The following is a 144,179-nucleotide window of genomic DNA, read 5'->3' as shown; positions in this document are numbered from 1 at the left end:
ACAAACTAGATTATGAGCGTTGCGCAGTTCAATGTTGGAAAATATGGTTGCTCAATGGAGATGTTCTAACGCGGATGCAAGCAGGGGAAGAGTGCAGCGATGTTGCTTAGGGGCTGATAATCGATGCAAGGATGGAGTATGCCATCTTTCTTGCTCACGAAAAAGAAGCCTGCTCCTCCGGGAAAGATTGATGGACGGAAAACCCCATAGCCATCGCCTCTTTGATGTATTCTTCCATGGCCACCATTTCAGGATGAGAGAGGGAAAAGAACTGGCCCCAGGGAAGGCTAGTGCCAGGTAGGACAGTGGTCCCCAACCACTGGGCCATGGACCAGCACCGGGTTGCGAGGAAACAATATGATTTGGCAATATGAAACGATATTAGTCAGCTGCACCTTTCCTCATTCCCTGTCGTGCCCACTATTACAACTTGAACGCATGCGAGGTCATTACCCACGTGAGGTCATTACGCACGCATCATCCATGTCAGCACAGGAAGAAGATCAACTCCTCGAGCTTGCAAATGATGGCGGGCTGAAAAGTATATTTGACATAACATCTCTGCCGGTATTCTGGATCAAAGTCAAGGCTGAATATCCTGAGATAGCCATGAAAGCACTAAAAACCTTGCTTCCATTTCCAACATATCTCTGCAAAGCGGGCTTTTCTGCAATGAATGCAATGAAAACTAAATTGCGGAATAGACTGGACACAAGGAACCCCCTTCGAGTATCACTGTCTCCCATCACCCCTCGATGGGACTGTCTTGTTGCAGGGAAACAAGCCCAGGGCTCCCACTGATTCAGCGATATTAGTGTGTTGCAATGATTTTATATGTTCATACGGGGAAAATATGCGCTGTGTATTTAATATTAAATTCATTAGATAAACCCTTTTAGAAATGAAATTGAGTGTATTAGCCACTTATAAGGGCAGGGTGGTGGCCTTCCTTTCACTGAAGACCTTGAGGAGGTCAACATATTCAGCCAAAATCCAAGACAGGTTCACATCCTTACCTGACACAGGAGGGGATTCATGGAACAGTGCTTCAACTGGACCCAGACAGGCAGGCAGTTCCATAAGCCCCACTTGCATAGGCTCCTCTGTGCACTGGGTGATGGGTTATGAGGGAGAGGGTGAGGGAAGATGTCTCAGGTAGGAAGCTTGAGACATTATTTCACTGTGCCAATCAGTTACCTGGTCGTCAACTCAAATAGCCAGATCAATCAGGTCATCCAGATTATCCGGCCTGTCACAGACAGCGATCTTGTGCTGGACCCCTGCGTTCATTCCACGCTGGAAGGCAGTGCAGAGATATCTCTCATTCCATCCCATCTCTCCTGCAAGCATGCAGAATTTGACTGCATAGACCTTCACCTTCCCTCTGCCTTGGCGCAGGTTCAGGAGTCGGTGTGCAGCCTCTTGACCCCGTACTGAAAGGTCAAAAACCCTCCTTAACTCGGCAATTAAATGTTGGAATGACTGGGCTGGGGAATAACCTTGCTCCCATAAAGTGCTGTACAGGCTGAGTGGAGGTCCACCTCGGAGACTGACCACATATGCCAGTTTCCTCACGTTGCCGAAGCGACCAGGCTGGGCTTGGAATGCCAGCTCGCAGTGGGTAATGAAATTCCCGCAGCCATTGACATCACCAGAGTATCTGTCCAGTGGTGGAAGGCTCAGTCCTTGTACGGACATGGGGTCTGTGGTGGTCCAAGCGCGAAGTCAGTTCTGGTCCAGATGCTGGAATGGGAGCATTAGTGGCAGAGATTGTTGGGGCAGTAGAAAAGGAGGAACTGCGAGTTGCTGGGAGTGGTACTGACACGCCCAGAGGCTGCTGAATTGTATTGGTGAGAACGCTAATGGCTGTTAGCTGATGCTGGCTGCCCGCAGTAAGTTTGTGGGCGATGGTCATGAGAGCAGAAATCGCAGACACCTGACTCCGTTTGCCTCCTCGGAACAGCTGCTGCGAGGAGTGATACCTGTCCCTCCAGATGAAACTAGGCTTGTCAGCTCAAGATTATCTGCCTCATTGCTTCTGTAATTTCACCCAGAACAGATCCAATCACCTGTAGATTGTCCCCTATCTCACGAATGAATCTCAGGGCTAAGGTCAGTTGTTCTCTTTCCGCTTGATCCAGCTTTGTGTGGGCAAGACATGCTGTCAAGGCATTTGGATATGGCCCAAGGGGGCACTGAAGAGGTCCATAATTCACAGACTTTTAATGTGAACAAGATTTCAATAGACAATAGGTGCAGGAATAGGCCATTTGGCCCTTTGAGCCAGAACCACCATTCACTGTGATCATGGCTGATCATCCACTATCAGTATCCAGTTCCTGCCTTATCCCCATAACGTTTGATTTCACTATCTTTAAGAGCTCTATCCATCTCTTTTTTGAAAGCATCCAGAGACTTGGCCTCCACAGCCTTCTGGGGCAGAGCATTCCCTATATCCACCATTCCCTTGGTGAAAAAGTTTTTCCTCAACTCCGTTCTAAATGGCCTACCCCTAATTCTTAAACTGTGGCCTCTGGTTCTGGACTCACCCTTCATTTCAAGGGAAAGGAAAACAATAAATGCTTGGCCAAGTAGGACCATTAACTAAAACGTTCAAACAGAAAACTAGATGCCAACACCATGCCCAAAAGGACTAACTGGATAAAAAATGAGTGTCAGCTGACTTGATAGTCCACTTTCTCTGGAAAGGCCTAATGCAAGCAAGCAGCGTAACCTTGCTGTGCTTTCCTCAAGTCTCGACAAGTGCTGCAACGAAAAGAGAGGAGTTAAATACCCCCAAAACGAAATAGTAATTAGCTGACACATGGTTAGATCTTCATTCACTGGAGCATAGGAGAATGAAAGGAGATCTGATAGATGTATGCAAAATTACGAGGACTACAGACAGTGGAATGCAAGGAGGTTTTTTTTCTACTGAAGCTAAGTGAAGTTAGAACTAGAGGTCGTAAGTTTTATTTGCACTGTTTGTTGTCTTTTGCATATTGGTTGAACACCCAAGTTGATGCGGTCTTTCATTGATTATGTTATGGTTATTATTCTATGGATTTATTGAATATGCCTGCAAAGAAATGAATCTCAGGGTTGTATATGGTGACATATACAGTATATACTTTGACAATAAATTTACTTTGAACTTACGAAGGCTTTGCCAAGCCTCGATAGACTTAGTTATGGCGAAAGGTGAACAGATTTGAGATTTTTTCATGGGAACATGGGGATTGAAGGATGATCTTACAGAGATGTATAACATTTTGAGAAGCATAGACAGGGCCAATAAGCACTGATTTTTTTTTTCCAAAATGTTAGGGAATCAAGAAATAGAGAGTGTATGTCCAACTAGAGGGGATGCAATATTGGATCTCCTGTTAGGAAACGAGTTAGGACAAGTGACAGAAGTCTATGTAGGGGAGCACTTTGGTTCCAGTGATCATAACGCCATTAGTTTCAACTTGATCATGGACAAGGATAGATCTGGTCCTAGGGTTGAGGTTCTTAACTGGAAGAAGGCCAAATTTGAAGAAATGAGAAAGGATCTAAAAAGCATGGATTGGGACAGGTTGTTCACTGGCAAGGATGTGATCGGTAGGTGGGAAGCCTTCAAAGGAGAAATTTTGAGAGTGCAGAATTTGTATGTTCCTGTCAGGATTAAAGGCAAAGTGAATAGGAATAAGGAACCTTGGTTCTCAAGAGATATTGCAACTCTGATAAAGAAGAAGAGGGAGTTGTATGACATGTATAGGAAGCAGGGAGTAAATAAGGTGCTTGAGGAGTATAAGAAGTGCAAGAAAATACTTAAGCAAGAAATCAGGAGGGCTAAAAGAAGACATGAGGTTGCCTTGACAGTCAAAGTGAAGGATAATCCAAAGAGCTTTTACAGGTATATTAAGAGCAAAAGGATTGTAAGGGATAAGATTAGTCCTCTTGAAGATCAGAGTGGTCGGCTATGTGCGGAACCAAAGGAAATGGGGGAGATCATAAATAGGTTTTTTGCGTCTATATTTACTAAGGACTCTGGCATGAAGTCTATGGAATTAAGGGAGACAAGTAGTGAGATCATGGAAACTGTACAGATCAAAAAGGAGGAGGCGCTTGCTGTCTTGAGGAAAATTAAAGTGGATAAATCCCCGGGACCTGACAGGGTGTTCCCTCGGACCTTGAAGGAGACTAGTGTTGAAATTGCAGGGGCTCTGGCAGAAATATTTAAAATGTCGCTGTCTACAGGTGAGGTGCAGGAGGATTGGAGAGTGGCTCATGTTGTTCCGTTGTTTAAAAAAGGATCCGGGAAATTATAGGCCAGTAAGTTTAATGTCGGTAGTAGGTAAGTTATTGGAGGGAGTACTAAGAGACAGAACCTACAAGCATTTGGATAGACAGGGACTTATTAGGGAGAGTCAACATGGCTTTGTGCGTGGTAGGTCATGTTTGACCAATCTATTGGAGTTTTTCGAGGAGGTTACCAGGAAAGTGGATGAAGGGAAGGCAGTGGATATTGTCTACATGGACTTCAGTAAGGCCTTTGACAAGGTCCCGCATGGGAGGTTAGTTAGGAAAATTCAGTCGCTAGGTATACATGGAGAGATGGTAAATTGGATTAGACATTGGCTCAACGGAAGAAGCCAAAGAGTGGTAGTAGAGAATTGCTTCTCCGAGTGGAGGCCTGTGACTAGTGGTGTGCCACAAGGATCAGTGCTGGGTCCATTGTTATTTGTCATCTATATCAATGATCTGGATGATAATGTGGTAAATTGGATCAGCAAATTTGCTGATGATACAAAGATTGGAGGTGTAGTAGACAGTAAGGAAGGTTTTCAGAGCCTGCAGAGAGACTTGGACCAGCTGGAAAAATGGGCTGAAAAATGGCAGATGGAGTTTAATACAGACAAGTGTGAGGTATTGCACGTTGGAAGGACAAACCAAGGTAGAACATATAGGGTTAATGGGAAGGCACTGAGGAGTGCAGTGGAACAGAGGAATCTGGGAATACAGATACAAAATTCCCTAAAAGTGGCGTCACAGGTAGATAGGGTCGTAAAGAGAGCTTTTGGTACATTGGCCTTTATTAATCAAAGTATTGAGTACAGGAGCTGGAATGTTATGATGAGGTTGTATAAGGCATTGGTGAGGCTGAATCTGGAGTATTGTGTTCAGTTTTGGTCACCAAATTACAGGAAGGATATAAATAAGGTTGAAAGAGTGCAGAGAAGGTTTAGAAGGATATTGCCAGGGCTTGAGAAACTCAGTTACAGAGAAAGGTTGAATAGGTTAGGACTTTATTCCCTGGAGCGTAGAAGAATGAGGGGAGATTTGATAGAGATATATAAAATTATGATGGGTATAGATAGAGTGAATGCAAGCAGGCTTTTTCCACTGAGGCAAGGGGAGAAAAAAACCAGAGGACATGGGTTAAGGGTGAGGGGGAAAAGTTTAAAGGGAACATTAAGGGGGGCTTCTTCACACAGAGAGTGGTGGGAGTATGGAATGAGCTGCCAGACGAGGTGGTAAATACGGGTTCTTTTTTAACATTTAAAAATAAATTGGACAGATACATGGATGGGAGGTGTATGGAGGAATATGGTCCGTGTGCAGGTCAGTGGGACTAGGCAGAAAATGGTTCGGTACAGCCAAGAAGGGCCAAAAGGCCCGTTTCTGTGCTGTAGTTTCTATGGTTTCTATGAGAGTGGAGAGATTTAATAGTAACCTGAGGTGTAACTTTTTCACCCTGAGAGGGTCAGTATGTGGATTGTGCAGCAAGAGGAAGTGGTTGAGGCAAGTACATTATCAATGCTTAAAGGGTACTTGGACATGTATATAGATAGGAAACTTTTAGAGGGATTTGGGCCAAAGGGACAAGTTTAGATGGGAATCTTTGAAGGCCTGGTCTTTTTCTGTGCTGTATGAATCTATTGTCCTCTGGGGCAAAGATATTCACTGTTTTCTGTGAGAGGAGATTTCCACACAGAGTCTTAAATGACTGGTCCCCTATTTTGAAACTATGTACCCTTATTTGATCATAAACAGGAGAAAATCTGCAGATTCTGGAAATCGAAGTAACACACACAAAATACTGGTGGAACTCAGCAGGCCAGGCAGCGTCTATGGAAAAGAGTACAGTCGATGCTTCGAGCCAAGACCCTTCAGTGGGACTGGAGAAAAAAGGTGAGGAGTAGATTTAAAAGGTGGGGGAAGAAGAGGGAGAAACAGCAGGTGACAGGTGAAACTAGGACGGGGAGGGGTGAAGTATGGAGCTGGGAAATTGATTGGTGAAAGAGATACAGGGCTGGAGAAGGGGGAATCTAATAGGAGAGGACAGAAGGCCATAGAAGAATGAAAAGGAGGGAAGAGCACCAGAGTTGTAATTGAAAGTAGCATCACAGATAGATGTTTGTAACAAAAACTTCAGGTACACTGCCCTTCATAAATCAAATTGTTGTAGAAGTTGTTTAAAATGCTGGTGAGGCCTAACTTGGAGTATTGTGTGCAGTTCTAATCATTTAACTACAGGAAAGAGTCAGTAAGATTGAAAGGGTATAGAGAAAATTTGGAAGGTTGTTGCCAGACCTGGATTATTGGGAAAGGTTAGGATTTCATTCACTGGAGGGTAGGAAAATAAGAGGAGATTTGATAGATGTATACAAAATTATGTGGTCTATAGACAGTGTGAATGCAAGGAGACATTTTCTACTGAGGTTAAGCAAGACTAGAACTGGAGGTCATGGTTTAAGGGTGAAAGATGAAATGTTTAAGGGGACATGAGGGGGAACTTCTTTGCTCAAAGGGTGGTGAGAGTGTGGTACAAGCTGCCAGCAGAAGTGGTGGATGTGGGGTCAGTTTCAACATTTAAGAGAAGATGGGATACGAACGTGGATGGGAGGGATATGGTCAGATATGGTCCAGCTGCAGGTCAATGGGACTATGCAGAATAATTGTTTGGCACAGACTAGATGGCCAAAAGGCCTGTTTCTGTGATATGGTGCTCTAACACCCAGAATCAGAATCAGAATCAGGCTTAATGTTACTGACAGATGTCATGAAATTTATTGTTTTGCATGGGCAGTACATTGCAATATATATATTAATAAAACTATAATTTACAATAAGAAAATATATTAAAAAGAAAGTTAGATATCATGCAAAAAGAAAGGGAAAATACTGAGATAGTGTTCATGGATTCATTGCACATTAAGAAATCTGATGGTGGATGAGAAGAAGCTGTTCCTGAAACATTGAGTGTGTGTCTTCAGTCTCCTAAACCGCCTCCTTGATGGTAGCAATGAGAAGTGGGCATGTCCTAGAAGATGGGGGTCCTTAATGATGGATGCCACCTTTTTGAAGCATTGACTTTTGAAGATGTCCTGGATGCTGGGGAAACAGGTGCCCATAATGGAGTTGGCTGAGATTACAACTTTATGCAGTTTTTTCTGATCCTGTGCAGTGATCCCTCCATATTATACATTAATGCAACCATTTAGAATACTCTCCATGGTACAACTGTAGAAATTTGCAAAAATCATTGGTGGCATACTAATTCTCCTCAAAATCTAAATGTAATATACTCGATGTTGTGCCTTCTTTCTAACTGCATGAATGTGTTGCACCCAGGATAGACCCTCAGAGATGTTGACACCCAGGAACTTGAACCTTCTCATCTTTCACTTCTGATCCCTCGATATGGACTGATGTGTAACCCCTTGACTTACCCTTCTTGAAGTCCACTATTAATTTCTTGATCTTACTGACATTGAGTGCAACGTTGCTGCTGCATCACCACTCAACCAGCTGATCTATCACTCCTGTACGTCTCTTCATCGCAATCTGAAATTCTGCCAACAATAGTTGCGTCATTGGCAAATTTATAGATGGTGTTTGAGCTGTGCCTAGCCACGCAATTGTGGGGATAAAGAGAGTAGAGCAGTGGGCTAAGCACGGTCTTGAGGTTGCCGGTGTTGATTGTCAGCAAGGAGGAAAGGCTATTTCCAATCCGCACAGATTGTCGCCTCCCAGTAAGGAAGTCAAGGATTCATTTGCAGAACGAAGTACAGAGGCCCAGGTTTTGGAGCTTATTGATTGCAAGGGTTGATTGTGAATGCTGAATTGTAATCAATAAACAGCAGCCTTATATAGATATTGCTGCTGTTCAGGAGATCCAAGGCTGAGTGGAGAGTAGGTGAGATTGCATCCACTGTTGATTTATTGTGGTGATTGACAAATTGCAGTAAGTCTAGGTTCTTGCTTGGGTATGAGTTGATTCCAACCATGACCAACCTCTCAAAGCACTTCACACTGTAGATATGAGTGCCATTGGGTGATAGTCGAGCCTATGACTCTAAAATTCATGTGTTACAACAGATGGTGATGGGTGCAACAGTAGCACATGAAAGCTGGTGAGATCACTGTAACCAAATCTGGAGTAATTGCCTACAGCTCAAGGAATTTCAGCTTTAAGATATGGGATTGGTATCTGAACTGTGGATACTCAAATACACAGGGGAGTGTGAGAGTTACTGGGTCATTATATACCATGCAAAGCAATAACTTTCCTCAAATTAATTATTGTCGGTTTCCCAGCAATTAGCAACAACAGGGTGTGTCTGCAAGTGAGGCAGATACGGGTATTCAAGCTCTTGAGGTGCCACAACCCTGGAAGCGGTAGATATTCTTATGCCTTCTGTGAATGAGGCAGAGACTACAGGGAAGACCCATGAAATGACTCAACCAGAGCACTATAGTATAGAAATCATCTGAGCTGGGGGAATGAAAGGAAATGTAGTATTAAAAGGGAATAGTGTAATTAAGTAAGGCAACCCCTTCATTATAGACATTGAAATAAAGAATCTTTTTTTTGAACAACCCCCAGTCTAAACACATCTTTCATTAGAAAAGGTGACCATTTTGTCTATCATACTGTCAGAGTGATGTAATGTTACAATTTAGAATTATAAAATTACTTCAGTAGCTATAATTGGTGTCCTTGCATGTTCAAATACATTACATCACTTGCAGCCAAAGCATAAAGGGAATTTGAATTTTGACACATTTAACAATTGGAGAAGTTCTTGTCAAATCTGTTCCAGTTTAGCATGCAATCAAGGCTTATCACAATATACTGTCTGCAAATATTAAGGGGAGATTGATAGAGGTATACAAAATGATGAGGGGTATAGATAGGGTAAATGCATGCAGGCTGAGGTGGAGTGGGACTACAACCAGAGGTCATGGGTTAATGGTGAAAGGTGAAAAGTTTAAGAGGAACATGAGGGGAAACCTCTTCACTCAGAGGGTGGTGAGAGTATGAAATGAGCTGCCAGCACAAGTGGTGCATGCAGCTCGATTTCAATGTTTAAGAGAAGATTGGATCGGTACATGGATAGTAGGGGTACTGAGGGCTATTGTCTGGGTGCAGTTAATGGGGCTAGAGAGCTGAAATAGACTAGACTGGACAAAGAGCTTGTTTCTGTGCTGTAATTTTCTATGACTGTAATGCCAAAAGCAACAAGTATTTTACATGCAGTCAGTTGCCTTCTATAAAATGTTTTGTACATCTCTTTTATGTGCACCGCTATTTCACGCTAAAGCAAATTTCAATTTGTTTAAATTATGAAACAACTTGTGGTATTTATATACTTCATTTAAAAGATATTTGGATTGTTGCTTCATGGAACTGAGTTTATTATTCATGAAAATAATTCTTAGCTGGTGATACAGGAATTGCATTATTGGACTGGAAGATTTGGGCATTCCAAAAAAAAATAGATTTTGTCTGCATAAATAATCTTTACCAAATTTGTTCATCCTTTGTTATGGACATCAGCTGTCTCCAATAAATTATGTATACTTTGGAGCAGATTTTGGATAAACTCATATTATTCGAAAACAGTGAATAACATCTGCAAAGTTGAAAAGGCTACTGTTATAATTAAGTGAGATTTTATAACTGTTTGATATACTAACACGAGATTCAACATTGTTTAATGTCATTTCCAGTACACAAGTATAAAGGAGAATAAAATGATTGTTACTCCAGATCCAATGCAGCCCAAAAAGTACACAATAATAAAAAAGCAATAAATATAAATGCATAAGTTTGCTTATATGCGTAGATTGATTATACATCCATAAAGTGATGCTAGTCGTAGGAGTGACAGTTCAAAAGATGACTTACAGGAAATGATAAAGTAGTAGTGGTGGGGGTTGTGGAAAGGTGGGTTAGTGATTGGAGGTGTTGATCGGCCTTACTGCTTGGGGAAAGTAACTGTTTTTGAGTCTTGTGGTCCTGGTGTGGATGCTACGTAGTCTCTTTCCTCTTGGGAGTGGGACAAACAATCCATAAGCAGGGTGGGTAGGACACTTCATGATGTTGCTGCCCCTTTTCCAGCACCCTTCTCTATATATGTCCTTGATGGCAGGTAGGCGGATGCCAGTGATGTGTTGGGCAGTTTTGACTACCTGTTGTAGAGCCTTCCCATCCGCCACAGTGCTCCTTCTGTACCATGTAATAATGCAGCATGCTAGGATGCTCTCGACTGCGTGTCTGTAGAATGATGTGAGTATTGATTTGCATAATCCTGCTCTCTTCAGTTCCTCAGAAAGCAGAGGTGTTGCTTAGCCTTCCTGATTGTGTAGAATGTGTCCTGGGACATGAAAGGTTACGTGAGATGTGCACACCCAGGAGTTTGGAACTGCTCACAATTTCCACTGCTGTGCCACCGATGTAAAGAAGGCTGCTGTTGTAGTATTTGTCTTAACCTACCCACTCATCAAAAGCCACTCCCCGTGGGAGGCAGGGATTGGCCTGTATGAGGAGCACTGCTGCCCCTCCAACTAGCTGCAGTTTAACTGATGATGTCACAGCGTCAGCCAAGTTTAAATCGAGCACGTGGTAAACGACTTGGACCAGGTAGACAAGGGTGTCGTGGAAACAATAGGCAGTGGGGAGTGTGCTGCAGTGCAGAGGGCCCGGGCACACACTTTAGACAAATATTTGCCACTGTGTATACGTTTAGTATCTGCTTTGTCCTTCCACACCAGGCGCTCAGTTTAGAGAAGTGTCTGTGACCGTGTTTAGCTCGAAGAGTTTACTGAACGATTAGTGTCTGTTTTGTCCTGCAAATAGACAACTAACCTACTTAGTGTTGGTGCGGGTCTTCCGTCCCACTCACCGAGCCCTGACACTGATTTTCCACAGGCATCAGCGCTGAGAGCAGGCTTCGGTGTTTGTGCAGAAGGTGAGTATCTTTAGAAAGGAAAATTAAGAAGAGAACACGCTGTGTGAGGAGAGCCAAGTCCCGGAGTGGACCAACAACAAATCAGGATTTGGAAATATCACCAACCCACTGGCGGACAACAGGACGCCCGTAGACTGGTGAGACAAGTTGGACTCTGTGGGGTGAAAATCAGACACCACATCATGTCTGTGCTTAATAAGACAGGGTTCCAAGAGAGGAAGGGGAGCTGGAAAAATGCTTCCGGCTGCTGGCAACCCTGGTAAAGTGGCAGCTCGAGAAAATCTCACAAAAGCTGAAAGAGGAAGATGGTTTGAGGAAATAGGTGGAATTGCTAAACCTGTGATGTGCTGTTATGGGAGCAGTTCCCCAGGCAGCGCAGACCTGGGACAGGGAGTTAGAGGATAGGAACACTGAGAGGGCCGTTCAGCTAGTGGAGGTGAAGCAGGTATAGGCTGCCCACAGGGCTAATTGGCAACCGAGCCCTGGTGTTGTGGGGAGGCGATCCTGACATGTGGACGTGAGAATGGTGAGGATGGAGAAGAGAGGTGAGAAGAGAGCCTTGGGGATTCCCCTCTAAGTGAACACTCTTCCCCCTCTGTAGCCATGCCAGTACAGGCCAGACCAGTGGCTATGTGGTCCCAGACCCAAACAAAGGGGCCGCTGGCTCCTAGTCCCTCCAGCCTCCGTGAAACAGGGTAAGGAAGAGCAGTAGGCTGGGGGAGAGGTATCAGGGAGATTACACAGCGGGTCTCACCGAGACGACTACCATCAGGGAGTTCTCCGCCGAGGAACTGGCAGAGCTGGGAGACAGGTATAGGCAGAAGCCAGGCAAGCCTCTGCCTACGTGGCTGCTGAAGTTCTGGGACACAGGGAGTCTATCGAATGGGGAGATGTGTACCCTCAGGGGCCTGTCATCTCACCACATGAACAATCATGCCCTGAGAGTGCCACCTGCTTCTCGGGGGGGGGGGGTGAGAAATTGCTATGGGGCAGGGTGATAGTGCATTGAAGGTCAGGTATCCCTCAGTCTTCCGGTGGGACTTTCAGCCCCAGGAAGAGTGGAGCACCATGGAGGAAGGGACCAGAGCCCTTCACCAGTGGGCTCTGATCACAGAGATCTACCATGACAGTGACGTCCCACTGGAAGGTCATAGGTTAACCTCAATCATGGTGGGGGTATTTCGTTAAGACAGCAGCTCACAATTTGAATTGCATGGTACTGCCAATAGGGGGTACCGGGGCAAGCTATAGGGGCTTCCAGTTAGAGACAGTGGTGTTCCCCTTAATGGGACACATGAGAGGGTACAATAAATGCTGTCATCAAATTATTGGAGGGATTAGAGCACATGGGAGGAGGTAGTCAGATGCACAAATTAGATAATGATCTGAGGGTGGAAGCCCTCGCTTGGCCTGTAAAGAAATGTTTATGGCATTGCTCTGAGCCAGAGTCCTGAGGGAGCAGGTAAATGGTGTTTCCACTCCCACCCTCCATGCCATGTAGAGGAAGCACTGCCAGAGAAAGGGAGGTCAGGAGACCATTAAGGGAGAAAGGTCCTTCTCCGAGCCCTCTCCCGATAAGGGCTCCTTCTGTACTCCGCAGGATTCCTCACATTCCACTCAGGGTTCCCTCTATCGCTTGCTAAAGGCTCTGCAAAAGGCACTGGAGGACGTTCAGTGGCAGGGGGGGTGGGGTGGTGGGTGGCCCACTCTCATTCGGGGGGAGGGAAATCATTCACCCTGCACCCTTCCCCTCTTATAATGAAGTGTGAATGGTTTGATTTTGAAAAATGTTTCATAAGGTGTGACCACACATTAGTTCACTTGAGTGAATGTGTGTGTGTGTGTGTGTGTGTGTGCGTTAAATCTGTATTGGAAGTCTGTTAAATTAACCCTATGCTTCAGCAGGAAAGGTGACCAATGAAATATTTTCCATTGGATGAACCCTAATGCCTTCATCATCATTTCGGGGGATTTTAACCAGGCCGGTCTGTAAAACAATCACTAAGCAATTACCATCAGCAGATCACTTGCAGTACAGGAGGAAACAACACACTGGACCATTGTTACACCACCATCAAGAATGCCTACCATGCTACTCCACGCTCTCACTTCAGGAATTCTGATCACCTGGCTGCACTTCTACTCCCTGAGTATAGGCAGAGATTGAAGACTGCAGCGCCAGCAGTGAGGACCAAGGGAAGCACAGGAGTACCAACAGGACTGCTTTGAATCGGTGGACTGGACTGTATTCAGGGATTCATCTTTGAACCTGGATGAGTATGCTGCAGTTGTTAGCGACTTCATTGAAACATGTGTGGATGAGTGTGTGTCTACAAAGACTTACTGTACATTCCCAAACCAAAAGCCGTGGACGAACCAGGAGATATGTCGTCTGCTGAAGGCTAGTTCTGTGGCATTCAAGTCTGGTGACCCAGGCCTGTATTAGAAAACTAGGTATGATTTGTGGAGGGCTATTTCAAGGGTGAAGAGATAATTTTGAATGAGGTTGGAGGCGACATCGGATGTACGACAAGTAGGGTAGGGTTTGCAAAACATTACTTCCTACAAAGCAAAACCCAATAGTATGAGTGGCAGCAATGCTTCACTACCAGATGAACTCAATGCCTTCTATGCCTGCTTTGAAAGGGAGAATATATCTACAGCTGTGATGATCCCTGCTGCACCTGATGACCCTGTGATCTCTGTCTCAGAGGCCGATGTTAGGCTGTCTTTAATGAGAGCGAATCCTCGCAAGGTGGATGGTCCCGATGGAGTACCTGGTAAGGCTCTGATAACCTGTGCCAACCAACTGGCGGGAGTATTCAAGGACATTTTCAACATCTCACTGCTACAGGCATAAGTTCCCACTTGTTTCCCAAAGGTGACAATTACACCAGTGCCTAAGAAGTATGAGCTGGACCTTAATGTCTATCGCCTGGTAGCACTCACATCTACAGTGATGAAATGTTTTGAGAGGTTGGTCATGACTAGACTGAGTTCCTGCCTCAGCAAGGACCTGGATCCATTGCAATTTGCCTATTGCAACAATAGGTCAACGGCAGATGCAATCTCAATGGCTCTTCACATGGCTTTAGACCACCCGGACAACACCTATGTCAGGCTGTTGTTCACTGACTATAGCTCAGAATTTAATACCATCATTCCCACAATTATGATTGCAAAGTTACAGAACTTGGGCCTCTGTACCTCCTTCTGCAATTGGATCACTGACTTCCTAACTGGAAGACCACAATTCGTGCGGATTGGTGATAACATCTCCTCCTTGCTGACAATCAATACCATAGAACCATAGAACCATAGAAACTACAGCACAGAAACAGGCCTTTTTGGCCCTTCTTGGCTGTGCCGAACCATTTTCTGCCTAGTCCCACTGACCTGCACACGGACCATATCCCTCCATACACCTCCCATCCATGTATCTGTCTAATTTATTCTTAAATGTTAAAAAAGAACCTGCATTTACCACCTCGTCTGGCAGCTCATTCCATACTCCCACCACTCTCTGTGTGAAGAAGCCCCCGCTAATGTTCCCTTTAAACTTTTCCCCTTTCACCCTTAACCCATGTCCTCTGGTTTTTTTCTCCCCTTGCCTCAGTGGAAAAAGCCTGCTTGCATTCATTCTATCTATACCCATCATAATTTTATATATCTCTATCAAATCTCCCCTCATTATTCTACGCTCCAGGGAGTAAAGTCCTAACCTATTCAACCTTTCCCTGTAACTGAGTTTCTCAAGTCCCGGCAACATCCTTGTAAACCTTCTCTGCACTCTTTCAACCTTATTTATATCCTTCCTGTAATTTGGTGACCAAAACTGAACACAATACTCCAGATTCGGCCTCACCAATGCCTTATACAACCTCATCATGACATTCCAGCTCTTATACTCAATACTTTGATTAATAAAGGCCAATGTACCAAAAGCTCGCTTTACGACCCTATCTACCTGTGACGCCACTTTTAGGGAATTTTGTATCTGTATTCCCAGATCCCTCTGTTCCACTGCACTCCTCAGTGCCTTCCCATTAACCCTGTATGTTCTACCTTGGTTTGTCCTTCCAACGTGCAATACCTCACACTTGTCTGTATTAAACTCCATCTGCCATTTTTCAGCCCATTTTTCCAGCTGGTCCAAGTCCCTCTGCAGGCTCTGAAAACCTTCCTCACTGTCTACTACACCTCCAATCTTTGTATCATCAGCAAATTTGCTGATCCAATTTACCACATTATCATCCAGATCATTGATATAGATGACAAATAACAATGGACCCAGCACAGATCCCTGTGGCACACCACTAGTCACAGGCCTCCACTTGGAGAAGCAATTCTCTACTACCACTCTTTGGCTTCTTCCATTGAGCCAATGTCTAATCCAATTTACCATCTCTCCATGTATACCTAGCGACTGAATTTTCCTAACTAACCTCCCATGCGGGACCTTGTCAAAGGCCTTACTGCAGTCCATGTAGACAATATCCACTGCCTTTCCTTCATCCACTTTCCTGGTAACCTCCTCGAAAAACTCCAATAGATTGGTCAAACATGACCTACCACGCACAAAGCCATGTTGACTCTCCCTAATAAGTCCCTGTCTATCCAAATGCTTGTAGATTCTGTCTCTTAGTACTCCCTCCAATAACTTATCTACTACCGACGTTAAACTTACCGGCCTATAATTTCCAGGATTACTTTTTGATCGTTTTTTTAAACAACGGAACACTGGTGCACCTCAGAGGTGTGTGCTTAGCCCACTGCTCTACTGTCTCTACACTCTTGACTGTGTGGCTTGGCATAGCTCAAATACCATCTATAAATTTGCTGATGATACAGTCATTGTTGGTAGTGTCTCAGGTGGTGACGAGAGTGCGTACAGGACTAAGATATGCCCACTAGTGGAGTGGTGTTGCAGCAACAACCTGGCACTCAACGTCAGTAAGACAGAAGAGCTGATTGTGGACTTCAGGAAGGGTAAGATGATGGAACACATAACAATCCTCATAGAGGGATCAGAAGTAGAGAGAGTGAGCAGTTTCAAGTTCCTGGGTGTCAAGATTACTGAGAACCTAACCTGGTCCTAATATATCAATGCATTTATAAAGGAGGCAAGACAACAACTATACTTCATTGGGAGTTTGAAAAGATTTGGTATATTAAAAAAATACACTCAAAAACTTCTATAGATGTACTGTGGAGAGCATTCTGACAGGCTGCATCACTGTCTGGTATGGGGGGGGCGCGGTTTGTGCTACTGCACAGGACTGAAAGAAGTTGCAGAGGGTTGTAAATTTAGTAGCTGCATCTTGGGTACTAGCCTACAAAGTACCCAGGACATCTGCAAGGAGCGGCATCTCAGAAAGGCAGTGTCCATTATTAAGGACCTTCAGCACCCAGGCCATGTCCTTTTCTTACTGTTACCATCAGGTAGGAGGTACAGAAGCCTGAAGGTACACACTCAGTGATTCAGGAACAGCTTCTTCCCCTCTGCCATCAGATTTCTAAATGGACATTGAACCCTTGAACACTACCTCACTTTTTAAATATATATTATTTCTGTTTTTGTACAATTTTTAATCTATTCAATATACATATACCATAATTGGTTTACTTATTTTTTTTAACTTTTTTTCTTCTATATTATGTATTGCATTGAACTGCTGCTGCTAAGTTAATAAATCTCACAATAATAAACCTGAATCTGATTCTAAATTGACAGGAAGTCTTATCTTTCAAGAAGACTGTGCATTTAAGCAGCTGTGTGAATGTGCTCATGTTTCGTGGGGTCCCACCCAGTTGTCTTTTCTTTCCCTTTGATCTTTAAAAAATATGTTAAAGTTTTCCACTGTGGAAATCAATTGTTTGTTCTGGGTTTTGCAGTTACTTGTGAATGATCTGAAGGAAGCACAGCACAAGCATGGATTAAGTTTGTTTTTGGAAGGAGATGAGTCTGCCATTACACATCCGCTACCACCTACAGGCAGCATGGTTCATCGAACATTCTGTGAACAGGCTGCTGAAGCAGCAGTAGTTATCAGTTACTGACCTCCAACCGCACCTTTCAGGGGCGCCTGAGTGTGTTGTATCAGGTGGCGGACAACCTGAGCTCCTGGCCGGGACGTCCTTCATGTTCCTGCACTTGGTCGTGTCAGATCCTCCCTAGGTAGAAGAGGTGGAATTGGAGGAGGAGCCAGGAAATGTTTGGGGCCACCAGGGCACGTGGAGACTGGGTATTGGTATGTGATCCTCCACGATATTCCGTGTGGGAAGAATTTAAACTGGAGGTGGCAGTGTTTTTTTTTACGAGGTCGAGCTGCGAGCTCGACGTCAACCCAGCACGGATGGAGAGCACGCTCGGGAGCGGCCTGTCACTGGATCGTACTCGGGAACCTCCGTTCTCGAGCCTGGTACAGATCTTGCTGCGCCACCAGCCAACCTGAATTGTGGTGCACGAACCAGTGAATATGATGACTGACTTAATGGGGGCGTAGAGGATAATCTGTTTAAAAACCCAGTGATTAACCAGTAGTCAGTGAGTGTGTGACCCCGACATTACGGAATAGTGAAGTGGTGGATGCTGACGGCAGTGGTGATGATGATGATGTTTGGTGTTAGATCATACAACATATTCCTACAGATGCCATGCCAGTATACGAACCACACCAATGCTTTGGACTGTTGTGTCTGCATGAGGGCACCATCCTACACTGCAGAAGAGATGCTGTTGATTCGTATCCCTTTTAACAATAAAGAACAGGACTGCTGGAAGAACTTGTCCAACATCTCGGGCTTTGTATTCAGTTTCGGGGAAAGCTGTGAGGGCGGAGTCCATAACCCATCGTATGGGAATGGCTTAAGGAACCTAAATCTCAGTAACCCCTGGTGGAGTAGGTGTTTTAAGGGCTGGTGCTTCCCTACATATGACTTGTCTAATTCTATACTCCCAACTTGGAGAGTAACCTCTCTGCCAGCAGGGAAATGGATGAAGTGTTGGTGCAGGCACAGGTCCAACCAGTCAGTGGGGAACGATAAGGGTGAGCAGGAGCAGTATCCTGGGCCAACTGTGTCAACACTGAATAGTGCCCAGGAAGGTTCTGTCGGTAAGCATATTGTTGAGTGTCCAGCGTGGCAGGAGTAGGGTTTTTGATTTGTACTATACAAGAGCTACTTCTAAAGTAAATTATCCTGAAGTGCTCTATCAGAGTTAGAAAACAAAGTTGGGCACCAAGCTTTAGGAAGAGATATTAGGCTGATGACCAAACATTTTGTTAGCTAGAAGGTTTTAATGAGTATCTCAAGCAGAAAGAGAGATAGGAAGGTTGAGTAGTTTCAGAAGGTGCTAGTAATGGACTGATTAAATACATACAGTCAAGAGATGAGAATGCAAACAGCACAGGTAACTTGTTGAAAAGCACAGGAAGAGAGAGAACTGAGGGTGCAGAGGGATTTGAAGATCTGAAGCCACTGAAGGTCGCCAAGCAGAGGTGAGGTGGTGCAAGTTGGTGCCTTACTGGGGCAATGACCAAAATTAGATCTCAGCATCTGTCAAATTAAATATTATTGGTAACTTTTAGTGTACTTTGTACTATTAGTGATGTTCTAGTGTTAGGAGCAATGTTGTGGAAACAACAAGGGAATGATCTATTTTAAATTAGTGTTGCACATTGAGGAAAAATAGAGGACCAGGTAATTAAAGAGTCTTCAAGTCATAGTGATGATAATATGACAAAAACTGTTATAAAGATTGAAAGTGATTTAACTTGACATGTAACTAGGGAACTAAAACTGAATAAAGCAAACTATGAAGGCATGAAACATTACCTCACTAGGGCATATTGTAAACTACATCGAAAAATGTGTCAATAAACAAACTGAACTGAATCAGTAAAGAATTAAATAGAGTTTAAAAGAAACATGTATTCCTTTAAGGAATAAAGTCCGAAAGGGAAATACAGTCCATCCATGGTTATTAAGAAAAGTTAAAATTAGTAATAGATGAAAGAAATGGCAGAGAATTTTACCAGGGAAAGCAGTAAGCCAGCAGATATTTCACAAAGGACAAAAACAATTTGTTAAATGTTTTATAGATAAATCTATTTTCTTCTTCTTAGCCTCTTCCTTGGGCTCCAGGATGACTTTTTTCTACCCCAGTTTTCTAGTTCTGAGGTGATTGATGTGGCCAGTGCAGAAGCTAAATTGGAGCTGAAGGTATTTGATGGGGTAGGACATAAATACAAGGTTGTGTGTACATGTGATCCTTCAGCCACAGACTCTAAGTTTCAGTGTGCTCTTGGCCTGGGGTGTCAATGTCCTTATCACTTCCTTCATCACTTTGTGTAATTATGGGCCAGGAGTCCCCAGAAATCACAGGAATGCTGTGTTTTCTGAAGGAAGCTTTTAGAGCATCCTTGAATCCTTTTCTCTGTCCATGTGGCAATCTCTTTCTGTGACAGAGCACAGAGGAGTGTCCATTTAAGGAGTTCGGTGGATGAGCACACAAACGTCAGGACTTGACCAATATAGAAAACCGAGTGTAGGAAGGGTTTCAGTATTGAGGTGTTGGCCTAGAAAGAATGCTCACATTGCTTACTTGTTCTTTGAGTGATGCTGGGGGATTTTGCAGGGACAGTGTGGCAATAGCTATTATACAGAATATGGTGCTTTTTTTGACCTCACTGTAGCATTTGGCTCCAGCAATTGAGAGTGACTTGTAGAATACTCTTGCAAAATTCTGTAGCCCACAAGAATTCACCCCCTTGTCAAGTTTGGTAAATCAGCAAACCAAGATACCAACCAATGGACTAGAACTGAGCAAATCACAATGGGAACAGATGTTAAAGCGAGGTATACCTCATTGCCCCAACACTACTTTCAATCATTTTGCTATAAAATTATTAATTCCAACAAACTTCATGCAGATGAGAACCTGACCTTCAGAATTATCAAGGAACCGTACAACCTATGGTAACCACATTCGGCCCCAAAACCTCAGTGGAATGGCCACAGTACGAAGACTATGATTGTTTTTTTTGCATATACTCATGACAGAGTTTAGTGGCATCACTGATTTATTTATTGAAGGATGTAAGAGTATGAGCTTTACACTCACTATTCACAAGATAAAGGTATTTAATAAACCTGTCCTTGCTCGGCCATGGTATCATTTGACGAAAGCAGGTCACAGCAAAGTGATCTTTTGAGGAAAGTGGACCAGCGATGACACTCACCAAGCTTTCAATGAATTACGGCAGATATTGGACACTTGAGGAATAGAGTGTTTGAAGATCGCGCCCTCAGACATGACAGAGAGCTCACCATCTACTGGGCAGCTACTATCCTCTTTCTTTCTGAGATTTACATCACCAACAATAGGCAGCTCAAGGCACAGAAGTAAAAGAAAGGGAAAAAACATAGCTGACCTCTAATAAATTAAGATAAGTGGAATTGCACCATGGAAATGCAGATAAATTAAAGAAATATTTTAGACTATAGAACATGGAGCACTGCAAAACAGTACAGACCATTTGCCCCATGATGTTGTGTTGAACTTTTTTCCTATTCTAAAGCCATTCTAACCCTAACCTCTGATATTTTTCTATTATCCACGTGCCTATCTAAGAGTCTCCTAAATGTCCATAATGTATTTAAATGTCCACAAAGTATCTGCTTCTACCACCACTGATGCAGGGTGTTGAATGCACACACCACTCTCTTTGTAAAAAAACATAGCTGTGACATCCTCACTATATGTTCCTTTAACTATCGTAAGATTATGACCACTCAAGTTAGCCATCTCTGCCTTGCAAAAAAGGTCTCTGGCTACCCACTCACTCTATGAGTCTTATCATCTTGTACAACTCTAACAACTCTCATCTTCCTTCGCTCCAAAGAGAAAAGTCTTGGCTCGCTCAACCTGTTCTCATCAGACATGCCTTCTAGTCCAGGCAGAATTCTATTAAATATCCTCTGCACCCTCTTTAAAACTTCTACATCATCATCATCATCATCAGGTGCCATGCTCAGTTTGAGCTTTGACTGCCATGGCCCACGCGCTCCTGTTTCGGGTCAAGTGGATCAATTCATTGGTACTCATTTCCAGTTCTCTGGCTGTTGTCTCCATCATCATTTGTCTTTGTCTTCCTCTTGCTTTCTTCCCTTCAATCTTTCCCATAATTACCGTGCATTCTAACTCCTCTTTCCTAATCACATGTCCAATGAAGTTACGTTGCCTTTTCATGGTCTCATACATCATTTCTCTTTTTGTGTTTGCTCTGTTCATGACATCCTTGTTAGATATTCATTTGGCCAATGATATTCTTTTTTGCATCCTCCTCAAAAACCACATCTCTGCTGCTACAATTCGTTTCCTCATGTTACTAGATATCGTCCAACATTCTGAGCCATATAACATAACTGGATAAATGTAACATTTTAGTACTCTGAGGCGGGTTGTCATGCCTAGTTTAATATTGGTCAGTATACTCTTCATTCTCGTAAAGATGTCTTTCGCCATCCCTACTCTTCTTTTGATGCCCATGTTGTACCTGCCATCTGATGTCACCCTGCTTCCTAAGTAGCAAAAGTTCTTTATTTGTTTTATGTCTTCTCCTTTTATTCTCAGCCTACAGCTAGGATTCTCCTTCTTTTTGGATATCACCATACATTCTGTCTCTTTGCAGTTGATAGAGAGACCCATTTTTGCACTTCCTTCAACAATTATATCAATTAAGTTTTGTAGTTCTTCCTCCATACTTGCAATTAACACAGTGTCATCTGCATATCTGAAATTATTGATGTTTTCACCGCCAACTTTGATTCCCAAGATGTCTCTTAATTTTTGTAATATTGTTTCACTGTACACATTAAATAAATCAGGGGAGAAAACGCACCCTTGTCTAATGCTTCTCTTGATTTTCGTAAACTGACTCACTTCTCCATCTTTTCTTACAGCGGCAGTTTGTTCCCAGTACAGATTTCTGATTAGGCGGAGGTCTTTCGAATCTAGATCTAGAGTTCTACATCCTTCTACATCCTTCCTATAATGAAGCAACCAGAACTGAACACAATATTCTATGTAAGATGGAGCCAAGATTACCTCACAGCTCTGGAACTCAGTCTCCCTAGTAATGAAGGCCAAAAGACCACATGCCTTCCTAACAATTCTATCAATTTGTACAACAGCACTGAGGGGTCTATGGACATGGACCTCAAGGTCCCTCTGTCCCTCCACACTACTAAGAATCCTGACAATAACAATGTATTCTGCCTTCAAATTTGAACTTCCAAAGTGAATCACTTCACACTTTTGAACTTCATCTACCACTTCTAAGCCAAGCTCTGCATCCTGTCAATGTCCCATTAGAACCCATGACAACCTTCTGCACGATGCACAACACCACCAAACTTTATGCCATCTGCAAATTTACTAATCCACCCTTCCACTTCCTCATACAAGTTATTTATAAAAATCAGAAACAGCAGGGATTCCAGAACAAGTGACACATCCGCCCCTACACCTCCTCCCTCTCTACTATCCAGGGTCCTAAACAGTCCTTCCAGGTGAGGCAACACTTCACCTGCGAGTCTTTTGGGGTCATCTACTGATGCTCCTGATGTTGCCTCCTATATATTAGTGAGACTTGATGTAGATTGGGAGACTGATTAAACAAGCACCTATGCTCATTTTAACAGAAAAATCTGCATCTCCCTGTCGCCACCCATTTCAATTCCACTTCTCATTCCCATTCCGACCTGAGAGTCCATGGCCTCCTCTACTGCCGCGATGAGACCACATTCAGGTTGGAGGAGCAACACCTTATATTCTGTCTGGGTAGCCTCCAACCTGATGGCATGAACATCAATTTCTCAAACGTCTGTTCTGCTAATTGCCCCCCCCCCCGCACATCTCTTTCACCATTCCCCATTCCTGTTTCCCTCTCTCACCTTATCTCCATACCTGCCAATCACCTCCTTCTGGTGCTCCTCTCTCTTCCTTTTCTTCCATGGTCTTCTATCCTGTGTAATGAGACTGCGCCCCCCCCCCCCCCCACATCCAGCCCTTTTCCTCTTTCACCAATCATCCTCCCAGCTCTTTACTTCACCCCTCCCCCTCTCCCTGTTTCCCCTATTACCTGCCACTTTGTATTTCTTCCTCTCCTCCCCTGACCTCCTTATTCTGACCTCCTCTTCCTTTCCAGTCCCGAAGAAGGGTCCCTGTCCGAAAAGTCAACTGTTTACTCTTTTCCATAGGTGCTGCCTGGCCTGCTGAGTTCCCCCAGCATTTCACATGTGTTTCCTTGGAATATTGTGCTCAGTTCTGGTTACTTCATTATAGACATGGAAGCTTTAGAGAGGGTGCAGAGGAGATTTACCACAGCGCTACCTAGATTAGGGAGCATGTCTTATGAGGACAGGTTGAGCAAGCTAGTCCTTTTCTCTTTGAACAAATGAGTCACAAATGAGAGGTGACTTGATAAAGGTGTTTAAGAGGCATACATAGATTGGATAGCCAACACCTTTTTCCCAGGGCGGAAACGGCCAATATGAGAGGACATCATTTTAGGGTGATTGAAGGAATGTATAGGAAGGATGTCTGAGGTAGATTTTTTTTGAAATATAGAATGGTGGGTGCATGGAATGCTCTGCCGGGGGGTGGTAGAGACAGATTAAAATACTTTTAGATAGGCATGTGAAACACTATGTGAGAGAGAAGTGTAAAGTTGATCATGGAGTAGGTTAAAATGTTGGCACAACATAGTAGGTCGAAGTGCTTGAACTGCAATTCTGTTCTATGTTCTATGTAACACAAGGCTATAAACATTCTTAAAAGGAAAAAAAAATGCTTTATGTAATGAACAGCTAAGTATCCCATTTCTAAAAGCAAAGTTCTGCAGTCTGGACATATCCTGTTATTAATGGACAATTAAATTAGAGAAGGACATTCCAAGAACATCACCATTCTCAACTAATACAGATCCCAGCAAATGAATGCCTAGGACACGACTGAACTCCTGGTAAATAATATTAACTAGAGGGGCCAAGCTGATATCTTTTGTATCTTTCCTGGAACTCCACGATCTCAGAAGCCAGTCTTTTGACAATTTATTAATTTCATGTAATATTAAGAGTCAGCTGAAAGAATTGTATCTTGCAAAGCCCATTGGAACAGCTGGCATCCCAGCTAAAATGCTGAAGATTTGAACTGTGGAAATAGTTGCTATTCAAACTAGCCCAATAGTTTCAATACTGTAATTTCCTCAAAATTGTTGAATTATCCATGTGTCATATCCATAGGAAGCAGGAAAATCCAATTAGGCTACACACTTCCACCTGTGGTGGAAGGTCTAATGAAATGTCTCTTGACTGCCAATAAGCAACTAGTGTTCTTCAGTCCCTTGGTCCAAATGTGAACAAGAGCGTTAACTTCCAGAAATGAGATGAACATACCTATCCTCGATATAACATGGAATCAAAGAGATCTGGTAAGATTCAATTCATTGTGAATTGAGAGGAAAATTTTCAGTGGCAACATGTCTTGTACTTTGGATGGCTCTGCTTGTTGAAGGTCAATTATCCCAGTCTGAGTGCATCTCCAGAGGACATTCTTGGGCAGTGTCCTCGACTCAACCATCTGCCGCTTCTTCAACAATGTCAGAAACAATAATTGAGACACAAGGGACTGCTGATGTTGGAACCTGGAACAACAAACAATCTGTTGGAGGAACTCAGTGGCTGCTGCTTCACCCACTGAGTTCCTCCAGCAGATTGTTTGTTGCTCCAGAAATGGAACGCTTGGTAATGACTCACAATACACAATTCTATTGAGAAGGTTAAGCAGACTGCTTCTGCATGTGGTGACACCTAGATATGTTATGACAAATGAGCCATGACACCATGTTGCTTCTCAATTTTTTTCTCTTTGCTTTGATATATATCTATGCCCTTGAAGAAATTTGCACTTATTTATACCAGTATGTCTTAAGTTAAAAAACCTGATTCAAAAAATTAATGTATTAGCAGAATTAGCACATAACTGGAGAATAAGAGTACAGTATTATTGAGCTGAAAGCAGAAGAAGAAATTAAAATATTCTTTTCAGTAAATGTGCTGAAATACACTTTGCAGAAGTGCATAATTATGTATTGGTTTAAAAAGATGATTAGGGAATTAATTTAAAAAGGATATTGGTGATTATGTAGTTCAGAACTGCACAAAGACTAAACTAAAACTTCTGCTGTTATTTAAATAACTTTCACAAGTATAAACATTCATACCTTAAAACTTTGTTACATGCTCTGCACTTGTATTCAATACCTGTTATGTAATTTTTTTAAACTTTGCCTCAAGAGGTGAAGTGATACACTTTGGAAGGTCAAATTTGAAGCAGAGTCCAAAATTAAAAGTGGGACTCTTAGCAGTGTTGAGGATAGAGAGATCTCAAAATCCAAGTCCATAGATCTCTCAAAGCTGTCGCACAAGTTAATAAGGTGATTATCTGATTTGCTAGCCTTCATTAGACTGAAATGAGCTCTACAGAAAGCCCAGTCCATCACAGGCAAAATCTTCCCCACCACTGAGCAATTGACATGGAGCACTGCCACAAGAAAGCAGCATCATGCTCTCTTTTGCTACTGTCTATGGACGGGAGGTACAGGAACCCCAGATTCCAAACTACTAGGTTTAGAACAGTTATTATCATACAACCATCAGGCTCCTCAACTGGTGTGGATAACTTCACTCACCACAACTCTGAATTGATTCCATAAACTACAGATTCAATTTCAAGGACTCTTCAACTTATGTTGTCAGTATTATTTTTAAAATTTGTACAATTTATCTTTTTTTGCACATTGATTATTTGTCATTATTTATGTATAATTTCCATAAATTCTCTTTCATTTATATTCCTGTAAATGCCTGCAAGAAAATCATTTTCAAGGTAGTATATGGTAACATATTTGTACTTCAGTAAATTTACCTTGACTTTGATTTTAATATCTGCGTGAATATGTGAGCTTGTAATGGATGTTTGTTACTAACTTCTGATCGCTCTGCTGCTGGAGAGGGAAAGGTCTGCCACTGAGCCCAGAGAATGTTACCCAGGTTTTCTGCATTTTGCATATAGACTTGAACCATAGATGTTTTTTCAGCCCTGTAGTTTTTTTTATATATAGGAGGGGTGATTAATAAGTTCGTGGCCTAAGGTAGAAGGAGTCAATTTTAGAAAACCTAGCACATTTATTTTTCAACATAGTCCCCTCCTACATGTACACACTTAGTCCAGCGGTCGTGGAGCATACGGATCTTGGACCTCCAGAAAGTGTCCACAACAGGGGTGATTGATAAGTTCGTGGCTTAAGGTAGAAGGAGATGAGTTATACTGCTCTCGTTACATGCACATGTCGTTCAACTCTGAGTGATTATGCAGAAAATTTGAAGTAAGGATGAGCTAACTGGGACTAGGAAATTAGAAAGTGTCTCTAATTGCCCTGTAAGACAGTGACTGGAGAGAGAGCAAAGACAAAATGAGATGATGATAAATGACAAAGAAAGGTTTGACTCTATCACACCTCTCTCCCTGCAGAAACAGTCAAACCTGTTCTAAAGAACTTTCATGATGAAAAGTCATCGAACTAAAAGGTTTCCTCTCATTTTCGCTCTCCAGACAGAGCACGATTTCGGGTGTTCCCAACTGTTTAGTTTTTATTTACAAACACAAAATACTCTGCAGATGCTGGGGTCAAAGCAACACGCACAACGTGCTGGAGGAACTCAGCAGGTTGGGCAGCATCCGTGGAAACGAACAGTCAACGTTCCCACGGATGCTGCCCGACCTGCTGAGTTCCTCCGGCGTGTTGTCCGTGTTGTTTTTATTTACAATAATCGACGAGTTAAGAGAATAATCGCCTCTTTGATTTTGACGGGAATTTATCCGAGATAATGTAATGTTTGCTTTTAAAAATACAATTACAGTGGGATGCTATGATCGAAGTGAATCTTCGCGTTAGGAGGCAATGATGTCCTTTCCACCTTTAAAATGCGTCGGTGGAGGCCGAGTCTCCGCCCATATTGCCGTAGCGACAAGGATTTTGACTGCATAGTTTCAAAAGCTAATCGGAGAAGCTCCCTCTGCCCATTTTATACACTGCGGTGTGGTTGAATCTGTCGTTGCGACTTTATGTGTTAAATTTACTGAATGGTCTTTGGAACAAAGAGAACTGATTCTTTGTCCCCCCGTCTGAAAAAAGACTTAAAGGAAGTCTTTAAATGTTGTATAAACTGCTGGGGGAGTAGTTTATTCTCCTTTGGACTTCCCTCGCCTTGCGATAGGCTTCTCGCTGAATGAGTGGGTGATTCGAGAGACTTCGAGGCTTGTGCACAATAGAGTGAATGTGTGTCGCAGAGCAAAGAGCTAAGTCCGTCAGCGAGTGCTCGGTGCCCTGGGGATGCTTCGCTCTGGGGCTGGTGTGATTCTCTTTGTAGCTCCGGCGCTCGTCTCGTACGCTTTGTCCGATCACATACCCACGCTATGGAGCTGCGCGTATTTGTCATCGCAGCCGGTTCCTTTCCAAAAGCCAGGCACTTTCCAACGAAGGCGGTCTTAAGCGTTGTTCACATTTTGGCTATCGCGGTTACAGCAAGCAGGACAGGTGGTGAGTTTACAAGTGATATTATACGTGATTGTTTTCTACCCCCCCCACCCCCACTATATGGTAAACATCCGCGCCGCACTTTGAAAGGGAGTGTATTTCATTAAATCTTTATTTACTTTTTGTTTCTCGAAACAACTATGATTGATACATTGTGGTTTGTAATTAGACCTTCCGGAGAAAGAACAACACAAAATAAATGAGCTATAAGGTTTTAATTCTTTCCATTGTTTTCAACATTGTAGTTAAGAATAAATGCACTGCCGAAAAAACGAACCGCTGCTCCGAATGCCTGCTCCTTGGTCCTGAATGTGGATGGTGCTTTCAAAAGGTACTTTTGCTCTTAATGTGTTGCTCTTAATGTAAAATGACTGGCTTTTTGAGTTCCTGAGTAATAGGAGCCCAGATTGAGGGTGATAAAACAAAGGACCCAAAATGACCTAACACAAGAGATTCTGCAAATGCTAGAGTTACATGGCTAGGAAAAATTGACATTCAATTTATTATTATTTGGAAGATTTAAGATATTAAACAATTGAATATTCCTTGTTAGTTGGTGTAGTTAGGTGAAGCAGTTAAAACCTGGGGTTCTGAAATGGTGTTTCATATTGACTCTACTATTGAGTTTCCCGTGGATATGAACACCACTCAGGTCATCACGGTCCCACTAATGCTGTTCTTTCCACTGGTTCTGATTTATTTTGCTGCTTGTCTGATTTCACTATTCAATATAGTACATTTCTGACTGGATATCAGAAAGACAGAAACAAAAGATACTAAACTAATTTTGATTTTCTGACACTCAGGCAACAATGAGGTAGTAACTGTATCATATTCCACTGAGGCATATCTGGTGGCAGTGGACAATGTGGCTCTGTTGCTTGTTTGGCACTAACAACAAAGGATGAATTGCGATTGTATTGTTCCCATGAACTTTCTCTGTAGCTCTCACTTCTGACTGGTTGCTGGCTGGGTAAAAAAGGCGAAGTTGTGGGAGTCGTGGAGGATTTCAATATGTAGGCAGATTGGGAAAATCACGTTGGTGCTGGATCCCAAGAAGGGGAATTTGAAGAATGCCCAAGAGATGGTTTTTGTTAGAGCAGCTTGCGACTGAACTCATTAGGAGAAAGACAGTTCTGGATTGAGCATTGTGTAATGAACCCCCAGATTTAATTATGGAGCTTAAGGTAAAGATATCCTGAGAGGCAGTGATCAAAATATGATAGAATTTACCCTGCAGTCTGAGCATGAGAAGGTGAAGTCAGATGTATCAGTGTTACAGTCGAGTAAAGAGAATTCCAGAGGTATGAGGGAGGAATTGGGCAATGTTGATTGGAAGCAGACACTAGCAGGGATGATGGCAGAACAGCAATGGCTAGAATTTCTGTGAGTAACTTGAAAGGTGCAGGATAGATGCATCCAAAGCTGAAGAAGTATTCTAAAGGGAGGATGAGGCAACCACGGATGATAAGGGAAGTCAAAGATGGCTTAAAAGCAAAAGAGAGTGCATATAATATAGCGAAAAATAGTGGGAAGGATTGGGGAGCTTTTAAATACCAATAAAGCTATTTAAAGGCAACTAAAAGGCAACTAAAAATATCAAAAGGAGAGAAAAAGAGAAATATGAAGTTAAGCTAGCTAATGGTATAAAAGAGGATAACAAAAGTCTTTTTGTGGATATATAAAGAGTAAAAGAATGATGAGAGTGGATATTGAACCACTAGAAAATGATGCTGCAGAGGTTGTAATTGGGGGGGGGGGAGTCAAAGAAATGGTGAACAAACTTAATAAGTATTTTGCATCATACTGCTGTGAAGGACACCAGCAATATGCCAGAAATTGTATCTAGGGGCAGAAGTGACCATAAGTGAGTGTAGTTGTTTTTGCTAAGGAGAAGGTGCTTGGGAAACTGAAAGGTCTAAAGGTAGATAAATCACCTGAACCAGTTGGACTTACACCGCAGAGTACTGAAAGAGGTAACTGAAGAGTTTATGGATGCATTAATAATGGTCTATCAAGAATCATAAATTCTGAAATGGTTCTGGGGGACTGGAAAATTGAAAATGTCACTCCGCACTTTAAGAAGGAAGGGAGGCAAAAGAAAGAAAATTATACACCAGTTAGCCTTGTCATCATCCCAACTGAACAGTGACAGGCATTGAAGTTTCATTGCTCCAATTCTCCCGATTATAGTTAGCTGCCTCTGTTCCTTTAAGACTCAAGACTGCCAATTATTGCCTGCCACATTCATTCATGGAAAGTCTTGTGCTGAGCACTCAGTGCTCAATCATATGAGTCCCATTTCTTCTACTTTTTGTGATTTCGCCTTTGGATTTTGTTTGTGTCGCCTTGTTCAGCCTGAGTCTGAGTCAGTTCTAGACTGTACTCCGCATTTGGGGTCACCACCTTCCTTAACTCTCACGTTACAAGCCTGACTTCAGTGGTAGGAAAGATGTTGGAATCCTTTATTAAGATAAGGCTTCAGGAACTTGGGGGCACATGATAAAATAAGCCAAAATCAGCATGGTTTACTTAAGGGAAATCTTGCCTAACAAATCTGTTTGAATTCTTTGAGGAAATAACAGGTAGGACAGACAAAAGGAAAGTCAGGGGATGTTGTTTACTTGGATTTTATGAAAGCTTTTGACAAGTTGCTGGGAATAAAGAGGGCCTTTTCTGGTTGGCTGCTGGTGACTAGTAGCGTTCTTCAGTGTCCAGAGTTTAAATTGTTCCTATTCATGTTGTATGTCCACTATTTCACATTGGATGATGGAACTGATGACATTATGCTCGAGTTTGTGGATGCTACATACATGGGTGGAGGGGCACGTAGTGTTGAGTAAGGAGTGATCCTGCAGATCAGGAGAATGGGCAAAGAAGTGGCAGATGGAATACAGTGTTCAGAAGTGTATCAACATGCACTTTGGCAGAAGAAATAAAAGTGTAGACTGTTTTTGAAATGGGGAGAAAATTCAAAAATTTGATTTACCAAGGGACTTTCGAGTCATCGTGCAGGATTTCCTAAAGGTTATCTTGCAGGTTAGTTGGTAGTAAGGAAGGCAAATGTAATGTTAGCATTCATTTTGAGAGGACTAGATTTTAAGAGCAAGGAAGTAATGCTGAGGATATATAAGGCATCGGTCAGACTGCATTTGGAGTATTGTGAGCAGTTTTGGGCCCCTTTATATAAGAAAATATATGCTGGCATTGTTCAGGGTCCAGAGAAGGTTCACAAGGTTGATTCCGGGAATGAAAAGGCCAATGTATGAGGAGCGTTTGATGGCTCTGGGCCTGCTCTCACTGGAGTTTAGAAGAATGGGGGGTGGGGGAGGGGAATCTCATTGAAACCTATTGAACATTGAAAGACCCAGATAGAGTGGATGTGGAGAGGATGTTAGGATGTTTCCTGTTGTGGAGGAGTCTAGGACCAGAGGGCACAGCCTCAGAATAGAGATGTAGTACAGAGATGGGGAGGAATTTCTTTAACCAGAGGGTGTTGAATCTGTGGAATTCATTGTAATGGACAGCTGTGGTGGACAGGTCATTCAGTATATTGAAACCGGAGGTTGATAGGTTCTTGATTAGTCAGGGCTTCTAAGGTTATGGGAGGACACAGGAGAATGGGATGGAGGGGGATAATATATCAGACATGATGGAATGGTGGAGCAGACTTGATGGGCCAAATAGCCTAATTTGCTCCTACACCTTGATCTTATGGCCTTAACCTAACCATTTATAACCTTGGTATCCTGTTTGGTGCTTAGCTAAGTTTTGAATCTTAGTGGATATGTTTATTCTGTTGGATATCTGCCTGTCACTGCCTGACAGCTTGCAACCACAGGGTCTGCTGCTCACTGTTTACTGCGAGGGATGTGAAGGAGACTCAGCACTGACCTAATACAGGTTTATGAAATCATGAGGGTCATAGATAAGGTGGATTGGGGGCGGGGGGCAGTAGGGTTAAAGCTAGGGGACATTAAAGGTGAAAAGGGAGAGGTCTAAAAGGGACCTAAGTTTTTCCACACATTCTGTGGTGAGTATGTGGAACAGGCTGCCAGAAGAAATGGGCGCGACGAGTACAATACTACAATATAATGTCTACAAAACATTTAGACAGGTTCATGGATAGGAAAGGTTATGTGGGATATGGGCCATGTGCAGGGAAATGGGACCAACTCAGGATGATACTTTGGTCAACGTGGATGAGTTGGACTGAAGACTATGCTTTCATGCTGTTTAGCTCTATGACTCGACCAGTGAGAACTCGCACCACTCGCACCCCTCTTTGGTAGCACAGCAATGGAAACTGCGAGCCATTTCAAACTCCTGGGAGTGCACATCTTACACAAACTCTCATGGTCCCAGAACACATCCTTAACAATCAGGAAAGCTCACCAATGCCTCTACCTTCTGAGGAGTCTATGCTCATCTATACTCACGTCATTCTACAGACAGGCAGTGGAGAGCATCCTAGCATGCTGAATCGTTATGTACACAATCTACACTATGGCAGAAGGAAGGCCCTACAAGAGGCAGTCAGAACTGCCCAGTACATCCCCAACTCCAGTCTACCAGCCATCAAGGACATAGACACAGAGGGGTGCCGGAAAAGGGCGAGTAACATCATGAGGGATCCCACCCGCCCTGCTCAAGGACTGACTTGTCCTACTGCCAACAGGGAGGAGGCTATGAAGCATCCACATCAGGGCCACTAGACTCAAAAACAGTTAGTTTCCCTAAACAGTAAGGTTGATCAACACCTCTACATCCCCCAAACCTCACCAACATCATCATTAAAGTCATCTTATGTACAGACACTCCTGTGCCCATTGTCACTTTGTGGAAATACAATCAATCTATGTATATATACTCCCTTATGTATTTGAATTTATTGTGTTTTTATTACATGTACTTTATCCAATTTGTTTGTGCTGCACAGGATCTGTTGTAACAGTTATTTTCTTCTCCTTTACACTTGGATACTGGAAATGATTGAATTTTGAATTTGTTAGGAATTTTCAGAGGGAGCACTGCAAAGAAGATGTGACTTGATCACCAACCTAATTCAAAGAGGCTGTGATTCTGATTTCATTGAATCTCTTCATGTCAAAAAAATCGTGGAAGAACAAAAGTATTCTCAGCTGGTCCCTGGCAAAGTCTCTTTACAACTACAACCAGGTTTGAACCAGATTATCTTTGTCTTAACATGTTGGTGGTGTTTGAACATGCTTTTGCATTGCTTAATATCACAGTGATAATTTTAAGTTTTGTTTGACTTTAACTTTTAAGTGGTGTTATTAAACTCATTACAATTATGGTGTATGTGAATAACTGTTCATGACATTAATGTTTTAAGATAATACTTTGCAAGTGATGGCAATTGTTATGGATGATGGGTATTTTCAATACTACTGTTTGAATTGTGCAAACGTTTGTAGATGACGTTCCTGTTGTTGAAAAATAGTCTTTTCTTGTACTTTTTTAGAAGTATACCTTGTCTTTTTTGGTGCAACAGTTATTCGACTATAAATATTATATAAAAAAATACACTCAGTAACATGCTCAGAAACAAAAAATCATTTTTGAGTAACAAACGAATCCCGTTTTATGTTGCTTCAAATATATTTCTCTTAGGCAGACTGGTTTTCATAAACCATTCTCAAACGTATCACAAATTTAATTATGACTTCAACCGGCTTCCCTCTAGAGTGTCCTTAACCGTCTGGAGGTCTGGGCTTCATCTTATAACTCCAGTATGCTGTGGCTGGACTTTTGAAATGACTATGAAGCCCCCCTGGATCTCTGTACTGGGCAAAAGCTGCTCGAGTACGGAGCTACTCACAGCTTTTCTCCTTGTGGCAGTGAAGGAGAGATAGCAGGAAGAAGATTGCTGTGAAGTCTGGGGAACCATTATTGGACAAAAATGTAACTACCTTAAAACTTGCTCTTTTGTTTCAGTCCCATGCGTTCCTTTTAACATCACTCATTTAATGGATGTAGGTAGGCACAGCCTATTCCTCAACTACTAGGACCCTACACTTGTACTTCTCACATAGTAACATATTGCAAGCAGACAGGAACCGTAGCTGCTACACTGCTGACAGTCTTTGAGAAAATGACTTGGCTGTTCTCAGAGGAAGGAACAGGCCAGTAAATAACTGTTATTTTGGTTTATACTCACCTATTCTAAGTGGCTAAGTAGTTATCATTTATGATGGACAGGATATACAGGTAGGTGCTCGTTTTGAGCTGAAAGTGATGTTTTCTGATTGCAGGACTGACCACAAGCTTCTGTTTGTCTGTCACTTTAATTCACAAACCCTGTCCAACTCTGACCTTCCTGTCTGCAGTGTTACAATGAGGCCCAATTCAGGTGACATGGCTATTTCTGTCAATCATCATGTTGGCTCAGTTCTTATTTCTGCAGTCTGTCCTACTAGGCAGCTCACACTGCCTCACCATTTACAACAGATTACATGGATAAGGAAGTTTAATATGCTGATCAGTGTCCCCATTAAGCCATTTCAACTTGTCCTATCACAGACACTCCCATTGTTCTACCCATTTCCCTGGCCCTACACACATCTTTGGAGCATCTGGACAGTAAAGACATGCATATTAGACTATTGCTGATTAATTACATTTCAGCCTTCGAGACTAAAATTTGGAATGCACTCATCACAAAAGGCAAGACCTAGGAGTCAGCACCTCCATCTGCAAACGGATCCTCACCTTCATGATCAACACACTGGCACGCCATAAGGTTGCATGGCCAGCCCCAACTCTACTCCCTGTACACTCACAATTACGAGGGCAGATTCTGCTCTAGCTCCATCTACAAGTTTGCAGTTGATAGCACTGTAGTGGTCTGTATCTCAAAGGAAAATTATGATTTGCAATATAGGAAGTAGTTAAAGAGCTTGTTGCATGGTATTATAATAACATGTCCCCCAATGTCAACAAAACAAAAGAGCTGGTCAATGACTTCCTGAAGTCATGGTGCACGTGCTCCTGATTAGGTCAGTGATGCTGAGGTAAAGAGCTTCAGGTTCCTAGAAGTGAAAATCGCCAGTAGCTTGCCCTGGTTTAACCACATAGACACTATTACTATCACCAACACTGTTATTTCCTCAGAAGAATAAAGGAATTTTGATGTCCCTGTTGACACTTCGATGCACCATGGAAAGTCTCCTACCCGGATGCATCACAATTTGATTGGGCAACTGCTTTGCCTGTGACTGCAAACAAACTGTGAAGTATTGTGGATGTAGCTCAACACATCAGAGAAACCAGCCTCCCTTCCCTGGACTCTGTTGATACTTCTTGAAGCCTCAGTAAAGTGGCCAATGTAATCAAAGACCCCACCCACTCTGGGCATTTTTCTCTTCCCTTTCTCATTGGACCTAAGATACAAAAGCCTGAACGCATGTACTACCATGCTGAAAAAGAGCTTCTACAATGCAATTCTGAAAGAAAGGGTTCTGGGTCTGATCTGGGTAAATGCTTAAATTTTCAACAAATACTGTCTGACCTGCTGAGTGTTTTCAGCATTTTAGAATATGAAACACTTATGGAGGAGGTTTTGAGAGCATCCTTGAATCATTTTCTCTCTTGTCCTGCTATGATAAAATTTGCAGTTGTGTATTTTCGGATGTCCAAAGCAGCCAGCTGTCATTAAGGCTTTGATAACCAAATTGTTGGTTTGGGAGAGGACATTAATATTAGTTTGCTTATTTTATAAATAGATTTGGAGATTTCGTGGAGATTCAATTGGTAGTACATCTCCACAAATAGTTTAAGTCTCTGAAGATGTGTTATTTCCATATTTAATGATTAAATTTTAAATTTACATCATTAAACTTCTACTGTTACTCATCAATAACAGCAGGTTTTCACTTGTGTTGGGCAAAACATAACATTTCTTTTGTTAAAATAATGATTTAGAGGCATACCGACAATAATAACAAGTTTATTCTATGTTTAAAATACTATTCTAAAGCTATGATGTTGCGTGAATGAAGTCACCAGAGAAAAGTATACTGGTAGATATTTAGCACCTTCTTTATTCAACACAACGAGATGCACCAGGTAGCATATGGAGACACTTTTAGTGAAAGGGTATTTTACGTGCTAAACTTCAAAGGGCAATTCCATATTCACAATGTATCCACAATGTCTCTTTGAAAGTACACACAAATTTCACACCTTCCGATTCGCACCCACACCACAAGCATCTAAGTGAATTTCAATTGGCACTGTCTGGTCTGTGATTCAAAGTTTGCAGGAACCTATTGTTCAGAGCTGCATTTTAAATTAAATCTACAATTTGTGTTCGGATTTGAAAATTGGTGGCTGAAGTCATTTGCTAAACGTAAGTGTGCTAAACCCAAAAATGGCTTCAACAGGAGGATGTTTAGTAATGAATTTTAACATATAGAAAAAGCCAGACGAGATATAATTCATTTCCTAGCAAGTATGAAAACAATAATATTGCAAAGTTTACTCTGACTATTGTACGCAATTGATATTATTGCTTGGTGCTTAAAAAAGTTATACTCTCTATTGGAAAACTAATCATTTGCAAGTTTTAGACTTAGAAAAATAGACTTGGGAGCTAACTTTAGAAAGAATACTCATGAAAAGATCTTTCATGCAATACTGCCATAGGATTATTTGATACTCAGATGTCAACATTGCAATCCATTGGAACCTAAAACTGGAACTGTTGGCAATCGGAAATAGATAGCTTGGCTGTTCATTTCACAAGTGTTAACCAAACTCTTAAGTATTTGCATCTATTGTTCCTTTTCTGTAAAAGAATAGTAGTCCTATCTTCAAGTAAATTATGGCCAATGCATACTTTATAACATAAACACTGCAAATGTAACAGAGCACTAGACACCAATGGATGTTGCCAATGATCTATATTTTTAAAAAAAGCAATGGAAAATACTTTGAGCGTGTTTTACACAACTTCTGTACCATAGAAGTAAGATTATAATTAGTTCATTATTTTGCCAGCTGTGTTTTATGTTGAAGATGAAAAACTTGTTTTAACTAATTAATTGCGACATTCAGAAGTGTAATGCTTCATGCTCTTTTATAACCAGAGCCAGTGTTTTCTTTACACTACAGCAGCTGCACATTTTTCTTCCAGTTGAAGATGGAAGTTAACTTCTGATAAGCTGCAGAAAGAAATTGGCAGGACTCACTTTATTTCAAAGTGTTGCCTCCTCACTGCACATCTGCACTAGCTGAATGCTGGCTGAAATATATATTTTTTTTCTTCTGTGACTTTCCGGAGATTTGTATGCAGATAATTGCAATTGCGAAAATGCAGAGAATAAAGCAAGTTTATGACTCTGAAACTAACAACATTAATTGACATTTGATATATAGAACATGGTAATGTCAAGCATAATAGCACCAGTTTTGTTATGTGGACAGTTTCATTGTGCAATATGCTAAGATTTCAGCTGTCTTTTACTGACTGACTGACTGCAGTTTGTTCCCTTGTACTATTTTCCAATGGGACAAGATTCAATTAACAGACTGAAATGCTTCCAATTGCTGTGGCAAGCAGGAGACACAAGCTTAAATAGTGTCTATAAAATAGCAATTTCAAGAAGTCGAAACAACCATGAGAACCTTATGGAGAGATTTTTTTTAAATAGCAGAATTGCCTTCTGTGGTTTAAGTGTGGAAAAAAAAAGAGGACATCATAGCTATGCTGAGACAGGATGGAGTTACAACACAGTTTCCAGCATAGGCAAAAATCCTAATCGTCACTGATGAGGAGCCATATCAATCAAAGAATCATTATAGGACAGAGAAAGAGACTGTGATTGGTCATATGGCATTTCCTTGCTGAGTCTCATTCCCATTTAATACTCTACTGCATTATTCAACAATCTCCAGCTCAAAGGGAGGAAAGAAAGAAAACAAGGAGAGAAGCTCAGGATGCAGAGGGGAATAAATAGACAGAAGCTAAACAGAGATAAAGAGTGAAATTCTCAAAAGTGCAACTTCATGAAAGAACATAAATTTCTACACTTTCTGTTACTTTCCTAAAAAACATTGATCCAATGTATAATAAACTAATTTAGCAGAAAAAATGCTTTTGGCAAATACCATTTTATTCTCTGAAATTTGTTCGCTTTTATTAATATTTTCTATTCAAAATAGTTGTGTTTCTTTGATTCATGTATCTGTGGCAGTGCTGAATGTAATTATGAAAAGCTGTATTCAATTTTGAAAGTTTCTCAATATAATGTCCAAGGATACACATTGTATCAAAAGGATAGGCAAGAAAGCAGAGGGAGTGGCGTTATTCTTGGTAAAAAATCAAATCAAATCATTAGAAAGAGCTGATGTAGGGTTGGAAGGTTTTGAATCCTCATGGATAGAGCTAAAGAACTGCAAGGGTAAAATGACCCTGATGGGAGTTGTATACAGACGTCCAAACAGTAGTAAGGATGTGGTCTACAAATTACAACAATGGGAGGCACAAAATGCATGTCAAAAGTTCAATGCTACAATAATCATGGGGGAGTTCAATATTCAGGTAGATTGGGGAAAATCAAGTTGGCGCTGGATTACAGGAGGGGGAGTTTATAGAGTGTCTATGAGATGGCCTTTTAGAGCAGCACATGGTTGAGCCCACTAGAGAATCAACTATTTTGAATTGGCTGTTGTGCAATTAACCAGAATTCATTAGTGACCTTAAGGTAAAAGAATCCTTAGGGGAAAGTGATCATAATATGATAACATTCACCCTGAAATTTGAGAAGATGAGCTAAAGTCAGAGGTATCAGTATTACACTGCAGTAAAGGGAATTGCAGAAGCATGAGAGAGGAATTGGCCAGGATTGACTGAAAAAAACCACTGGCAGGGATGACGGCAGAGCAACAGTGGCTACAATTTCTGGACGCAGTTCGGAAGGTACAGGATAAAAACATCCCAAAGAGGAAGAAGTATGCTAAAGGAAAGGTGACACAACTGTGGTTAATAAGAGAAGTCAAAGGCAACATAAAAGACAAAGAGAGGGCATACATAATACAGCAAAAATTCATGGGAAGTTAGAGGATTTCAAAAACCAACAAAAGGTAACTAAAAAAAGTAATTAAGAAAATAAGAATGGAATACAAAAGTAAGCAAGCCAATAATATTAAAGAGGATACCAACAGTTTTTTCAGATACATAAAGTGTAAAAGAGAAGTGAGGGTGGATATCAGAAAGCTGGAAAATGATGCTGAGAAGTTGTAATGGAGTACAATGAAATGATGGACGAACTGAAGGTTGATAAGTCACCTGGACCAGATCTGAAGAGACCATGGATACATTAGTAATGATCTTCAAAGAGTCACTAGATTCTGGAATAGTTCCAAAAGACTGGAAAATTGTAAATGTCACTCCACTCTTCAAGAAGAGAGAGAACCAGAAGAAAGGAAATTATAGGCCAATTAGTTTGATCTTAATAGTTGGGAAGATGTTGGAGTTGACTATTAAGGATGAGGTACATGATAAAGTAGGACATAGCATGGTTTCCTCGAGGGAAAATGTGCCTGACAAATCTGTTGGAATTCTTTGAAGAACTAACAAGTAGGATAGACAAAAGAGAATTGGTTGATGTTGTGTACTTGGATTTTCAGAAGGCCTTTGACAAGGTGCCACACATGAGGCTGCTTAACAAGCTATGAGCCCATGATATTGGAGGAAAGAATCTAGCATGGATAAAGTAGTAGCTGATTGGCAAGAGGTAAAGAGTGGGAATAAAAGGAGACTTCTCTGATTGGCTGCCAGTGAGTAGTGATGTTCCACAGGGGTCTGTGTTGGGACTGATTTCTTTTTACATTTTACGTCAATGATTTTGGATAATGAAATTGATAGCTTTGTTGAAAAATTTGCAGACAGTATGAAGATAGAGGGGCAGGTTGTTTTGAGGAAGTAGGGAGAATAGACGAAGAAATGACAGATAGAATACAGTGTTGGGAAATGTATAGTCATGCAGTTTGATAGAAGGAATGAAAGCATTGACTTCTAAATGGAGAGAAAATTACAAAAAACTGAGGTGCAAAGGGACTTGAGAGTCCTTGTAGGATTCCATAAAGGTTAACTTGCAGGTTGAGTCTGTGATGAGAAAGGCAAATGTAATATTAGCATTCATTTCAAGAGGACTAGAATATAAAAGCAAGGATGTAATGTTGAAACTTTATAAAGCACTGGTGTGGCCTCACTTCGAGTATTGTGAGTGGTTTTGGGTCCCTTATTGTAGAAAGGTTGAGCTGAAGCTGAAGAGGGATCAAAGGAGATTCACAAAAATGATTCCAGGATTGAATGGCTTGTCATATGAGGAGCATCCGATGGCTCTAGGCCTATATTCACTAGACTTCAGAAGAATAAAGGGCGACCTCATTGAAACCGATCAAATAGTGAAAGACCTTGATACAGTGGATGTGGAGAGGATCTTTCTTATGGTGAGAGAGTCTAAGACCAAAGGACAGAGCCTCAGAATAGAGGAGGGTCCTTTTAAAATGGAGATCAGGAGGAATTTCTTTAGCCAGAGAGTGGTGAATCTGTGGAATACTTAGCCACAGGTAGCTGTGGAGGCTAAGTCTTTATGTATATTTAAGGCAGAGGTTTATTGATTTTTGATTGGTCAGGGCATGAAGGGATATGGAGAGAAGGCAGGAGATTGGGGCAGAGAGGAAAATTGGATCAGCCATGATGAAATGGCGGAACAGATTCGATGGGCCAAATGGCCTAATTCTGCTCCTGTATCTTATGGTCTTACAAGTTTAATATTTAATTGAAATTTTCTAAATTTTCTGTTTTCATGCCTTTCCAGAAATGTTATCCAATTTCAGATTTCTATATTTGCTTCTTTTTTTGTGTGTTATCTATGGTCATTTAACAACCACACTTTTCCTACATTTTGCCAAACAGGTGGTGAGACAAGTTTAATAGTGGACGTTCATCAACTGAGAAACTACCCTGTAGATCTCTATCATTTAGTTGATACATCGGCATCAATGGTGACCAATCTGGAAAGGCTACACTCCATGGGATACTCTTTATCACGAAGGATGGCAAAATATTCCAGTGATTTTCAGTTTGGGTTTGGATCATTTGTTGATAAGCCAGTCTCTCCGTTTATTAACATTCATCCAGACAAGCTTATTAACCCATGCAGGTAAGTACTTACGCGATCAAAATCAAATGAATATTCCCCTTTCAGGGGCATTTGAAATGTTTCATTAAAACCTTCTAGAGTATATTCAACATCGTTTGTATCTGGTGTCAAAATGCATTTTTTTTTCTTTCAATGTAGCGTTTATGAGACATCTTGTCATCCTGCTCATGGGTTTATGCATGTGCTGTCACTGACTGACAATATAACTGAATTCAGGAAAGCAGTGGAGAAACAAACTATTTCTGGAAATGAGGACACACCTGAAGGAGGTTTGGATGCATTGCTCCAGGTTGCAGTTTGTGAGGTGAGTTTTGCTTGACAGCACCACTCAAAAACCATAACACTTTTTTTTGCCATAGTAGTTCGAGGTAGTTGGTATATGGAATGAGTTTCCTTTAAAATAATTAGGCTAAATCTATTAAAAACTAATGGGATATTAGAGTTGCTATAGCCTTCCCCTAATATCATTGGCTCTCTGCCCCTCTCCCAACCTCGGCAGTCCAACTGGCAGCCAGCACTTCAGCACTGAGGCTGCCTCAACGTAGTTGGCTGACGAGAATCTCGGAAGGACTTTGCCGGACTGTGAAGTGCTGCCCCATCTAAACCAGCGGTAACCAACTCCTTTTTTGTCATGGACCAAAAAGGGGTTCATGGATCCCAGGCTGGGAACCCCTGATCTAAACTGTCAGCATCTTCATGGTCATTGATGTATTTGTGAACCATTTTAACTCTTATGATCGTTCAATACTAATAGGGTATGTTTATAAGAATTTGTAAGAAATATTTATATTTCAAAATCATATTTACTCTCATGCAGCATGACTGGTCTTGGGTTTATTAAGTGTGTATATTGTGAAAGTTGTTTACTTGGAGAAACTAGGACATAAATTTTATTGTGTTTTAATTATAATAGCTAAAGGTCTTAGTCAGTTCATTTATTACTAGGAGTTGAGTTCGTTCACCACAAATAGTCTTATTATACCCAATCAAGACTTGTCTGCAAGTTCACATATTGTGAGCCTTTCAAGTGGCTCATCAGTCATTTCTTCCTCAAGTAGCCAAGAATGTAAAGAGAGTGCTGGTGAGCAAGCATCTGGTTAACTAAGCACAATGCATTTGTAACATGCTATACATGGTCACATTTTGATTTGAAAGACTAATATGCAGTTAGAATGAAACCTATTGTTGTGAATAATCAGCACCTGGGTTTTAAAGTCAAAAAGCAGGAAATTCATGACTTAAAATTGTGGGCTTCAGTGTCCCATGAGGAAAAGTGAAGGATATGGCTAAGTTTCACAACAGTTTAATATATATATATATATATATATATATATATAATCCCTATCCCACCAGACTAATTATTGTAATAATTGCTATGAAATTACTGAGCAGATATTCTGCCATCGAGTTGAATTCCCTCCACCAGATTGAGTGAGCTAATTCACATCTATTTTGAATTTTCATTGTTAGTAGATACTTCTCCAAAAACATTTTTGCAGGCCTGAATAAGCGGTAGCTATTTTTTCAAATGCTGGATTTCACAAAGGAAAATGCCTGAAGATTATCATTGCTGTCCACTAGACCAATCTTTATCATTGTTATCTTCAAATGATAGTAAAAAAAAAAACTCCCATTCCTGTGGCAATCTTCAGATAGCTTTATTCCATATCTAAACTATGCTGTCTCTACTCTTGGAATGTTTCAACTTAACTCAGCACAGAAAAATGCTTAATTCCCAAGCACTGAATAAATGACGAGAAAAATAATTTATAGCATGGAATGTTGCTAACTATTGTTATCATAAACACAAGAGATTCTGCAGATGCTGGAAATCCAGAGCAGCACACACAAGATGCTTGAGTCCTGATGAGGGGTCTCAGCCCAAAATGACAGCTGCTTATTCATTTTCAGAGATGCTGCCTGACCTGCTGAGTCCCTCTAGCATTTTGCTTGTGTTGCTTTGTTACCATCATTTGCCCAAAGAGATCAGATTCCAATTCTCCCTGGGTCTTCACTGACTGTTATAATCGAGTACTTAAAAATAAAAACTACTTTCTTTCTTTTGGTTTAGAGCCAAATAGGATGGCGTAAGGAAGCAAAGCGTTTGCTGCTGCTAATAACTGATCAGCTATCTCACTTGGCACTTGACAGCAGATTGGGAGGTATTGTCCTGCCTAACGATGGGAACTGCCACCTAAAGGACAATATGTACACTCATTCGACTGTTATGGTAAGGTAATTCAATGCTTAATTGCTTTGTGATACCTGGGAAAATATATATTGCAGTATATTTCATGAATGCACATAGAAGATTCTCTTTTTCCTTACTCATCACCTTCCCCTCCCCTACAGCCATATGTTGTTACCAGTATAACACCATAAATGTTATTGGGGCCAGATTATTTGTCTGGGGGGAATACATTTACTTTGATTTCCAAAAAATTACTCGTCTTGAAGCCTTAACCTGGGGAAATCAGACAGTGAACTGGATTCACACCATGGCTTTCAACTTGTGATTTGAATTCCTTTCTATCCCTTTTCCTCTTCTCTTCCCTTCTCTTCCCCTTTCTGAATGGAAAATGCTGGAAATAGCAGGTCAAGCAGCATCTGTGGAGATGGGAACAGGGTGTTTCAGGTCAATGATTCTGGAAGTAACAATGTTTTACATCACAGAGGGAGGCAGGAGTGGAGAGAATATTGGCTTATTGCACTGGTTGATTATTGTCACATGTACCAAGATCCAGTGAGTGGAAAGCTTGTCTTGCATAGTATTCACATAGATGCAGTCATTACACAGTGCATTGAGATGGTACAGGGTAAAACAATAACAATGCAGTGCAGGTAAACAAAAGAGTGCTGTGGGATCATAATGAGGTTGATCGTGAGGTCAGGAGGCCACCTTATCATACAAGAGGCCTGTTCTAGAGTCAGAACCTGTACTTGAACCTGGTTTATATCTGCTTTCAGCCTTTTGTATTTTCTGGAAGAGGAGAGGAGGGAGTATCTCAGTGGTGGGAGGTGTAATTGATTATGTTGGCTGCTTTACGGCTCTTTCTCTTTCTCCCATGGTGCATTCTCCTCTCTTATCAGATTCCTTCTTCTCCAGAACTTTGCCATTTCCAGTTATCACCACACAGCTTCTTGCTTCTTCCCCCCCCTCCCCCAGCCACCCACTTGGCTTAACTTATCACTTTCTAGCTTGTCCTCCCTCCCCCCCCCCCCCCACCATCTTATTCTGGCATCTTCCACCTTCCTTTCCAGTCCTGATGAAGGATCTTGGCCCGAAATGTCGACTGTTGATTCATTTCTGTAATCACTGCCTGACCTGCCGAGTTTCTTCATCATTTTGTGTTTGTTGTAGTTTTAGTTCAGTTCTTCTCTTTCTCTTTGTCTGGTCTGGCCTGCTGGTCATGTTTCACATCTTCACCATTAATTACAGGGCAGAAAATGTTAACCATGTTTCTCTTTGCACAGATGCTGCTTGACCTGTTGAATTTTTTTTTATTATTTTAGATCTTTGGTATCTCTAGGCATTCTACTTTTTACATTTTACTTCATATGCTGAAAGAATGACATCTGGTGATGGTATCTGGTAGATCAAACTGGCAGTCATCGAGATTTATTCCCACTGCTTCTCTTCCCATATCACAATCTTATTGACCTTGTTCTGAGGAGCCAGTTCAAGGGATTCTCTCCCAAACAGGCAGTGAACTCATGAAATTGTGAATATCAGGCTCCAAAAATACCAAATAAAGATGTAATTTTATCGGTACTAAAATAAATAGAAATGTTCTGAGGAGGACATTGTGCTTCTGCAATGGGATATAGATAGCGATTGTGATAGAATGATTGGGTGAAAACTTTGCAGGTGTATTTGAATGTGCGGAATGTGCAAGGTCATGCACCCCAGTCACAGAAAAAAGGTGGATTATTATCTAAATGAAAAGATACTGCACATGAGTGAAGTTCGGAGGAATCTAGATGTTCCCGTACTTGAAAGTTAAAAAGGTATGACAATGTTGGGCTCCATTGCAACCAGATTTGGAATCAAGTAAGAAAGTTTATTACAGTTGTACAGATTATTGTTGAGGCCACACCTAGAGGACTGTGCACAGTTTTTGCTCCCCCTACCTAAAAGCAGGCTTATTAATGTTGATGACAGAACAAAGGAGCTTCACCAGGCTAATTTCTGGATGGGAGTGTTATCCGCTCAAGTGGGGCCAGAAGGTCTAGGTCTCTATACCTAGGAGCTGATAAGACTGTGGAATGGAAGACCTTATTCAAACATACAAGATCTTAAGGGACTTTATAATATAGATGTTGAAGAGATTTTATGATTGTGAGAATCCTAAATAATTAGATAAGGTTGAGGAAAAGGGTCTGGTCGTTTAAAACCAAGGTATGGCTGTATCCATTTTCAAATGTTTTTGGGTGCTGCTGATGTCTAGATATGGCTAACTTATCTCGGATTGTCATGTTTAAGCAGCTAATATTTAAAACTAAGGTCACAGAAATGTATATGTGAATTATACCCAATTTACTCTAATCAGATAAGGACAAATCCTTTAACTATATGGTCATGCTAAGCACAAAATGCTCTTCACAGATCTTTCCAAAATGCTCTCACCATGTTGTGTATAACACTGATCCATTCTTTTAACAGGAGCATCCATCTCTGGGATTGCTTGTGGATAAGTTGCTGGAAAATAGTATCCATGTAATTTTTGCAATTCAGGGATCAAGCATCAACTGGTACAAGGTGAGCTCGCCATTGCTAACATTAGGGAAAGTTTGATGCAGTGTTGGCAGTTCATAGAACTTAGAACATAGGAAAGTACAGCACAGGAACAGGCCTTCAGACCACAGCCCAATGTTGTGCCAAACCAGCTAAATAAAACCCTCCCAAAAATGTATCCTCCTAACTACACAATATCCGTATTCCTCCATCATCGTCACATTCATGTGCCTATCTAATTGTCTCTTAAAAAGCCTGTAATGTATTTGCCTCTACCACCTTACCAGGCAGCGCATCCACCACTCTCTTGAGTAAAAAAACATAACCTTCACATCCCCTTTGAGCCTGCCCCCTCTCACCTCCAATGCATGCCCTCTGGTATTAGACTACCCTGGGAAAAAGATACTCTGTCCATTCTATCTATGTCTCTCATAATCTTGTAAACCTCTATTAGATATTATCCTCAGCTTCCGATGCTCCAGAGAAAACAGACCAAGTTTGTCCAGCCTCGCATGATAGCACGTGCCCTCTAAACCAGGCGTTTCCTGGTAAACATCTTCTGCACCCTCACCAAAGCCTCAAAATCCTTCTTATAGTGGGGCGACCAGAAACGTATGCAGTACTCCAGATGTGGCCTAACCAGAATTTTACAAAGTTGCAGCATAACTCAATGCCTTGACTTATAAAGCAAGCATTTCATAAGCCATCGTAATCACTCTATCAACCTGTATAGCCACTATAAACTTGGATCCCAAGATCTCTCCTCTCAGCATCACTGTTAAAGGGTCTTGCCCTTAACAGTGCACTGTTTTCTTGCATTTGCCCTACCAAGGTGCATCATCTCACATTTATCTGGATTAATCTCAATAGGCCATTTCTCTACCCATATCTGCAACTGATCTAACTTTCCTGATTTCACTTTCCTATGAAAAGTGAATTATTTTGCAGTTGATCAGGTTACATGTAAAGCAGGGATACAAGAGACTGCAGATAGTGGAATCTGGAACATTTGGCACATGAAGCTTAGAAAAATAGAGGGCTATGGGTAACCCGAGGTAATTTCTAAGGTAAGGACATGTTCAGCACGGCTTTGTGGGCCGAAGGGCCTGTATTGTGCTGTAGGTTTTCTATGTTTCTAGAAAAACGGTGAGTCAGGCAGCATCTGTGAAAGAGAATGAACAGTCAGATTCTGGGTTGAAACTTTTTCAACTGGATTGAAATGTAGAGGGGAGATATCCAGTATAAAGAATTAAGAAGTGAAACAAACACCAGCAAGTGATAGTTAGATCCGGTGAATTGGAATGATAGGCAGATAGTAAGAGTGGAAATAGTGACAGAGGCTGGGAGGTGATAGGCGGGGAGTACGAAGGGCTGCACGTTCATTGCTTTGTAGTCTGTGAATTATCACTAAATGCAGCTAATAAGATTTCAAACAGCAGTTGAAGGTACATTATAATTGTTGGTAGAATTGTTACAGCGTAAAATCACTCCAAACAAAACAAAATTTATAGCAATTTTCTAAGGTTATTCTTTTCAGGGGTCATTTGTGCTCACATGAACAATTGGATGTAGCAAATCTAAGAATTGATGGTTCATGTCAGTTTTAAATATAGAATTTAAAAAAAATTTTGTGGTTGTTATTGATTTTAATGATTCCACTTTTCTTGGAAGCCTTTTTGCAAAAAAAAAAAGACTAATTTAAAAATAAATCAATTCTCTATTTTGCTTGAAGGATCTTCTTCCCCTGATGCCTGGTGCATTTGCTAGGCAGCTAAATTCAGAACTGTCAAACCTCTCTGAACTAGTGGAAGGCGCCTATCAGGTATGGTGCTACCCTTGATATCACTCTGTATGAGTATGTGAAAATGCATATCTTAATGGATGATTAAACACTTCAGCAATCACATTTGTAGTCTAGGATTGTTACAGCTTTGTTTGTAGACGTTAGATTCATGTTACTGGACCATTTTTATTTTTCTAACATAAATTTTAACCCAGTTGTACAATAACATTTTCAGAGCCTTCCAAACTACTACCTGAAGTTTTACAATGATGGCTAATATTTCCAAAAAATATGGACTTTTTTTATTCAATCTTGATATAACTATTCATTTGTACAATGGGTTGCGAGTATTCTGATACATTTTGTTTTCAATTTAATACCATTTGTAACATTTACATTCACTGTGACAAAGTGCCTGAATAACAGCAAAAGGATTTATTACCAAGTGTCAATGTTTAGGTAAATATTGTCTTAGAAATCTCCCAGGCAAAAGTAAATATTTAGAGTTAATTGGATGTTGATGTAAAAAATCGGATGAAACATTTAGCTTGACAGAAGAAGAACCGTGGTATGCTCTGTAAAATGCCCAAGGTTGTATTGAGAATTATCAAAGTATTCTCCCTTAATTCCCATTTATTAAAAATATGGCTTTCCTCCTTTTATTCAGTTTTATCATAGATCATACAAGACATCTGTTGTTCATTCCTTTGGGAGGTGTCACTTCAAGTTAGTAAAACAGGTTGCTGTACAAAGGAATTAATCCTTTCAATGCTTCTTGATCAACCCATTGAATCAGGTAGCTCCTGAAAGCTTTTGGAGCCAAGAGTAAGCAAATGGCTTGAACACTTTACTCTGATATGCATTTTAGGATGAATAGATTTCATATCAGAGCTTTTATAATACAGAACTTAGTATGTTAGTGAATTGATTTTTGCTAGTACGTTAAGAGAAGTTTGTGCTTTCAAGTGTTGCACACACAGAATGAAATGACTGTTAGCAGAGCAAATCAAGTGGTTAGCCCACATGATTACCAACCCAGCATTATAGCCACTGGTACGTACGGGAAGGGCACAAAAGTGTATTTCACAGGATAAAAAGAAATAATGAAAATAGAGGAAATGCACCCTCTTTACCATATTTCCACTCTTGCCCTCTCAGCAGCTGGCCCTATTGATGGACTGCTGGGTCAGAAGTGCTGGAGGTAGGTGCCCAGAGTTGAAGACCAACCATGGCCACCAGAATATATCATGATTCAGTGACTGGTAGTAGGGAAGAAATTCAGACCATTAATCAGTAAGGAATGATTATGGATTTCAAATGAAAAGTAATTATTGCTGCGGATTGCCTGAGGACTTGTGGGGATATAGTTTTGTTCTTTGCACTTTTTTATAAAGCATTTTTCTACTGAATATATCTTATGCTGTTTCTCGTTAGTATGTTACTTTCCTGGAGTCCTGAGTAACAAGCTGGCTCATTCTAAACTCAATTGATTTGCAAAACAGAGACCCAAATGGATGATTTGGAACACACACAACATACTGGAGGAACTCAACAGGCCAGGCAGCATCTATGGAAAAGAGTACAGTTGATGTTTCGGGCTGGGACCCTTTGGCAGGACTGGTGGGGAAAAAAATGAGTAAATTTAAAAGGTGGGGGAAATGCAAGGTGATGGATGAAACTTGGAGGGGGAAGGGTGAAGTAAAGAGCTGGGAAGCTGATTGGTGAAAGAGATACAAGACTGGAGAAGGGGGAATCTAATAAGAGAGGACAGAAGGCCATGGAAGAAAGAAAAAGGGGACACTTCACCTGTGAGTCTGTTGGGGTCAATCACTGTGTCCGGTGCTCCCGGTGTAGCCTCCTGTATCGATGAGACACAATGTAAACAGGGAGACCATTTGCCGAGCACTTACGCTCCATCTGCCAGAAAGAGTGGGATCTCCCAGTAGCCACCCATTTTAATTCCACTTCCCATTCCTATTCCAACATGCTGTCTCTACTGTCGGGATGAGGTCACACTCAGGTTGGAGGAACAGCACCTGATATTCCATCTGGATAGCTTCCAACCTGGTGACACGAACATCGATTTCTCAGATTTCCAGTAATGGCCCCCACCTCTCCTCAGGCATCCCACCCTGCAAAAACTCATTTCAGGGAGGTAGCACCATCAGTTTGCAGGAGATTCCTGGAACTTCTGGGAGAGGTGGGATGTCTGCAATAGAGTAGCTCCTTAGCAGCTAGCCAGCTGGTTGAAATAACGTTAGCTATGCTAACGAACGAATGACACCTGTTAAACTCACCTCAACACGTCTTTTACATTTTAACCCACCATGGGCAATAGAAAAGTCACTGTTGCAAACAGTGCAGCGAGCAACACTGTCATTATTTTGACCCCTATTAGGCAGGGGTACACTTTAGTGTAGTCTGGGGTGACGTAAGTTTTATATTTTTTTTGGAACACTCTGCCATGGCGTGCTCTCTCTCTCTCTCTCTCTCTGTCTCTCTTGTGGTCACTCTTTGCGCTCACTCGCACGCTCTCTCGCACTCTCGCTTGCGTGCTCTCGCTCTCTTGTGCGCTGTCTCTCTCATGGTCGCTCTCGCTTTCTCTCTCTCGCTCTCTCGCTCGCTCGCTCTCAAAAAAATTGATTTCCGTGATATTGTATATAATTTGCGGGCATCAGGGAGCCACTATTAATATGCGGGAGACTCCCGGAACTTCTGGGAGAGGTGGGATGTCTGTCTCCTTCACCATTCCCCATCCCCTTTTCCCTCTCACCTTATCTACTTGCATGCCCATTGCCTCCCTCTGGTACTCTTCCCCTTTTTTCTTTCTTCCATGGCCTTCTATCCTCTCCTATCAGACTCCCCCTTCTCCAGCCCTGTATCTCTTTCACCAATCAATTTCCCAGCTCTTTACTTCACTCCTCTCCCTCCCAGATTCGCCTATCACCTTGTGTTTCTCCCTCCCCTCCCCCTACCTTTCAATTCCGACACCTCTTTTTCTTTCTTGCGCTGCTGAAGGGTCCTGGCCCAAAATGTTGGTCGTATTCTTTTCCATAGATGCCACCTGGCCTGCTGAGTTCCTCCAGCATTTTGTGTGTGTTATCTGGATTTCCAGCATCTGCTGATTTTCTTTTGTTTGTGATTGGATGACTTGGACATTGCCAAATTGACATTTTCGAAATGGAATGATGGTTTCAGGTGGGGGTGGTGTTGTTGTTGTAAAGAGGAGCTGTTGTTTCACTTTCGTCCGTTATCATTGTACTGACACAATTTTGTTGCCCACTGGCCCTGATTGTTGTTTGGTACAACAGATCTGTAGGCTCCTCTAATCCCAGGAGAATACCTTGTCCAGGTGGGCAATTTTTATTCTGGAATCCTAACTACGTCAAATTAGACTGCTTTAAAATAAGTTAGTTTGCCAAAATTATGTCATTATAATTGTTACCGAGCTGAGTTTTTGGCTTTTTGCCCATTGTCAACCTCTACTGTATAATCAGGTCACAAAGAACAAGTAATACTGCAGTTAAGTAGTCACCTTGTTATCTTGAAAGAACAGAGCCACTTTGTTGTTCCACTAAGCTGTTTATTCGTATCAAACCTTCAGGGCCAGCTTCTGATCTTAGGAAAGATTTAGTTACTCTTCTATCGAAGATTGCTTCCAAATTCCTGAAATTCAGGAGGTTGAGTTGATTCAATATTAACATGTTCACTAGATATTTTCCACAAATGCAAGGGGCTCCAAGACAATTGTTTGGCAGGGCATTCAGAGTGCAGCAGTTCTTAGAAGCTGCATACAAGCATAAAAGGGAAGACAAGCATATAATTAAGTCATGTGCTGTATTTCACTGAAGCCTGGTGGCATTGTAGAGCAATTTGAAATTTAACTTGCCTAACCCCATTTAGCAAAGAAACTTGAATGTGTACAGAAACAAGGACAGATGAGAGAAACAATAATATTTGTTGATGGTGGAATTCCCCCAGATAGCCAAATGTGCAGCAAGACAGGAAAGAGACTGGGGCACAGCAGGGAAGAGCAGTGGGTCATTTAGCCTTCTGAGCTTGCTTTGCTGAACATTCAGAGAGCTGAGTAACTCAATGCCTTGTACCCCTTGTTACCTTTACCAAATACAAATCTACTATACCGTGTGGTGAAGATCCCAGTGGTTCCAGCAGGCAAAACATTTTAGGAATGGCTTTAGCTCTGTCATTTGTGTTGATGTTTCCCTAGTTTAACTCTGAATGACTGCTCTCTGAATTTAATGGATTCGATTTCCTGCTGTTCTTACTCACTGCCCAAGCTCTGTACATACCTACAGACTGCTTATTCTTTGGGTGTACAGTTTATGGTCAGGTGGATCACACCCTTCACCATAGAGGCTTTAAGCAAGCATGAATCCTATTGAGAGAAGGCCTCAGCCTGGTATGCAGTCTCCTCCGAGGAAAACCTGTTCAGACAGGTTGAAATAAATTTTTAAAAGATATACTGAATTATCAGAATTTTAAAATAATAATAAATATCAAAACATATAAAAATAAAGTGAAATAAGTGAAGCATTTACTGTTTTCCGTTGACAGTATCCCTGTTCTGGGCTGACTGTATCATCATCATCATCATCAGGTGCCATGCCCAGTTTGAGCTTTGACTGCCATGGCCCACACACTCCTGTTTTGAGTCAAGTGGATCAATTCATTGGTATTCATTTCCAATTCTCTGGCTGCTGTCTCCATCATCATTTGTTCTTGTCTTCCTCTTGCTTTCTTCCCTTCAATTTTTCCCATAATTACCGTGCATTCTAACTCCTCTTTCCTAAACACATGTCCAATGAAGTTACGTTGTCTTTTCATGATCTCATACATTATTTCTGTTTTTGTGTTTGCTCTGTTCATTGTTACGTACCTTGTAACTGGGTTGCCAAACCAGCAGAAATGGTCCACTTAGTTGGAGTCTGGATTACTGGAACTAAGAAAGTTTTATTAAAGAAATAAGTAACACAGTACTCTAATGGTAAGGATATAAATGCAACAGGTTAGCAATGAATAAACACACATGTACACAGAACTAGGATAATAGGATCAATCAAGCTCTATCGCAGTCTAGGGGTAAAATGATCAGTCTCAAGTGACACAGAGTTCAGTTCAATTTCAGTTCACAGTAATCGCTGTCGTGCCGTTGGGGAGAGAGAGAGGGAGAGAGAGAGAGAGAGAGAGAGAGAGAGAGAGAGAGAGAGAGAGAGAGAGAGAGAGAGAGAGCGAATGCTGATATTCAAATCGGATTCAACAGACCGACCTTTGTTCTTAGCAGTTAGCTATCGGCGCGAGCACTTTTTAATGTCTTCTGAGGTCACCGACTGTGACCCCTCTGTTCCAGATACAATCGTGCTTCTGCAGTGAACCCGGCACCCAGGCAAGGGTGGACACACACACCAGGTTCCCGCCGACTGTACCTTCTCACCCTGTGCGTCTATGGTTAGTCCCGCGAGCAGACCTCCAAAACTCCCACCAACTTGTGGGGGCACACCGCTTTTCCAGGGTCTCGTTATCTCGTGGTGTCGTGTGTGTGTCTGTTGCCTTAGCGAACCTGTTCCTTTTATCCCCCTGCTGGGGTATCGCCTGTCCATCAAACTTCAAACAGTTCAGGTTCAAAGCAACCGGTCTCTGACAATACTCGGAACTGTGTCTCCTTTCGTAATCTCTCTCGTCTCCCATTAACATTTCTGAATGTTCCCCCATTGTCTTTCTTATCGGCCTCAATCTTCTGATAACTTGGTATTTTGTCACATCATGACATCCTTGTTAGATACTCGTTTCGTCCATGATATTCTTTGCATCCTCCTCAAAAACTACACCTTTGCTGCTACAATTCGTTTCCTCATGTTACTAGGTATTGTCCAACGTTCTGAGCCATATAACATAACTGGATAAACGTAACATTTCAGTACTCTGAGGTGGGTTGTCATGCCTAGTTTAGTATTGGTCAGTATACTCTTCATTCTTGTGAAGGTGTCTTTTGCCATCCCTATTCTTTTTTTGATGTTCAAGTCGCACCTGCCATCTGATGTCACCCAGCTTCCTAAGTAGCAAAAGTTCTGTACTTGTCTTATGTCTCCCCCATTTATTCTCAGCCTGCAGATAGGATTCACCTTCTTTTTGGATATCACCATACATTCTGTCTTTTTGCAATTGATAGATAGACCCATTTTTGCACTGTCTTCAACAACTATATCAATTAAATTTTGTAGTTCTTCCTCCGTACTTGCAATTAACACAGTGTCATCTGCATATCTGAAATTATTGATGCTTTCACTGCAAACTTTGACTCCTAAGACGTCTCTTATTTTTTGTAATATTGTTTCACTGTACACATTAAATAAATCAGGGGAGAAAACACACCCTTGTCTAATGCCTCTCTTGATTTTCGTAAACTGACTCACATCTCTATCTATTCTTACAGCGGCAGTTTGTTCCCAGTACAGATTTCTGATTAGGCGGAGGTCTTTTGAATCTAGATCTAGAGTTTTCTGTAATATTTCAAATAACTTATTGTGCTTCACTTTATCAAATGCTTTTGTGTAGTCGATAAAACAAACAAACAAATCTTTTTGCACTTGAATAGCTCGTTCTGATAGTATCCTTAACATCAATATTGCCTTTCTTGTACCTTTGTCTTTCAGGAAACCACATTGTTCTTTGCTTATTTCAGCTTGTGTCTTACTTTTAGCTCTTCTGCTGTTATTCCAATCTCATAAATGTCATTGATTGAATCAGTAAGTTTTTCAATTCTATAATCTTCAAGGGCAATAATTTGTTCTATTACTAATTCATCAGGACCTGCTGACTTTCCTTTCTTCATCTTATTTATTGCATTACGAACTTCAGATTTTAAAATACTTGGACCTTCAATGTTTCTCTTAATTTCTGGTTTTTCGCCTGGATTGTTTTCAAACAATTCCTGAATATACTCAGTCCATCTGTTCGTAATCTCATCTTTTTCCATGATAATGGCACCATCCTTTGCTTTCAAACATCCGCCTGAAGAGCAGTGGAAATTTTTACCAGTGATATTCTTGATTTGTTGATGTAACCTCTTTAGATCAGTAATAGGGATTCTTTCTATTTGCTCTTGTTCCTGGTTTAACAGTTCTTCTTTGGCTTTTTGACATAAACTTTTAACTTTTTTATCTAAGGACTTGTATTCTATAGGATTTGCTTTCTTCCATCTCCTTTCTTCTGTTAGATTTTTGGTTATTTCATCTGTCATCCATTTATTCTTTGTACTTTTTTTCTTTTTTAGGAACCACTGACTTTGCTGATTCTACCAAGGCATCTTTTAGAGAGTTAAATTTCATTTCTACATGATTGCTATCATCTTCAACAGATTCTTTTTCTAGACTTTGAAATCTGTTCCTTACTTCAATTGTAAATTTTTGTCTTAAGTTTTCTTCTTTAATTAATTGTTTTTTTGCCTCCTTAGTTTCTTAAGTTTTACTTTTACATGACATACTACTGGGTTATGGTCACTATTACAGTCTGCATTTGGATATGTTTTTCATTGAGTCACTGAGTTTCTAAATCTTTGGTTTATAGTAATAAAGTCAATTTGATTTCCAGTGTTATCACCTGGACTTTTCCAGGTCCACAAGTGTCTTGGATGGTTTTTAAAGCAGGTATTCACAATGTCCTGATTATTCATCTTGCACTATTCTACCCATTTCGCACCTCTTTCATTTCTTTCCCCTAGTCCAAATTTTCCTATGGTATTTTTATCAGCACCTTGCCCTACTTTAGCAGTTAGAGTTCCCATGACAATAACAATATCTTGAGATTTGCATCCATTCTTTGCTTGTTCAAGCTCTTCATAGAATTTATCTATATCCTCATTTGTTCCGTCTGTTGTTGGTGCGTATACCTGTATAATTGCTAAATCGAATGGTTGTCCTCTGAATCTAACCAGGAGCATTCTTTCTGATATTGCCCAATGCCCTAAAACACTTTCTGCCATGTTTTCATCCTTAAGAATTCCTACTACATTAGTATAGGATGTTTCACAAGAATAAACTAGTGTTTTATTTCTAATCTGACATGTTCCAGCACTTATCCAACGAACTTCACTAATTCCCATGATGTTAATCTTTCGTCTTTCCATTTCATTTATCACATTGTCCAATCTTCCTGCTTGATATAGGGTTCTTACATTCCAAGTGGCAATAATTTTCTTCTGTGTTACTTTAATTTTATGAGCAGTAGCTTGATGATGGTCGGGGATCCCCTGCTGGCCAGAATCAACCCTACCGAGCGAAATATCTTCAGAGTTGTCTTGGAGATCCTCTTGACGCTGTTGTTGTATGATACGTTTTGTGAGTTTGACCATGGTTTTCTTAGCAAATTGCAACAGCTTGCTATTGCCTACCGTTAGGCGAACTAAAGAAATCACCATTTCTCTTCCCAAATGTTCATCCGCCTATACTATAGCCGTTGACATTTGAGGTCCTAGCTCATCCGCCTTCTCTGTCATAAGTTCAGCTGCTGAACCTGCTGGATCTGCCGTTGGCCTTCGCTCGTATCCTGAGCAGGAACCCTTGCGGGTGCTACCGTTCCAGGTCAGAGCAGCCCTGGGAGCAATGAATGACTAAGGGGTAATTCCACCTTCCCCAAAGCTCTGAAAGTCCCCAATCAGAGCCTCATCACCGGTTGCAGTCTGGAGTCATACCCAGGACTGACTGTTTGTATGCCGACCCTTATCCTAGCAAGAAGCTGTGGCTTGGATACTGAATATATCCAGGGGCCATCTTCAGCCATTTCGGTAACAGAGGGTAAAGTCACATTTACTACCATTTGTCTGGTAGCACACCTCCATTTGTCTGCATACACCAGGAAGTCATCCTGAGATGTCAGCACAGTTCAGACCTGTGTAATACTAGCTCGTTCTAGACTTTCACCACCAGAGGCAAAAAGTTATCCATGTCTACCCTGTTCCTTTTTTAATTTTAAATCAAAGTTCAAAGTAAACTTCTGTTCAAAGAACATACATGTCACCTTATACAACCCTGAGATTCATTTTCTTGTGGCCAAACTCAATAAATCCATAATAGAATAATAACCATAATGGAATCAATGACAGACTGCAGTGTGACTGTGGTGTGAGTCCTCAGGTCCCTACACCTGCAGTGAGAAGATATCATGACCTTGGGTGGTGGGGGTCCCTGATATTGGATGCTGCCTTCCCATGACAATGTTTTGTATAGGTGTGCTCAATGGTGGGGAGGGCTCCACTACTTTTTGCAGGATTTTCCATTCAAGGGCATTGTTTTTTCCATACCAGGCTGTGATGCAGAGAGTCAGTATACACTCCGCCACACATCTATAGAGGTTTGTCAAAGTTTTAAATGTCATGCCAGGTCTTCACAAGCTACTAAGGAAGTAGAGGCACAGCTGTGCTTTCTTCATAACTGCACTTAATTGCTGGGCCCAGGACAAGTCCTTGGAAATGATAACAGGAGGACTGGTTCATGGACCTCTCATTTCCTCCTCCTGAAGTCAATAATTAGCTCCTTGGTTTTGCTGACATTGAGTAAGACACTGTTGTGACACCACTCAGCCAGATTGTCAATCTTCCTCCTACGTGTTGATTCATCACCACATTTGATTCGAGCTTGGTGTTGTCAGCAAACTTGAAAAGGAGATTGGAGCTGTGCTTAGTCACTTAAGTAATTTATCATCCATTCAATCTTCTTAGAATGTTTATGTAACTTGTTGTTATGTAACTTTTTAAGCTTGGGTGAATCTGTGGTACATTCCTGGTCAGTGCTAATATATCATTAGAATCACGGAAACATCCTGCATAGAAACTGTCCCTTTCAGCCTGTCTCATGCCTGATGGCCATGTTAGGTCTGTATCTGTGTACACCAGCGGTTCCCAGCCTGGTGTCCACAGACCCCTTGGTTAATGGTAAGGATCCATGGCATAAATAAGGCTGGGAACCCCTGCTCTGCACCATTAATATCCAAGTTTTTGTCCAAACAACCTTCAAATTGTAATTGTATCTGCCTCCACCACTTCTTCGGCCAACTCATTCCAGATATTCATCACCAAATGTAAAAAACGTAATCCACAGATCTCCTTTAAATTTTTCCCTCTTACCTTCAACATGTGTCCTAATCCTAGATTTCCTGACTTATGAAAAGACAATCATAATAATGTCCCTCCTATTTTTTTTTTATAAAACTGTCAGTCGTCCTTTTCAGGCAAGATTCTGGTGAATTTCTTCTACATTCTTTCTATTGCTGCCTATAGTTTGTCCGAAAAGTGAACATAGCATTCAATTCAGTATCTGACAAGAGTTTTAGGCAACTAGTAAATAGTATTCGAATGCTCATTAACGTTTGATTATGATGGCTGGTTCTTCGCTTGTGAAGATCAGGAGGGAAAATTCCATTGCTGTAGGAATTTTCTTCTCGCCTACACTGCATAGGTTTACAGTGAGGATCAGTGCATGTGAACCAATTCCACTCTTTAGACCGGGGGGCATTCCACAATGGCACAGCGAGCTGCGCTGACTGTGGAGACCGCAAAGCTGTAGATTGAGTTTCGGAGCTTTCCTTCTCCTAGACAGACTGCCTAGTAAGGCTCACGGGTCCCATCTGCCTGGGTTTGGAATCAGAGTTGTCCTTCTCCTCGGCTGGTTGCTAACCTAGGTTGATGTGTCCAGCCCACCCACCCAGTAATGCACTCGGTCGTGCCATGACATCGCAAACTCTGTAAGAACAGGGATGCCACGTGAAGGTGTTGCTATAGACACAGTAGTGTAGGAGAGGCTATATGCGAGTGACCTCCTGTATAGCAAGCCGAACAGTGGTCCTGTGGCAATCACTACACTTGGAAAGGTGCGGCTGTGGAAAACCACTTCACCTTAAGTGAGCAGGACATCCAGGCTGGTGTGCACGCACCATTGTACCAACACTGTATCTCTTCTGTGTATGCTGCCTTATCTTTGTTGTTGATGAGACCAACTACTGTTGTGTAATCAGCGAATATGATGATTTGGTTTGAACTGGAGGTAGTGCAGTCATTTGTCAGCAGTGTGAACAACAGTGGGCTGTGCATGCCGTCCTGGGGGTTGCCGGTTTTCAGTGTGATGGAGGTAGAGGTGTTTCTGCCAACACTGACTGACTGTGGCCTTTCTGTCAAGAAATCCAGCATCCAGATACAGAGAGAGGTGTTGAGACATGAACAAGGACAACAATGTTTTCAAGGAGGTTGTTACCATGTCCTTGTGGACCTTCTGATCACTTTGTTCATGGTTTGCGAGCCAGTTGATAGGGGTAATTGGCTGCATCGCACTTGGAAAAGGTTATAGTTGTACATGACAATTTTATAGTTTGTTGGCGGGATGCCTGTGTTGTAGTTGGAATGGCTTATCAAACTTGTCAACAATACAGCTGATCTTATGAAGTTGGGTACTTGATACTTTCTTCACATCACTTACTATCCACTGAATTTGACTGAGTGATATTTATCACCTCGGGAAGGGGCTGTAATGGATCATCTGGCACATCTCACTGGAGGTTGTTGTAAAATCTCTACCAGTTGCATGCTCCAGCATCATTGACAAATGGGGATGTTCATGCAGCCAGCTCTTCATGTTAGCTATTCAGTTGTCCACTGGCATTTGGGATTGCACTGCAGAATCTCGTTTAGGTTGTGGGATCACTTTGCTCTGTCAACAGTATCTTATGTGCATGCATGTCTTACCATCTCAAAAGTCTGGCAATGTGTTGACATTTACTATTAGTTTCAAAGTTCCAGAGTAAATGTATATGAAAGTACATACTGTGTAGACTGAGATCCAGTTTCTTATGGGCATTCACAGTAAATACAAAGAAACACTATAGAATAAAAAAATGCACAAAAATATGGATGAACACCAAATATACAATACACAATTAAGTTGTACAAAAACAAAATGAAAAACAAAATTATAATAGATGAATAAGTCATAAATAATATTGAAAACCTATGTTCTAGAGTCATTGAAAGTGAGTTCATGGGTTGTGGAATCAGTTTAGTGTTAAGGTGTGTGAATTTAGCCATTCTGGTTCAGAAGCCTGATGCTTGAGGGTTAATACTGTTTCTGAACATGATGGTGAGGGGGCCTGGATCTCCTTCCTGACGGAGGCAGCAAGAAGAGAGCAAGGCCTGGATGGTGGGGGTCCTTGATAATGGATGCTGTTTTCCTGTGACAGCACTTCCTGTAGATGTGCTCAGTGCTGGGGAGAGCTTTACCTTCGATACACTGGGCTGTATTCACTTATTTTTGTAGGATTTAACATTCAAGGGCATTGGTGTTTCCATACCAGGCCATGATGCAACCAGTCAGTATACTCTGCACTGTGCATCTGTAGACATTTGTCAAAGTCATAGATGACATGCCAAGTCTTCACAAACTTCTAAGAAAGTGGAGGTGCTACCGTACCTTCTTTCTAATGGCACTTACGTACTGGTCCCAGGACAGATCCTTTGAAACAATAACGCCAAGGAATTTAAAATTATAAGACCTAGGAGCTAAATTAGGCCACATGGCTCATTGAGTCTGCTCCGATTACTGACGTTATCTGATACCCTGATGAGGAGTGGCTCATGGACCTATGGTTTCCTCCTCCTGTAGTCAAAAATCTGCTGTTTGGTTTTGCTGATGTTGAGAGCTTGTTGTTGTTGTAGCACCATTCAGCCAAATTTTCAATTTTCCTCCTGTATACTGATTCATTGCCACCTTTGGTTCGGCCAGCAACAGTGATGTCGTCAGCAAACTTAAGTATGATGTTGGAGCAGTACTCGGCCACACAGTAAAATGAGCAGAGTAGGGTGCTAAGCACACAGCCATGTGGTGAACTTGTGATGATGGCGATAGTTGAGGAGATATTGTTGCCACTTTGAGCTGAATGGAGTCTGCAAGTGAGGAAATCAAGAATCCAATTACACAAGGAGGTATTAAGGCCTAGGTCCTGGAGCTCATTGATTAGTTTTGATGGCATGATGGTTTTGCGTGCCGAGTTCTAGACAATGAAAAGCGTCCTGATGTATGCATCTTCACCATGCAGATGTTCCAGAGAGGAGTGAAGAGCCAATGAATTGGCATCTGCCATGATGGTAGGCAAATTGGAGTGGATCCAATTCGCTCCTCAGAAAGGAGTTTATATGTTTCATTACTAACTATTGCAGTTCCTGGCATGTTCCCCTGTGTCCTGATTGAGCTAATTTTGACTCTCCAGTTTGATGGCAATTGTCAAGTGGGGTCTATCATTCTGTCATGTGTTTGCATTTCAGCTGTTACTGATGGACCATGGATTCCCAGCACTGAATTTCTGTGCTCTGAACTTGCCCTGTTAACTTTGCCTCTGCGAGCACTGTGCAGTAGATAGTCTGACCATTTCCACCATATTTTGGCTATAGGTAGAATGATGAAATCATTGTTTATGCTTCACTGTACCCCTGTGGACTTCCCCCCCAATAACAAGCATGCTGATTTGGATACTGCACCCAACTTCAGCTCCTGACTAACCAGGTCAAGGAGCTGGAGCAGGAGCTGGAATGCACTCAGGACCGTAAGGAAGGCTCAAAGCCTCATTGGTGAACCTTTTGCTGAAGTGGTCATACCCAGAGTGGAGGCTTCAGATAGTGGATGGGTGACTACCAGAAGAAGTAAAGGGAGTGAGCCGTCAGTGCAGGCTCCCCTCTGGCCATACCCCTCAGCAACAAATAGGCCTCTTCGGATACCGCTGTGGAAATGACTAGTCAGGGCACAGCAGCAGCAGCCTGGCCAGTGGTACTGTGGCCATACCTGAGGCTCAGCAGGGAAGAGTGAAGCCAGGACGGAGAGATAGGAGACTCGATAGCTAGGGGGAAGGACAGCAGATTCTCTGGCTGCAGACGAGAAGCTGGGATGGTGTGCTGCCTCCCAGGTGCCACGCTTCAGTTTGTCTGTGGGGCTACAGAAGATCCCCAAGGGAAGGTGCGCAGCAGAGGTTGTGATGCACGTTGGACCAATAACATAGGTAGAAAAGCGGATGAAGTCCTGTGCAGTAAGTATAGAGAGTTGGGGAAGATGCAGAAGAGTAGGACCTCCAAGGTAGTAATCTCTGGATTACTCCCACTACCCTGTGCTGGTCATGACAGGAATAAGATGATAGTACAAATGAAAGAATGACTGAGGAAGTGGTGCAGAGGGCAGTGTCTCATATTTCTGGATTACTGGGCTGTCTTCTGGGGAAGGTATGACCTGTTCAAACAGGATGGGTTACACCTCAACGTGAGTGGGACCAAGATCTTTGTAGGCAGGTTTGCTAGAGCTGTTGGGGAAGGTTTAGACTAATTTGGCTTGGGATGGGAAATGGAGTGATAGGGCTGAGGATGGGACAACCTGTATGCATGTTGATGCATTGTGTAATGAAACTGAGGAAGAACTGGAAGATTACAGGGCAAAATTGCAGTCAGTGGGGTGAGCTAAAGTGTAACATGGGTCAAAATCAAAAAGGGTGATACATACAGGACTGACGATGTTATATTTGAATGGAACAATTGAATGGGACGTCTAGGCATGACTCGAGTAGCAGCAGTACTGTCAATGAATATGATTAAATATTCCCGTTTCAACCTGATACAGCTAAAAAGCACAACTGCTTCCAAGGTCAGTACAGTCAACAAGGATGTCTTAATGCGTTTAAATGAACTATCACTGCTTAAAACTGATGGAAACAACACCGATTGTGGTCAGAAGCACTCATGTAGGATTCCATGGAGGAAACGTGGGTGCAGAGCGGAGTTACAAGTGCGTTAAAGGTAATGGGGTTTTAAACTCCCTATACTGACTATCTGGCTGGCAAACATGCAGTCTCTGGTGAATAAAATTGATGTTCTCAGAGCTAGGGTGCTGAATCAGAGGGACATTAGGGCTGCGTGTGTCCTTCATTTCATGGAATCCTAATTAACCCCTTCCATACTGGATGCAGTGAATCATATCGATGGGTTTACTATACACCATCAGGATAGATCTATAGAGTCTCTCAAAAGCAGAGGTGGAGGAGTATGCCTCATGATCAACCCTTCTTGGTGCACAAATATATCCCAATTCTGCTCACCAGACCTAGAATATCTAGCAGTTAAGTGCCATTCTTTTTGCCTTCCACGAGAGTTCTCCGGGGTCATTTTGGTAGCAGTATACATTCCACCTCAGCCCAACGTCAATCAGGCTTTAGATGATCTGAGCAATGGGATCAACATGCACGAAACAGCGCGCCCAAATGCCTTCACCATCATTTTGGGAGATTTTAACCAAGCCAGTCTGAAAAAATCACTAAGCAATTACCATCAACAGATCGCTTGCAATACCAGAGGAAACAACACACTGGACCATTGCTACACCACCATCAAGAATGCCTACAGTGCTATTCCACGCCCTTAGTTTGGGAAGACTGGTTACCTGGCTGTATTTCTACTCACTGAGTACAGGCAGAGACTAAAGACTGCAGAACCAGTAGTGAAGACCAAGAAGGTATGGACAAGGGAAGCACAGGAGCGCCTACAGGACTGCTTTGAATTGGTGGACTGGACTGTATTCAGTGATTCATCTTTGAACCTGGATGAGTATGCTGCAGTTGTTACCGACTTCATTAAAACCTGTGTGGATGTGTGTGTGCCTACAAAGACTTACTTGTACATTCCCAAACCAAAAGCCATGGACGAACCAGGCGGTACGTCATCTGCTGAAGGCTAAATCTGTGGCATTCAAGTCTGGCGACCCAGGCCTGTACAAGGAAACCTTTTTTGCAGAAGGCTATTTCTAGAGCGAAGAGACAATTTTTAACGAGGTTGGATGTGGCATTGGATGCACGGTTACTCTGGTAGGGTTTGCAAGACATTACTTTCTTCAAAGCGAAACCCAATAGCATGAATGGCAGCGATGCTTCACTACCAGATGAACTCAACACCTTCTATGCCCGCTTTGAAAGAGAGAACACTACTACAGCTGTGAAGATCCCTGCCGCACAGTATGACCCTGTGATCTCTGTCTCAGAAGCTGATGTTAGGCTGTCTTTAAAGAGAGTGAACCCTCGCAAGGCGGAAGGTCCGATGGGATACCTGGTAAGGCTCTGAACACCTGTGCTAACCAACTAGCAGGAGTATTCAAGGACATTTTCAACCTCTCACTGCTATGGGCGAATGTTCCTACTTGTTTCAAAAAGGCAATTATATCAGTGTCTAAGAAGAATAATGTGAGCTGCCTTAATGACTATCACCCGGTAGCACTGACATCTACAGTAATGAAATGCTTTGAGAGGTTGGTCATGACTAGACTGAATTCCTGCCTCAGCAAGGACCTGGACCCATTGCAGTTTCCCTATCGCCGCAATAGGTCAGCGGCAGATGCAATCTCAGTGTCTCTCCACATGGCTTTAGACCACCTGGACAACACAAACACCTATGTCAGCATGCTGTTCATCGACTGTAGCTCAGCATTTAGTACCATCATTCCCACAATCCACAGAGCATGGGCCTCTGTACCTCCCTCCACAATGGGATCCTCGACTTCCTAACCAGAAGTCCACAATCTGTGTGGATTGGTGATACCATATCCTCTTCACTGACGATCAACACTGGCACACCTCAGGAGCACTTAGCCCAGTTCTCGCCAGCATTGCTTTAACACAAGCCTGTGAGCAGTCGTTTGCAAGGTGAGTTCTATGGTGTCAGAAAAGCCTGAAAGAGCTTGTAAGGGTGTTACACTTAGCGTAAAACTAGACATAATTAAGCGTTTCGATCGTGGTGAACGAAGCAAGGACAAAATGAGTTTGGCTTGTGGAAGCTGACAAAGATGATGCTGAAGAGGTTTTGGCATCCCATCACCAAGAACTGATAGATGAAGAGCTGATGCAATTGGAAGAGGAAAGGATAACAAGCGAAACCGAATGAGTAATGATAAAGTATGACTTTAATTTTGAAAGGGTACGTAGGTTTAGGGGTAATTGCAAGATTCTTTGAGTCCTTACAAAGAACTGTGTAATAGAAAAATGTGCGAGGCTCAGCAGTCAAGCAAGCCTTCCACATCAGCCACAGCAGATGACGAACCTCGACCTTTGACATCGAGGTGGGCAGTCATAGGAGAAGATGAGCCACCTGCCCTGATCGACGATGAGATGCCACCACACCAACACCCGGGCCCTAGACAGATACTGTACCGATTCGCGGAGAATGCAGCAATTGGCAATCGGCACTGATCTGGACCGACAATTATGTGTCGGGCAGCACGTAATTAATTAGCATGTTTATTTCGGCTTTTTTCTTAAAGATGAGCTGGGTGCATCCCGGCTACCGCTGGACCCCTGCGTGCTTCGTGGCAATGTATCGCTCGGCAGCCTGGAGGGTGGGGGCCACTGCACCACCCAAACTCCGACTCAGCCTAACACACCATCATCAGTGTGCTCGGCGCTGAACCAATTCCGGTTAGTGATACTTCACTGTACATACATTATTTCTACTTTATATCGGCTGTGTATTTTTACATGTTATTTGGTATGATTTGGCAGCTTCATAGTTTAAAGATTACTGGAGAGCGCGTGCACCGTATTTTTATCAACAGCGCTTGCGTGAGATTTTCGCTCCAGAGAACATTTCAATAATGATTGTGGAAAAGTATTTCTATTTTATATAGGCTGTGTATTTATCATATCATTCCTGCTTTTACTATATGTTACTGTTATTTTAGGTTTTATGTGTTATTTGGCATGATTTGGTAGGTTATTTTTGGGTCTGTGAATGCTCACAAAATTTTCCCATATGAATAAATGGTAATTGCTTCTTAGCTTTACGACATTTCGGCTTATGAACCGTTTCATAGGAACGCTCTACGTTCGGATGGCGGGGCAAACCTGTACCTATACTGTAATGGATTTACTTATTTATTATTGTTATTTTTGTTATTTTGTTTTCTCTTCTACATTACGTATTGCATTGAACTGCTGCTAAGTTAACAAATTTCACATCACATGCCGGTTTGAGATTGGCATGTATGACATTGTGGCTGAAAGATCACAGTTGGGAGCTTAACATCTAAAGCAGAGAGGGTGGAGTGGCTCTTGGTAAAAAAAAATCAAATGCTTAGAAAGAGGTGACACAGGATTGGAAGATGTAGAATCCTTGTGAGTAGAGTTAAGAAACTGCAAGTGTAAGAAGTCCCTATTGGGAGTTATATACAGGCATCCAAACAGTAGACAAGATGTGGGATATAAATTTCAATGGGAAATAGAAAAGTCACGTAATAAGGGGAATGTTACAACTGTCATGGAGTAGTTCAATATCTATGAACATTGGGGAAAATCAGAAACACATGAAATTCTGCAGATGCTGGAAATCCTAAGCAACACACACAAAATGAAGAAGGGTCTCAGCCTGAAACATGGACTGTTTATTCATTTCCATAGATGCTGCCTGATGTACTGAGTTTCTCTAGCATTTTGTATGTGTTGCATTTGAAAAATCTGGTTGGTGCTGGATCTCAAGAAAGAGAATTTATAGAATGCCAGTAAAATGGCTTTTTAGAGCAGCTTTGGTTGAGTCCCCTTGGGGAAAGGCAATTCTGGATTGGGTGTTATGTAATGAACCATATTTGATTAGTGAGCTTAAGGTGAGGCTTGAAAGAGGAGCTGGCCAAAGTTGATGGGAGGGGGACACTAGCAGAAATGATGGCAGAACAGCAAATGATGGCTGGAGTTTCTGGAAGCAAATCAGAAGGCACAGCAAAGATGTATCCCAAAGATTAAAGCATCATACTATAAAGGGAGGATGAGGCAACTGTGGCTGACAAGAGAAGACAATGACAGCATCGAAGCAAAATAAAGGGCATATGGTAAGTTAGAGGATTGGAAAGTTTTTAAAAAAATCACCAGAAGGCAAGTAAAAAAAAATATGTGGATAGGAAAGATGAACTATGAAGGAAAGTTAGCGAATAATATCAGAGGATACCAAAAGTTTGTTTCAGATATATAAAGAGTGAAGGAGAGGTGAGAGTGGATATTGGACAGTTGGAAATTGACATTCGAGAGGTAGTAATGGGGGCAAAGAAATTTGGGATGAACTGAAGTATCTTTCACCAGTCATCACTGTGGGAGACACTAGCAGTATGCCAGAAATTTGAGAGGGACAGGGGGCAGCTATAAGTTTAGTTGATACGAATAAGGAGAAGGTGCGTGGGAAGCTGAAAAATCTGAGGGTAGATATGTCACCTGGACCAGATGGACCACACCTTAGGGTTCTGAAAGAGGTAGCTGAAGGGATTGTGGAGGCATTAAGAATGGTCTTTCAAGTATCACTAGATTCTCAAATGGTCCTGGAGGACTGGACAATTGCAAATGTCACTACAGGTTTCCCCCGCCATCCGAAGGTAGAGCGTTCCTATGAAACGGTTCATAAACCGGAATGTCGTAAAGCGAAGGAGCAATTACCATTTATTTATATGGGAAAATTTTGTGAGCGTTCGCAGACCCAAAAATAACCTACCAAATCATGCCAAATAACACATAAAACCTAAAATAACAGCAACATATAGTAAAAGCAGGAATGATATGATAAATACACGGCCTATATAAAGTAGAAATACTTTCCCACAATCATTGCCTGCACTGTTCTCCGTAACGAAAATCTCATGCAAGTGCTCTGGGCAAAAACGCGGCGCAAGTGCTCTCCAGTAACCTTTAAGCTATGAAAGCTGCCAAATCATACCAAATAACACGTAAAAATACACAGCCGATATGAAGTAGAAATAATGTATGTACAGTGTAGTATCACTTACGGGAATCAGGAAGACAGCGCAGAGCACACTGATGATGGTGTGTTAGGCTCAGTTGTCGGAGGTTGGGGTGGTGCAGTGGTACCCACCCTCTGGGCAGCAAACCAATACCGATCCATGAAGCATGCAGGGGTCCAGCGGTAGCCGTGAGGCACACAGCACATCTTTAAGAAAAATGCCAAAATAAACAAGCTAATTAATTAAGTGCCGCCCGGCACGTAAATGTCGGCCCAGATCAGAGGCGATTGCCGATTGTATCGCCTCTGATCTGGGCCGACAATTACCTGCTGGGCGGCACCTAATTAATTAGCATGTTTATTTTGGCTTTTTTCTTAAAGATGTGCTGTGTGCCTCCCGGCTACTGTTGCAATCTCCGCGAATCGGCATCTGTCCACAGCCTGGGGGTTGGGGTGGTGGGATACTGGGGTGTCATCTCATCGTCGTCTGTTTCCATTAGGGCAGGCAAGGTCATCTTCTTCTATCTCTGCCTGCCTCGATGTCGAAGGTCGAGGTTCATTGTCTACTGTGGCAGATTTTGAAGGCTTGCTTGACTGCTTAGCGTCGCGCATTTTTAGATCATACAATTCTTTGTAAGAACTCAAACCACCCTGAAAATATCCCCTAAACCGACATACCCTTTCAAAATTAAAACCGTACTTTATCATTACTCATTCGGTTTTGATTGTTATCCTTTTGTCTTCCAATTGCATCAGCTCTTCATCTATCAGTTGTTGGTCATGGGATGCTAAAATCTCTTCAACATCATCTTCGCCAACTTCCACAAGCCAAACTCACTTTGTCCTTACTTCGTTCACCACGGTCAAAGTGCTTAATTATGTCTAGTTTTACGCTAAGTGTAACACCCTTACGAGCTCTTTTAGGTTTTTCCGATACCATAGAATTCATCACAGGCACGTGTTTAAGCAATGCCGGCGAGAATCCAGGGGAGGAGCGGTTGCTTGGGGCGTGCGGCACGCTGCTTTTTCCGTGCGCTGCTTTTTTTCGTAACAGTGAAAACACCTTCTGTTAGCAAAAACAGGGAACTAATTTAGGTCTATCGTAACAGTGAGGTTTTGTAAAGCGAATGTTCGAAAAGCTGGGGACACCTGTATACATTTTAAGAAGAGAGGGAGGCAGAAGGAAGGAAATTGTAGGCTTGTTAGCCTAACTTCAGTGGTTGGGAAGATGTTAGAGTCTATTGTTGAAGGGGGTTATTCTGGTTGGCTGCTGGTGACAAGGTGTTCTGTAGGGATTGTTACTTGGACGGTTTCTTTTCATGTTACATGTCTGTGATTTGGAGGACAGAATTAATGGCTTTGTGACCAAGTTTACATATGATAGAAAGATAGGTGGAGGGGCAGGAAGTGTTGAGGAAGCAGGGAGTCTACAGAAGGACTTGAACAGTTTGAGAGAATGGGCAGCAAAGTGGCAAATGTAATATAATGTAGGGAAGTGTATGGTCATGCAGTTTGGTAGAAAGAATAATATATAGACTATTTTCTAAGTGGGAAGAAAATTATAGCACGGTACTGGCCCTTCACCCCATGATGTTTTGCCAGTCTTTTAACCTACTCTAAGACCAATCTAAGCCTTCCCTCCCACATATCCCTCCATTTTTCCATCATCCATCACCCTATCTAACAGTTTTGAGGTCCTGAGGAGCGAATATAGGCGTCTAGGTAAGAAGCTGAAAAGCAGGATCTGCTTGTGCCATGGCCAGTGACGATAAGATTAGGATGACTTGCCAGGTGAATGTGTGGCTGAAGAACTGGTGCTGGGAGCAGGATTTCAGATTTGTGAATCATTGGCATCTCTTCTGGGGAAGCTTATGACCTGTACAAAAGTGATGGGTTAAATCTGAACTTGAGGGGGACCAATCTCCTTGCAGGCTGGTTTTTTAGAGCTGTTTAGAAGGGTTCAAAATATGTAGGCAGTGGACAGGAGCACAAGTCAGAGGATGGAGAAGTTGTTGCCAAGTTAGATGCAGCATATAGAAAGACTGTGAGGAAGGATAGGCGTTGGATAGGATGTAATTGCATTCACTTGATGGGTTGAAATATGTCTAATGTGAAAAGTATCAGGAGCAAGCGTAATGAAAATAGAGCATGGATCAGTACATGGGACTACGAAGTTGTGGCCATCTGAGACTTGGCTGTCAGAAGGGCAGCAATATCTGCTGGATGTTCCATAGTTCAGATATTTCAAAAGGGACAGGAAGGGAAGTGGAGGAGCGGCAGTGATAATCGGAGACAGTATCACAGCTGCAGAAAGGGAGGATGTCATGAAGGAATTGTCTACTGGGTCAGTGTGGGTGGAAGTCAGAAACAGGAAGGGAGCAATCCTTGTGTGGGAGAATTACATAGACCTGCCCAACAGCAACAGAGACACTGTAGATTAGATTAGGATGCAGATTTTGGAATGGTGCAAAAATAACCGGGCTATTGTCATGGGTGGCTACAACTTTCCCAGTATTGATTGGCGTCTCCTTAATGCAAAAGGTTTAGATGAGGCAGAATTTGTTAGGCATATCCAGGAAGGTTTTCTGACTCAATATGCTGACAGGGCAACTGAAGGAGAGGCCAAACTGGATCTAGTACTAGGCAATGAACCAGATAAGGTGTCTGATCTGTCAGTGGATGAGGAACTCAGAGACATTGACCATAACTCCTTGACCTTTACCATAACCTTGGACAGGGAATATATGATGATATGGATATTTATAGTATACTGCTATTTATAAATAGCTGTATTTAATTGGGGAGAAAATGTATTATGATGCTATTATGTGGGAACTTGGGAGCGCAAGTTTGGAAAAGATACTCTGGATAATGCAGATGGGAAATGTGGAGGTTGTTTAGAGAGCACGTGCATGGTGTTCTGGATAGGTTTGTCCCACTGAGGCAAGGAAAAGATGGTAAAGTGAAGGAACGCACATCAAAGTTGCTGGTGAACACAGCAGGCCAGGCAGCATCTCTAGGAAGAGGCACAGTCGACGTTTCAGGCCGAGACCCTTCGTCAGGACTAACTGAAGGAAGGGTTTCACCGATGCAGAGGAGGCCGCACCGGGAGCACCGGATGCAATAGATGACCCCAACAGTGAAACCCGACGTAGATTGGGGGACCACTTCGTCGAGCACCTCCGCTCCATCCTCCACAACAGACAGGATCTCCCAGTAGCCACCCACTTCAACTCTGCTTCCCACTCCCATTCAGATATGTCCATACATGGCCTCCTATACTGCCATGATGAGGCTAAACTCAAGTTGGAGGAGCAACACCTCATATACCATCCAGGTAGTCTCCAGCCCCTTGGTATGACCATAGAGTTCTCCAACTTCCGGTAATTCCCTCCCCCTCCCTTCCTCTACCCCTATGTCACTCTGCCCCCTCCCCCAGCTGCCTATCACCTCCCTCATGATTCTGCCTCCTTCTACTACCAATTGTGTTTTCCCCTATTCTTTCTTCACCTTTCCTGCCTATCACCTCCCTGCCTCCCCTCCCCCACCCCTTTATCTTTCCCCTTACTGGTTTTTCACCTGGAACCTACCAGCCTTCGCCTTCCCACCCTCCCCCCCCCCACCTTCTTTATAGGACCTCTGCCCCTTCCCTCTACAGTCCTGACGAAGGGTTCCGGCCCGAAACGTCGACTGATCTTTTCCACGGATGCTGCCTGACCTGCTGAGTTCCTCCAGCGTGTTGTGAGTGTTGTTTTGACCCCAGCATCTGCAGATTATTTTGTGTTTAGGGGCTCAAGAGGGTCTTTGAAGAATTACGAGGGCTCATGAAAAGGCTTTGAGTAGGATTGAGGGAAAACCCCAAGGCATTCTACACATATGTGAAGAACAGGAGGGCGACTAGAGTGATGGTATGACTGATTAGGGAGAAGATATGAAACGTGACTGGAGTCAGAGGAGATAGGGAAGGTCCTTAATGTATATTCAGTGTTCATCTGTGAGATGAACCTTGACAAGGGCTGATATGCTGCAATATATTAACGTTAAGAAAGTGGATGTGCTGGAACTTCTGAAAAACATTAGGATAGATGGAGCTAGACAGAATATACTTTTTGTTACTATGAGAAGAGACTGCACCTTTGGTGATAATTATTGAGACTTCACCTGGCATAGAGGTACCACCAGGAGATTGGAAATTGGCAAAAGTTATTCCTTTGTTCAAGAAAGGTTATAGGGATATTTCTGGTCATTATAGACTAATGAGTCATGTCACTGGTGGGCAAACAATTGGAGAGGTCTTAGAGAATTTAGTGGAAAGTTTTACGAACTTTAGTGGAAGCATTTTCTGATTACAATTGTGAGGGATGGCTTGTGCTTTACAAGTCTGCCTGAATTCTTTAAGGAAGTGATAAACAAATTGATCTAGGCAGAGCAATCGATGAGATGTACCTGTATTTAGTAAGGCATTCCAGAAGGTTCCCCACAGAGGGCTCATTCAGAAAGTCAGGAGATGGAATACAAGGTGTTGCTCCTTCAAACTGAGTGTGGCCTCGTCACAACAGTAGTGGAGGCCATAGACTGACATGTTGGAATGGGAATGGGACGTGGAATGAAAATGGTTGGCCACTGGGAGATCCTGCTTTTTCTGGTGGTGCTCGGTGAAGTGCACTCTCAATCTACATCAGGTCTCACCGATATACAGGAGGCCACAGTAGGAGCACCGGGGTTATTTTCCAGGGGTTCAATACCCACTCTCAACTCTCATTAACTGTTTACATAAAATCTGAAAAATCTTTGGTATGCTCTTTGATATTATTAGGTAGCTTACCTTCCTGTTTCATCTTTTGTCCACATTTTTTTTTTGGGGTTACCTTCTGTTCGTTTTTAAAAGCTTCTTCCCATTCCTCTAACTTCCCGCGAATTTTTGCTATATTACATGCCCTATCTTTTCCTTTAATGCTGTCTTTTCCATTTATGTTGTATTTGATCCCTTGTCAGCCAGAGTTGTGTCATCCTCCTTTGAGAATATTTCTTTATCTCTGGGATGTATCTATCCTGCAACTCCCAATTTGCCCCCAGAAAATCCAGCCATTGCTGTTCTGCCACTATCCCTGCTAGTGTTTCCATTCCAATCAATTTTGCGAGCTCCTTTCTCATGCCTCTGTCATTCCCTTTACTCCACTGTAATACTGATATATCTGACTTTACCTTCTCCCTCTCAAAATGTATATCTCATAGGCATTCTACAAATCCCCTCTCTTGGAATCCAGCACCAGCCTGATCTACCAATCTACCTGCATACTGAAATCCTTCATGACTACTATAACATTGACATTTTTACATGCCTTTATATTTCCCTCTGAAATTTGCATCCCACATCCTGGCTACTGTTTGAGGGCCTGTGTATAACTCACATCAGGTTCTTTTTAGGTTTGCAGTTTCTTAACTATACCCACAAGGATTTCTGCATCTTCTGATCCTGTGACCTCTTTCCAAGGATTTGATTTCATTCTTTTGCCAACAGAGACACCCCACCCCATTTGCCTATCTCCTTGTCCTTTGAGTGCAAAGTGTATGCTTAGATTTTAAGCTCCCAACTTTGATCTTCATTCAGCCACAACTCAGTTAGTGATGCCCGCACCGTCATGCCTGCCAATCTGTTACTGCGCTATAAGATCATTTACCTTATTCTGTATAGTGTGTATTTAAATATAACACCTTAATTCCTCTATTCTTCACAGATTTTGATTTTGCCTCTATGTTTCCCTTGAACTCATCACACTGACTGAAAATTTGCCCTATCATATGCCTGTTCATCCTTACAATTTCACTACACACTGCACTGACACGTGCACCAGCTGCTTCATCCTCAGTCCTGGTTCCCATCCCAACTCCTATTTTAAATGATTGGAGAAAGGTATAGTGAGGATGTCAGAAGTAGGGTTTTTTAAATGCAAATGATGTATTCATGGATCACACTGCCAGGAGTTTTGTTGGAGGCAAATACATTACAGACATTTAAGGGACTTTTAGATAGGCACATGGATGAAAAAAAATGGAGGGCTGCACAGAAAGGCAACATTAGTTTACTGTTGGATTAGATTAAAAGTTTGGTACAACATTGTGTGTATGTTCTGTAGTGTGCTTCCCATAAATTTTTCTCCTGCCTTGGAGGTATGTCCTTCAGGACGATGGCAGCACATTCAGAGGAGCAGTACTCTTTGTAGCTCTTCTGCCTTTGGTGACCTCTGCTCTGTGTTGTGTTCAACATTGAGCAGTGACATTTAATCAGCTGAGAGGATGTGGCTTTTAATCATCAGGAGGAGATATTCTCACCAGTGTTTATCTTGGTGCCGGTCAGGATTTAAAGCGGACAGTTCCAGTGGCTGCTCCTATTCATCCAAACAAATCTACATAAACACATCTGGTAGATCTCTACTACCATTTAATAGCTAATGAAGCATTTCATTTTCTCTGTCCACAAATAACAATTTATATGTTTTGCCCCAGAGCTGATTTTATGATCCTTTACAGCATAAAACGGTTCTCATGCTAAGCTCATGAAGCAATGCAAATAGTTAGTCAAAATCCTTTCACTTTAAGAAATGAGTTAACATTACAGAATCAAACTGGAAATTAAGAATGTAATAAGGTTTCTAATAATTATTTTCGGAACTCGAGTTACACAGGTTTATTGACAGTACCCATGCAGTTTACTGTGATGTTCAAAGAAAAAATATCTCCCAAAGTTTAGAAAGTAAGTTCATGTTTACTTTATCAGTGGGGTCTCCACGGAACTCTGTGTACTGACAGCTTGTATTGATCAAACCAATAATACAGATAATTATCAAATTTTTTGTTTCTAGAACTTGGCTATGGGTTGATTTGTTGCCAATTTGTCACGAAATGGAAAGCAAAATTTGTTTTTCTTTCGAAAGCTTAAAATAATGCAGAGAAGATACTAAATTCTTCTCTCCATTATTTTAAGACATTAGTTACAGATTATTAAGAAGTGTTTGTCTAAAGCTCTACTATAGATATGGATGCTCAAAAATCTTGCCTGACATAACACTGTCGAAGGTTCTGTGTTTATTTTTATTAAGCTGGTTGCTGCAAAGGACCAGAGCTTTATTTTGAACAAGTATAGGGTAGGCATCCACATTTTTCCTAACTCCTTCTCAATCAATTGACTGTAAACAGATTATTCAGTATTCATCACATTATTGTCTGTGGAAGCTGGCTGTGCAAAAGTAACATCACCTTTCCTGCATTTCACCTTCAAAAACAAAGTACTTCATTGGCTATATATTTCTGTGGGATATTTTGTAAGGAATACAATAGGATTGTTAGAAAACATTTCCCTTATTTCCATTACTTTCAATCTGACTATTTTGATTTGGATCTAATTAGATTAAGGAAGCAAATAGTTGAGTTTTGGCAGTGCCATGATACATTTGGTACAATTTTTAAGGTTCATGCAAGAACAGTTGCGAATTAATATATATTTTGAAATCAGATAAATATTACTTTCTGTGTAGGTGTCACTTGAAGTTAAGGGATCTCAATTCAGTATAGTTCAGCTAGTTGCACCGAAGTACTATGTGTAATTAGGCATAATAATAGTAAACACAACAGTTAGTAGGTGTAAACTCAAAATTCTCATGCTAAATTTAGTAACTAGGCTTAGTGGTCACCTCAAAGTAGGCTATTGCACTGACTTCTGGTGAAATTACAAAAACTTTTAGAAAATTATCAATGCTTGTGTTTTCACAAGCTTAAAGCATTTTCCCAGTTTTAACGTGGCCTTATCAGTACAGGCTTAGAAGTAGTCAATAGGAAAGTTGTTTTTAGTGGGTATTACTTTCATTTCCATTTATATTTGCACAACCCTCCTTCAGGCCTGTGCCTCAGCCAGAATCAGATCTGTATTTAGATTACACACATACTCGGATTACAATTTAGGTTATGATGAGATCTAAGGACACATCTAGGATGGTCATGCTCCCTAACTAGTTACATCACCATTTATTTTTAGTACATATTCTATTAAAAATGAATGTACAATTGATTATATTTTTGTACTTTGAAATGCCATGTTAAAGTTGGAAAAATACTCTTAATTTTGTGAAGCAATTGAAAGAATTATAGGGCACTCTCCTATTTTTCTGAGTCTGAACAGAATATTCTTTATTCACTGATTTCATCATTGCAACAAGCATTGAATAGCAAAGATTTTGGAAAAAGAAACCTTTGGTGCATTTAAATTTGACCATGCTTCAATTGAACAAATTGCTGAATGACCACCATTTCCCTTATCATCTACTGTGATTGGAACTCAATGGATTTTGTGGAGGAAAGTTACTTCCACTTTTGAAGTAATCTTGAATACATAAATTCATGCATCACTGAAGGAAGCTGTTCAATCCATTATGCATGTTCCATCTTTCCCTCTCACCTCTTTATCTAGTTTATTCTTTTGAAGATTTAGATTGAATCTGCTTCCAGGACTCTCAGAAGCTGTATATATAAATATGTTTTTTAAATACGCATGCTCCTTTTAATTCTTTTGTCATTAAACTTACAAATGGAATGTTAACTAAAAGCATAATTAAGGAAAGAATTACAGCAGCTCAGATGGCATCAGTGGAAAAATGAATGGTTAATATTTTGTGTCGTAGAGCAGTGTAGCACGGATAGAGATTATTTGGCCCACTGAGTCCATTATGACCACAGTGCCTACTCAGCTAGTCCTAATTTCTTGCATGTGGCCCATATCCTTCTAATCCCTGTCCTTCCATGTATTTTTAACCCAGCCAACCTGTTCATATTCCATACCTTCACAGCATGGTCCGGGTCAATTTTGACCCGGCCCAAGAATCCCCTCATAACAAGCGTTTATACCAAATTTTGAACCACAGATCTATTTAGAATGTATAAATAGCCTATCTGACATTAATAAATGGGTAATTAATCCTTAATGAATGTTTCGGAGATCTAAAATCCATTTCAATAGATACGGGTCAAATTTGACCCGAAACAGCGTCAATGTACAAAAATTTGTAGCACCTGAACAGAAACATAAAATTTTTAAATATTTTCATTTTTGCATATTTTGGGTCACTTTAGGTAAAGTCATCAAATTTTGGCTAAAAAAGTAGCATTTAGGGTGTTTTTACTGCTGTCAAACGTCAAAATGGGTCAAATTTGACCCGAATAGTATGTAATGGTTAAGATCTTTTTTATTGTACCTGCCTCCTCTGGCAATTCATTCCATATACTCAATGTGAAAAGGTTGCCCGTCTGATCCATTTTAAACCATTGCCTTCTCATCCTAAATCCACTGTTTGTCTACTGCCCTCACTTTGCATTGCATACAAAGCTAGGCAAGGAGTTAAACACCTTCTCAAAGATGACCCAAGCCAAAGGTTTCATCAGGGTTTTTAATGAGAAAACTTTGTGAAAGTGCAGAAGATTAAGCAAAACATGTATTAGATTCAATCCAGAGTCGCCTTGTGCCCAAATACACTAATATTATTGATTATTCTCACAAACAGTGTTAAAAAGGTAATACAAACATGCTGCATTCTATAGCTATGCCGTGGATTAGAGCAAACTCATGGCGTGACGCTGGCTTAATAACGATAAACAATGAACATAATATTTCCATCAAAGTACATCTACGAAATGTTTACCAATATTAAGAAAGCTTAAGACTCACAGATATTGCCATTCCAAGGGCAAGTAAAGAGGGATGGGGATGGATGTCTTTCTACTTTGTGTGCTTCGAGTCAAAATCTGAATTAGCCCCTTCTGGAAGTGATGTAAAGAAAAAAACAGCTTATGAACATGGAGTGATGTTTGTATAAAATGAACTGCATACAAAATGAACAGCACCTCTAGAGTTAGAATACTATGCCCCCTAGTTTTGGACTCCTCTATCCTGAGGAAAAGGCAGTTGCCCACCTTCTATAAGATGGCCTGTCATTCTCCTACATTCTAAGGAATAATGACCTAGCGTGGCAAACCTCTGTATAACTCAGGCCGTCTAGTCCTGGAAACATCCTCGTATATGTTTTCTGCACTGTCTCCAGTTTAACTGCATCTTTCCTATAACAGGATAACCAGAATTATACATGGGACTTCAAGTGCCGCCTCACCAATGACTTCTACAGCTGTCACCAAATGTCCCAACTCCTACACTCAGAGTCCTGACTGATGAAGGCTAGAGTGCTATATACCTTTTTCACTGTGCTGTCCACCTATAATGCTGATTTCAATGAACTATACGCTTGGAATCCTAGGTCTTCATGTCCCGTTACACTTTCCAATGCCCTACCATTCATCGTATAAGTCCAACTCTGGCTTGATTCACCTCAATATTATTCTATATTGGAACTTGTTTGTGAGTTATCGGCTCACTTCCCTAACTGACTAAGGTCCCTCTGTAATCTAGGATAGCCTTCTTCATTATCAACAACACCTCCCAATTTTGTATCAAGCCTTGTGCGTTTGCCTTGTTATATTAATAAGAAATAACAAAGGACCCAGTACCTCAACCTGCAGCACACCACCAGTCACCAGTTTGCTTACTCTTAGTCAGATTGTGCCAATCCAATAGCTGGTAGATACTGACCCTCAGAATTCCCCCCAGTAACTTCCCCTCACTGATATCTGGTTGACTGGCCTATAGTTTTCCTCAGCTTGACTTACTGCCTTTCTTAAAAATGGATCAATGTCAGCTACCCTCCAGTCTTCAGCAACTTTTTAGTGGCTAGCAAGAATGCAAGTATCTCTGCAAGGGCCCCTGCAATACCAAATGTGGCTGTCCACTAGAAATACAGCAAAAGGCATTGGATCTAGCTGTGGTACTGAATTCTCGTGCTCCAAACTAACTGTGCCTCCAGATATGATGTTCTGGCTTCATGAGGATACCTACATTTTGCAGCTGTTGCCATGCATACCAGATTAGGGGCTTCGGTTTGAGGGGCAGCTCCATTTGTATCAGGATGGCAAGCAGTGGGAAGATGTATAGGTACTCTGCTCCAGTTACATGTACAAAACTAAAACAAAGCAGGCTTGCAGCTAGGTGAGCCTGTATTTCAGATAGCTGGGATCAGCAATGTACACCAAATTCTAGAGGAACTCGACAGGTCAGGCAGCAACTACGGAGAGAAATAAACATTCAACATTTTGGACTGAGATCCTTCACTAGGACTTTATCCCCCTCCATAGATGCTGCCTGACTTCCTGAGTTCCTCCAGCATTTTGTCTGGCATTCAGGATTTCCAGCATCTGCAGAATTTCTTATGTCTCTGATCAACATTTTAGATTAGTAGGTGGGTGGACAGTGATCAGAATGACACATAAACTTAAGTTACTGCTAGTTTTGATTATATAACCTTAGAACTAATCTTTTTTGCTATTTATTCTAAAAATGAGAAATGAAGTTGTTATTTATTTCCAATAATGAGAAATTAAGGTATTTTGCCATCTTAAGCTCAGCTTAATTAATGTTGAAGAATAAATGGTTACATTTCTTTATTTGCCAGCTTTTAAATTTTTAAATTTCTTTCTTTCAGGAAACTCAGATTGTAAGGTTTATGTACAGATAGGGTGTTCTTGAGGAGCTGAAATATTATTGGGACTTTTCCTTTTATATGATTTTATCTACTTGGTATATTAGATTTGTCTGGGAATCGAAGAGTTAAGTTTACATCTGTGATGCTGGGAAGGCTTGTTAGCTGTTTGGTTATTTGCTTGATTTCCAACATGGACCTTTAGCATTTGAAGCTTTGGACCAGAACTATCCCTGAATTATACTGAAAACCTTTTCTGAACTGATCTTTGGAAAAACTTGAACACAATAATGCATTCATTTCACATATCAAATATAAAGAGGCATTGAATTTTAATATTTTGGATGGATTTCCTGAAAATAATAAACACTTACTACAGATATGTAAGTCATTTCTGTTGCTTGTGTGAAGTAAAAACGATTTGATTGTATTGTTAAGCCCTCGCTGTCGAATTATTTCTTACTATGTTAAAGCCACAGAATTAGAGTTAGTAGTTTATTGCATGATTTGTTTTTATGTATGTGTTCTCCTTTTACACAGGCACTGCTTTCTGAAGTAGAACTGCAGGTGGACAACCACATCGGAGGGGTTTATGTGAACATTACTGCAATTTGTCCTGATGGAAGCACAGTTACAGGGCAAAATAAGTGCAGAAATGTGAAACCTAATGAAACAGTAAGTTTAAAAAGAATCTCTGCGTCAGGGATTCCCAACTTTTTTTATGCAATGGATGAAAACCATTAATCAAGGGATCCGTGGGCACCAGGTTGGGAACCCCTGCTCTACTTTCTGTAAATTTAGTTCAAGTTGATATTCCTTGGATTACATAATCTATACCATGTTTTTCACAGAAAGAGCACACTTACTATTGTTGGATCACTTTATATTCATGCTGCAAAAGAGTTTGACTTCCTGGCAGTAGTTGAAAGTGGTTGCAAGTTCCAAAATTGTTTCCAGTAAATACACACTTATCTGAATTATCATCAGGTTTATGTCATGAAATTTCTTATTTTGTGTGCACAACATAAGAAACATAAAAATAAAGAAAGAAGTAGATATAATTAGTGCAAAAGAGGAATAACAAGGCCTTACAGGAGGAATGGAGATGGGCTAATCCCTACTGAAGAATTTAAAGTTGATGACCCTCTCCACCTCTGATTCTCTGATGGGGACTGGCTCATGGACCTCTGGTTTCCTTCTCCTGAAGTCAATAATCAGCTCCTTGGTCTACCTGACATTGAGTAAGAGGTTTTTTGTTATGCCACCACTTGTGGTGCATCTGGGCTAATGGAGATCGTGGAGGAAATATTGTTGCCAATCTGAACTGACTGGTATTTGCAAGTGAAGAAATCGAGGATTCAATTGCAGAAGAAGGCTTCATTGACCATTTAAAAATCTGATGGCAGAGGAGAAGAAACTGTGCCTAAAAGGTTGAGTGTGGGTCTTCAGGCTCCTGTACTTCCTCCCTAATGGTAGTAATGAGAAGAAATTGTGAGGAGCCTTACATATTATCGAGGCATCAGCTTTTGAAGTTGTACTCGATAGTGGGGAGGGTTGTGTTGGCTGAGTCTACAATCCTCTGCAACTTCTTTCGATCCTGTACCAGAGGATGATACAACCAGTCAGAATCCTCTCCACAGTACATCTGTAGAATTTTGCTGGAGCCTTCGGTGACATACCAAATCTCCTCAAGCTCCTAATGAGCTATAGCCACTGGTGCGCATCTTCATGATAGCATCAATGTGTTGGATCCAGAATAGATCTTTTGAGCAGACGATGCCCAGGAAACTTGCCACTCACCCTTTCCACCACTGACTGCTCAATCAAGACTGGTGTGTGCTCTCCCAACTTCCCTTCCTGAAGTCTACAATTAATTCTTTGCTCTTGCTAATGTTGAGGGCAATGTTGTTGTTGCGTTACCACTTGGCCAGATGATCAGTGTCACTGCTGTATGCATCCTCATCTGCCAATCACAGTGGTGTCATCGGTGAATTCATTGATGGCGTTATCAAAGGCACAAGTAATTCCAGATAACAGCGTGGTGAGAGCTTTGACGCTAAATGAACTTGGGCAGCTTATGATGTAAACTTGGATATGACAGCATTTTTCTATTGCAGCTATTATTTTTGAATACATTCTTCTGCTCGTTACCTCTCTTAATGTCACACAGTTCAACAAGCATGAAGAAGTAAGTCACTGGCACTATTTATAGGAATTAGTTTATCACTCAGTTATGCAAAAGCCTTGTGCTCTCTGGAGTTCTTCAGAATTGGTTGGAACCCGCAGAGAAAGGTGTGGCAGGTGCTAAAAAACTTTGCCTTCACATTTAAAATCCTACTATTGCGGATAAGTGATTATCAGGCCTTCCCTTTTCTTTTCAGCAAGGCTGAGAGAATGAGCAAAGGACATGCACACCAGAATAGGCTGGTGCACAAAAAAATGGGGAGAGGAGGGTAGCAAGGCTGTCATCTACCACTTACTGTCATACTGCACTTCCTGTACTGCTGAGGAAGATGCAACACCCATCCATTCACCTCTTCCCTTCCCAATGTCAGAATCAGGTTTAATACCACTGGCGTATGTCATGAAATTTGTTGTTTCGTGGCAGCAGTACATAATAATAAACAACTATAAATTACAATAAGAAATATGTATAAGAATATAAATTAAGTAAGTAGTGCAAAAGGAGCGTGAGAAATAGTGAGGTAGTGTTCATTTTCTACCAAACAGTCCCAAATGAAGCAGTGATTCACATGCACTTCTTCGATTCTAATGTGCTGTATTTGATGTTTACAATATATTGTAAAAATAAACAAAGAAAAATCGGCATGTTAAGCATCTGCACTAAGTTGGTAGGAGAGGACCTGAGCTTCTGTTTGTCAGTTTCATTCACCAACTCACTTCCACTCTGATTTTCAGGACTCAGTGTGGAGATCTTCAACTCATACTTATCTTTCTGTACCAGAGCTCCCCATTTCTGCCACTCATCATTTTCAAGTCAAGTCAAGTCACTTTTTATTGTTATTTCTGCTGTAACTGCTGGTACAGTACACAGTAAAAACGAGACAACATTTTTCAGGACCATGGTGCTATATGAAACAATACAAAAACTACACTGAACTATGTAAAACAACACAAAACTACACTAGACTACAGACCTATGCAGGACTGCATAAAGTGAACAAAACAGTGCAGGCATTACAATAAATAATAAACAAGACAATATGCACAGTAGAGGGCAGTAGGTTGGTGTCAGTCCAGGCTCTGGGTATTGAGGAGTCTGATGGCTTGCGGGAAGAAACTGTTACATAGTCTGGTCGTGAGATCCGGAATACTTCGGTGCCTTTTACCAGATGGTAAGACGGAGAAGAGTTTGTATGAGGGGTGCGTGGGGTCCGTCATAATGCTGTTTGCTTTACGGATGCGGCGTGTGTTGTAAATGTCCGTAATGGCAGGAAGAGAGACCCCGATGATCTTCTCAGCTGACCTCACTATCCGCTGCAGGGTCTTGCAATCCGAGATGGTGCAATTTCAGAACCAGGCCGTGATGCAGCTGCTCAGGATGCTCTCAATACAACCTCTGTAGAATATGGTGGGGTTGGAGATGGACTTTTCTCAGCCTTCACAGGAAGTAGAGACGCTGCTGGGCTTTCTTTGCTATGGAGCTGGTGTTGAGGGACCAGGTGAGATTCTCCACCAGGTGAACACCAAGAAATTTGGTGCTCTTAACGATCTCAACGGAGGAGTCGTCGATGTTCAGCGGAGAGTGGTCACTCGGTGTCCTCATGAAGTCAACAACCATCTCTTTTGTTTTGTTCACATTCAGAGACAGGTTGTTGGCTCTGCATCAGTCCGTTAGCCGCTGCACCTCCTCTCTGTATGCTGACTCATCATTCTTGCTGATGAGACCCACCACGGTCGTGTCATCGGCGAACTTGATGATGTGGTTCGAGCTGTGTGTTGTAGCACAGTCGTGGGTCAACAGAGTGAACAGCAGTGGACTGAGCACACAGCCCTGGGGGGCCCCCGTGCTCAGTGTGATGGTGTTGGAGATGCTGCTTCCAATCCGGACTGACTGAGGTCTCCCAGACAGGAAGTCTAGGATCCAGTTGCAGAGGGAGGTGTTCAGGCCCAGTGGGCTCAGCTTTCCAATCAGTTTCTGAGGAATGATTGTGTTGAATGCTGAACTGAAGTCTATGAACTGCATTCGAATGTATGTGTCTTTTTTGCCCATGTGGGTTAGGGCCAGGTGGAGGGTGATGGCAATGGCATAGTCTGTTGGATGGTTGGGACGGTACGCAAACTGCAGGGGGTCCAGTGAGGTGGGCTGTAGGGTCTTGATGTGCCTCATGACGAGCCTCTCGAAACACTTCATGATGCTGGATGTGAGTGCGACGGGACGGTAGTCATTGAGGCAGGACACTGAAGAGTTCTTTGGCATGGGGACGATGGTGGCGGCCTTGAAGCACGTAGGAACGACGATGCTACTCAGGGAGATGTTGAAGATGTCAGTGAAAATCTCAGCTAGCTGGTCTGCACATCCTCTAAGCACTCTGCCAAGAATATTGTCTGATCCAGCAGCCTTCCGTGGCTCAGTTTTCCTTTTTCTTTTTGAGCTTGCTAGGTATCTTCCACAACCTCGCTATTTACAACAGACACAAACAAAGAAAGTAACTTGTTTATGACTGCTACTCCTTTTACCCCTATTAACCCATTTGGTCTCAGTCTATCAGAGATGCTCTCGTTCGTTTATCTTTTCCCTCCTCCATTTTCTCTGTTCCTGCAAGTGAATATGTTTCCACAGATGTTGCCTGACCTATTGAATATTTCAGCATTTTCTTCTAATATTACCTTTGAGTTGTGTGTTCTGATTACAGCATATGTTACAATGGAAGACTATAAGGAAGATTCTTAGAGAAAAGACCACACAAGAAAGGCATTAAGTAATATAGTTGCTTGTTCAAAGGACCCAGCGCATGCATCAGACACCTGTAAGGGATGCTTCTTGCTTGCCCTTGCTCAATATAGCTGGCAACACTCTTCTGGCTAGAAACCTATGGTCATTCCTGGTTGCGAAGTAGGGCTATTGTAACTTCCTGCAATCAAAATCAGGTGATATTTGAACCAATTTCTCACATACTAGGTGAGGTTTCAAATTGAGATGAAATGTCAAACTGAGATGTTAATTTCCATTCAGAAGAATCTAAAATATAATTTGACACCGTTCAGGAAAAAAGGGGTTTCCCACTGTTTTACCTAATGTCAATACAGTTGATTGTTCATCCACTTTATGAATGGAAGATCACATTTTCTCCTCATGTGGTGGTATAAATAGAGCATAAAAGTTAGTCAGTTTCAGACAAGCACTATTCAGATTTCCAAGATATTTTGTGGAATGCCATCAGATACGGGCACCACGGTGGCATAGCCGTTGGCATGATGCCGTTACAGCTCAGGGTGTTGGGGTTTGGGGTTTAATTCTGATGCTGTTCGTAAGGAGTTTCTACATCTTCTCCATGAACTCGTGAGTTTCCTCCAAGTGCTCCGGTTTCCTCCCACATTCCAAAAACGTTAGTAGGTTAATTTGTCATTGTAAGTTGTCCTGTGACTAGGCTAGGGTTAAATAGACGGATTGGTGGGTGGTGTGGCTCATTGGGCTGGAAGATATGTTCTGCACTGTATCTCTAAATAAATAAATAGAAATTATGCTGTTATAGATTACAAACATCTGTTGAATAAACAGAGTGGTTAAATCCATTTCAAGTTGTTTATGGAATAATGCACACTAGGAAAACTGAATCGTATTTGAGAGAAAGATGGATGCAGCTGAGGTAGAATGGAGTAGAAGATTATACCTTTAAGGGTAGAAGCTGCCTCATATGAAGTTTAAATATTACTGGTCAGTTCTGCCTGGCATGTTCCTCTGCAATTTCTATGTTGTTTATAGAAATTCACCCTCACTCCTCACTTCTCACTCCAGCAGCCGGCTGGTGGTGTAGTGGCATCAGCACCGGACTTCGGAGCGAAGGCTCCCGAGTTCGAATCCAGTCGGCTCCCTTGCACGCTTTCCATCCGTGCTGGGTTGAGCGTGAAGCTCGCAACTCGGCCTCATAAAAATAAGAAAACCTGCTTAAAAAGAACGCCGTCATGACGGCGTCCCGATGACTCCACTCGGAGTTAAGGGCTTTCTTCTTCCTCTTCTCACTCCAATAAGCGTGAAAGTAGGATGGTAATAAACTCCAACAGAGTCATAGTCATATGGAAATAAACTCCATGCATGTGACTTTGCAACACATGTCAATTAATAATAATTTTGTACAATCATAAAATTGCATTGATTACTTTTCTAGCCATTTTACCAGCAATTGATTTGAAATAATCAAAATTCAAAATGACAGACTATAGCATGGTAACACCTCAAGAATCCTTTTTTGATATCCTTTTCTTTATTTTACTCCATTGATAGAGCATTTTATTCTCATAAATGGTTAAAATATGCTAAATTGAAGAGAAAAGTTATAATGGCTTTGTATTTTGTTTGGTTTCGTGTTTGCATGATATTAACAATTGTAGATCTAAAGATCCTTGCACTTAGCTCCAGGGATTGTCAGAGCTAGAGGGAAGAGCAGAAATCTTTTAAATAAATCAAAACCCAACTGTTAGCTGAAATGAAAGGGCGATGTGAATCAAGTTCAGTCTGCTTCCATGGAATGTGAAAATAAGCGATCTGATATCGTTGCAGAATAATGCGTTTCCACATGAATTCCATATCTACCCAGCATAGAGAGAGAGGCATGTTCCTTTGTGTGTTGTTATCAATATCCAATAACAGAGCCACAGTGAAAACAACAATGATGTTGTTTTCAGGGTTAAAGGGCAGATTGTTTGTTTGTGTCTCCAGCGATCTACATTTATACAACCAGTTAACAGTGAGAGGCTAGATATAGGTTTATGGTTTACATTATTCTGAGGAAATGTAAAGAAGCTCCTCAGAGCAAAGAAATATAGAATATTTTAGATAGATCTTATTGGATGTTAAACAGTTGAGTTGGAATTGAGAGCCAAAGAATTTGGAATATTAAACAAAATGATACTGTCTAGAAATTAGTCATGTATAAAATTAATTCTGTGTAAATGCAACCATGTCAGTGATCATTTCCCGGTTGATCAGCAAATGTTGGGAAATCAGGGAATTCTGGATGTGATTCATCATAACCCAAAGGACATTTGCTCTAAGGCAATCACCGTGGCGTCAAAGATCATGCACTGTACATTTTCCCCCATGACAAAGAGAAATTTATGTTCTGGGGAAAACCTATGGCTTTCATTGTTAATTCTTTAAACAAAACAGGAGAACATCACACAGGCTTAGGAGTGGAATAGCAATTAAATTGTGGGTTTTGCCACATTAGTGTTCTGCTTCATCTTTATCAGTTTCTAATGGCTTGCATGTTAATGAGTTTATGGAGTTCCCATCACTGATCACAGCCTCTTTTAATATCTATGGCACTCACCTGGCACTCAGCTTATCTCCTGGGGTGTGGCTCCCCATAACTGTTTGCATGTGACAGCGGCCACACCCCAGGAAATGGCTTCGACAAGCCGGCTAAACCAGGTGAGAGTAGCTGATGGGTCTCAAACCCTCGGTGAGATAGGGGGTTGTCTATCTCAGCATGTGAAGACAGACTCCGGCGGATTGAGCGGGTGAGACCAATGGAAGGTCCAATGGTTGAGAAGGCAGTCTCTGCAAGTGTCGTGGAACGTGTAGAGCAGGACAAGACACAGAAGACATCCTGGTTATCCACTGTGCCTAGTCCCATCTCCAGCCGTCTCGACTCTGTCTTGTCACTGGATCCAGATGGGAATTGGGAAGAGAGAGTGAGGCTGACGCTGCACAACTCTCCCTCACTTAAATCCAAATCATGCGCTAGTCTTGGCACCATCATAATGGTGTCAAGGTCCTCATCGACATTGATGATGGACGAATAGCTATCAGTGCTGTGTTCAGTGGTCATTGGATCAGACTGAATAGGGTTGTGGTGCCACTCACAGTATGGGAGGCAATTGGGGTTGCCCAGGCACATTAGAATTGTGATTTTCCTCCCATGTGCTTTCCTTAACTCCCAAGCAGCTTATTCTGCCACTGATCAGCAGTAGTGATGGGGAGAGTTCTTTTGGCCTTGACTTTCCTCCAAGTAGTCAGGCTAGCAACTGTGAGGCAACAGAGTATTGTGCAAATGTCTTGGGCACACGTGTATACCTCGAAGTCCAAGTAAATTTATTATGAAAGTACAGCTATGTCACCATATACTGAGATTCATTTTCTTGTGGGCATACTCAACAAATCTATAGAATAACAACTATAACAGAATCAATAAAAGACCACCCAACTAGGGTGTTTAGACAGACTGCAGAAGACAACAAACTGTGCAGAACAAAAAGAAACAGCAATAATAAATACATAAGCAATGAATATTGGGAACATGAGATGAAGTCCTCAGGTGCAGAAATATTTCATGATGGGGCAAGTGATGTTGAGTGAAGTTATCCCCTTTGGTTCAAGAGCCTGATGACTGAGAGGTGAATGCTGTTACTGAACCTGGTGGTCTGAGTCCTGAGACTCCTGTACCTTCTTCCCTTGGCAGCAGTGAGAAGAGAGTATGACCATGATGTGGTGATGATGCTGCTTTCCTGTGACATGCTTCATGTGGATGAGCTCAATGGTGTGGAGGGCTTTACCTGTGATGGACTGAGCCGTATCCACTACTTGTAGGATTTTCCATTCAAGGGCATTGGCACAGTACTTTAGTAATTTTATCTATTTCACTATACTATTGTCACACAAAAAAAAAACAAGCTTCATGACATACGTGAGTGATGATAATCCTTATTCTGATTGGGTCTCTATTGTGAACTGAGTGTGGGAAGAGAGGAGAGCAAGAAACACCAGAGGGACATTCTGTAATGACCAATCAATCAATTACTTGGAATCAACTGACTTTGCCTGAAGACTATAAAGGTCTCATTTTGATACAGGAACCTGTGGGCAAAATCCCCTTCCATTACTTCTAATAAGTTTTTTTTGTATCGTTTCATGATTTTACCCCAAAAGAGCACGAGGACATTTAGCATTCTGTTTATCATTAACAAGCTTAACGTACCAGGACAGGGGAAATCCAGTTGTTGAGCAAGCAGGTTTCAAACAAAAAAAAAGATAGTTTTTAATTTTTATCTTGTATTTTACTTGCATTTTGGTAAAATATACTTATAGCCGAGCGTGGTCCTCCCAATGCTAATTCTCGGATTTTTCTTTCGATTTAGGCCTCGTTTAATGTGACAATTGGAGTGACAGAGTGTTTTGAAGGCATCAAGTCTATTACTTTAAAACCCGTTGGATACAATGAAACAACTGTTATTTCTATAAGCAGCACTTGTACTTGTCAGTGCAAAGGACCTAAAGGTCATGAGTCTGGAAGATGCTTCAATAAAGAGATCGACCCAGATTGTAGACTTTGCCAGTGTGAAGACAATGCTACCAATTCTTCCTGCAGAGGATTGTCCCAAGAACAATGTCTCACTGAAAGTTGCCGGCAATATAAACACCAACCTGTTTGCAGTAATCGAGGGATTTGCAACTGTGGGAAGTGTTTATGCTACCAAACGAAACTAGGTAGAGTTTATGGAAAATATTGTGAACTCGATGACTTTTCTTGTCCTTATCATCAAGGGCAGCTGTGTGCTGGTAAGCTGATGAATTCATGACATTCATTAACCTCCTGTAGAAAGCTAACTATTCACTAGATTGTTACACTATTTCTTTCAATATTAGTAAATTAAACCTTGATATGGAACTTTATAATGAGGATGTGAATTTTAATCCTTTTTGCATTGTTAATATCCATGCATACATTTAAATGCTATCTTTTGTACTTTATTGCAAATAACAGAGTATGAGGATCTCTCTCAGCAACAGTGCATCATGGTTCCACATCAGATAAGCATACTGAGAAATAAAAACTACTCTCGAGCAACCTTATGATCAAAATTCAGGGAAAATGGCAGCCATTACTGCGACTCTGGAGACTAGTAACTGAAAATCTGTGAGCAAACTAAGAAATTTGAGCGTTAATCTCACATGCCCCTTTTGTATCAGCAGCATTTTAGGGTCAAGCTTGAGCCAAGTACAAATAGAAATCGTGCAGGTTAAATGTGCAGAAAATGACTGTGATTTCCGGAAAGCACCAACCCACTATCTTTCCCTTTTAAATCTCAATGCACCAAGCTTCAGGTGAGCAACTATTACCCATTACTGGTCCTTTCACCCCCCCACCCCCGCCCACCACCTCCCCTCCCCACCATATCCCTCAGGAGTGGCATGTTTCTTCGAGTCATGAATCTTATCTGCGATTTCATATCCTTTTATTTACTAACTAAAATTGGTCAGTGAAAACAAGATGGGCATACAGTGGTATGTTGGGGGCCAAGCAGTTGCCAGGGAGATTAGTAAGCATTGCCACAGCTGTTTTCTTGGATGATTATGTGAAAGGCTTCCTTCACTGAATTTGTGACAGCTGCAACATTGATATATGTTAATTATGACAAACGAGCTGCACTGAGGAGCTCAGAATATCCACATCAGCCATAAATGCTGACAATGCTGCCTCAGCTTGTAACTTGTGGTCAGGACAAAATTGAACATGGATATCTGCAGCACAAAATGGTGGGCTTCAATGGTGAGATGCAGATTGCAGAAGTCCATCCCTGCATATCCAAGCAGAAGATAAAATTGTTTGAGTGAAGCTTTCCTGGTGGCTGTGTGCATTCCCCCTCAGGTCCAGCACTGGAGGAACTGAGCACTGTGATCAGCAGGCACGAGCCTGCACACCATGATGCCCTGCCTCTCATTGCGGGAGATTTCGACCAGGCCAGCTTGAAGCAATCTCTGAACATCTACCATCAACATATCACCTGTGGAACCGGAAGAGCTGTTTAGTAACTTCAAAACATTCAACTAATTCAAAGGTTGACACGGGAGTCCAGGAATGTGGATGTAACTCCGGGTATACTGTAAGCAAGGCACACACATATCATGTGGCAGCTTGATGATGTACGCAATTCACGTATTTATACATATAACTCATAATGAATTATTTGAATGAACCAGAATGCTTAATCAGCCAATATACAGTATATACACAAGATTACTCAAATATTAAATAGACAACACTTCTCCCTGCTTAGCTATAAACTCCAACTCAATTGAGAATGCATCTCAATAAAATACTCAGTACATTATATAATACAACTACTATATACAGACATCCACGGCATAGTAAATTTTCAATTGTCCCATTCAAGCTTTGAGATTTAATCAGTGTGGATGATTTCTTACTCTTGTGGGTTAACGTCTTACCTGATAAGGAGGATCACTCTGCTTGGCAGGTGAGACTTGTTGCTGTGAAACAATCTCAGGTTCTGGGACCCCCGCTGTGGTGATCATCTGAATTGACACTGAAACTGCAGGAAAGTTGTTCTGACAGCTCTGGACACATTTCTTCTTCTAGTTTGTGCATCTTGATCTTGGGAAGGTGCATTTAGTTCACTGGAGTATTCTCTTATTAATCCTTCTATTGCTACCTTTATGATCTGACCTCTCCTCTTGGTCTTCTCTTCCATAGCATCACCTGACGAATCCTCTGTTTTCGTATCTCCATTGACTTCTTTCTTTTTGGCCTTCCATTCATCCAGTTGGGCTTTGGTCTTTGCATCTACCTTTACAAGCAGCTTTTTGTCTCCCATTTGAAGTTCATGCAATAACCTGAATGCACACAGATTAGATTCTGGTTCTTTATACTCACAAAAGCCAAATGCTTGCAACTTTCCTGAAGCTCCTTGAACTCTCTTCCAGCTTAAAACCAAGCCACATTTCACAAGTAACTGCTTGATTAACATATCAGAAGCTTTTTCAGATATGCTGCTACAAAAACTGTTCCAGTCGGACCAGTACTTACATCACTTTCATGCTTCCTCTGAGCAGGATTGTCCTTTCTTGGTCCAATATGCTTTCCAACCAGAGGCACAGAGGTTGATACCAAAGCCTGTTTGTCCTCTGTTGGGCAAATTTGCATGGTGTTCAGCATGGAGACAGATTTGAAATCATCCAGTACCTTTCTTAATTTGCTTTCAGTTGACCTTATTGCAGGGGATGTGGCATGCAAATAGCATATGGATCTCCAATCAAGTTGTAGTTGTCTCAGCAATCACGCCCCACAATATTGGTCCTCCTGGTTTTACCACATAAAAGCTCAATGTGGCTTGTTGGTTTTTGTATTTCACTGTTACAAATGTCATTCCCACCGTGGGTATCTTTTCACCAATAGAAGTTCTCAGTTGGATATCTGCAAGCTTCAGTTTAGTATCTTTGAAATGCCTCTCAAACTTGTGGAATGACAGAAAAAGCTGAATCAGTGTCCAATTCCATTTTAATTAATTTGCCCTTCACTTCTGGCATAAGCCATATTGCTTGACTATTGTTAATTTTCATGCTGGATATCTCAAGGTGACACAGCCCTGTGTCGCTCTCATCATTAACAGATTTTTCATCAAATGTATGTAGATTAGTCCTTTATGAAGGTGCATCTCGACTTCTTATCTTTTCCTCTTTCCTGTGTAGTCCATTTATTTCTGTCTGCCTGACATGCTCTTTCTATGTGTTCTACACCGTTGTTATCATGGGTGTCTTTAACTTCCCTAATATTGATTAGCTTCAAGTGTTTAGATGGGGCAAAGTTTGTTAAGTGTGTCCAGGATGGATTCCTGTCACAGTATGTGGACAGGCCGACTGGGGGAATGCCATACTAGATCTAGTACTAGGTAATGAACCGGGTCAGGTCACAGATCTCTGAGTGGGTGAGCATCTGGGGGACAGTGACCACCGCTCCCTGGCCTTTAGCATTATCATGGAAAAGTATAGAATCAGAGAGGACAGGAAAATCTTTAATTGTGGAAAGGCAAATTATGAGGCTATAAGGCTAGAACTTGCGGGTGTGAATTGGGATGATGTTTTTGCAGGGAAATGTACTATGGACATGTGGTCGATGTTTAGAGATCTCTTGCAGGATGTTAGGGATAAATTTGTCCTGGTGAGGAAGATAAAGAATGGTAGGGTGAAGGAACCATGGGTGACAAGTGAGGTGGAAAATCTAGTCAAGTGGAAGAAAGCAACATACATGAGGTTTAGGAAGCAAGGATCAGATGGGTCTATTGAGGAATATAGGGAAGCAAGAAAGGAGCTTAAGAAGGGGCTGAGAAGAGCAAGAAGGGGGCATGAGAAGGCCTTGGCGAGTAGGGTAAAGGAAAACCCCAAGGCATTCTTCAATTATGTGAAGAAAAAAAGGGTAAGAAGAACCTGATGGGAGTTATTTACAGGCCTCCAAAAAGTGGACAAGATATGGACTACAATTTACAACGGGAGATGGAAAAAGCTTGTCAAAAAGGCAATGTTACATTAGTTATGGGGGATTTCAATATGCAGATGGATTGGGAAAATCAAATTGATGCTGGATCCCAGGAGAGAGAATTTGTGGAATGCCTCTGAGGTGGATTTTTAGAGCAGCTTCTGGTTGAGCCCACTACAGGATCAGATATTCTGGATTGGGTGTTCTGCAATGAACTAGAATTGTTTAGAGAGCTTGGGGTAAAGGAACCCTTAAGGGCCGGTGATCATAATATAGAATTCATCCCTACAATTTGAGAAGGACAAGTCAGGTGTGTCGGTACTGCAGTGGGTAAAGGGAAATATAGCAGCATGAGAGAGGCTCTGGTCAAACCTGTTTGGAAGGCAATGCTGGCAGAGACGATGGCAGAGCAGCAATGGCTGGAGTTTCTAAGAGCAATACGAACGCAGAGGATAGATACATCCCAAAGAAGCAGAAATATTCTAAAGGCAAGATGACAAGGTAAATCAAAGCCATCATAAAAGCAAAAGACTGGGCATGTAATATAGCAAAAAATAGTGGTATGTTACAGGATTGGGAATTTTTTAAAAACCAACAGAAGGCAACTAAAAATACCTTGAGGGGAGAAAGACGAAATATGAAGGTAAGCTAGCCAATAGTATCAAAAATGATACCAGAAGTTTTTTTTAAGATATATAAAGAGTAAAAGAGAGGCGAGAGTAGATGTTAGATGGTTGGAAAATGATGTTGGAGAGATAGTAATGGGGGACAAGGAAATGGCAGATGAACTGAATGCATATTTTCCATCAGTCTTCGCCGTGGTAATATGCTCTAGTAATATGCTCCTGACCCTTCCTATGGTCTTCTGTCATTTCCTATCAGATTACCCCATTCTTCAGCCCTTTATCTCTTTCACCTGTGAACTTTCCAGCCTTTTACTTCACATCCTGTGCCTCTCTCAGTTTCACCTATCATCTGCCTCCGTGTAATTCTTCCTTCCCTCCCCCCACCTTCTTACCCTGATTTCTCCCCTTCCTCCCCAGTCCCGATGAAAGTTCTCAGCCTGAAGCATCGACTGTTTACTCTTGTCCATTGATGTTGCCCGGTCTGCTGACCTGCTCCAGCATTCTGGGTGTGTTGCTTTGGATTTCCAGCACATAGAGTTTCTCGTGTTTGACGTACTAGTAGTATGCTGCATGTTCGAGGGTGTCAAGGGGCAGAAGTAAGTGCAGTTGCTATTACTAGGGAGATGGTGTTCAGGTGTTCAGACTGTAAAGTCTGGAAGTAGATAAATCACCTGAACCAGATTGACTAAATCCCAGTATTCTAAAAGACATAGCTGAAGAGATTGTGGACACATTATTAATGAGCTTTCATAAATCAATAGGTCTGGCTTGGTTCCAAAGGACTGGAAAATTGCAAATGTCACTCCCCTCTTCAACAAGGGAGGGAAGTAGAAGAAAGGAGGTTATAGACCAGTTAGCCTGACCTCAGTGTTTGGGGAGATGTTGGAGTCAATTGTTAAGCACGTGGCTTCAGAATACTTGGAGGCACATGACAAAATCGGCAAAGTAAGTATGGGATCCTTAAGGGGCAATCTTGCCTGATAAATCTGTTGGACATATAGCCATATAACAATTACAGCACGGAAACAGGCCATCTCAGCCCTTCTAGTCTGTGCCGAACATCTTTGAAGAAATAACAAGCAGGGTAGAAAAAGGAGAATCGGTGGATGTTGCATATTTAGATTTTCAGAAGGCCTTTGACACGGTGCCGCACATGAGGATGCTAAGCAAGATAAGAGCCCCAGAGTACTACTGGAACGATATACCATGGATGGTAATATTACTCATGGTGATTGGCAGAAGACAAAGATTAGGAACAAAGGGATCCTTTACAGATTGGCTGCCAGTGACTAGTGGTGTTCCATAGGATTCTGTGTTGGGAGCGCTTCTATTTGCATGGTATGTCAACGATTTGGATTGTGAAATTGATGGTTTTGTGGCCAAATTTGTGGACAACATGAAGGTAGATGGAGGGACAGGTTGTGCTGAGGAAGCAGAGAGGCTACAGAAGAACTTAAACAGATTAGGAGAATGGGCAAGAGATGGCAGATGGTATACAGAGTTGGGAAGTATATACCCATGCACTTCGGTAGAAGCAGAGACTATTTTCTAAATGGGGAGAAACGTCAAAAATCCAAGGTCCAAATGGATTTGGAGACCTTGTGTGAGGTTCCCTAATGGTTAATTTGCATGTTGAGTTGGTGGTGAAGAAGGCAAATGCAATTTTAGCTTCGTTTCAAGAGGACTAAAATATAAAAACAAGGAAGTAATGCTGAGGCTATATAAGGCACTGGTGAGGCCTCACTTGGAGTATTGTGAGCTGTTTTGGGCCTCTTATTTAAGAAAGGATGTGCTGGCATCGGAGAGGGTTCAGAGAAGGTTCTTGAGAAAGATTCCGGGAATGAAAAAGTTATCATGTGAGGGGCATTTGATGGCTCTGGGCCTGTACTCATTGGAATTTAGGAGAATGAGGGGGGACCTTATTGAGAATGTTGAAATACCTCGATAACGTGGATGTGAAGAGGATGTTGCCTTTGGTGGTGGAGTCTAAGACCAAAGGACACAGCCTCAATATAGAGGGATGTGCATTTAGAACACAGATGAGGAGAAATTTCTTTAGCCAGAGAGTAATGAATCTGTGGTATTCGTTGCCACAGGCGATTATGAAGGCCAGGTCATGGTGCATTTAAATCAGAGGTTGATTAGTATTTGATTAGCCAGGACGTGAAAAATTATGGGGAGAAGGCAGAAGATTGGGATTAAGATAGAAATGGATCAACCATGATGAAATGGCAGTGCAGACTCGATGGGCCGAATGGCTTAGTCTTATGGTTTATGCACACGGGAGGTGGAGGAGTGCTTACAGAGCTGCTGTGAGTTGTTGGACTGGACAAGATTCAGGGATTCATCTTCAATTCTGAATGAATTCATCCAGTACCAGTACCATAGCATAAGAGCCAGGGCCAACAGGCTCTGGGACAGCTTCTTCCACCAGGCCATCAGACTGCTTAATTCATGCTGATGCAACTGTATTTCTATGTTATATTGACTATCCTGTTGTACAATATTTATAATATTTATTATAAATTACTCTAAATTGCGCATTGCACATGTAGTCGGAGATGTAACATAAAGATCTCTACTTCTCATGTACATGAAGGATGTAAGTAATAGTCAATTCAATTCAATTCAATTCATTTCAGTTGTAACCATCTTTATCAAAACCTGATTGCATGAGTTTGTGCCTTTGAGAACATACCAGACATTCCCAAATCAAAAACCGTGGAAGAACCAAGATATTCATAGCCTGATGAGGGCTAGATCTGTGAGGCATTCAAGACCACTGATCCAGGAATATGCAAAAAGTCCAGGTATATTCTACAGATGGCTATCTTAAGAGCAAGAAACAGTTCCAATTGAGGTTAGAGATAGAATTGGATGCACATCAGCTCTGTCAGGATATGCAGGCCATTACTTCCTGCAAAGGGAAACCTAACATCATGAAAATGCTGGAGGAACTCAACAGGCCTGGAAGCATCTATGGAAAACAGTAAACAGTCGATCCTGACAGGCCTGATGAAGTGTCTCGGCCCAAGACGTCGACCGTTTACTCTTTTATATAGATGTCGCCTGGCCTGCTGAGTTCCCCCAGCATTTTGTGTGGACTACTTTGATTTCTAGCACCTACAGATTTTCTCTTGTTCAGGAACAGCAATGATGCTCAATGCCTTTTATGCTCGCTTTGAAAGGGAGAAAAAATTACATGTATGTGAATTCCTGCAGCATCCAGTGACCGTTTGATTTCTGTCTCAGAGGCTGATGTCAGAACATCTTTTAGGAGGGTGAACCCTCGTAAGGCATCAGGCCCTGATGGTGTACCCTGTAGATCTGTGAAAAACCGTGCCAATCAACTGGCAGGAGTGTTCAAGGAAACTTCAGTCTCTCACTGCTGCAGGCAGTTAGACTTTCTCACCTACTCTAAAAGAGTGACAATCATACCCAAAAAGAACAGGGTAAGCTGTCTCAGTGGCTCACCCAGTAGCACTCACATCCACGGTGATGAAGTACTTTGAGAGGATGGTCATGGCCAGAATCAACTCCTACCTAAGCAAGAACCTGGACCCTCTGCAATTTCCCTATCACCATAATAGGTCTACAGCAGATGCAATCTCATTGGCTCTCCAGTCAGCCTTGGGTCACCTAGACAATCGTAATACCTATGTCATGCTGCTGTTTACTGACTACGGTTCAGTGTGCAACACAATCATGTCCTCAGTTCTAATCAAAAAGTTCCAAAACCTGGGCCTCTGTACCTCCCTCTGCAACTGAATCCTTGACTTCCTCACCGGGAGACCACAGTCTGTGCGGATCAAAAATGACATCTCCTCATCGCTGACAGTCAGTACTGCCACACCTCAAGGATGCGTGCTTAGCCCACTGCTCTCATCTCCCTACAACCGTGATTGTGTGGCTAGGCATAGCTTAAGCACTCTCTATAAATTTGCCGATGACACAACTGCTGTTGGCAGAATTTCAGACGGAGATGAGAAGGCGTACATGAGCGAGGTAGATCAGCTGGTGGAGAGGTATCGCAGCAAGAACATTGCACTCAATGTCAGCAAGACCAAGGGATTGATTGTGGGTGAGGGTAAGGAATGGACTCCAGGGATCAGAAATGGAAAAGGTGAGCGGTTACAAGTTACTGGTTATCAATATTTTTGAGGGCTTCTCCTGAGTCCAACCCATAGATGCAATCGCAAAAAAGGGACAACAGCAGCTATAATTCTTCAGGAGTTAGAGAAGAATTTGTATGTTACCAAAGACGCTGACAAATTTCTACAGATGTACCGTAGAGAGCAACCTAACTGACTGCATTACTGTCTGGTATGGACGGGCCACAGCGCAGGATCAGAAAAAGGTGCAAGAAGTTGTAACTTCCCCGTCATCGAGGACTCCTTCAAAAGGTGTTGCCTCGAAAAGGCAGCATCTATCAGTAAGGACCTCCATCACCCAGGACATGCCCTCTTCTCAGTGTTACAGGTACAAGAGACTGAAGACACACACTCAATGTTTCAAGAACAGCACCTTCCTGTCCACCATGTGATTTCTGAATGGACAATGAACCCATGAACACTTTCTCAGTGTTTTCCCCTTTCTTTTTGCACTCATTTAGTTAGTTTATTAATCTATTTATTCATTTAGTACAGCACAAAGTAGGTTCTTCTGGCCACAATTATTGTAATTTCACATTTTTATTATTATGTATTGCTATGTACTGCTACCATAAAATAACAAATTTCATCATATGCAGGTATGCCAGTGATATTAAACCTCATTCTGATTTTCGTTTTGAGTCAATCAGTAACAGAAGTTTGAAGCAGCAACTGCTATCCATTGGATTCAGAGGCCCGGCCACATTTTATCATTTAATGTCAATGTGCCCTCAATTTCTTTGCCTTAGGATCCCTCTGTGATTCTGAAGAAGGCACTTGTAGGAACTCAATCGTGGTGTGTACTTGCATAAGGCAAATGACTAATGATTTGTCCATGATGACACAAGATAGAATGAACAGTCTATAAACATGAGAAAATCTGCAGATGCTGAAAATCCAAAACAACACACACAAAATCCTTGAGGAACTCAGCAAGTCAGGCAGCATCCATGGAAGTGAATGAACAGTTGAAGTTTCAGGCTGAGATCCGTGTCCTGAAGAAGTGCCTTGGCCCGACACTTTGACTGTTTAGTCATTTCCATAGATGCTAATGTGGAGGAGGAGAAGATGGCGGTGCGACAGCAGCGCGCGCGGCCACTTCGGTGGTGATGTCTGTTATCTGTCAAGTAGGGGACCGTGCACAATTCTGATTTGATGGAGATGGACGTGAGAGTACGGAGGAACATCTGGAAAGCTTCTGAAATGCCCGGTTCGCTGCCACTACTACTGTGTGGTAACCGGTACCTCGGGAGCAGAAGGCCCCGAAATCCTCGGCTTTGCGTGTTTCAGCGGCCGGGGCGAGGTCGAAGGCGCTCGGCAGAGGATGGCGCTCGGGAGGCTGTGTCGGAGAGGCTGGTCGGAAGCTCGAAGTTTTCGGACGGATGGACTCAGTGTCGGCTGTGGTCAGCTGTTTCCAAGGCATCGGCAAGTTGATGGTGCCTGGAGGTTTATGGCAGGGAGTTTCTCACTTTTACCGCCTGCTATCAGGGACTCAGGAGTCGATCGACTTGGGGACTTTTGAGACTTCATTTACCGTGCCCATGGTTTGTTCTTCATCAAATTATGGTATTGCTTTGCACTGCTGTAACTATATGTTATAGTTATGTGGTTCTGTCAGTATTAGTCTTTGGTTTGTCCTGTTTTCTGTGATATCACTCCGGAGAAACATTGTATCATTTCTTAATGCATCTATGCATTTCTAAATGACAATAAAAGAGGACTGAGTGTTCTCATAATCTAATCTAACTGACCTGCTGAATTTCTCCAGCATTTTGTGTGTGTTGCTTAGAATGAACAGGCATCTGGATCATTGACTCTTGAACACATGCATGCATAATTGTATAAGGGCTAAGAGTGTTGTAAAAGCAAGCCTGAAGGTTTTGTGTGTCAATGCAAGGAGCATTTGTAACAAGGTGGATGAATTGAATGTGCAGATGGTTATTAATGAATATGATATAGTTGGGATCACAGAGACATGGCTCCAGGGTGACCAAGGATGGGAGCTCAACATTCAGGGATATTCAATATTCAGGAGGGATAGACATGAAAGAAAAGGAGGTGGGGTGGCATTGCTGGTTAGAGAGGAGATTAACGCAATAGAAAGGAAGGACATTTGCCGGGAGGATATGGAATCGATATGGGTAGAGCTGCATAACACCAAGGGACAGAAAACGCTGGTTGGATTTGTGTACAGGCCACCTAACAGTAGTAGTGAGGTTGGGGATGGCATTAAACATGAAATTAGAAATGTGTGCAATAACGGAACAGCAGTTATAATGGGTGACATCAATCTACATGTAGATTGGGTGAACCAAATTGGTAAGGGTGCTGAGGAAGAGGATTTCTTGGAATGTATGCAGGATAGTTTTCTGAACCAACATGTCAAGGAACCAACTAGAGAGCAGGCTATTCTAGACTGGGTACTGAGCAATGAGGAAGGGTTAGTTAGCAATCTTGTCGTGTGAGGTTCCTTGAGTAAGAGTGACCATAATATGGTGGAATTCTTCACTAAGATGGAGAGTGATATAGTTAATTCAGAAACAAAGGTTCTGAACTTAAAGAAGGCTAACTTTGAAGGTATGAGACGAGAATTAGCTAAGATAGACTGGCAAATGATACTTAAAGGGTTGACGGTGGATATGCAATGGCAAGCATTTAAAGATCGCATGGATGAACTACAACAATTGTTCATCCCAGTTTGGCAAAAGAATAAACCAGGGAAGGTAGTGCACCCGTGGCTGACAAGGGAAATTAGGGATAGTATCAATTCCAAAGAAGAAACATGCAAATTAGCCAGAAAAAGTGGCACAACTGAGGACTGGGAAAAATTCAGAGTCCAGCAGAGGAGGACAAAGGGCTTAATTAGGAAAGGGAAATAAGATTATGAGAGAAAGCTGGCAGGGAACATAAAAACTGACTGTAAAAGCTTTTATAGATATGTGAAAAGAAAAAGATTGGTTAAGACAAATGTAGGTCCCTTGCAGTCAGAAACAGGTGAATTGATCATGGGGAACAAGGACAAGGCAAACCAATTGAATAACTACTTTGGTTCTGTCTTCACTAAGGAGGACATAAATAATCTTCCGGAAATAGTGGGGAACCAAGGGTCTAGTGAGATGGAGGAACTGAGGGAAATGCATGTTAGTAGGGAAGTGGTGTTAGGTAAATTGAAGGGATTAAAGGCAGATAAATCCCCAGGGCCAGATGGTCTGCATCCCAGAGTGCTTAAGGAAGTAGCCAAGAAATAGTGGATGCATTAGTGATAATTTTTCAAAACTCTTTAGATTCTGGATTAGTTCCTGAGGATTGGAGGGTGGCTAATGTAACTCCGCTTTTTAAAAAAGGAGGAAGAGAGAAACCAGGGAATTATAGACCAGTAAGCCTGACATCGGTGGTGGGGAAGAGTCAGTTATCAAAGATGTGATAACAGCACATTTGGAAAGCAGCGAAATCATTGGACAAAGTCAGCATGGATTTGTGAAAGGAAAATCATGTCTGACGAATCTCATAGAAATTTTTGAGGATGTAACTAGTAGAGTGGATAGGGGAGAACCAGTGGATGTGGTATATTTGGATTTTCAAAAGGCTTTAGACAAGGTCCCACACAGAGATTAGTGTGCAAACTTAAAGCACACGGTATTGGGGGTATGGTAATTGGCTGGCAGACAGGAAGCAAAGAGTGGGAATAAACGGGTCCTTTTCAGAATGGCAGGCAGTGACTAGTGGGGTACCGCAAGGCTCAGTGCTGGGACCCCAGTTGTTTACAATATATATTAATGACCTAGATGAGGGAATTAAATGCAGCATCTCCAAGTTTGCGGATGACACAAAGCTGGGCGGCAGTGTTAGCTGTGAGGAGGATGCAGGGTGACTTGGATAGGTTAGGTGAGTGGGCAAATTCATGGCAGATGCAATTTAATGTGGATAAATTTGAGGTTATCCACTTTGGTGGCAAGAACAGGAAAACGTTATTATCTGAATGGCGGCCGATTAGGAAAAGGGGAGGTGCAGCGAGACCTTGGTGTCATTGTACACCAGTCATTGAAAGTGGGCATGCAGGTACAGCAGGTGGTGAAAAATGCAAATGGTATGCTGGCATTCATAGCAAGAGGATTCGAGTACAGGAGCAGGGAGGTACTACTGCAGTTGTACAAGGCCTTGGTGAGACCACACCTGGATTATTGTGTGCAGTTTTGGTCCCCTAATCTGAGGAAAGACATTCTTGCCATAGAGGGAGTACAAAGAAGGTTCACCAGATTGATTCCTGGGATGGCAGGACTTCCATATGATGAAAGACCATAAGACAAAGGAGCAGAAGTAGGCCATTCGGCCCATCGAGTCTGCTCCGCCATTTTATCATGAGCTGATCCATTTTCTCCTATTTAGTCCCACTCCCCTGCCTTCTTATCATAACCTTTGATGCCCTGGCTACTCAGATACCTATCAATCTCTGCCTTAAATACACCCAATGACTTGGCCTTCGCCGCTGCCCGTGGCAACAAATTCCATAGATTCACCACCCTCTGACTAAAAAAATTTCTTTGCATTTCTGTTCTGAAAGGGCGCCCTTCAACCCTTAAGTCATGCCCTCTCGTACTAGACTCCCGCATCATGGGAAACAACTTTGCCACATCCACTCTGTCCATGCCTTTTAACATTCGAAATGTTTCTATAAGGTCTCCCCTCATTCTTCTAAACTCCAAGGAATACAGTCCAAGAGCGGACAAACGTTCCTCATATGTTAACCCTCTCATTCCCAGAATCATTCTAGTGAATCTTCTCTGTACCCTCTCCAACGTCAGCACAACCTTTCTTAAATAAGGAAACCAAAACTGCCCACAGTACTCCAAGTGAGGTCTCACCAGTGCCTTATAGAGCCTCAACATCACATCCCTGCTCCTATACTCTATTCCTCTAGAAATGAATGCCAACATTGCATTCGCCTTCTTCACTACTGACTCAACCTGGAGGTTAACCTTAAGGGTATCCTGTATGAGGACTCCCAAGTCCCATTGCATCTCAGAACTTTGAATTCTTTCCCCATTTAAATAATAGTCTGCCCGTTTATTTTTTCTGCCAAAGTGCGTAACCATACACTTTCCAACATTGTACTTCATTTGCCACTTCTCTGCCCATTCTTCCAATCTATCCAAGTCTCTCTGCAGACTCTCCATTTCCTCAGCACTACCGGCCCCTGCACCTATCTTTGTATCGTCAGCAAACTTAGCCACAAAGCCATCTATTCCATAATCCAAATCGTTGATGTACAATGTAAAAAGAAGTGGCCCCAACACTGATCCCTGCGGAACACCACTGGTAACCGGCAGCCAACCAGAATAGGATCCCTTTATTCCCACACTCTGTTTCCTGCCAATCAGCCACACTCTATCCACGTATGTAACTTCCCCGTAATTCCATGGGCTCTTATCTTGTTAAGTAGCCTCATGTGTGGCACCTTGTCAAAGGCCTTCTGAAAATCCAAATATACAACATCCACTGCATCTCCCTTGTCTAGCCTACTGGTAATTTCCTCAAAAAATTGTAATAGGTTTGTCAGGCAGGATGTTCCTTTAAGGAATTCATGCTGAGTTCTGCCTATCTTGTCATATGCCTCCAGGTACTCTGTAACCTCATCCTTGACAATTGACCCCAACAACTTCCCAACCACCGATGTCAAGCTAACAGGTCTATAATTTCCTTTTTGCTTCCTTGCCCCCTTCTTAAATAGTGGAGTGACATTTGCAATCTTCCAGTCCTCCAGAACCATGCCAGAATCTATCGACTTTTGAAAGATCATCGCTAATGCCTCCGCAATCTCCACAGCTACTTCCTTCAGAACACGAGGGTGCATTCCATCTGGTCCAGGAGATTTATCTACCTTTAGCCTATTCAGCTTCCTGAGTACTTTTTCTGTCGTAATTGTGACTGCGCACACTTCTCTTCCCTGCCACCCTTGACTGTCTGATATCCTGCTGTCTTCCGCAGTGAAGACTGATGCAAAATACTTGTTCAGTTCCTCTGCCATCTCCTCATCTCCCATTACAATTTCTCCAGCATCATTTTCTATTGGTTCTATATCTACTCTCACCTGTCTTTTACTCTTTATATACTTGAAAAACCTTTTAGTACCCTCTTCGATATTATTTGCTAGCTTCCTTTCATAGTTAATCTTTTCTCTCTTAATGACCTTCTTGGTTTCCTTTTGTAAGGTTTTAAAAACTTCCCAATCCTCTCTCTTCCCACTAATTTTTGCTTCCTTGTATGCCCTCTCTTTTGCTTTAATTTTGGCTTTGACTTCTCTTGTCAACCACGGTTGCATCCTTTTTCCACTCGAAAATTTCTTCTTTTTTGGAATATACCTGTCTTGCACATTCCTCATTTCGCGCATAAACTCCAGCCACTGCTGCTCTGCTGTCTTTCCCGCCAGTGTCTCTTTCCAGTCAACTTTGGCCAGTTCCTCTCTCATGCCACTGTAATTTCCTTTACTCCACTGAAATACCGACACATCAGATTTCGGCTTCTCTTTTTCTAATTTCACAGTGAACTCAATCATGTTATGATCACTGCCTCCTAAGGGTTCCTTCACCTCAATCTCTCCAATCACCTCCGGTTCATTACACAATACCCAATCCAGTACAGCCGATCCCCTAGTAGGCTCAACAACAAGCTGTTCTAAAAAACCATCTCGCAGACATTCTACAAATTCTCTCTCTTGAGATCCAGTGCCGACCTGATTTTCCCAATCTACTCGCATGTTAAAATCTCCCACAATTATCATAACACTGCCCTTCTGACAAGCCTTTTCTATTTCCAGTTGTAAGTTGTAGTCCACATCCCTGCAGCTGTTTGGAGGCCTATAAATAACTGCCATCAGGGTCCTTTTACCCCTGCTATTTCTTAGCTCAACCCATAAAGATTCTGCACCTTCCAATCCTATATCACCTCTTTCTAATGCTGTAATATCATTTCTTACCACTAAAGCCACGCCTCCCCCTCTGCCTACCTTCCTATCCTTCCGATACACCGTGTATCCTTGGATGTTCAGCTCCCAGAGACATGCATCCTTTAGCCAGGTCTCAGTGATGGCCACAATATCATACCTGCCAATCTGTAGCTATACGACAAGATCATCCACCTTATTCCTTATGCTGCGTGCATTTAAGACTGGATCGACGAGGTTTATACTCTCTGGAATTTAGAAGATTGAGGGGGATCTGATTGAAACGTGTAAAATTCTAAAGGGATTGGACAGGCTAGATGCAGGAAGATTGTTCCCGATGTTGGGGAAGTCCAGAACGAGGGGTCACAATTTGAGGATCAAGGGGAAGCCTTTTAGGACCGAGATGAGGAATAACTTCTTCACACAGAGAGCGGTGAATCTGTGGAATTCTCTGCCACAGGAAACAGTTGAGGCCAGTTCATTGGCTATATTTAAGAGGGAGTTAGATATGGCCCTTGTGGCTAAAGGAATCAGTGGGTATGGAGAGAAGGCAGGTACAGGGTTCTGAATTGGATGAGCAGCCATGACCGTACTGAATGGTGGTGCAAGCTCGAAGGGCTGAATGGCCTACTCCTGCACCTATTTTCTATGTTTCTATGTTTTGACGTGACAATCACTGTATCTGTTAAATCAGACCCAGGACTTATTCTGTCCTTAAAATATTTACTCATCAATATGCATTTGGGTGCAGCCATAGAAGGATCTGTCTTGAAGTTTAATCAATATTCCCAGGTAGCCACCTGAATGCAAAAAAAAAACCAAACGTCTGGAGGAGCTCAACAGATCAGACAACGTTCGTAGAGGGAAATGGACAATGGATGCTTCAGGTCAAAGCTCTTTATCAGAGTTGCCCTAGCAGTTTGTTTTTTTTGCTCCATATTTCACCATCTGCAGCCTTTTATGTCTCATGTCTATCACATTGTCTTCATGCTCTGGCAGCTCACCCTTTCTGGAACCAAAGGATATCTCCTTAATGCTGTATATGCCTAATGATACCTATCAGGGATACAACAGCACAAGGAAAGTCCAGTGAGAAGCACTGGTGTCATTGAGCAAGTTAAATGTATGCTCAAGGTGCCTGAATAAATTTGCAAATACGGTCGGCCCTCCTTATCTGCGAGTTCCACATGCGCAAATTCAACCAACCGCGAATCGAGAAAACCCGGAAGTGCTCTTCCAGCACTTGTTGTTCGAGCATGTACAGATTATTTTTTCTTGTCATTATTCCCTGAACAATGCAGTATAACAACTATTTTACGTAGCATTTACATTGTATTAGGTATTATAAGTAATCTAGAGATGATTTGAAGTATATGGGAGGATGTGTGTAGGTTATTGTGGATCGGGATCGAAAAAAAACCAGAAGTTCTCTTACTAAGTGTCAGAATTGGTACATCCGGTATTATTCAGCGTCAGTCAAACATTTGTCTTAGTATATAGCATATATTTTACTTCTCTATGCATAGAAAACACTTAAGAAACGTATGTTTCAGCGCCAGGCTCAGGAACAGAAGTTCCCAAGTTCGATCCAGTGACAGATCGCTCCCAAGCGTGCTTTCCATCCCTGCCGGGTTGATGTGGAGGATCAAAAACCCAAAACCCAATAATTAAACCACTGCGTTGCTTAGTAATAATTGTAGCTTTCATCGGGGCAGGGCCTTTCTCACTTTATCCTTTAAAATTGTTCCGATTGTTGACCAACTGTAGCCTAATGCTTTTCCAATGACCGATGGCATTTCACCTCTTTCCAATCGCTTTATTATTTTCACTTTATTTTCAATTGTGATCGTAATTATTTTCGTGAACAGAAACACTGCGGATTCAGAGCTTTACCACCGGGTCCTAATGTCCACCGCACTAAGACAGGTTAAATAAGGTCCGGGGTTCCACTGGGTCCTAAGGTCCACCGCATTGAGACAGGTTGAATAAGGGACTTGAGCATCCGCGTTTTTTTGTATCCGCGAGGGGTCCCAGAACCAATCCCTCACAGATAAGGAGGGCCGACTGTATTCATCTACAGGCATAGGATCTGTGCAGTAATGATTGTGCAGGATATTGCACTTTGGGCGGTGTTTTGCAGCAGTGAGGCTTGGACATGCAAAAGGCACAGAGCACTGCTCATCCTCACTTCCAAATTAATCGGCCACCAAAATTGTTTCACTGCTCCCACTTTGCCAGTGTCAGTTTCTGTTTTGCCATCAATCCACAATGAACAAAAATGATTAAGGCAAGCAAGTTTTAGAGATAAGTAATATGTGTGTTAGTCAAAATTACAGCCAAAAATCAATTATTTAAAATGATATTTGTTGTCCATGTGCATTTACTTTTACAAGAATTCGAATGTGAGGCATCCCTTCTGGCATCTTCAGAGTTAGAAGGAGGTCGTTCAAACTGCTGGTGTCTTCTTCGCTTTGAAGCTTTTGAGTGTCTGCTGCTTGTCCAGCCGTTTAAGGTTGGATTCATCTATGAATCAGTCTAAAGTAGGCTTGGATTGTGTGGGGCTGGGAGGGTTTTTTCAGACAGAACAGACAGAAAGCAGAGGCATTTGAGCTAATGCTCCTGTGGCTGTTAATTCTCTCATCCTTCTCAGAGCTTACCTCCACTTTCCCGTTGCTGCATGCTTTGCTACAGACGATGGGTGTACAAATGACTGACACTCAAATGGCAGACCTCAATTGCAAACCTCCATTAAAGACTGCCACGTATGTTGCTTCATGCAGGTGACAGCTCTTTTGATGGCTGAAGATATCATCTCAAAGACCTGTGACATCTTGCCTTTCATATTCAAGAAGGCTTTCTTCAATCTCTAAGCCTACCCGCTGCAGCAAGGATACCTACCAGTACATTGTCTGTTGTTTGGGGCAGTGCTGGAAGTATCCTGTTCACTGAAGGCCCAGATATGTAGCATTCACATTCATCTGTGTAGAGCTTTAGGCACCAGTACCCACTGACGGGGACTGCTGATCATCTACTTTTCCTCCCTTTTGTGATGTCAAGCGCCACTTGGAAATCTGATTGAAAAACTCTCATACAAGTCCTGGAATTTGTAATAGTGTGCCCCAGCAGAAGATTCTGCATCACATCTTGCAGGGTGCATGAAAGGTGTTAGGGAGATTCAATATTTGAATTAGTACAATGACGCTAGTAATTTTCCAGATGATTATTATGTACTGGTGGCTCAAAGTCAGCATTGATGAGTGTTATATACCTTGTGGCTGGATGTGATTGAATTCTGACACCAGATAGATGTGAAAGTCCCACATTAGACAGCCGTGTATTCAGACGTTTTGTGCATCTCTACTGCTATATCATCTATAGGAAGAGTGCCCTGCCTCTCCTTGTTTCTGTATCTGCTTTTGCCTGCAAGGATGGAAAAACAGAAACAAATATTGAATGATCAAGTGGTTGGAAAGTTTTTTAAATATTAATGAAGAAAAGCATTGTGTTATATAAAAATGAAGTGCACGTCGGTCGTGCCTGGACAGACAAGGATATATGAAGTTGCATAGACAAGAGAAAGGGGTATTAATGCAGTGTGACTTTCAGTCTTGGAAAAGATCTGCTGGAGTAAGCTTATAGAATAGATGGAACACAAGTAATTGCAGCAAAATGCATGTAAGAATAAGATGAATGTCCCACGATGACTGACATTTCTGATCTGATAAGGTTGTTAAACTACTTTTTGCATTGCAATATTGTCTTTGAATTTAAATTCTTTTGTACAATTTCTTGAATCATTGAAGTCTGTGAAAATGTTTGCCTCTTCCCAAAACTGGTATTTGAATTGTTGTTTTGTGCTCAGGACTGTCTCCATTCCAGGTGAAGGCAGATCCTACTGGCTATTTCCCAGAACACAGTTGGGGTATTTAATGTCAAAATTACTAATGAAAATAGGTTTGGTCAACTTTAATTGTTTTCAAAGAAAAAGCTTGAGTAGAAATTTCAAATTTTATTCACATAAAATTTGTATTAAACAATTCTTCGTGCATGCACAAAAAAGCAGAAAGTTTTTCAGGCAATGATGGACAGTCTGTACTAACATTCTATAACAATGACTTTTCTGTTTGAATAATACTCGATGACTTAAAAAAATACAAAACCACGAGGGAACCAAAAATTGTCTCTTAACCCCAATGCATATCACAGGTGGAGAGTGGAGAGATCAGTTAGCAGTTACCAGAATATGAGACAAAACTTGATCCTATCTCAACTTCTTATGTTATTGTTATAGGCATCCGTTAGTCTCGTGAGACCATGGATTTGCGCCTTGGAAGTTTTCCAGGGCGCAGGCCTGGGCAAGGTTGTATGGAAGACCGGCAGTTGCCCATGCTGCAAGTCTCCCCTCTCCACGCCACTGATGTTGTCCAAGGGAAGGGCACTATAATATGTTATTATCAGGAGTTAGAATTCAATACTAATTTTAACACCGTGCATCCTAACATTATTTTTTCATTCATTCCTAAATCCCTCTGGTTACTTTTATAAACTTTGCCTTTATAAATTTCTTAAGCTGGAATTCTGTTCTGCCAGCGGAGGCATCTCTTTAATTCTCTGATTGTAAATCTGAGATCCTCATACAATTTCCTACATTTCAGATACGTAAAGGCTATTGTAACTTTGAACTAACAGTAAATTCCTAACATTATTTCATTATTTATTCAAATTAAAAAAGGAAAGAACAAGATAGCAGTCAGAACTTAGCAAACACCATTGTACATCTAATCTTGTCAGAACCCAGCAGTGCAGGAGTGATCTGCGGTGAAAGTTAACACATTTGTTTTAATTGTGGCCATAAATAGGCTTATCAAAACAGAACTTAGTCAGTGGCTCAAAGTTATAGTAAAAGGATTGAAAAGATTGTGTGAGAGTGACTTACATGGATATTTTAAAATAATTCAATGAGTGTAGGTGTATCTGGGTGCACCTGCATTTATTACTTGTCGTCAAGGTTTGATCAAACTCAGTAGGCAGACCTGAAAACTTTTGTAAATGGATAACCCTGTGACCCTTTAGCCTGAAGACTCCAACTACAGTGGCAAAAATAGAGCTTCCATTTATGAGACATGTTTAATTCATCAGTTGCAAATCCAGATCTGGTGGGAGTCTGACATTCCTGGGATGTAATCTCCTGTTTTCCTTTGATATGGATTTGACAACTCAGTAAGACAAAACTATACAAACAAATCAGCCTTCCTTCAGGACTATTGAAATATAAGTTGTAGTTGTTGCGTCCTTGTACATCTGAAAACATGTTATTCCTTGCTTCAAAACTGCTAGGAATTTGTAATATTTAACATTTAAATTATCAATATTATGGCTGTACAAAATATGAGCAAGAAATTGTCTAGGATGGAACAGAATTGGTGAATACTGGAAATATATGTATGTATTTTATACATCAGAATTTGTGGTTTAATTTCCTCATGATAAATCCCTCTGCGGGTCTGGCATATTTCATCACATAAATAATTATCAGCTAATTAGCTGTACTCTGTAGGCAATATTTGGTATTTAGTTTAGTTGGTTAGAAGTGATTTTTTTTCTCAGCTCCTGACATAGCCAGCTGGCAAGTCTTTATTCAGCCAAGTTCAGGAATGTGGGAGTCCCATGTTTGCTATCTGTTCTTCTGTCCCTGTCTCCACTACAATACTATCCTTCTTGTGGAGTCCAGGGTTGAAGTGCAAAGTTACTGCAGTTCACTAGCATTTACATTATGGAATCAATGCTAGGTTAGATCTATACTGAAGCTATAGCTGTTTATTTGAATGGAAATGATTGACTCTGAGAGGATGGTTTATGGTACAGTTGGTAGAGTTGCTGCCTCACAGATCCAGTGCTCAGGGTTTATCTGTGCATTTCATGCCATCTGTGTACAGGAATTGACTTCCTATCAGGTGAGAGTCATACCAACCTACCCATTTAAATTCAGCAATTTTGTTAGCACTGAATCCCACACCATTAATATTCTCGGTGATACTATTGCCCAGAAACGTTACTAGACTAACAAGATATAGTAATGGTGAATTATCCAATATTGGACTGTTCAGGAATCTTATCAACTGGCTCATTCACTATCAAATGAGAACAGGGAGGTCTCAAAGGACGAAAGTACATTTTAGTTAATTTATTTTGTTCTAATTGTTTTACTTGTTTTAAACATTTTAATTGTGTTAGTGTTTATGCTTTTGGAGTTTTATTTTTTTAATATTTTATATTTTAAGATGGTAGATTTGCAAGACATTTGTGCCAAGGCTGTCTATGAAAATTAAGTTTGTTCTGGCTTAACTACACCAGTGTAACTTATACTTTCATTATAGATGTGAAATGGATATTGAGTGTTACTGTTGGGAAGATCTAGAGAGAGCCCATGGATTACAGTGTTCCTTCATTTATACACTTATTCTTTTCCATACAGCATTAAACTACCATCTTTTCCATGGTGTTGATTTTCCACCATTTCAGCCAATATAAACTGAGTGTGTCGGTAATTACAATTGCCCAGGTTGCTTGCCAGCCATAGAGAAACCAGATGCAGACCATCTGCAATTTTAGAGTGAAAATGAAAATAGCAGAAGCTGGAAATACGAAATAAATTCAGAAAGTATTAGAAACATACAGAGGCCAAAACTCACACATCAAAGGGCAAAAAGCTCCTGTTTCAAGTCCGGGGTCCTTCATCAATACTGAGAATTGAAGGGTTCCAGAACTAAAGCATCTACACAGAAGCAGACTGGCCTGCTAAGTGTTTCCAGCATTTACAATGTTCGTTGGTTGCAAAGAGAGCTGAGAGAGGGTGATGAAATGTCTCACTCAGCTTATTAATTTCAGAAAATTTAGCAAATAAGCTACTTTATGAATCATCTTCTTGCTGAACTAACTATTCAAGTCCCTTGCTCCTTATTTTGTAGTACTAATTCCCAAGTTTATTTATTTTTATTCCGTGAAACGCAGAGCAGAATAAGCCCTGCCAGCCCTTCGAGCCCTTCGAGCCGTGCCATCAACAACCCCTGATTTAACCCCAGCCTAATCAGGGAACAATTTACAACGACCAATTAACTTACCAACCCCTACGTCTTTGGACTGTGGGAAGAATCCAGAGCACCCGGAAGAAACCCACACATTCCACGGGGAGGGTGTGCAAACTCCTTATGGAGGACGCCGGGATCGAACTCTGAACTCCAATGCCCCGAGTTGTAGTAGTGTGACACTAACTATTGTTCTACCGTGACACTCCACAGTGTGTGTTTTTCTTACTTTGCTTCTTCTAATAGTGTGTATTTTTCACCAGAATGATTGTATCACTGAGGAGAACGGTCAAAACATACTGGAGATTTTTACTGAATGGAAAATTCACATGCTTGAACTCCCGTTACTCATTATTTATGGGCAAAATTCCACAAGGGTATACAAGTCCATAAAATTAATCTTACAGCTTAAATTTAGTTATCTACAACATTACACAGCGTTTCACTGTGATAATTGACTTCCCCCTGGTGGTTAGAGAAAAAACTTACGACAAAACTCAGGAATGGGTGTGTTCTAACTAAAACCAGATGAAGAACTAGTTTTATGAGAAACTACATGACTGTTGGTTATTAGCAACATACAGCCCCTACTTTTACAAATTTTTAAAGAGGAAAAAATCCTTACCAAAATATACTATTAACAGCAAAATTGTTAACTATTAACAGTTATTGTGTACAGTTTTGGTCACTGAGTTACAGGAAAGATGTCAACAAAATAGAGAGAGTACAGAGAAGATTTACTAGCATGTTACCTGGGTTTCGTCACCTAAGTTACAGAGAAAGGTTGAACAAGTTGGGTCTTTATTCTTTGAAACGTAGAAGGTTGAGGGGGGACTTGATAGAGGTATTTAAAATTATGAGGGGGATAGATAGAGTTAATGTGCATAAGCTTTTTTCCATTGAGAGTGGGGGAGATTCAAACAAGAGGACATGAGTTAAGAGTTAAAGGGCAAAAGTTTAGGGGTAACATGAGGGGGAACTTCTTTACTCAGAGAGTGGTAGCTGTGTGGAACGAGCTTCCAGCAGAAGTGGTTGAGGTAGGTTCGTTGTTGTCGTTTGAAGTTAAATTGGACAGTTATATGGACAGGAAAGGAATGGAGGGTTATGGGCTGAGTGCAGGTCGGTGGGACTAGGTGAGAGTAAGCGTTCGGCATGGACTAGAAGGGCCAAGATGGCCTGTTTCCATGCTGTAATTGTTCTATGGTTATATGGTTAATTCTACCCTGTTATATAAGAAAAAGGGGTAGAGGGAGGTACAATGATAATATTTTTTAAAAAACTTCTTGACTGGTTTTGGAGAGGGAAAGATTTAGAGTTGTAAGGGCCAAATGCAGGCAAATGGGACCCTCTCATGAAGGCACCTTGGCCAAGCTGGACCGAAAGTTCTGTTCCCATACTCCAATATTCAATGACTGAATTCCTATTGATTTATCCCCATCCATGACACATTTCTGTTTGCATTAATAATATTCAAATTTAATATATGTCCCATATTGACAGTAGCAGTCCAAAGCAGAGTTTTTGTTAGTTTCACTTTCAATGTGTTCAATCTAATGGTTTTGAACTATATGCTGTAAAGTTTTCTTTGTAAAGTGGAAGAAAGGTATAAGCTTGGAACTTCCATAAGAGCAGTGGTACAGAGGGCTGAACATTATTGCCATAACCTTGTTCCAAATGTGTGAAATGTTGTCATTTAAGTTGCTGGGTAAGTGTTCATATATGTAATAGAGGTAGAAACTTTGCTTCCCACTAGGTAACCCTGATGTTCTCAGATTGGGAGGTGAGGAATGGTAAATCAAGCCTCAGATTTGGAGCCCTATTACAATGGCAATGAGAGACTATTTGTCTTTTTCCTTCACTATTGCATTTCCAGTTTAAAGCATAAAGCAGATGTAGATCCTGTTAGTCTAACTGAGAGCATTTGATTAAAATTTGAAGAAGTTGCCTGTAAAACACCTTAAGAAATAAAACATTCAAGATCAGAAGGAGGGCTGGCTGCTCAATAAGCCATGAACCCTGCTGAATGGATTTGGATCAAAATAGCCATTAGAAAGGTGAAGCTACTCTTATTTAAGAGGAATAGAGACCAGGGAACTGCAGATTCAGTCCAAATTGCTGATACCCCATTTTAATTCTGACAGAATCATTCAGCAGACTCTTTTATGTTGATAGATTTTTTGATTAGCTCATATAATCAATTTTTCTGGATTATACCAGTTCCTTTCACAATAATACAGCTCGCAGCAGCTGTTGACAGAATTGCTATAGCACCATCACCTGATTTAAGGTGGTAATGTGGATATTAGCTGTAATAAATTGACACACGTGTTCCTTTTTCACCATAGAAGGAAGCCATTGTTTCAGGTTTCTATAGTGGAATTTCAGGATTGCCAGGATCAACACTTTCAATGTCATTAGTAGTAATTTTGACTTTCTCATGTCCCATGAATCTAAGGGTGATTGAAATTTTAAAGGACAGTGATTAATTCCATTAATTAAGGTATTTTGTTCATATGGTCAAATATCTAAGTTCAGTTTCTGCAGTCATAAAACAAAGCATCATTTTCCTATGAAGGTTTCAAAGGTACATTTAATGTCAGAGAAATTTATACAACATACATCATGAAATGCTTTTTCTTTGTAACTATCCACAAAAACAGAGGAGTGCCCCCAAAGAAAGAATGACAGTTAAATATTAGAACCCCAAAGTCCCCCCAGCTCCCCTCCCTCCCGCGCACAAGTGGCAGCAAAGCAACAACCCCCCTCTCGCCGCCGGCAGAAAAAAAGCATTGGCATCCGCCACTGTGCACTCAAGCCAAGTCAAATCACTTTTTATTGTCATTTCGACCATAACTGCTGGTACAGTACACAGTAAAAATGAGACAAAGTTTTTCAGGACCATGGTGCTACATGAAAAAATACAAAAACTACATTGAACTACGTAAAACAACACAAAAACTACTCTAGACTACAGACCTACCCAGGACTGCATAAAGTGCACAAAAGAGTGCAGGTATTACAATAAATAATATACAGGACAATAGGCAAAGTAGAGGGCCTATAAAGCGTGACCAAGGTAACAACAAAGACACAGACTTGCATTACTCCAAAGACTACTTGTTCACCCAGCATTCGACATACCACAGGCTCTCTCTCTCCCTAATAAGGGAGACAGAGGTGACTCCGTTTCACAGCGAGAGGGGAGGCATAACATATGACTCGCTGGTTTATGATATTAAAAGCCCGTTGCGTCGCTTCTTCCGAGCTCTGTGCCCAAAGATCTCGGTTCTCTGGGCACACAGCCGGAGATCTTCCATCTCTAATGACACACCGACCGCTGATCCCGCTCACTCCAGAGCCACCAAATCTCGGTCCTCTGAAGGTGAGAGAAGCTCTTAGGCCGAGCCCTTGGTGTGCCGAACAATGACCATTCATGAAACCCCACGAGCGGGTCCCATTCCCGTAAAGAACCGTAGTCAGTGTGTAATTCCAGGTCAGGGTCTTCTAAAGAACCTTGAAAGGGTAAAATAGAGATATTAAAGATGGAAATAGAGCTGTTTCCAAAAATGCAAGCGAAGGAGTCACTGTTAAGTGCCACGTAATTTGGTCAATAAACAACCAGTAAAGTTTAATGTGGAATTTTTTTTTTGAGTGATTTGCTGCTTTCACAGATTGTGTGGTTTGCAGCCTTCACCTTGGTAAAAGAAAGGTTGGTGATTCACTACCTTGAGATGTCTGCTTTAGGTGATTGCTGTTGCAAAAAGACACAAACGGGCAGGGATCACTCCTGCCTGATAGCTTCTTTCCTATTCTATTCCCCGGAGGGTTGTAAAGGTTCACTCATTGAGTTCACTTAGAATAAGAAGCAATAAGTTTCTGGGCAGTAAGGGAATTGAGCATTGTGGGATTAGTGCAGGAGAACGATTGAAGACAAACCACAATTTTGAAGAATGGCTGAACAGGCTTGAAGAGCCAGCTAGTTTTCTGATGCTCCTAATTTCTGTATTCTTGTGGTCAACTATAAATATTTATAACATTCAGTGCATGCATGCAAAATATTTCTAGTAATTTCATAGGCACTGTAATGCATAAAATACAGATATGTCTCAATCACCGCAATTAAGAAAATAATGTTGATGACATTTCCATTTGTCATTGTCTAGAACAGTCACAAGTTATGTGTTACAATATTTTATTTACGTAAATGTTGATTCAAGATCCAGTATCTTATGAAACAGTCTAACTCATACTTTTGTTTCCAAATTGAGGAGCTTGTGCATGTTCTGCCTTAAATATGGGCTGTCGGCATTTCTTGCTGTTCACTTACAACGTGCTGTGTGTCTAGTGGATCAAATGCACTCTTTAACTTTAACTTCCTCTCTCTCTCAAAAATAATTGCATCTCTCAAAATAATTGCATCGCTCTATCCAGCTGATTAAACCCTGAAAGCATAAATTAGAAAGCATATTTTTTGGCCACACATTTTAATTCCACATCCCATTCCCATTCTGACATGTCTATCCACGGCCTCCTCTATTGTAAAGGTGATGCCACACTCAGGTTGGAGGAACAACACCTTATATTCCGTCTGGGTAGCCTCCAACCTGATGGCATGAGCATTGACTTCTCTAACTTCCGCTAATGCCCCACCTCCCCCTCGTACCCCATCCGTTATTTATTTTTATACACACATTCTTTCACTCTCCTTTTTCTCCCTCTGTCCCTCTGACTATACCCCTTGCCCATCCTCTGGGTCCCCCCCCCCCACCTTGTCTTTCTCCCCGGGCCTCCTGTCCCATGATCCTCTAATATCCCCTTTGCCAATCCCTCCCTCTCCTGTCTTCTCCTATCATGTTGGATCTCCCACATCCCCTCCCACTTTCAAATCTCTTACTAACTCTTCCTTCAGTTAGTCCTGACGAAGGGTCTCGGCCTGAAACGTCGACTGCACCTCTTCCTAGAGATGCTGCCTGGCCTGCTGTGTTCACCAGCAACTTTGATGTGTGTTGCTTTTTTCATCTGTTATGTTTGGAAATAATTCTCTTTGCCATGCACATAATAGCATTATAATCAGTAATCAGTTGTGGAATTAAAGTTAACCTTTAAAGTTAAAGTTTATGTAGTTCATAAAATCCCTGGCATAGCTACAATTCCCCCTGCCTTTCTGATATTGCTGAAACCTGTACTCAAATATCTAATAGAGATTATTTACAAGTATTATCCAAGTCCGGATAAAGTATTCTTACTGGTACCACATACCTGTGAATAATATATGTTGTATATGTGAACCAAGAGTTTGGGTTTTGTGTAATAATTCATCATGGATAAAGAATCAATATAAAGTATTATATATGTAATTACTCCAGTTTATTTACATCATATATATCATCTGTTTCATCATTTACATCACTTATTAAAAAACAGGTTCACTATAACTAAATAGATTGAGACATGTCCAATAACCTGAATAACCTGAACTTCTGGAACAACAATAATGTGGGCAGCTGGCATGAAACCTGTGTAATTTTTTAGTTTCAGATGCTTTGAAGTGAGGTGGTGCCTGATGAAACTGGAAGTGATTCTGATTAACCGAGCATAATATTTGCGGTCAGGAAATATTGCTCACAAAAGTAATAAGCACGATAGACCTTTCCACCTTTCCACAAAAGTTTCTTTGCAACTGGCTGCAGTAAGCAGAATAAACTTTATAATCTGCTAAGGAGTGTTTTGCCTTTGAGAATACAGTATTATGTACTCTAGATCTTGGGAGATTACTGGAATTTTCTGAAATTCCACTGAACTATATTTGTCTTAATTTCACTGAGGATGACAATTTCAAAAGAAACCCTTGTGGTTCAAACTATGTCACAATTCTTCTTTAAGCCTGGCATAAAAGATTCCCGCCCCAATATCTTGCATTCCCACAAGACACAGAAGCACAATTAGGCCATTCAACCCATCGTGTCTGCTCTGCCGTTCCGTCATGGCTGACCTATCATCCCCGCCTTCTTCCATAACCTTTGATGCCCTGAGTAACAGAGCTGATCAACCTCTGCTTTAAATAAACTCTACGACGTGCCCTTCACAGCCATTCTTGACAATGAATTCCACAGTTCACCACCCTTTGGCTAAAGAAATACTTTTTCACTTCTGTTCTCAATGGCCTCTATTCTGAGGTTGTGCCCTCTGGTCCTAACCTCACCCACTAAAAGAAACATCCTCTCCACACCCACTCTACCTAGACCTTACAATATTCAATATTTGATAGGATTCAATGAAAATTGCAGTCATTCTAAACACCAGAGGTTGCAGGCCCAGAGCCATCAAACGGACGTCATGCATTAACCCTTTCATTGCTGGAATCATTCTCCTGAACCTTCTCTGAAACCTCTCCAATGCCAGCACATCTTTTCTTAGAGAAGTGGCCCAAAACTGCCCACAATATTTCATGTGTGACCTGACCAATGTCTTATGAAGCTTCTGCATCACATCCTTGCTCTTATGTTCTAGTCTTTTCAAAATGAATACTAACAGTGTATTTGCCTCCCTTATCACTGACTCAACTTGTAAATTAATCTTTAGGGAATACTGCACAAGGACTCCCAAATCCATTTGCACCTCTGATGTTTGAATTCCCTCCCTGTTTAGAAAAAAGTTATTCCCTCTATCAAATTGCATGACCATACACTTCACTACACTATATTCCATCTGCCACCTCTTCGCTCGTGCTCCCAATCTGTCCAAGTCCTTCAGCAGACTCCCTGCTTCCTCAACACTACCTACCCTTCAACCTATCTTTGTATCACCTGTAACCTTGGCTACAAAGCCTTCAATTCTGTCATTCAAATCGCTGACATATAAGATAAAAGGAAGTAGTCCCAATACCGACCCCCGCAGAACACCACTTTTAACTAGCTGCCAGCCAGAATAGGCGACATTTATTCTGCATCTCTTGCCAATCAGCCAATTTTCTAATCATGCTAGTATCCTTCCTGTAATACCATGGGCTCTGATCTTGTTTAGCAGCCTTATCTGTGGCACCATCTTTCTCAAAGGCCTTCTGAAAATCCAAGCAAACAACATCCAAAATGCTGCAAGAACTCAGCAGGCCAGGCAGCATCTATGTAAAAAAGTACAGTCGACGATTCAGGCCGAAACCCTTCGGCATGACAGGTGAAACCTTCTCTCCCTTCTTGAAGAGTAGAGTGACCTTTGCAATCTTCCAGTCCTCCGGAACCATTCCAGAATTTAGTGATTCTTGAAAAATCATTATTAGCACCTCCACAAATCTCTTCAGCTACCTCTTCAAAACCATGGGTTGTAGTCCATCTGGTCCATGTAACTAATCTGCCTTCAGACCTTTCACCTTCCCAAGCACCTTCTCCCTAGTGATAGTAACTACTCTCATTTTTGCCCAGAATACTTATTAAGTTCGTCTGCTATTTCGTTATCCCCCATTACTACCTCTCCAGTATTATTTTTCATGGTCCAATATCCACTTTTGCTTCTCTTTTACTCTTTGTATATCTGTAAAAAACTTTTGGTATCCTCGTTCATACGTTTGGCTGATTTACCTTCATATTTCTTCTTTTATCTCCTTATGGTTTTATTTAGTTGCCTACTGTTGGTTTTTAAAAGCTTCCAAATCTTCAAACCTCTCACTACTTATTGCTCTATTATACACTTTCTCTTTTGATTTTATGCTGTGTTTTACTTCCCCTGTGAAGACCCAATGAACTAACCTCCACAGCTGCCCATGGCAATTAATTCCACAAATTCACCACTCTCTGGCTAAATAGTTTCTTCCTCATCTCTGTTGTTAATGGACATCCCTCTATTTGAGTCTGTGCCCTCTGGTCCTAGACTCCCCCACTGTAGGAATCATCCTCTCCTTATCCGCTGTATCTAGGCCTTTCAACAATCTATACATTTCAATGAGATCCCCCTTATTTTTGTAAAATCCAATGAGTACAGGCCCAGGGCCATCATAACTTCCAAACCCTTTCATTCCTGGAATCATTCTCGCGAACCTCCTCTGAACCCTCCCCAATGCCAGGGCATCCTTTCTTAGATGAGGGCCCCAAAACTGCTCATTATACTTGAAGTGAGACCTTACCAGTGCATTAAAAAGCCCTTGGTATTACATCCTTGCTTTTATATTCATCCCGTCAAAATGAATGACAATAAGACCATAAAATATTGGGGCAGAATTAGACCATTTGGCCCATCAAGTCTGCTCCATCATTTGATCATGGCTGATCCATTTCTCTCTCAACTGCATTCCCTTGCCTTTTTCCCATAGCCTTTCAAATCCAGACTTATCAAGAATCCATCAACCTTCACCTTAAGTACACCCAATGACCTTGCCTCCACAGATATCTGTGGCACTGAATTCCACCGATTCACCACCCACAGACTAAAATTCCTCTGCATCTCCATTTCAAATGGATGTCCCTCAATACTGAGGTTGCTCCCTCTGGTCCTAGACTCCCCCACTATAGGAAACATCTTCTCTACATTCACTCTATCTTGGCATTCAACATCTGATAAGCTTCAATGAGACATTCCTTCATTCTTCAGATTTCTACCGAGTACAGGCCCAGACCTTTTGCAGCATTCCTGCTTCCTCAACACCACCTGCTACTCCACCTACCTTCCTATCATCCACAAACTTGGTCACACAACCATCAATTCCGTGAATCAAATCATAGACATATAACTTAAAAAGAAGCAATCCCAACACCAATCCCTCCGGAACATCAGTTCTCATTGGCAGCCAACCAGGAAAGGCTCTCTTTATTCCCAGTCTTTGCCACCTGACAATCAGCCAATCCTCTGTCCCTGCTAGTATCTTTCCTGTAATACCATGGGCTCTTATCTTGTTCAGCAGCCTCATGCATGCACCTCATCAAAGGCCTTCTGAAAATCCAACTACACAACACCCACCAAATTTCCTTTGTCTGTCCTGCTTGTTATTTCTTCAAAAAATTCCAAAAGATTTATCAGGCAAGATTTCCCCTTAAGGAAACCATGCTGACTCTGGCCTATTTTATCATGTGCCCCCAAGTACCTGAGACCTCATCCTTAACAATCGACCCCAACATTTTCCCAGCCACTGAAGTCAGGCTAATTGGTCTTTAATTTCCTTTTGCCTCTCTCCCTTCTTGAAGAATGGAGTGACACTTGCAATTTTCCAGTCCTCTGGGCCCATGCCAGCATTTAGTGATTCTTGACAGATCATTACTAGTGTCTCTACAATCTCTTCAGCTACCTCCTTTGAGCCCTGGGATGTAGTCCATCTGGTCCAAGTGACTTATCTACCTTCAGATCTTTCACCTTCCCAAGCACCTTTTCCCTAATAATAGTAATTGCGGTCACTTCTGCCCCTTGACACTCTCCGCTCAAACCTTCATCATACTGCTCATGTCTTCCTCATTAGACTGATGTAAAATACTTATTCAGTTCATCCGCTATTTCCTTGTCCTTCATTACTATCTCTCCAGCAGTCTGACTCTCACCTCTCTTTCACTCTTTATATAGCCAGAAAAAAACTTTTGGTATCATCTTTGATATTATTGGCTATCTTAATTTTTTTTTCATATTTTCCCCCCTTATGACCTTTTAGTTGCCTTCTATTGGGTTTTGAAACTTCCCAATTTTCTTAAATTTCAACTAATTTTTGCTCTGTTATATGCCCTGTCATTAACTTTTATGTTGTTCTTGTTTTCCCTTGTCAGCAACAGTTGCATCAACCTGCCTTTAGAATACCTTTTCCTTCTATGGGATGTATCTATGCTGTGCCTTCCAAACTGCCCCCAGAAACTTCAGCCTTTGCTGTTCTGCTGTCGTCACTGTTAATGTCCCCTTTCAATCAACTTTGGCCAGCTCTCCTCTCTCATGCCTCTGTAATTCCCTTTACTCCACTGTAATACTGATACATCTGACTTTAGCTTCTCTCTCCCAAATTGCAGAATGAATTCCATCATATTATGATCTCTATCTCCTGAGGGTTTCTTTACCTTAAGCTCCATAAGGAAATCCATTTCATTACACAACACCCAATCCAGAATAGCCTTTCCCCTAGTGGGCTCCCCCTTAAGCTACTCTAAACAGTCATCTCGCAGATATTCTTACAAATTCTTTCTCTCTTGGGATCCAGCACCGACCTTATTTTCCCTATCTATCTGCATATTGAAATCCCCATGACTATCATAACCTTATTACATGCCTTTTCTATTTCCCGTTGGAATTAATATCCCACGACCTGGCTACTGTTTCAAGCCCTTTTCTAACTCCATCAGGGTTTTTTACCCTTGCAGTTTCATAACTCTACCCACAGGGTCTTGCCTGTCTTACCTCAAAAGCCCCAAAATTCTATACGGTTGTAAATAATTTAATAGACAATGGGTGCAGGAGTAGGCCACTCTGCCCTTCAAGCCAGCACCACCATTCACTGTGATCATGGCTGATCATCCACAATCAGTAGTCTTTTCCTGCCTTCTCCCCATAAGAGCTCTATCTAACTCCTTTTTGAAAGAATCCAGAGAATTGGCGTCCACTGCCTTCTGAGGCAGAGCATTCCACAGAACCACAACCCTCTGTTTGAAAAAGCTTTTCCTCAACTCCATTCTAAATTGTCTACCCTTTATTCTTGAACTGTGGCCTCTGGTTCTGGACTCCCCCAACATCGGGAACATGTTTCCTGCCTCTAGCGTGTCTTGAATTTCAAGCATTTCACTATACTATGCAATTGAGATGCATTTGAGATTGGTGAGGAGACCGAATAACTATTCGCCCTAGGTCTGATGTTTATTTATTTATCTACTTGGAGGTGTAATGGTGACTATTTTTGGCAAGTGTGTAGTTTGCCACCCCTGTTAATTTTAAATAGCTATGTTTTTAAAGTATTGTAATATAATAAAAATGTGCACATTTTTTGAAAAAAATTAATAAAGTAAAATATAATTCAATATGAAACCTACCATTTTTAGCAAGTCTGTGAGGTGCTCTGTGTTTGAAATTAATTATGACCAAATTGTGGTTTCCACCATAGAAAACAAATGAAGACATGGATGCCCAGTTACTTAGCATCCTGCCTCTTTATTATGTCTCTTGTTGCAGGGAATGGTGAATGTAAAGGAGGGGAATGCCAGTGCTACTTGGGCTGGCAAGGTGAAAGCTGTAACTGTTCTTCATCTCTGATGTCCTGCAGAACAGAGCAGGGTCAGATCTGCAGCGGAAGAGGAGTGTGTGTCTGCGGCCGTTGTCATTGCATTGACTCCAGAGCCTCTGGCCCTTTGTGCGAGCTTTGCCCAACGTGTGAAAATTCCTGTGAACATAGCCGGTATGCTTGTGCAATTCTCATCTGTTCAGTTTCACACTTTTAACTGCAGTATTAATTGAATTCGATTCATACAGCACATTTTGTAGCTGATGAGTACCGTACTTGTCTTACCAGCTCAGGCGCACCAAATAATTCAAAGTTCAAAGCAAATCTGTTACCAAAGCACTATACACTACCTGGAGATCTGGTTTCTTGCAGGCATTTACAGGAAAATTAGGAAATACAATCAAATTTATGAAAACTATAAAAACAAAGACTGACAAACAGCCAGAGTGCAGATAATAAAAATAAATAAATAATACTGACTCAGAGTTCTTGAAAGTGAGTCTCTAGGTTGTGGAATCAATTCAGTGTTGAGGTGAGTGAAGTTATCCACACTGCTTCAGGAGCCTGAAGTTGTTCAGTAATAACTGTTCCTGAACCTGGCTGTGTGGGATCTAAGGCTCCTGCACTTCCTGTCCGATGGTCGTAGCAAGAAGAGAGCTTAGCCTGGATGATTGGTGTTCTTGGATGATGAATGCTGCTTTCTTGTGCTCAGTAATGGCGAGGGCTTTTCCTGTGATGGGCTGGGCTGTATCCATCATTTTTTGTAGACCTTTCCATTCCTGGACATTGGTGTTTCCATTTCTGGCCATGATACAACTAGTCAGGATACTTTCCACTAAATCAGTAACGACAATAAATTTACATCAACAGTGAGCACACTACATGAACAAAAGTCTCTTAAGTTCCTTACTACAGCAAGAACTTTTAACTGTTGAACTCTCAAATATTTAAACTATATTAAACAGATTTTATAATTTAGTCTCCACATCAATTCCAGGATAATGAATAAGTGCACCAATTTATTTGTGAGATCTTGCAGATAGCAAAACAGAAGAGACATATAATTATAATATAATTGCAAAGAAAGCACGACATCACTTCTACCTCCTCAGGAGTCTGCGAGATTTGGCATGTCATCTAAAACATTGGCAAACTTCTGTAGAAATGTGGTGGAAAGTGTGCTGTCTGTCTGAATGACGGCCTGGTATGGGAACACTAATGAGCACAAAATCATACAAAAGGTAGTGGATTCAGACCACTACATCACAGATAAAATCCTCCCAACCATTGAGCACATCTACATGAAACATTGTCGTAGAAAAGCAGCATCCATCATCAAAGATCCTCACCACCCAGGCCATGCTCTTTTCTCACTGCTGCCATCAGGTAGAAGGTGCAGGTGCCTCAGGACTCGCACAGCTCTTATGACCCCTCAATCATCAGGCTGTTGAGCAAAAGGGGAAGACTACACTTATTTAAGGACTCTTTTACCTTGTTGTTTCATGCTCATTTCTTATTGCTATTTATTTATATCTGCATTTGCACAGTTTGTTGTCTATTGATCCTGTTTACAGTTACTGTTCTATAGATTTGCTAAGTGTGCTCACAGAAAAAGAATCTCATGGTTGTATATGGTGACATGTATGTACTCTGATAATAAATTTTACTTTGAACTTTGAAATTTGAGCCTTTGGCATATCATTCCCAATGTCAAACATGGTCTGTCTCTATGCATGGTTGTGTACTCTTATGAATTAACTTTGAATTTCTCCCAATCCATTGCTGTAACTTCTAAACTGGTGCACCTTCAACATTGCAGCTCTCTCTTACCATGTCCCCAATGCTACTTCCAGGATGACTGAAAACAGAATCAGGTTTACTATCATATATCATGAAATTGGTTGTTTTGCAGCAGCAGTATGGCACAAGGTATAACATTTACCAAAAGTTGAAAAATATACAAATAGTGGGAAAAAGAAATAACGAGGTTGTGTTCATCAAATTCCTTGTATGTGTCCACATACTTGGCGATAATAAAGGATTCTGATTCTGATTCTGATTCATGGACTGTTCAGAAATCTGATGGTGGAAGGGAAGAAGCTGTTCCTAAAACACTGAGTGTGTGTAATCAGGCTGTTATATCTCCTCCCTGATGGTAGTAATCATTAGAGATCATGTACTGGATGGTGAGGTGGAATGATGGAGTTTGCTTTCTTGCACTGCCTCTTGAAGACATCCTCAGTGATGGGGAAAGTTGTGCCTGTGATGGAATTGGTGGAGCTTACAACCCTCTGCAGTTTCTTTTGACCCTCCACAATGGAGCGTCCATTCCAGGTGGTGATGTAACCAGTCAGAATGCTCTTCACCATACATTCTTAGAAGTTTGCTAGGTCCTTTGGTTATGTGCCAAGTATCTCCAGACTCCTAATGAAGTAGAGCCTCTGTTGTGCCTTCTTCATGACTGCATCAATGTGTTGGGCCCAATATCTGAAATGTTGATGCCCAGGAAATTGAAATTGCTCACCCTTTGCACAGTTGAACCCTCAATAAGGATTGGTGCACATTCTCCCAAATTCCCACGATCAGTTGCTTGCTCTTGTTGACATTGAATGCAAGGTTGTTGGTGCTCAACCAACTGAGTTATATCCCTGTACACCTCTCATTGAACATAAGAACATAAGAAATAGGAGCAAGAGCAGGCCATCTGGCCCATTGAGCCCACTCTGTCATTCAATAAGATCATGGCTGATCTGGCCATGGACTCATCTCCACCTACCTGCCTTTTCCCTATAACCCTTAATTCCCCTACTATGCAAAAATCTATCCAACCTGGTCTTAAATATATTTACTGAGGTAGCCTCCACTGCTTCATTGGGCGGAGAATTCCGCAGATTCACCACTCTCTGGGAAAAACAGTTCCTCGTTATCTCCATCCTAAATCTACTCCCCCGAATCTTGAGGCTATGTACCCTAGTTCTAGTCTCACCTACCAGTGGAAACAATTTTTCTGCCTCTATCTTATCTATCCCTTTCGTAATTTTATATGTATGTATAACTTCTCCTCTCATTCTTCTAAACTCCAGCGAGTACAGTCCGAAATTGCCATCTTAGATTCTCTCAACGGCAGTTGTGCCAATGGCAAATTAATAATGGCATTTCAGCTATACCTAGCTACACAGTTATGAATGTAGAGAGAGTAGAGCAGTGGTCTAAGCACCATTGAGGTGTGTCTATGTTAATTGTCAGCACGGACAAGGTGCTATTACTGATTTTCTCTGACTATGGTCTCCTGACAAGGAAGTCAGGATCCAGATGCAGAGCAATGTATAGAAGCTCAGGTGTAGAAGTTTGTTGTCTAGCATGGTTTTGAATGCTGTGCTGTATTCAATAAACAGCAGCCTGATATATATTTGGTTGTATAGGTGCTCCTGTTGAGTGGAGAGCCAGTGAGACAGTGTCTGCTGTAGACAAGTTGTGACAGTAGGCAAATTGCAATGACTTTAGGGCCTTGCTAATACTCGCTATGACCAACCTCTCAATGCACAGTGGATGTGAGTGCTACTGATTGATAGTCAATGAGGCAGCTTGGGCGCTGGAATGACTGCTGCCTGTTTCAAATTCTGACTAAAACAGTGAGAGGTTGAGATGTTCTTGAGCACCTCAGCCAGTTGGTTGGCACAGTGCCCATCAGGGCCTTGCTGTTGGTCCCTATTCACGTGCCAATTTCGGTTTTCCATCTTTTCAGTCAATAACTGACAGTCTATTTGTACCCCTTTCACCTTTCATCCCCTGCACCATACCTAATCTTTCTCTCTAGCACCACAAACCCCAAGCCTCATGCTTGAGGTCCCTGTCAGCCCATATCCATTCTTCAGTCTCTCTCCTTGATCACCAACCTTTCCCTACCTCTTGCCCTATCAGTTGATATCACCTTTAATACTCATGCTAAACATTATAAATGCTGAGGTCATCGTCTTCAATCCTCACCAATTACTCCATACCTTTTCCTGCACCAAACTCTTCAGTACCTCAAGATCATTTCTGCCCTAGAATTGGAACTCAGTTGCATACACATTTGTATGCAGATCATGCATTAAAAATATTTTCTGCAAATTTGGGTATACCAGCAGCAATCTGGGTCATTACAACAAACAGAAACTGTCTGTGGCTGAAGTTTAATCAGCATCAGATGTACACATAATGATATCACAGCTCACACAGCATGCATATCCTCCACTGCTGATAGAAATTCTGCACTTTTACGGGTAACCTAAATGTCATAAGACCACTAGACACTGGAGCAGAATTAGGTTATTCAACTCATCCACTCTGTTTTACCATTCGATCATGGCTTATTTATCATCCCTCTCAACCCCATTCTCCCACCTTCTCCCAATAACCTTCGACACCCTTTCTAATCAAGAAACTCTCGACCTCCACTTTAAATATACCTAATGACTTGACTTTCACAGCTGTCTGTGGCAGTGAATTCAATTCAATTCACAGCGGTTGAATTCAAAAGAAATTCTTCTTCATCTTTGATGAAGCTGAGCATGGCTTAAAAAAATCTGGGAACCCTTGTTCTAAAGGAACCTCCTTCTATCCTCTGGTCCTAGACTCTCCCAGTGTATGAAACATCCACTTCATGTCCACACTATCTAGATCTTTCAATATTGGTTAGGTTTCAATGAGATCTCCCTCATTCTCCTAAACTTCAAAAAATACAAGTCCAAAGCCATCAAATGATCCTCAAACAGTCCTGAACTTAAAACCTTTATTGTTAATTTGGATAAAAACTTTGTTTTAAACATAGTGCATTGAAGAATAAAATACCAGAGAAGTCTGGACTGATACATTGATGTTTTGCATACACCTCTGACCTCACTTTTTAAACAACATGAAAAGTAATTCAGTACCCTGAACTAATCAGCCTTTTCTTTAAAAAAAGAAAGTTGTCGCCAACCTGTTGTGCTCACTGGCCCTTCAATCAGTCTGTAGTCTGTTCCTTTCAGTGGTTTGGAGCCATTTGGGCCCAGGGAGTGATCAGACATGTTCCAAGTAAGGAGGATTTTCTAATACAACTGAGATTGCCTGATTTCTCCTATTGCCTTCCATGTGTTTTACCTCACCTCCAGAGCAGCCTTTCTTGCTGTAGGTCTGTGGCTTCCGCATTGGGGTGTTATTCATGTTCGAACTGCCATCCCAACAATGACACAGCACCTGCAAGATCTATGTACAACTTTAAATGAGAACCACATAGTTTTCTTTCACGTGCATACATCTATGTGCAAAAAGGTGCACCAATTCCTTTTGCATAAATTTACTCACTTTAGCACTAAATTCAAACATACTCCGTGCACCAGAAGAGTGTCAGAAAAAATTTAGTCAACTGGTTTCACCTTCAAAATATTACCTGCAACCATTTTCCAAAATACATGTCAAATTTCTGCCTAAGGTTTGATATGTGACTTGTTTTGCTTAATTTTGTATCTTGTATCTTGTTTCTACCCCAAGGAGTGTAATGCAATGTTTATTATGGTAAGTTAGTTATGTATGGGAGCTTCCTTAATGGATACAAGTTTATTTTTCAAACAGAAAAATTGTTGTGAATCCTGAGGAATAAAACTCTCATACTTTTGCAGGTAAGAGCATTAGATCCAGAATAGACTTCTACCAACTTGGGGTTCCATGGGTAGTGCACTGCTATTACAGCTCAGAATTTAGATTTCATTTCTAGTGTCCTCTGTAAGTGACACGTTTCTTCCTCCGGGTGCTCCAGTTTCCTCCCACAGTCCAAATATTTACTGGTTCATAGGTCATTGTAAATTGTCCTGTGATTAGGCTAGTGTCAAATAGGTGGGTTACTGGCGATGCTGCTCGTTGAGCCAGAAAGGCCTGTCCCACGCTGTATCTCCAAATAAATGTAAAGCTCAACCATTTTCCGATGAATTATTTTTTGTGGTCATGGCTGAACTCCTAATTATTCACCATTGCTCCATACCTTTTGACTACTTTGCACAACAAAGTAAAATAGCAAATTTTGTTTTGTAAATTTCAGTTGATGCCACACCTGCAGCTTCAGGGAAGGCAATTCTAGATTTCTCTTCAGTAATTCCACTCTTAGATGGTGTCACTGCAGCATCAACTGAAGAATCCCAAGCAAAACAGACTCATTGCAAAACAATTTCAGAAAAGGGCCAGAAAGTGGACTCTAAACCCAATTTTACAGATGCTTTATGTCTGGAGCAATCACGCTAAAGAAGGAAGAACAAAAACTACAGTTCCTGGAAATTTAAAATAAACACGGAAAATGCTGGAACACTCAGTTGCTCTGGCAGTGTGTGTGAGTCAAGAAACAGATCAGAGACCCTTCTTCAATGAAAGAAGCTCCATTTATGAATGTAGCTACACAAATGTATATTACGTGAAATCCCCAGTGGGTCCTTATTGTCTTTGTTGCCCAGAAATGAGAGTCGAGAGTGCTGTTTAAATCGTATAAAGTATTTAATACACTCCATATAGTTGGTGAACAATATTGTTTGATTCTTGCTATGGCTGAAGAGCTTGCATATAGTCATAAGTATACTGTCTAGCTGTGTATATTTACATTTGTATTCCTTTTTAACTTCTCCTTTCTAGGAAGTGTGTACAGTGCCATGTATTAAACTACTGGGCAGTATATCCTGCCAATTGCAGCGCCTCATGTTCTCAAATGATGGTAGTGGACCAGATTTCAGGTATTTGTTGCTTTTTGTAGTTTGGTATTTTGTAATGTATGTAGTAATGAAAAGAAGAAAGCAATGAGCAAGACTTTCATTCTTAATACAGATGAAAAATTGACAATATTAGATCACTCACCATTCATCTTCTTAAATTATACAATGCATCTCCATTGATTCATGGCCGGGTAAGTTTTATAATGGTTAGTCATTCAATATCGTTTGGTTTATCCTATGAATAATTCTGATTATTGACTTCACTGAAACTGAATTTCAGGTGTACATATAATTACGTTATAACATGTTTCGTCATGCAACTGAGGGCAAAATTCTGCCTCACAGTACACCAAAAAAGTAGACATTTTTTGAATCACTTGATGAAAACTTGGAAAAACACATTAATCTCAGTGCTTCTGTCTTCAGTTAAGTAATATGAAGAACATTCAGTGAAAGACTATCAAAACCCTGTATTGCTAATTATGTTATTATTTTATATTCCATTATCAGAATCTGAGGAAGAAAAATCACAATACTGTGTCTTTCAAGAAAACGATAAATTGTTATACAAATTTAAAATGGTCACAACGAGCACTGAGAAAGAACTTCTTTATGTACTGAAAGGCCCAGGTGAGTCTCTAATATAATTGAGTAAGGGCATTACTAAAAACTTGAGTTTCTAGTCAGTTTCTCATAGGAAATTCTTTAATTATCTTTAATTACTTTTAATAATCTTTTGTTTAGATTTTTGAATTATTTCAAGTTATAGAATCATCCAGCACAGAAACAGTGCATATTGCTTACCATGTCCAAATCAATATCCATATCAAATGGCAGATGCTGTGTTTAGCAAGATACGTTAGCAAAAAAAAAACAAGGAATGACTACTTATCACAGCCGAAGAAGAATGGAATATGTGGAGGATTATGATATCTGCGATGTGTCACCTCACAGAACCACTTGCACACACTCAACTTTTTTTTTGAGTGGGCTAAGTCCTCCTTAGCATTCAAATGTCAGGGAAACAAACCAGCAACAATCCAAACAAAAACAAAATTGTTGGAAGAACTGAGTCACTCAAGCATCCACCGTCTGTGGGAAGGGAAACTGGTTAACGTTTCCGGTCAGTGATCCTTTCTCAAAGCTGCAGGAAGAGGGGAGGGTTCACTGTTTTCAAGGCAAAGCCAGGAGAGGCATGGACTGTTTGGTAAATAAAGCATACGGCGATCGGTTAAGGCAGATCCGATAAGGAACATGAGGACTGATCATTAGTAAGAAACGTGAGGAGAAAGAAACATAAATATGATAGGGAAAATAATGAGAGAGCAGCTTACCTGATGCTGGAAATTTCATGTTTGTTCTGAAAGTTTGAAAATATGCAGATGGCATATAAGATATTGTTCCTCTAATTTAATTGTAACCACTAAGGCAGTGGAAGAGTTTGCAAGCAGACATGTTGGAATGGAAGTGGGATTGAGTCTGAAGTAACTTGCAATGGGAAGCTAAGGATCATCCCATGGATTGAGAATTGGTGCTCTGCAAAGTAACCATTCAACCTGGAGTCTCCCTGGTGTAGAGGAAGCCACCGTGTGAACACCAAGTGAATTTGAAAATGTGCAAGTTAGTCACTACTTCATCAGGAATGATTGTTTGGCCCTTGGATCCTGGGATAGGAAAAGGCGAATGGACAGCATTGCATCTCGGGTTGCTTGGAAAGGTGCCACAAGACAAGTGGAAGGTGTAATTGAAGAGTAAATGAAGTGAGCAGCCTCCGTGAAACGCAGAAGGGGATGGTTGGGGGTTGGGGGCTGGCAATCATGTTGGAGCGAGCAGAACCTGCAAAGGATAATGCTTTCAAAGCAACAGCAGGTGGAGTGGAATAGGAATAGACAGGAAACTCTTTGTTCTATCCCCGTATAGAGGGGGTGAGAGCAGTCATGTAGGAAATTGAGGAAATGTGGTTGAGATCTCCATCTGCTATTGTGGAGGGGAAGCCCAATTTCAGGAGGAAAGAGGAAATTTGAATGGTATCGAAGAGGAAGGTTCCATCACTGCAACAAATTACATTGAGATGAGTAATACTCAAAAAAGTGAAATGATGACTTACAGGAAGCAGGGTGATAGATGTATTGTAGGGTAACATAAATGGGACAAACGTACAGAATTCACAACCACCGACTCTGAGTTGGCATTTCATTTTATGAGGCTGGTCTGACATGATGACATCGTTACGTAAAGATTTTTAGCGCACTTTTGTGTTTAGGTTTTGGATTTCTTTCTGTTTACCTGGACGACATACTTGTCACTAGTGCATCCAAATCCAAACACGTATGTCATCTCTGCACACTTTTCGAATGCTTAAGCCAATGTGGGTTGATTACCAACCCTGTTATGTGTCAGTCTGGGTAGTCAACCATTGACCTTCTCTGCCATCACATCTTCACAGAAGGTGTGAAACCCCTTCCACCAAAGGTAGCCACTATTATTGATTTCCTACTGCCCCATACTACCAAAAAACTACAGGAGATTTTAGGCATGGTGAATTTCTATCACCCTTTTAATCCATGAGCTACTGAACTTATGCTCCCCTTATATAGTGCACTTAAAGGCAATGCCCCTAATCACTTGCTTGACTGGTCAGCAGACATGACCAGGACATTTGTTGATTTCAAACGAGCACTTTCCAATGCAACTCTACTGGTGCGCCCACTCCCCAATGCACCCATAGCCATTACTACCGATGCCTCGGACTATGCTGTGGATACTGTGCACAAACAGTTGGTTGGAGCTGGGTGGCAGCCACTTGCCTTCTTTAGCCAGCAGCTCCGTTCCCCCAAAAGGAAGTACAGCAAGTTTGACTGTGAGCTCCTCAGTCTCTATCTGGCTGTCCTCCATTTTCATTTTCTTCCAGAGGGTCACCATTTCACAACATTCATTGACCAGAGACCCCTCGTGCATGCGATGGCCAAAATATCAGACCCATGGTCTGCCTGGCAAAACTGCCATGTGGCCTACATATCCAAGTTCAAAACTGATATACAACGTATCAAGGGGAAAAATAATGCTGTGGCCGATTGCTTCTCATGGCCAGGCATTGAGTCTACACCCATACGGGTTGACTATGCTGGCATGGCAGCCGACCAAGTTACTGACCCAGAGGTCCAGGCTTACCGAACAGCAGTCATGGACTGCGGTTGGCTGACTTTAAGTTCAGGAAAGCTGGGCTTTCTCTCCTGTACAATGTCTTAACCAGTCACCCTCAGCCCATTGTGCCCGTAAAGTAGAGGCGGACTGTTTTTGATTCCATACCTGACCTCGTATCTGGGCTGGAAGGCCTCACAGAAACTGGTTGGAATAATGTTTATTCGGCATGGCCTCAGAAAGGGTGTGCGTGAAATGACTGCAACTTGTATGGAGTGCCAGCAGGCAAAATTCAACCATGAACAAAACATGGTGTCAGAATTGGTGCCACAGACTAAGTAAGATCCCCAACAAAAAATAATTTACAGTACGACTATTCTTGTTTGCACATATCTATGAAAAATATCCAGAGACTTATCAACCTAAACTGCCAATGTTAGCTTGCTGACTGTATGCTGTGCACCATGAGGCATGAGCTGAGAAAGGGTGAGGATTGCTAGGCAACACTTTCAAGCTAGACACAAAAGTGAATACATTGTAATAATCTGTGGGCCACTAGCCTGGGGTAGTGCACAGAGACACAGACACAGAAGAGAAGTCAGTCATACTCTAAAAGAAGACTTTTGTAGTCCAAATAAATAAAATACTAAATAAGCAAAAAAACAGGAAAATTGTGCAAATATCTACTTACTTAATAAAGCTCTTCCCCCACCCCCCTCCCACCGATATATTTCATTTCTCTAAAACAGGGGACTTTGAAAGATGGCCCAGATGCTTTGAGAGATTTAGGGTTGCAAGCAATCTAACTCAGGCTTCAGAAGAGCATCAAGTAAGCACACTGATATACTGCATGGCTGACAAAGCAGGTGGGTAGATTGGGACTGACAGATGCTCAGAAAAAGGAGTACAAAATAGTCCAGGACAAATTCAAAGAATATTTCACAGGACAATGAAATATGATATATGGGAGGGCAACATTCAACTCCAGAGAACTGGAACCAAATGAAAGTGTAAATGACTTAATCACAGCATTGCATGTCCTGTCAGACAATTACTTATATGAAAATCTGAGAGATAATCTCATTAGAGACAGGATTGTTTTTGGGCTACTCAACATCAAATTGTCAGGCTGACTTCATTTGCAAGTAAATCTCACCATAGAGAAAGCTATAACTATGGTCCAAGCAGAGTAAGGAAGTTTGTCAGCATCAGGCAGAACTCAGGCACAAAAATGATGCTGAGGTGAAGCTAGAAACAGTATAAAAAGAAGGTACAACAAGGTGCAGTCAGAATGAACAGAAAGGGGTGACAGTAGAGCTCAGCTCAAACAAAACAGACAAGTAAAACAAAGAGCAGGTAAAATGTCCAACTCCAGAAATGCGGCAGGTCTCCATTCCACGTCAAAGAGCTCTGTCCAGAAAAAAGAAGTGAAATTGCACCAGTGTAATAGAGTCGGCTATTATAAAAGCCAGTATCACTCACAGACAGTTCTTCAGGTCAAAGACCATGATTCAGATTAAGAGGGAGCTTTCCTTGTGTTTCTAGATTCAAATAGACAAGACTGGTGTACCATGTTTTAATTGCAAAATGAAGCAGTGACTTTCAAAATGGACACGGGGCAGATGTCACCGCCATCCCCGAATGTTTGTTTACAAAACTGGTGAAGGAAACAGGCATTGAGCTAAGTCAGCAAGGAAAGTGCTAATGGGGCCAGGGAAACATAAGCTCAGTGTGAAAGGAATGTTTTCTACTCCCATCCGTAAAAATGAGAAACAGTTAAAAGTGGATGTTCATGTTGTTCAGAATCTATTCTCACCACTACTGGTATGATATGCCATTGAGAATTGCAAAGTTGGATTTGCTAAACAGTGTTCAGTGGCAGGACAATTATCTGGTGTTGTTCACAGGCTTGGGTGTACTGAAAGAAGAGTACCTTATCCCACTGAGGCCAGGAGTGACATCTTACTCTCTGATCACGGCAACGTGTATACCAGTCCCATTGATAAACAAAGTCAAAGCTGACATTGAGGGAATGGAAGCACTTAACATTGTAGCTAGAGTGAATGGACCTACTGACTGCTGTGTTGGCATTGTTCCTGTTCCCAAGCCAGATGGCAGAGTGAGGATCTGTGTTCATCTGATAAAATTGAGTAATGCTATGATAATGCATGATACTCACTTTTGGCACCCCATTAGCCCATGAACTCTTTCGGATGAGGATGGACCAAATTTTGAAGGGACTGGAAGGAGTAGTCTATCACATGGATGATACATTTATCTTTGGAGGCTCAGGTGAGGAATGTGACAAAGCTGCCTTGGAGAAACTGAAACAAGTTGGAACCACCCTGAACAAAAATAAAACCAAATTTGCAAAGATGGAGATGAAGTTCTTAGGCCACCAGCTGTCACTGTAAGGAGTGCAACCAGATTCAGACAAATTGGCGGGAGTTTGGAACATGGAACAACCTACAAAGGTATCAGATATCTGCAGTTTTCTTGGCATGGTATACCAGCTGGGAAAGTTCATTCCAGATTTCATGGAAAAAACAAGGCCACCACGGGACTTCCTCGCTCAGAGAGCATTTAGACCTAGTATGCACTACAGGAGAAGTAATTTTCATCATTTAAAGCAGAGCTTATCTCTCCGTGAATATTAGCATTCTTTGATCCAAACAGAGCAACCAAGGTCTCAACAACTGCTTCTTCCTTTGGCCTTGGGGGAGTGCTCACTGCAGTGTTGTATGTAAACTGGTGGAACATGCATCAAAAGCACTTCCGCCAGTACCTACTCATACACCCAAATCAAAAAAGAGACACTGATGCTAGCTCTCGTATGGGCTTGTGAACGCTTCAGTTGCTACTTGATAGTCACTAAATTCCTACTTGAAACAGACCGGCTACTTGTCAGCCTCAACTTGAAACACTTGGATGACTTACCTCCATGTTTGCAAAGATTCAGAATGAGGCTCATGTGATACTTATATGAAATTGAACATGTGCCCTGCAAATCTTTCACAACACCAGACCCTGTCAAAGAGGCCACGCAAAAGTGAGTGGACCATAGCTCATTCCACCCTCATGGGAGATACCAATATCTGCTTAGCTCAGGTACTTGAAAACTTTCCTGCATTACAGAGTAAACTGGATAAAATCCTCACTGAGTTGGAAAAGGACCAAATCTGCAGCAAGGTTATGGAATACTGTGAGCATGGATGGCCAGCTGTTCCAAAAGGAATTCACAAACTCAGACCTTTCTGGTTTGAAAGAGACACACTCACCTTTCTTGATGGTTTGCTGCCAAAGGGCTCCAGACATCATTCCTGCTTCTATGCACAGAGAAATCATCAGTCAAATCCACCAAGGACATCAAGGCATCAAACAATGTTGCCTAAGAGCAAGGCAATCTGTGTGGTCACCTGGGAAATTATGTAAAGCAATGTGAAGCATGCAGGAAATTGCACAAAAATCATTCTGATCCTTTCAGTCCCCCACAGAATTCCCAGCCTTTCCATTGCAAATTGCAGGCTCAGACATTTTTGAGCTGAAAAGAGACAAATATCTTCTCATTGTGGATTACCACTTACAGAATGTAGAAGTGTCCAAGTTGTCCTCACCCTCAGCAGCAGGCATACAGCACCTGAAAACTGTATTCACTCACCATGGAATACCAATGACACTTGTGCCAGACAATGGTTCACATTTCAGGGGCTCAGAATTCAAAACCTTTGCTAGGCTCTATGAGTTCAAACACCAGACAAGCAGTCCACAGTACCCACAGGCAAATGGAGAAGTGGAAAAAGCAGGGAAAACTGTTCAGAGTCTCCTACTGAAGGCTAAAGACCCCTACAAAGAACTGCTAGCTTATCGCTCCACACCTCTTGTGAATGGCTACAGTACAGCAGAGCTGTCAATGGGTTGGAGTTTGAGAACAAGCTTACCTGTTCTTCCTTCCCTTCTCCAACCTCACTGACTGGACTTAGACAAAGTGAGACATTTTTGAAAAAACACAGCATGAGAAAATGAAGAGCATGCATGATCTCAGACACAGAGCAAAATTTTTGCTCACTGCTCAGGAGTGGTGAAACTATTGTGTTTCAGACCAATCCACTGAAGAAACAATAGTCCATCAGCATGCACCATGTTCGTTTGTGATAGGACATGACAAGGTGAAATCAGATGGAACAGGTGTGCGTGTGTGCACCTTCAAAGTCCACGAAAAGTAGAGGAAGTATTAGAGTGGCCTGATCTTATGATGAGTACTACTTACCTGAGGTGGACACATCTGTTCAAGAATCTCCATCCTCTCTAACACTTCCAGGAACTTATAATGGATCGGGTCATTTATCTGTCCCACCACAGAAATATACTCCATAGCCTAATAGCTTAGGAGAAGTGACTAAAGAGGCAGAATAATCCTCTCGCTTTGGTGAAGTGCACAGGCAATCTGCCCTGACTCTATTAGATTTAGTGGTTTTTAAAAAGAGTTCTAATGTTGAAAACATTTCACAAAAGGAGACCATTCTTTTAAAAAAAAGAATTGGCGGAAAAGGAGGAAAATAAAGTGAGAGAGACTGTTAAAAATGAAGAAAAAGAGATAGTTATAATGTTGGCAATTCTTTTTTATATTTATTTTAAGGAGCATAAGTTACATGCTATAGGTGAAGTGAACTGAATCATTCAATTTCAGTGATATAATTTCAATACTATAGACAAGAAGTCCATACCTAGGAGATGTAGCAATAGCTAATAGCGTTACTCCCATGCTACTCAGTTAACCACTCCCACATGAGAGGAGTTCACATACAGCACAAGGAGGGATCAATAAAGTTTAGCTGAGAATCCTGCATGCTGGCATCCTGGTGTGCTCTGCACTATTCCTCAATATCGAACACAACACTGTCTACATGAATGCTAGTGAACATAAAAGCAACTTTAACAAACTGAAAGGGAAGTACAGACTACTGCTGTTAACTTGATGTCACAGTTTACTCAAAAAAGATTGAGTTATCTGAATTTTATTTTCAACTTATTTTAATTAACATATTATTTGAATTATATAGTATTGAATTCAGAAGAGTGGAATTTACAACCATAGCAATCTATAAACACAACAGTTCTGAAGACTTAGTTCATTTTATTTATAAGTTGTAACCTGTAAAATTAGTTGCTTATTATAAGTACAGAGTAAATTAATTTTGATCATTTCGAATATTTTTGAACATCCATGCACAGTAATTACACAACATTTGAAGTGAAATTTGAATGTGAAGCATTTCTGTTTTTAGATTTGTCTCCGGACTCTAATTAATATTATTGTTTTCCAGAATACTATTCTAGACACAAGATTCTTGCAACATTTCTTATCTTTTCTGCTGGTACAGTCATCACAGGATTAATCATTGTGATCGTAATCAGGCAGATAATGATGCACTGGAATTCAAATGAATCAACTCACCCTGGAAATAATTGCACAGTATCTCCTCCACAAAAAGTAGAACTTATAGGTTACAGATTTACAAGTAGCCAGAAAGTTTAAAAAGTGTTTAGATAGTTTCTGGTAAATTATTGTGATGAAAATATGCTGATATAAACTACTGAAGGTGTAAATTTACTTCCCTTTTTAAGGAAGGAACTTCGTTATCTATAGTTAGTTCAAATACTGTATCTTTCAAGCATGACAAACCAGAAGGGTTTCATGCATACATTGACAAGTGACAAGTAATTCAGAACAGTAAATTACAATAGAAACTTTAAAGAATAGTGTAGGATCTCAAACTGGTTAATATATTTCAAATCATCAGAATGTGGAAGGCAATGAACATTCACTCTGCTCTGACCCATTCAGAAGGGCAGCATTGTCAACTGCCTACAATATTAATTGCTTATTGCATTCAGATTTGAAGGTTTCTGCCAGATTTATTGAATGAGGAAATCTGTGCCATAGAGAGAAATTATTCTTGGCTGCCAATGCAAACAAAACAGCAGAATTGGAAAATCTATTTGATAAGTATAAAGTGGGTTGCCGATTAATTATTAGTTGCTTTCTGCTATAGCCCAAATTTCAGCCCTAGATTTTGATTACTCTCCATAAACAAAACTTCCTAGCACCAATCTATCTATATATTTATGACCTATACTCATTTATTCTAAGATTACAGCTTAACTTTAAGTCACGTTCTTCATTTTCCTTTTTTATACTATTTACAAATACTATCTCAGTTACCTCCCATTAGAAATGAATACCTTCACTTGCTTCTTTTTTCTGTTATAATTCAGTACTGTGAAATAGATTTTTTTTCTGAGAGAACAGCTTCCATGTATCTGAATACTAGATATAACACGAGATTGCATTTAGTCTTCAAGATAACATATCACGTGATGAATTGATATTTTGACTTTACTGCAACCTCAGATGAATTATATCTCATTCAGACTCAAACTAATGGAAATTAAATGTGAATTAAATTGTAAGTAATGACCACAAGAGAGCTATCCTATAATTCTGAACATACCAGCATTTCTTCAAAACTTTTTATTTGATAATATGCTGTAACTTATGTGAACTATGGCTCCAAGAACTAGTCTTTGTGCAATATACTTGTAAGCAAATCCCTGGAAATAATAGAAATATTATTGTGATTTCTACAAAGTACACATTTACAAAATGATCACCAATATTGAATTGGTTCCAAATACAATCTGTGAAAATAATTCTCAAGAAAGTAAATACTGTGATCATTAATTAACAATTTCACCTTCTTTTACTCTCAGTGTTATATTTCTGATCATCAGTATCTATACTTACTTTCAATTGCTATTTATGTTTTTAAATATTTTGAAATTGCTGATGTATTTTTAATAAGTATAGTAAGCATATACTGATTATCCGAAATAAAGTGGGTATGAACTTCCATGGTAGAACCCTATTTATAAGCCGGTTGTGCTAAAATTAGCCATGTGACACTTCACAACGCTGATGAGGTTACTCATTACATCTTTGCTTCAGATTTCAAAGCCCATGTTTTGTTAGAAGAAGTTCCTTAAAATTATAGTCAACAGTCTCTCTCAACCCTTGAAACTAAGCATGATCCAAGGTTTTCCAGGATGTGCACTTATTATTACTTTCTGTCACATGTTATTCATTGTAATGAAAACATCCCCTGTTTACCTTCAGTTTCTCTATTCCTGTGCGATTTTTATGGGTAACCAATCTTTTCCTAAAGTTACCAATATTTCACCATTTACATCAATTTAATCAAAAGAAGGGCTGATTTTAATTATCAACAGTAGCAGAAGAATGTTTGCAGAGGATCAAGCACCCTATTTGATTTTGCTTTTCAGTCAAAAACCATACAATTGATCTCAAAAAAAATCTTCAAATTCAGTTTTAAGTCTTCATCATCCACTTATAAGCAGAATCTCACATAATGTATTTGCCTTAAGTCTAATAATATATTTATTTAATAACCAATAGTGTTGTTGATTTACATGTAGCTATATGTACAAGTGTGTATGCATAAACAAACTTTCATGTTTTTTTGTGTAATGTTTTTGCTGTAGAACTGTGAAGTACTTTTTAATGCACTGGAGATATTCTGTTTGTGAGACAGTCATAAAATTAACATTCAGCTTTATAATTTATGTGAGGTTAACCAAGTTTTACAGGGTCAAAAGCAAGGGCAGTTGTTTTAAAGATGAAACTGTGTAATTGTTTATATCCGCTGTTGGGTTTCTTGAAGTGAGTTGTCCTATCTGACCATTTACTTCCAGCATTACTGTGCATATTATCAGCACATTATTGTTTTTAATTATAACCCTGGAACATAATGGTAGAGGAGCATTTGAGCCAAGTTACATTTTCTATTATATTAATTTAAAGGGGCATTTTAAAAAAATAGCAATTTAGAATCTGAATTAACATAATATTCATAAACATCTCAAAGAGTACAGAGGTTGAATTCTCATATATGCTTTGTGCTCTTATTTTGCATGTGTTAGAATTACCCCAGATTTGGTGGTTCAAGTGTAATTATATCCCTGAGCATTAACATTATATTTCATTCTTTAACCAAAATGAGGAAAGCATTAAATTAGAATTATTTTGTTATAGCTCTGTAGTTTGCATACTGGTGTTTCCTACTATCAACACAACCCATTTCAAGGATGACAAATATCCCAAGCTTTTCATTTTCTTAGTCACCTTGCATATTTCTAAAACGTGCAATGATGCCACTGCTATCTTTGAAATGGTACAACAGCAATTGAAAAGAATTGCAGGTCAACTTTTATTTGAATAGTATAGCTTGGCCTGCAATAACACAACCAATTATTTCATAATAGAAATTCTTGAACTTACCAGAGGCATTGGTTAACACTATGCACTTTAGAAAACAACATAATCAGCAACTGGTACAATTTCTCACATTAATTACTGAAATGATAAAATAGCAATAGAATGTCAATCCCCAACTCTAAAACTTGCACTAACAATTAACTAAACTTCTCTTATTTATTATGAATTCTGATCCATAGAATAAATAATTATATAATATCTGAGTTTCAGTAAATTATTTTGATTTCTTTATAGAGGCGATAATTTTAGGTTTACACTTGGTGTCTGTAAAATGTTATATTCTTAAAGAATCTAAGACAATAGTTAACATACTGTGTGTTAATATGTTGTTTAAGCATGTTATTACCAAAGTGGTTTATTCTTGCAGTCTCACATAATGATGATGCATTTGTCTTCAAAATTGCTGCTAATTAATCATTGAATGCTGCAAATGGCTATTTAATTGATTCTCTGCAAACCTCTGATAGAGATATCGAAGGTCTAAAATGGATGAAGTATGATCAGTTAATGAGGGTTCTTTGTTCAAACATCATAAGCTAAATAAACACCATGCAACATGGTCCTAAATTATTTCTAAAAAAAAACTAATCTGATTTTTCATGTCCAAGTTACAAAGCACAAATGCAATCCAATTACTTAAACAGGCTATCTAATTATTTTAGACATTCACATCACATCAATTATAAACATTTTAGAAACATTTTATTATCATAAGATGTATGTTTTTGCCTAGAAATTCAATTCTAGAGTGATCCAAGAGCCTCTGCTGGAACATGTGCAATGGTGGCCTCTGTGACTTTTAACTATTCATACATTGCTCAGTGACAGAACTAGTTAAACATTTCAATACTGTGAGGCCTACTTTGGCATTACTTAAAAGGTTCTTGCCAAATACAGTCACAGATTATCGAGTTCAACATTGGTTGCTTACTCCAGGTAATTCTACGGCCTGTTACACCACTGGCGTTTAGAACAGTAATGAAGGTCCTACATCTTTGGTGCTGTTCAGGACTTCCATCATTGTGTCAGTAGCTCATTCTTCACTACTGTCAATCATGCAAGTTCTGGGTGGAGACTCAGGAACTCTGTCAAACTCAGATGTAGAAAGGTTCTGCATTAATGTTTCCATAATAGTTTTGTTTTACCAGTCAGGGTTGTTAGCCCTGAGCTGAACCCCCAATCCTGGAGGACTGGTGGACCACTCTTAGTCTGGCCTCTACCCTTTGACCTGTTTGGCGTGGGTGAACCTACCAAGAGCCAAAGCATAGAGTGCTTTGCCATAATAACTCCAGCCATAATAGCTCCCCAGCTCACTGAAGTATGCAAGCCTCCAAACTCTTCAGGTCAGTTTACAAGTTAAAAGCTTACTACCAATGGAAATTTTGGGGTTAAGAAAAGTCATCCTTATGACTGTTCTTCCTCATTAACCCTATCCTCCTTACCCTAAAGGTCATTTCCTCTATCTTTTTTTTCTAAATGAGCACAATACCAAGTACTCTGGCCCCAAACAAAATGCTGTACGCTTATTTTGTTACTAAATAAGTTTTGATGCACAGGAAAGTTACAGGTTCATTTGTACATGGTGATGCTACCAGGGCTGAGGAAATTGGAAGTTGAAGACTTCTTTTCATAACATTGCAGACCAATACTCAACTCGAACATTGCAACAAATTGCAGACTTCGAATAAACCAGTCTGGTTGCTTAATCAACAAACCTAGCACTGAATATTGACAAATTTGTAGCATTTTAAAATTATATTGTAGTGTTATTTTTTTTAATAATTTCTTTGATTACTGTTGTTATATATTACAATACTAAATAGTTGAGACTACTTTTACAATAAAAACAATAATTATTAAGACTGTAACATTGTTTTCCTTTCAAAATATTCTCCTGTAATTACTTGGCAAAATTATGGCTTTTGTAAGTGTTTTCAAATGTTCTGTTGAATAAAACTTCATTTGTTGCATGGACAGCAAACCAAAATGTTTTAACCATTTGTCAGAGGCTTTTTCCCAAGGCTGACATGGCTAGCATGAGAGGGCACAGGTTTAAGGTGCTTGGAAGCAGCTACAGAGGAGGTGTCAGGGCTAAGTTTTTTTATGCAGAGTGGTGAGTGTGTGGAATGGGCGACGTTGGTGGAGTTGGATATGATAGGGTATTTTAAGAGACTCCTGGACAGGTACATGGAGCTCAGAAATATGGAGGGCTCTGGGAACCCTAGGTAATTTCTAAAGGTAAGGACATGTTCGGCACAGCTTTGTGGGCCGAAGGGCCTGTATTGTGCTGTAGGTGTTCTATGTCTATGTTTCCATTTGCATTTCAGGAGGAAACGTCAGTGATAGCTTGAGAATCTGAGTCATCCAGTTGTATATGGCAGATTTCTATGATGGTTTATGAAATATGGCATGAGCAGGATCCTGATGCACTTTGCCCCTGTGCATATGACAAAAATCACACTGGGAACTTCCCATTTGTTTGAGGCCATTGAACTTCCTCGTGATGATCTGCCATGCCATTTTACTCCTAGGATCTCTTTCAGAGTTATGAAATGTCTGATTAACATTTACCTCACTATTTTATCAGAACACATGCTAACTGTCAGAGACGTTATTCATTGAGTGAAGTAGCAAGAACAGCAGGCAGTCATCTTCCATGATTATAATTATGTCTTTAAATATGCTTCCTTTTAATATACAAAAACCATTGTTTATTTATTTAGAGATAAAGCACAGAACAGGCCCTTCTAGCCCAACAAGGTGCACCACCTGCAATCCACCTATTTAACCCTGGTTTAATCACAGGAAAATTTACAATGACCAATTAACCTACTAACCCATACATCTTTAGACTGTGGGGCGAAACAGGAACACCGAAAGGAAACGCATATGGTTTGCAGGGAGAATGACCAAACTCCTTCCACACAGCGTTGGAATTGAACTCCGAACTCTGGAATACCTCAAGCTGTAATCTTGTCGCCCTACTGCTACACTACCCTGGCACCCTCACCTTTGTAATCATTGTTCTGATGTTACAAAGTCTAACGTAGCTCATAAAGATTATTCAAAAATACTCGATGTGCTAAATTGGGCTACACCATGAGAATCTAATAATAGGAAAAGGTAAGGCTACTTTACTGTATACAATTATGTCAATCTGATTTTGCTCTTTATTCTAATCCACATCTGCTCCCCATACTTCATGACACCTTGTCTTCTAGAAATCTGTCTTAGACTCGAATCCCCTGCCCCATAATTCTCATGTGCATGGAAACTCCTTACCCTTCCATTAAATGGAAAACTGCCTTTTCCGAATTAATGCTCCTAGTTCCAGATTTTACTGAGAGGAAACAGCTCTATGCAGGCTGATAAATTTCATATTTCATCTTCTAGTAAGTATGGGCCCAATCTGCTTTGTGCGTCAGTTCCAGAAATCAAGTTGGTGAACTCTCTTCAATTTCCCTCCAATGCAAATATATTTAAATTTAAATGAAGAAATTCAAACTATGTGTGGTACATTGCGTATAGTTTCATCAGTGCCCTGCACGATTGTAATA

The 144,179-nt window shown here is 41.2% G+C and overlaps 1 protein-coding gene across 1 annotated transcript; it reads left to right on the top strand.

Annotated features, from left to right (window-relative positions):
- The first annotated feature begins 27,360 nt into the window (after positions 1-27,360).
- On the top strand, positions 27,361-142,482 carry itgb8 (integrin, beta 8). The gene is made up of 14 exons (XM_072253364.1): positions 27,361-27,910; positions 28,153-28,238; positions 32,920-33,085; positions 40,854-41,100; positions 41,239-41,404; positions 43,172-43,330; positions 45,764-45,859; positions 47,568-47,657; positions 79,524-79,658; positions 88,305-88,725; positions 122,364-122,586; positions 129,052-129,149; positions 129,639-129,758; positions 137,594-142,482. Exons 1-14 carry the CDS (start codon positions 27,787-27,789, stop codon positions 137,803-137,805), a joined length of 2,343 nt encoding a protein of 780 aa, XP_072109465.1. The 5' UTR covers positions 27,361-27,786; the 3' UTR covers positions 137,806-142,482.
- Positions 142,483-144,179: the final 1,697 nt, after the last annotated feature.

The sequence above is a fragment of the Mobula birostris genome, chromosome 3, assembly GCF_030028105.1.
Source record: "Mobula birostris isolate sMobBir1 chromosome 3, sMobBir1.hap1, whole genome shotgun sequence".
Classification (NCBI taxonomy): Eukaryota; Metazoa; Chordata; class Chondrichthyes; order Myliobatiformes; family Myliobatidae; genus Mobula; species Mobula birostris.
Note: the sequence above shows the minus strand (reverse complement) of the source record. Positions and strands in the feature narration are given on the sequence as shown.

Excerpts from the sequence above, each read along its gene's own strand:
- itgb8 (XM_072253364.1), top strand. The coding sequence starts at position 27,787 with ATGGAGCTGCGCGTATTTGTCATCGCAGCCGGTTCCTTTCCAAAAGCC. Across the intron at positions 41,101-41,238 it reads AAGCTTATTAACCCATGCAG|CGTTTATGAGACATCTTGTC; the intron begins GTAAGTACTTAC and ends CTTTCAATGTAG. Across the intron at positions 43,331-45,763 it reads ACACTCATTCGACTGTTATG|GAGCATCCATCTCTGGGATT; the intron begins GTAAGGTAATTC and ends TTCTTTTAACAG.